Raw genomic sequence first — 144,179 nt, forward strand, 5'->3', positions numbered from 1 at the left:
ATCCTTGAGGTCTATTGTGGTCATGTAATCCACTTTCCTGAGGACTGGAATAACTTCTTCCAATGTGGTCATCTGGAACTTGGATTGTTTCATGTCTCTTATAGGCTGTAAGGATATGTCTAATTAGACGGAATACACCCCTTTCCTTTCTAGTACTTTTTTCCGCAGGAGGCTGGTTACTTCCTTTCTCAAGTGAATGGTGCCCCTGATGCTTTTGGGTCTCGCCCTTGGTTCGATGTTAGGCAGTAGTTCTATGCAATATTCGTGGTGGATTATATGGAGTATCTACTTGGAGGAGATGTTTTGCCATTCCCTTAGGATTCCTCCAATTCCCAACCAACTACTGGTTTTACTGTAGGGGTTGTCGCCCTGTGAAGTCACTTGCCGATGTATCCAGCACCTCCTGGCACATTCCCTCCCAAGAAAGGGCTTCCTTTGCAGTCCGGTATACTGCCACTGTGTCGTGTCCTGTGACTTGCTATTGAGCACCAAACAACGTATGGGGTATTGCTGGCTGTGTGCCGCACCTAGCGGTAATTTGTGGAGCAACCCTTCCCATGAACTGGCCTCTGAACTGTAAAGCATCTATGGACTTTGCTCTCATTTGAGATAGATGAATTTGTCAGGGTGAGGAATCCAGGTAGAGTGAAGGAAGAAAAATGCATGTTTTCCGAATCCTTCAGGGTCATTGAGGTTTTGACCAACTCTGCGAAATATAATGAAGGCAGGGTTTGGCACGTAGGCACACTGGCCAAATGTAAAAGTGAGAATGTAAAAAAAGTAAGACGGTTTGACTGGTTAGAGTATGAACTGCTAATATATATGGGAGACGTCAGTGACTGTTGAATGCTTCAGTCAGAGGGAAATATGGACAACGAGATTGAGTCTGTTCTGGATTCCGCTCGTGCTGTAGGTGAAGTACCTTTGCCATGTATGTCTTCTGGTTTAGTTAAGCAGTATGTGAAGTGTCAGGTACTTTTACTACTGGTATGTCTAGCAGCAGCACTTCGTGTGTATGATTTCACGTCCCTAAGGGATTATCAGACAGATTCATCATTGAAAAATGGGCTCGCAAACGGCCAGATTCTGAGAATCTGGCCCTTGCGAGCGCAATTTTTGCATTTGGGATTCATAATCCCAAATGCAAAAAAAATCGCTAATTGCGAATTCGCTAAATTGCGAGGAATTGCATTTAAGGAATCTCTATTTGAGATTCCTTAAATGCAATTCATTAACCATGTTTAAATTGCAAAATCGCAACTTCGGGCCGCTATTTACCTCGAGGTCAAACCTCGTGGTAAATAGCGAAAACTTAGAAAAATGCTTTTAAATGCATTTTTCTAAGTTGCATGTTGCACACACACATGTCCATTGGACATGTGTGTGCGCAACACCAATGTAGATTACATTTCAGGGGTGCTACAGGGTGTCCTTTGGACACCCCTGGCACCCTTGAAATCGCATCCTTATTTGCGATTAGCAAATTGCTAATCGCAAATAAGGAATAACTCCCCATTCTTTCCTATGGGCCTAAAGGCCCATAGGAATGAATGGGGAGTTATTCCTTATTTGCGATTAGCAATTTGCTAATAAGGCCCATAGGAATGAATGGGGAGTTATTCCTTATTTGCGATTAGCAATTTGCTAATCGGAAATAAGGAATGTGTAGGAATCGCAATTTATTTAGCGATTCCTACATAAATCCCGTTTTGCAAGTCCTTAATAGCGATTCCTTAATAATCGCTATTAAGGACTCGCAAAACAGGACAATGATGAATCTAGCTGTTAGTGGCCAGTGAAATTAGTTGTGTACTCTGCGTTTTAAAGTATATTGTTGTGTCTTTGATAATGAATTCATTTTTATTTTTTGTTTTGGTTCAGGAGGGGAAAGATGTTTGTGTTGGTTTATTCCAGAACCATAATATGCAAGTATTACATACCTGTGTTTAGAATAAGCTATTATAGTAGAATGTTCGCTTTTAACCCTTTCGCTGCGGCGGCTATTCTGCCGCAGCGCTAACAGGGCGGGGCGGCCGTGCGGCAACCGCATGCTGGTGACAGAACCGCTCCGTCACCAGCCGCAGTTGAGCTGTGCTCGTGACGGAGCGGTTCCGTCATGGCCCGCCCCGCTCAATAGAACGCGAAGGCGCGAAATCAGTGCCGCGCAGGCGCGGCGGCCGGGCCATGACGGAACCGCTCCGTCATCAGCACAGCCCAACCGCAGCTGATGACGGAGCGGTTCCGTCATCAGCATGGAACGAGTTAACTTATGAACAGTTTTCCTGGTAGTTTTTGGAGTGGACCTGGGCTGCAATAAATTACTTCAGACGTACTAATGTGTATCATATGGCCGCAGCTTGCATCAAATATGAAGGATGGCAAGTCTAGCACCAGCAAGGAGGAGATTTGGAGTAGCTGGGTGCATGAGTCTGAATGAAACGCCAACTACAAACAATATGGCGTCACAGTTATAGCAGATAGTGGCATGAGCATTATCTCACAGGATGAAATCTCATGCTTGGCCCAAGTGCTGATTAGAACAAAAGACACAATAACTTTCAATTAAGGTCCTTTAATTCCGTGATTCTATGTTATATCCATAATTACATTGACAATACACAGTGATGCAGGTAAAATGAACGCAAACAATTAAAAGTAACAAAACATCACTCAGAGGACTGCTCTTGCACATCTCACCTGCTCCCACATTGGGGAACGCTCATGCCCACACCTGTTAAAGCACATCACACTCCTGCACATACACACTGTAGCACACCGCACACCTGCCCATACCCGGCTGTAGCACACCTCACATCTGTCCATACCCGGCTGTAGCACAACTCATTCCCGCTCATACATGAAGGCTGCCTTAGGGTAAACTACACTGCCAAGAACACTGATGCTATCGGGCCTGTACAAAAGTGCCACTCTAGCTCTTTTCTATAGCATCTACACTGAGATCAGCTCTACAACAACACTCCTCCATGCATTCACCTAGCTCGAGCAACACTCACCCCTGCTCAAACATGGCAGTGCTCTAGCATTCCTCCCTCCTCCCTATGTGTTGCATTAGCATACCTCACTCTGAAAACATCAAGGACGTGATAAGCATGCCTCACCGCCCTCCGCGTGGGACTCTAAGTCTCAAGCACATATCACCCACACCTGCCTCTGACACAACTCACTCATTTCACACCTGAGCCCACCCTGTGAAACCTCAACTCCTATCCCATCAAGGCTGCTCTACTCATCCTCACTCCTTTCCAATGAAGGAATTGTAACAGCACTCATCCCCTTCCCACGTTGGAAGCCGATATAGCACACTCCAACACTTCCCAAACCCTGCTCTAAAACACCTTACACCTGCACCGACCGGCTCCATCTGGCACATGCTAATACTGCCCGCAAAGAGGCCAATGAACAGAATGAATTCCTACTCATACTCTGCTCTAGTGCACCCATTCCTGCCCACAGTAAGGGCTGCTCTAGAACACCCTAAATCTTCTACATTGCCTTACACTCTGGTTCCCAACCTATGATTTGTAAACAGACATGAACTAAGTGAGGTAATAAACAAAACAACAAATATCAGAAAAACAACAGGCTTTCAGAAAGAGCTGCTCCTACACACAGCATAGTATTTTAATAAGACACAGCAGTATTATACTTGTACATTCACCAAGCGGTATGTGTCACTGCTCAGATGAAGACTGACCCCGTGCTGAAGAAACATATGCATTCCCTTCTCGCAATAAGCCACCCCACAACCAAAGAGAGAGGAGACAGGGGCCGTGTCTTGATCTACATAGGTCGCCCCAAGGGGGACCGAGAGGTATATTTTGGAGTGAAGGCATTGTCTAGTAAAGAGGGATATCAGAGGAGGGCCCAGGGTTAAAGTCTAGCCTCAGATGCCTGGCACACATCTTGAAAGGTTAAGGATGAGGCGGTGGAGGGAAGAGAATTATCTCAAATGAATGGCACTAGTTACTTAACAGAAAGATGCATCTTCCTCAAGAGCTATGACCATGCAAATCTCACCCAAGGAACCATCATTCCATTAAACTGGAAACACGCTCCAGATAATTAGGAAGTTTTGCATTGAAAGGACTCCCACACTGAAATAACAGACATCAAATACAGTTGTATGATGAGAAGTTTTGTATCTACATATTCTTCATGCTAAAGAGTTGGTGAAACATTTTTACGTGGATAGGTTTCCTCGAGGTGTGCGTGTACTGGTGGTTAACAGGAGGTGAGAGGGGTGGGGGAAACATAGGGCATTTATATTGTGTACACCTTATCCAAGTGACTTCCAGGTGGAAAGGTTTTGGGCAGAGGGGGCTGGATGATGAGGGCGGGGGTGACAGAGACAAAGCACTGGGGTGACGCAGGGCTCTGTGTGCGAGTTCCGCTGAGTGGACAGAGCTCTGTAAATAGGAGATCGGGCCAGACAGAAGGACTTATTTGAAAGCATGCGGGGCATTAGGGTCATATTATAAATATCGAAGTACATTGAAAGCAAGTGGACGAGACAGACATTTACCTGGAGAATAAGCAACTTGTTCTGAATGTCTAATAGGAAGGGGTGACAGGGAGTGAAATTTGGCAGACCAAGACCTGGTGTGGACACCTATGCATTGAAAAACGATAAAGAGAGAGGCATTGGGAGAAGAATTAGCCTCCATCCTTTGGTTCTAATTCATGATTTAAGGGCCTCAGAGGCCAGAGTGAAAGCTCCTTTCAAGTCGCAGTGATGCCAACAGGCTAACTGCATTTGGCAGGTTTTTTGTTTTACGGAAAGGACAAGCTAGATACGAACAAAGAAAGACGAAGAAACCGTACATAGTTTCAGAGTCCCTAGCTGATTTCCCTGATGATGCACCACCATATACCCCTAACAGGCCTTCAATATTGCAGTTCACATCCTGGACGCCTTAATCATTAGGTGGACCGGTGTCACACAAGGATGGTGGCCGGTTCGGAGAGCATCAGTTCTTCTCTCAGAGAAGTCCATGAGTATCAGCAAGTTGTATGTTTTCTTTTAAAAACCATGATTATTCATAAAAGCACTGAAAGTCTGTTCCCTGGGAAGGCGCGAGTCCAGTCTTCTCCTCACACATCGCTGAGTGCCTAAAGAGAGAAAACCCAAGAGAACAGGGGGAAAACAAGTGAGAAAAGGAAATGCCTTGAAGTACAATTCAGCAGATGCACAATATTCCAAATGCAATTTAGGCTTTAATATTAGAGTAATCCTTAAATCAGCCATACGAATTTGTACATACAGTTAGCAGGTATATCACAGGAATAGTTAGTAATTGCTGGATAAAAACACAACATAGGTTGTCAGGTCCCAGGCATGCATGTTTCTAATATGGACTCCTTTCAAGCGAGACCAGGTCAGGATTGTTGTGACCACAAAAATATCATCCATGGAGTAAGACTTACAGCAATATGGGATTTTTACAGCCATGCTGCTCAACAAAGTGTAGTGCAGTCTCATGAGGTAAATACCCAGGGATGGGACTTACAATGCGATACCCCCTGCAACTGCAGCAATTAGAGGAAAGGCCAGAAATAGGGGCAGTAAAACTGATGAAGTAAAGAGTTTCTGGAGGTATGGGAAGGTACAATTGAACTAACAACCAGACAAGGAAGGCTCCCCAACCTGCAGCACACCAAATTAACCGAAACCAGCCAAACATAACTTGCCAAACCCCATCCTGCAAACAGCACAGATTAACTGACCCCCAAACTTCCTGGTTTTTTATCATAGAGGAGTAAGAGAGAGGCGAGTGAGATCAAGAGGAATGCTGAATGATACGAGAGCAAGAACCCTAAAGCACAAGTTACTTACCTTCGGTAACGATATATCTGCAAGAAACAGTAGTTAGTATTAGATTCTTTACCTTAGAATATCCCCATGTGTCAGACTAGATCCAAAAATGTTTGCGTAGCAGTACCCCTGCGCGTCAGTAGGCGTCGTCTGCGGCTCCGCGTCCGTCGTTGGCGCCGGGATGACGTCGCCGGAGTACTTAGACGCCGCCCTCGCATACTGATGTCAGTTCTTGTACACAGCTTTTCCACGCCAGAAACGCAGAGCCATGATAAATACCAACACTTTTGCCATGAAACCAAGGCCCTGAAAGGGGATGTACCTTAACCCTAGATATCAGTTCGCAGAACGGGGCGGATGGGTGGGGTGGTAAGGAATCTAATACTAACTACTGTTTCTTACAGACATATCGTTACCGAAGTTAAGTAACTTGTGCATCTGAAACAAACAGGTTAGTATTAGATTCCTTACCTTAGAATGGATACCCCAGCAATACCAACCCCGGTGGTGGGTCTGCGAACCAATAATCACACCAGAAAGTCCTGGAGAACGGAACGGCCAAAGAAGCCATCCCTCCGGACTTGACAGTCCAGGCAATAATGTCTTGCAAACGTGTGCAGCGAGGCCCACGTAGCTGCTGGGCAAATGTCCTGCAAGGGCACTCCTCGGCCCAGGGCAGTTGTAGTCGCCATGGACTGAGTGGAATGAGCCCTTAGCCCAACAGGGGGTTCCTTCTTCGCCAAGGAGTAACACGCCTGGATACACAAGATGATGCACCGCGAGATGGTCAGCTTGTGCACCGCCTTTCCCTGCTTAGCACCCACGTAACCAACGAAGAGTTGGTCATCCACCCGGAACTGGAGTGTGGGATCCAGATAGTAAGAGAGCTCACGTTTTGGGTCCAGACGGTGGAGCCTCTCTTCCTCTTTCGAGGGATGCGGAGGCGGAAAGAAGGTGGGCAAGGTGATGGACTGCCCGATGTGGAAGGCTGTGACTACCTTGGCAGGAAAGAGGGCCTTGTCCGCAACACAACCTTGTCCGGATGGACCGAAAGGAAAGCGGCCTGCTTTAATTAAATAGCGCTTATCCTCACTTATACATTGCTCGTTTTTGCAGTCCTAATTTGTATTGCTCATCTGTGCATTGCTCGCTTGTGCAGCTTAGACCATAATTTGTATTGCTCGTTTGTGCAGTTGTTATAGTAGCGCTCGCATCACAGATTTAAAAACAATTGTTAGTGCCTGATTGTGCCGGTGCCACTGCCCACAGCGTAATCCAACTTTGTGCCCCATCCTGTTTCTGTTTTGCTTTTGCTGCCATCTTGTTGTTGTGCCTCGGAGCCCGTCCTCTCCACCCCGCTCCCGCCTCCCAGCTGCTCCTCCCTCGCTCCGCCCCCCTCCACTATCCACTTATGTCAGATGCATTTGCGCACAGCGTCCACGCGCAACGGATGCGCCCTATGCGCGCCAAAGGTAAGCCCATCCGCGCCTGGACCGCGCCCAGCGCCAGACCCCCGCAAAATCCTCTCCACCCGCATAACCGACACCGCTACCCTCTCAGAATTCAACTCCGGCCGTTTCCCAGACTGCTACCAAGCCGGCCCAGGACACACCCATGGACCCTTCACCTGCCACTCCTGCAAGTTCGACTGCATCAGGACCCACACCAAATCCACTCACTCCAAACAGAACTCCGACACTAACCATCTGAAGTGCATCCTACTCAACACCCACTCGGTCCACAGACACGCCATTGAACTTTGGAACCTACTCGACACCACATCGCCGGACATCGCCTTTCTTACAGAAACCTGGATGAACGCCTCATCAGCGCCCGACATCGCCATTGCCATCCCGGATGGCTACAAGATCATCCGAAAGAACCGCATCAACCAAACAGGAGGAGGAATCGCCATCGTTCATAAGAACACCATCCGCATTACGACCAGTTCCGATGACAACCTCACAACCGCCGAACACCTTCACTTTTCAGATTCACACCGACCCTAAGACCACACTCAGAGGCACCCTCATCTATAGACCACCCGGACCCCGCACACAATTCAGCGAAGACATCACTGACTTCATCAGCCCTCACGCCCTCCCCTCTGAGGACTACATCCTACTGGGAGACCTCAACTTCCACCTGGAAAAGAACAACAACAGCAACACCACCACCCTTTTGGACAACCTCGCCAATCTCGGACTCAAAACAACTTGTTGGCACCCCCACCCACTTTGCCGGGCACACGCTCGACCCAATCTTCACCTCCAGCAAGCACTTCTCCTTTAATAACACAACAGCTCTCCATTGGACGGACCACAGCTGCGTTCACTTCAACTACAAAAAGACTACGACCCACAACCACCCACAACCAATTCCCCGGAGAAACTGGAATAAAATTACCATCGACCAGCTCTTCACATCGCTTCACCAAAACCCTCCTGCAAAATCATCGGACCCAAACCAAGCAGCCACCAACCTCACACAATGGATCACCCACAGCGCTGACGAATTAGCACCCTTGAAAAACCATCAAATCAAGCAAGGTAGGAAAAAAGCCCCCTTGTTTAATGACGACCTTAAGAAATCCAAGAAGAACTGTCGCACCCTCGAGAAAGCCTGGCGAAAAAACCCAACCACTGACAACCTTACCACCTTCAAGAACGCCACCCGCAAACACCACCAACTGATCCGATCCACCAAGAAATCAGCATTCAAGGATCGACTCGACAACAACGCCCACAACAGCAAGGAACTATTCAACATCGTCAAAGAGTTTACCAACCCCACCGCCGGCACCAACGACATCACTCCATCCCAAGACCCCTGCGACTCTCTAGCCTGGTTCTTCCACAACAAAATCGCTGACATACATAATAGCTTTGGAGACCTCCAACAACCTTTGCGCCTGGAACCCAATCACCACTGAAGACACCATCCGCCTTATGAACAGCATTCACTCAGGATCGCCAACCGACCCATGTCCCCACCACATTTTCAACAAAGCAGACTCCATTATCACACCCCATCTCCGAGACGTCATCAACTGCTCCCTCAACTCCGCCACATTCCCGGAAAGCTGGAAACATGCCAAACTCAGTGCCCTCTTGAAGAAACCTACAGCAGACCCCACTGAACTTAAGAACTACCGCCCCATTTCACTCCTCCCATTCCCTGCCAAAGTAATTGAGAAAGCCGTCAACAGTCAATTCGCCGCCTTCCTCGAATCCAACAAATCCCTCGACCCTTCACAGTACGGCTTCCGAGCCAAACACAGCACCGAGACCGCCCTCATCGCAGCAACAGACGGCATTCAAACTCTACTGGACAACAGAGAAACTTCTGCCCTCATTCTACTCGACCTCTCCGCAGCCTTCAACACAGTCTGTCATAACACCCTCATACAGCGCCTCAGCAACGTCGGAACACAAGGAAAAGCATTGGACTGGATAATCGCGTTCCTCGCCGGAAGAACCCAGAGAGTCCACCTCCCCCCTTTTAGATCAGAGGCCACCGAAGTCATCTGCGGCGTACCCCAAGGATCGTCACTCAGTCCCACCCTCTTCAACGTATACATGAGTCCCCTCGCATCCATTGTGCGCCAACACAACCTCAACATTATCTCCTACGCAGACGGCACTCAGCTAATCCTATCCCTCACCAAAGACCCAAACACCGCCAAAACCAACCTACACGAAGGGATGAAAGAAGTAGCCAAGTGGATGAATAACAGCCGTTTAAAACTAAACTCGGACAAAACGGTCCTCATCTTAGGATCATCCCCCTCTGCCTGGGACGACTCATGGTGGCCTCCGGCCCTGGGAAACGCACCAATTCCAATGGACCACGCACGCACCCTGGGCTTCATCCTGGACTCCTCCCTCTCGATGACCAGACAAGTCAACGCCGTCTCATCATCATGCTTCAACATCCTACGTATGCTCAACAAAATCTTCCGTTGGATCCCCACCGAAACAAGAAAGACGGTCACCCATGCACTGGTCACAAGCCTACAAGACAACGGAAACACACTTTACGCCGGAACCTCAGCCAAACTACAGAAAAAACCAACACATCCAAAACGCCTCAGCCAGACTCATCCTAGACATCCCCCGCCAAGCTCACATTTCCGGTTACCTGAAAGACCTCCACTGGCTCCCCGTCAACAAGAGAATAACGTTCCGTCTCCTCACCCACGCACACAAAGCCCTCTACGACCTAGGACCCGAATACCTCAACACGCGCCTGTCCTTCTACACCCCCACCCGCCAACTTCGATCATCCAATCAAGCCCTTGCCGCAATTCCATGCATCCAAAGATCCACCATGGGAGGAAGGTCCTTCTCCTACTTAGCGGCCAAGACCTGGGATTCCCTCCCCACCCACCTCCGCCTCACACAGAACCACCTCTCCTTCAGAAAACAACTAAAAACTTGGATATTTGATAAGTAAAGCTCCCCCCCTCCCTCAAGCGCCTTGAGACCCTCTGGGTGAGTAGTGCGCTATACAAATTTAAACTTGACTTGACTTGAGAGGATAGAGCCTGGAGCTCACTCACTCTCCTGGCAGAGGTGATGGCAACCAGGAAGGCAGTCTTCAAAGTAAGAAGACGGATAGGACAGTTGTGAAGTGGCTCAAAGGGAGCGCACATCAGAAAAGTAAGAACCAGGTTCAAGTCCCACTGAGGCATCACGAAGGGAACAGGTGGAAACGTGTGTGTGATGCCCTTCAGAATTCGATTTACAATAGGGGACTTGAACAAAGATGGTTGATCAGGCAGCCTTAGGAAGGCTGAAAGAGCAGAAAGGTAGCCCTTGATAGTGCCCAGAGCAGAGCCCTGCTGGGCAAGAGAAAGAAGGAAGAGAAGAACGTCAGAAAGAGGGGCAGAGAGAGGATCCACAGCCTTTGCTGTGCACCATGCTACAAATCTGTTCCACCTGCAGGCGTATACCGACTTTGTGGAGGGACGCCTGGCTGCCAGAATGATGGTACAGACTTCAGGAGGCAAGTCAAAAGGCCTTAACTGCCGCCGCTCAATCTCCAAGCATGGAGGTGGAGACTGGACAGGTTCGGGTGGAGGACCGTCCCCTGCTGCTACGACAGAAGGTCCTCCTGAAGAGGCAGACGAACCGGGGGATCGACTGACATACTGAGTAGCTCGGGATACCAATACCTTCGTGCCCAGTCCGGAGCCACAGGATGACTTGTGTCCGGTCGCGCTTGATCTTCTTCAGCACTCTGGGCAGAAGTGGTATAGGCGGAAAGGCGTACAAAAGAGCGTAACTCCACTCGCGACAAAAAGCGTCTCCGAGCGAGTGCCGCCTTGGAAATTCCAACGCGCAGAACTGATGACATTGCGCGTTCTCTTCGGTGGCAAATAGATCTAACCAAGGCTCTCCCCACTGCAGAAAGAGACCTTGCGCCACGTCCGAGTTCAGACGCCATTCGTGATCCATCATGCACCTGCGGCTGAGTTCGTCCGCCCTAGCCTTCGGAGAACCTGCCAGGTGTTGAACCACCAGGGTCACGCCCTGATGTTCCAGCCACTGCCAGAGGCGCAGAGCCTCCTGGCAGAGGGTCCACGACCCAACCCGGCCCCGTTTGTTACAGTACCACATGGCGGTGGTGTTGTCCGTGAACACCTGCACTACACTCCCCCGGACAGAGGGGAGGAATGCCTTCAGTGCTAGACGAATCGCCTGCAGCTCCAAAAGGTTGATATGGAGCCGGGACTCCGCCGGAGACCAGAGTCCTCTGATCTCCGCCTCTCCCATGTGGCTTCCCCAGCCCTGGAGGGACGCGTCCGTCACAACCACGTGCTCCGGTTGGGGAAGAGAGTGGGCTGGGCCCACTGAAACTTCAGGTCCCACCGCAGAGCCCGCATCCGCCACCGGGCGTGATGCACCAGAAGGATGCAGGAGGCCATCAGCCCCAGAAGCCGCAGTGTCAACCTGACCGAGACCCGGGATAAAGACTGAAAGAGTGGAAGCAGAGCCTGAATATCCCGGACCCGCTGTTCGGGTGGATAAACCTGAAACTGCGCCGAGTCGAGAACCGCTCCGATGAAGAGGAGCTTCTGAGAGGGGCACAGGTGTGACTTCGGCACATTGATGGAAAACCCCAGCTGGTGCAGGAGGTCTGCTGTAGTCTGGAGGTGGCTGACGACTGTCTGGGGCGAGCCCCGAATAGATCTAACCAAGGCTCTCCCCACTGCAGAAAGAGACCTTGCGCCACGTCCGAGTTCAGGCGCCATTTGTGATCCATCATGCACCTGCGGCTGAGTTCGTCCGCCCTGGCGTTCAGAGGACCTGCCAGGTGATGAACCACCAGGGTCACGCCCTGATGTTCCAGCCACTGCCAGAGGCACAGAGCCTCCTGGCAGAGGGTCCACGACCCCACCCCGCCCTGTTTGTTGCAGTACCACATGGCGGTGGTGTTGTCCGTGAACACCTGCACTACACTCCCCCGGACAGAGGGGAGGAATGCCTTCAGTGCTAGACGAATCGCCCGCAGCTCCAAAAGGTTGATATGGAGCCGGGACTACGCCGGAGACCAGAGTCCTCTGATCTTTGCCTCTCCCATATGGCCTCCCCAGCCCTGGAGGGACGCGTCCGTCACAACCACGTGCTCCGGTTGGGGAAGGGAGAGGGATCTGCCGCTGACCCAATCACGGTCCGTGAGCCACCACTGCAGCTGTCTCGCAGTGCCCTCTGAGATCAGGACATGGTCGGAGAGGTTGCCCTTATGCTGGGCCCACTGAAACTTCAGGTCCCACTGCAGAGCTCGCATCTGCCACCGGGCGTGATGCACCAGAAGGATGCAGGAGGCCATCAGCCCTAGAAGCCGCAGCGTCAACCTGACTGAGACCCGGGGTAACGGCTGAAAGAGTGGAAGCAGAGCCTGAATATCCCAGACCCGCTGTTCGGGTGGATAAACCCGAAACTGCGCCGAGTCGAGAACCGCTCCGATGAAGAGGAGCTTCTGAGAGGTGTGACTTCGGCACATTGATGGAAAACCCCAGCTGGTGCAGGAGGTGTGCCAGAGTCTGGAGGTGGCTGACAACTGTCTGGGGCGAGCCCGCCTTCAACAACCAGTCGTCGAGGTAGGGGAAGACTGAAACCCCTAACCTGCGCAGATGAGCTGCGACCACCACCATCACTTTCGTGAACACCCGTGGGGCGCTGGTAAGGCCGAAGGGGAGCACGGTAAACTGAAAGTGCTTGTGGCCTACGGTGAACCGCAGGTAGCGCCGGTGGGCCGGCAGGACGGGGATGTGAAAATAAGCGTCCTGCAAGTCCAACGCTACCATCCAGTCTCCTGGGTCCAGGGCAGCTGAAACCTGAGCCAGTGTCAGCATCTTGAACTTCTCCTTCCGGAGGAAGCCGTTGACGTTCCGTAGGTCCAAGATAGGGCGTAGGCCCCCTTTGCACTTCTTGGGTACCAGAAAGTAGTGGGAGTAGCAACCACACCCTACTTCTGGCCCAGGAACGCGCTTGATGGCCCCCTTGGCCAAGAGGGCTGTAACTTCCTCCTGCAGAAGCCGCAGATGATCCCCCCGATACGCGGTGGTATTGCGGTGGCATGGCTTGAGGGGTCGTCTCGAAGGGGCTGGATTAGCCCCTTCGGACAATTTGCAGCACCCACCTGTCCAATGTGACAGTGGGAGTGGTGATGGCGAACCCTGCCCCCCACAGGCGTCACATGGGCCAGAAAGCAAGGACTAGGAAGGTTTTGAGGCGGATGCTGCAGGGGTAGGTGTGGACTGGCCTCGCCGTGGACCCTGACCACCGCCACGGCGGTTTCGGTGCGTGGCTGGCGGAACGTGTGGGGGTGCCCCTTCCTTGGCCACGAAAGGAGCGAAAGGCACCCATTTGCTTGCGGGGCTGAGAGGCCCAAGGACTTGGCAGTAGCCCTGGAGTCCTTAAAGCGCTCAAGCGCATGGTCTGCCTTGTCGCCAAAGAGGCGGCGGCCATCGAACGGCATGTCCATCAGTGTGTTTTGGACATCGACCGAGAAATTGGCGGACCTCAACCAGGCGTGACGACGAATCGCCACCGTCGTTGACATCGCTCTGCCCAGAGAGTCGGTAATGTCCACCCCACACCGGATGGAATCCCGTGCTGCATCCCGGCCCTCCACCAGGGCTTGGCTAGCCCGTACCTCCAACGGGCAGTGTGGCAGCACGTCCGCGACCGTGTCCCACAGGGAGTGGGTGTAGCGACCTAAGAGGCACGCGGTATTAACGGACAGCATTCCCAAACTTAAGGAGGAGAATATCTTCTTCCCGTAATTCTCGTACCTCTTAGATTCCCGGTCGGGGGGAGCCGACGGGAATGCGGTCTGGGAATTGGGGGCTGGATAACCAGGCTCTCAGGGGTGGGATGGGTAGACAGAAAGCAAGGGTCACCCGGAGCCAGGCGGTGGTGTCTGGCCACGTTCCTATCCACAGGCTGTCCTGTGGCGGGCCTGGACCAAGTGCCCAAAAGAACGTCTAACAAGGCATCATTAAACGGCAGCAGAGGCTCGGCTGAGCTTGACTGCGGTTTAAGGACCTCAGTGAGGAGGTTAGTTTCACGGCCGCGACGGGGAGCTCAAGGCCCAGGGCCTTGGCTGCCCTCATCAGCACCACGCTATAAGAAGCCCCCTCCTCTGTAGCCACGCTAGGAGGGGAGACAAAGCCAGTGTCGGGCAATGTGTCCAGCCCACTGGCCTCCCCAAGCTCTCCTGTCCAGTCCACAAAAGACTGACACCGTGCCAGAGGGTACTCAGACCCCTCCCAATCCTCCTCATCACCCAAAGCCTGGTACTCAGGCTCAAAAGATGGGGCCGGGTCATTGAAATAAAAATCTCCCAGCGGCATCGAGAGCGGCGCCGGACCCGAAACGAGGACAGGACCAGGGACGACGTCGTCCAGGGACGGCGCCGGCGAGGTCGTTAAGTCGACCGGCGACGACCCAGATCCGGAACAGGACTCAGTAGGGCCCTGCGGCGTCGGGACCGAAGTCGCCGACGGCGCCGAGGCCGAAGCCCCGGACGGCGCCAGTGCCGAAGCACCCGGCACGCGTGGGGACCCAGTCGGAACCACTTGGCACGAAGGCGCCGCGGAACCCGACGGAGAAGCGAGCGACCTCATGGCCATGAGGAAGTCAGCAATCTTCCCCGGCGTTGCGTCCTGCCCAGGGACCGGTGGGTGTGGGGCAGGCCGTGACACCTGCGGCTCCAGCGGAGCCGCGTGGGCGGTGTCGCCTGAACCCCCGGCCGCGTCGCGCGAGCGTCGGGTGGAGTCAGAAGAGCAATGGTGCCTCTTCGACTTCTTGTGCCTCTTACCGGAGGACTTCGAACCCGAAGACCGATGACGACTCCCGGAACTGTGGGGGCTCCGGCCCCACGACCGGTCCCTCGAACTCCTTTCGGACAGGGACCTTGAGCGGCGCGTGGCAGACTGACGAAGCTTGAGTCGCTTTCGGGACCGCTCCCGTCTAGCCTTAGATGCCAGGGCCCGGCAGTCTGGGCCTGGACCACGACGACAAGTCCTGCTCCAGGCCCAAACAGTGCAGGCACCGGCGATGGGGGTCGGTAACCGACAGTCGGTTGCAGTCGGCGCAGGGCTTGAACCCGGGCATCCCTATCGGCACCGTCGGAGTCGATAGACTTCGAAAAATTGATCAAAATGGATCTCAAAAGGTTAGTCAAAAAGTGACTTGGGTACAACTTTTTCCAGATCTGCGCTAGCTGGCGTGCAAAAAGAAGAACTGACGTCAACACGCGGAGGCGGCGTCTAAGTACTCTGACGACGTCATCACGGCGCACGCGGAGCCGCAGACGACGTCTACCGACGCACAAGGGTACTGCTACGCAAAAATTTCCGGATCCAGTCTGACGCCTGGGGATATTCTAAGGTAAGGAATCTATCACTATATTTGGAAGAAAGGGGCCCCTGCCTCATGGGATAAAACCTAGCAAGGAAACAACACTTTGGGTAAAGAAGAACAAATTTGCACCGGGTTTTGTGCCTGTTGTACTTAAGAGAAAAAAAGGTTGTGCTAATGACTGTACTCACACTATAATTTTACTTATATATTCTAATATTTTATTGATTCTTATATCATTTTTTTTGTAGAAAATATTTTTTGGGGTATTATAAATTAGTACATACAAAATTCTAATACATGTGACATAGTTTATGTGAATAATAACAAACAATCCAATTAATTTATAAAATACAGAAGTGCATTCCCATTTCAAAATCTATCACTAACATGTCTCTTTCAGATAGCCAGAGTTAGGAGGCGGAGGAGTCTGGAAGCATGAGCCTGCCTGGCAGACAAACAGTGTGCAAGCTCATGTCGAAGAGGAGCAGGTAAGTGTTGGGTTTATCAGGCTAAACTTTGCATGAGTGTGTGTTTGTCTGTGTGCCAATGCATGGGTATGTTTATTTGTGAGAATGTCATTCTATGCATGTCTGGAACTGTGCCGCTATGTACATTTGCATGCATAACCACACATGTGGATTTGCGAGAGCTCAAGGTTTGTTGACCTACTCGGAATGGCCTTGGTGCATGGCGGAATGCTCAAGGACAAGGGCATATCATAGCCCTACATTCTTCGCCCACTAATCTATGACTAATATTGGATTCATTTGAAACTATGGGGGCGCTATTCTCGTTCCGAATATAAAATACTATTTTGTATAGGGACTGATCACACTGATCCACACTGCTGGAACCCTCCCAACCACTTTAAACGTTCACCAGCCACCACGGAGGTCCAACGTAAAGCTGAAATTTCAGTAGGGCATACACTGGTGTTGCCTACCTTGGTGAAAAGGCTACATCAAAGCCCGCCTACTTTCCACAAGAGCATGACGCCCCTCTTGCTTCCAAGCGTATGGCAGAGCAGTGAAATATATATGTTGGGAGTGAAGTGAGCTGGTGATCCAGTGATTTTTAAGTTCTGCTTATGGAAGCCAGAATCATTTAACTGCAATATGTTGCAGACTCCTCCCTGTCTGGCAGTTCTGTTTCCCCTGGGACCTAGAGAGGAGCAGTCATGAATGCCATCTTTCTGTCAGGAAGCAATACTTAGAGATTACCTGCATGAACAGGCTTCTGGATACCCCGATGGAGAAGACGACTATTTGGTAGTGATAAATGTCAAAATGTATGCCTAGACTACAACAGTGCAGATCCTTTACTAGCAAACTTCTTTATATTACTTTTAAAAACGTTTTTAAAGAACAGGTTCATAAGTAAAACGAATCAGTAATGGTATGGTTATTAAATAAGGCGTCCTCTAGTCTTAGAGTTCGTCCCTCCCGGCGCAGCTATTTCCGGACTCGCCCAATCGCGATTTAAAGGTTAATCTTTAATCCAAATATTACATAAAAAAGTTTGAAGAAATGAAGGTGATCCAATAAGTGTTCTTTAATAGTTTCTTTGTTTTCTCAATATGTTGCAAATCACATATTTCGATACATTTTTCTTTATAATCCAAATTCAATCCAACAATTTACGATAATCCCAATGCATTTCGTGTCATATCCGATAGTCTGATTTTGATTTTTCTAGTAATTTTCCCTACATATACCAGTCCACACGGGCACTTTAACAAATATATTACATTCGCACTGTCACAAGTTGCTGTGGCTTTGAGTTTGATCGGAGTACCTTTCCTTGGATGCATAATCGTGTTACCTATAATTATTGCATGGTAATTGTTACAGTTGTGGCAAGGTAAGGTACCTTTATGATGTGATGTCTCGATTTCGTTGGTTGGTTTTATTAATTCGTTTATGTTTTTGCTCCTTGTGTAGGCAAAGATGGGTTTATTTTGAAAAACGCCTTTAAAGTCTGGTTCGTTTATGAGAATTTGCCAATGTTTCAGAATAAATTGTTTGTACTGACGACTTTTTGATGAATACTTAGAAACTACTACTACACGTGACTCTTTAGGTTTGACTGATGGTTGTAATAGTTCAGTTCTTGTTCTCAAATTACATCTCGTTTTTGCCTCTTGTAGTACTTTAAGTGGGTACCCTCGTGACTGAAACCGGGTTATCATATTGTTTATTTGTAGTTGTAATTTGTTTTCTTCTGAAACTATTCTTTTTACTCTGTAAAGCTGCGAGAGTGGTAAATGATTTTTTAAAGAACGTTGGTGAAAGCTTCTGTAATGTAGCAAGTTATTGCGATCTGTGGATTTTTTGTAAAGAGTTGTTTCAATCTTGTTCTCCTTAATGTTCAATAGCATATCAAGATATGGTATTGTTTTCTTTTCCACTTGATATGTGAATTGTATGCGATCGTTAATCATGTTCATGTTTTCCAGTGCTTGAATCAAGGTTCTTTGTGGTCCAAACCATAGCACAAAAATGTCATCTATATAACGAAGGAAAATTCTTGCAAGATATTTTTTGTCTCAAATATATTCATAAAAATAGCATAGTATAGAGCTGCCGAATTGCCCATGGATGTTCCGGTTAGCTGTAAATAGTGTTCGTTTTTCCATTCGAAATAACTCTGATAAAGGTGAAGGTCAACAGTTCCATGAGGAATATTTGAAATTTCTGATCAAGTTGTAAATTGAGTAGTGTTTCTTCTATGGCTTCTATTCCTAAGTTGTGTGGAATGGAGGTGTAGAGCGATTTCACGTCTATGGTACACATCCATACTTCTTCGTTTTCTGGCAGGACAATTTGTTCAATTTTAGTGAGAAAATCTGTAGTCTTTTACATACGTTTGAGCTTTGATCACAAAATTTTGTAGGTGGACATCTAAAAATTGGCCTATTGGTTCGTGAATACTCTCTCTGGTGTTTACTATCGGACGAAATGGTGGTTGTTTTTGATCCTTGTGAATTTTAAGAAGCATATAGATTTTTGGTGTTTTAGGATGATCTTTAGTGAGGTATTTCTTTGTTTTGTCTGAAATTGTTCCTTCGCCATGTGCCTTCTCTACAATCTGTGTCAGCACTTCTTGAAATCTTTTGGTAGGATTATGTCCTAGTGAGATATATGTCTCTTCATCCTCTACATGTGCGTCTACTCGAGAAATGTAAAAGCTCGAATCCATGAGTACCATGGCTCCCCTTTATCAGCTCTTAGACAAATTATGTTAGGATTTTGTGATATTCTTTTGAGGGCGTTGTATTCTTTTTTGGATAGATTTTGAAATTTGGTACTCTTTTTGAAATTCAGTTTGCTGATATCATTGCTTATCAAAGTTTCAAATGTATCTAACGTTTTGTGACTCATAGGTGCCTGATAGTTGCTCTTGTTTCTAAGATGTTTCAATTGTTGATCAATTTCCTGGTTGGATTCAAGTTGTATGATGTTGTCGAAAAAAAGGCGTAACCTTAAGTTTCTCATTAATTTGAAAAGACTGACATCTAGTTCCAATTTGCTGGTGTTGTATGTCGGTACATAAGAGGTTCCCTTTTGTAAAGTTTGAAGTTCAATTTTGTTCAACTTGTAAGATGAAATATTGATTACTAGTTGGTTTTCATTCAGTTTTTCTTCCCCCTCTTCGCTTTGACTATCTGTGTTTGGACCTTTGTTGTTGTTTGGTCTCTTTCTTTTGCCCCTCCTGGGTCTTCGTGATCTCTGTGGCCTTCCTCAAAAAAAGGAACAGATGTGACTATTTGTGCAGATGTAGATGCCATTGAAGTTTTTCATGTTTCTTTTGTTTTAGTGATTATGGTTTCTCCCTCTGAAGATGATCTTTCAGTTTTCGTATTGGGAGTGTATGGTTTGTTCTGTCGTCTTTTAGCATACATTTCAGCCCAGGAGTAGACTTCACCCATTTTGTAATCAATAGAATCTCTTTTGTACTTCCTGACTTTACGTTCGTTAATCTCTACTGTGCATTTCTCTAGCTGTAAATTGATGTCTGTTAGGGTTTTCTGCCAATCTTCTTGTTCCATTATGGTCTGTAATTCTTCTTTGGACTTGGATATTTCTATCTCCAGATCTTCTAATGAAGAAATTAAGGTGATCCAATAAGTGTTCTTTAATAGTTTCTTTGTTTTCTCAATATGTTGCAAATCACATATTTCAATACATTTTTCTTTATAATCCAAATTCAATTCAACAATTTACGATAATCCCAATGCATTTCGTGTCATAGCTGGGCCGGCCGCTAAGCAGTTAGATTAACAGAGAGCAATTTTGATCACATGCAGCACATCGGGGAGCAGAATCTCCATGCTAGCGTACTCTTGGCCACTGAACAGCACAATTAGAAAAACAGGATATAAAAGGTTTTCATTTTATAGTATAAGATGGAAGGATCAGGTGCCGAACAATTTCCCAGCAGCGAAAAATGGCAGGCAGAATAGTAAACGTGTCAACAGTAAACAGCAATCGATCAAATCAATGGCTCTGAAACAGGAGGTTCAGGATGTGAAGGAATATTACGGTCAATTTGCGCCTGCGTTCACCTGCCCTAAGACCCAGAGAACACCACGAAAATTGAGGCACAGATGGAAAAGCAGGGATTGATACCAAAGGAAACCCACTGCACTGACCCAGAAAAAGTAAAAAAGACAAAGAAAGATAAGAGAAGAGAAAAAAGGCCATAGAAACAAAATAAAAAACGAAAAATCCCCTCCCCCAACGCTCCACCCTGAACCCCTGCAGATGACTACGCCCCCCCCCCGCCCCCAGCAGTGTGCCTGTCGCCCGAGAACCAAACCCGAAATATAGAAGAAGAAGAGAGAAAAGAGAAAGAAAGGAAACCTCACCCAACGGGGAAGTGGAGGAGGGCGATAGTCTATGCGCTCCCGGTCTCTCCCCCCCGCCCTATCAAAGGGGCCCCCCTAAGCCAACACAAGTAAAGTTGTCCACCATACAAACATACCCCGGGGGAACCACAAACCCCCCGCCCCAGAATCCGTCTGTTAATGAAGCAGTCCCGTTACCAATAGATCCATCGTAAACGATTCAACCCACAATCTCAGCCTTGGCCCCGTCTAACAAAGTTGCCGAGTCCCTCGGATAAGAAAAGCCCCATCCCCGGAAAGTCAAAGTTCACACAGAAGCAGCCGGAGCTTGAGTCAGCAAATGGGAGAGGAATAGCAGGTCCCAACGCACACGGCTTGCACCAACGATGTCCCTTCCCGTCCTCGAAGCCAAGCATCATTCCATCCGCCATGTTGGGAGACCGATTGGGGAGGAAGTGCGACTCGTTCCGACACAGATCAAAGTGTGGGCCAACAGTGTCCAGGATGGGGGAAGCAGTGAAATGCTCCGATAACTGTAGGACCGATGTTTCCGAGAACGTGAGAGAGTCACCAATCTCAGCACACACAATGAATTCCATTTTTCGGGGGCAGGCACAGCTTCAAGCACCGGGTCCAAACGCACCAGTAGGGCTTCCAACAGGGGGCAAGTCGGCTGCCGGGTCTCAAAGATCAAGTCAGGGCTTGTTCCCGGTCCTATGATCCCATCTGTTCCCGACAGCCAATGATTGACCTGGGCCCTCACCATCGCGTGGAGCGCCGCAAGTTCCGCCATTACCATTCGCAAGGAATGGCCACATTGAGTCCGTTCTGCCAGGTTCCATACGGCCGCAGGCATAACGATCCCCACGGAGAGGTCCCCATCTCCGGGGCAGGATACGCCGGAGCTGAAACAGGCCGTGAGGGACGGGCCAGCAACATGCAGCAACGCGCGGCGGGACCCCTACCCCGGGGCACCAGCGGTGCTAGTGCCGGGCCTCCGGGCCGGGGTCCCCGCGACGCAGCACCGCGCACCACCCGTCGCCTCACCTCAGGTACAGCACCAGGCAGCAGATGGTTGCAAAGTAGTTCAGAGAAATTTTCGAAAGTTCCAAGGGCTGGACCCAACCACCCTCGGCAGTCCGTTGTTGTTCACTTTGGACCCGGGTAGACCAGCAATCGAGACCCCGGCTTCCAGTCTGGGTTAGGCCTCAAAACATTTTCGATGTTACTGCACACCAGAACATCAGAAAAATTCTGTGATCACACCACCGGGATGCAGACTAGTTCACCCACACGAATCCGGGGCAGGAGATCAGGAAATTCGACAGGATAAGCGAGCGTAGGACGGGGGTCAGCGGAGCCGGGAGACTATGCGGCCATCTTTCCGCAATCAAACTTAAGATTACAGATGGTTATTAAATAACCTAAACATATTTCCAATTAATATCTTAATTAGGTCTAGGTTTCAACAGTGCAGATGTCAAACAGACCAATAGCTACTAATATACTGAGAATGGGCTCGAGATGCATCCTTGTAACCTCTGGCTTTCTTCTACCAGCTTTTTTCCAGCAATGGCTTAAGTTTTTGTCATTAAACTGCGGGCTCAACCCTGTGGAAAATTCAACATTTCCTACCTAATGCTATTTGGGTGTATCCTTCAGTCTTCACTCTAGTGCTTGCATTAAACTGCATGAAGGGCTACTTTACAGCTGTCACTGCCCTCTGTCTGTTCTGGTCGGCTCCCTCCCTTGTGTGTCGCTCTCATGTGATAATGCAGCATGTTTTAGCACAATAAACTCAGATCTACTGGCTTTCAGAATGCTTGCAGAAATTGTATATGCAGATATAAGCAAATCTGCAAACAATTATCAAGTGGTGTCCAGCTGAGGAGAATCCCTTACAGCTTCAGGGATATAAGGTAGCATGCCGAGAACACCATTTTTAAAATGTCTTTAAGTTAAATTGAAACATTCTCAGGAAACAGTTTTAGTATTCAAATCAAGTTTTAGTTTGCAAGGGGTCGTTTATTAAAAGGTTTTCTTTCAAATTAGACAAGCTGGGCCTTTATATTACTGCTTTACGTAGTCCTATTTTGATGCTTATTTAATTGTGCCAATCATGTTTTCCAATTAACATGACTTACTCTTACATACTACCTAAATGAGAGTGTAGAAGTCCTTCTACATATTCCTCCTCTGCAAATGAAACCCTTCAGCCAGACTCTGCAGGAGACTTTGCCTCATGCTTATTAGACTGCAATTCAATTAGTTTATTTGTTACGGAACTCCAACGGAGGTCCACAAAAATACACCAATACAATAAAAAAAGACATACTTTATAACAAATACAATTCTTAATAAATATCCAGTAATGTTTTTAAAAAATGAAATATTCTATAACAAGTCATTTCATTTGGAGGGGACAACACAAAAGATTGTGCCTCCTGAGCAGAACGAATGTTACATTTAATAAATAAGGGTCTCAAAAACGTTCGCCTTGCCCTTAGAAGTTCTGGGCACACAAATAACATATGATTAAGATCCTATTAAACTAACACCAGTCATCACATTTACTGAGAGCTAACAAAAACCTGCGGTAATATGTGGTTTGCTGCAGGTTATCTCTTAATGTTCTATGATGGGGAAATAAAAGGATAGCAGAACTTTTAAATATCAGATTATTAAATCAAATAAATCACGCTATCTTATTTCCTCAAGTTTGCACTTTAAAAAAAGTTTCATACCCCACGGCTGAGGCTAAAGTCAAGTGCCCTCCCTCCTCATCAGCCCAGAGTAGAACATTTCTTTATGAACATATCAAATGTTCCCTGGAATGATGCCAGTCCTCCTACCTTCCGTGCAAACTCTGGGAGAACAAACGAGGCCCGATGAACATCGGAATTGTAATACCGGAGGTTCCTTCCTTCCACCTGCTCCTGGGAAAGCTCCTGCACTGGCACTTTGAAATTCGTATTCTAGACAAAAAAAGAAAAATACAGTTTTACAGAATAAAATCCACAAAAATGGCAAGAAAAATGTTAAAGTATACAATAAAGGTAGGAAACATAAAATACTAGCCAAACTCCAGTACTTTTTTTGAGGCAGGGTTCTGGTTCTGTGAATTGGTCCAGGTTGAAAAGTGCTGGAGTCTGAGCTATTAGAAGACAAGACTAGGAGGGCACAGGTGGCTCTCTAAACAAACCAATGACTTGTCTTTGTACGTGGTTTATAAAAGCACGGACATTTATTCAAATTATTACAATGATATAAAAAAAAGAAACATCTAAATATTCTATTTGAACTGATCACTATCTTTTTACGGTATTTACATTTTGTCTCCTATGGTTTAAAAAAAATACAAATCTTCTGATTGCACACACCATAAAGATATATTGTAAAATAAAACATCCAAATCACCTAAGGGAAACTCAAGAACCTTGTGTACCTGGTGCAAATTCTGGTGAAAACTTCTGCAGAGCAACCTGGGCTAAGCAAACTCCTGCAAATCGAATGACACAATGCATAGGACGTAAAAGGCATACGTTGAGGCTGATCCTCAAGCTCTAGCAGAGGACTGCTACTGTCTTAGGTATCCTCTGCTTACTCTTCCTTAACCACTCCTCGTCTTAAAATAGACACACCCACATATAACAAGAAGGAGGCTACTGCTTTACATGGATCTGTTAAGCTTATCAGTACCGGGGCTAGTTCGAGCTATATAAAACTCTAAAAAAATAAAAATAAAAGTATGCTTCATGTTCCATGGGATTTTTCTGCGAGTCAAACACATGGGAACAGATGTAGCATTTACCTTTACTGAACTCAGAGTGGGCTCTTCTATGAGTTTTTTCAGAGCACCGGAGTATCTTTTTAAGTTCAGAAAGAGTTTATTGAATAATAAATGGTGTCAATACAATATACATAGGTGATACAAAAAAGAAAACAAAAGTATTCTAGAAAAGCATAGCATGAATAACAGAGGTAGACTGGCTGTAAAGAATAAATGAGGCTGTACAGTAAAAAAAAAATGAAAAGGCAACAGTAATAAAATCTGTTACAAAGTAAAATATTTAGGAACAATAAGGTCAATCAGGGAGGTTTTGAGACTTTCTGCTGAATGGGTGATAAATGAAATGATTTTTTAGCACAAGCATCAAGGTGTAATGTTATATAGGAAGCCATAAATTGGTGCGTTTCGTTGCCATATGAAGAGGAAAAACAAAGGTAGTAAGTATCTAGCCTATGGTTATGACAAACATTATACCACCATGCTTTGAAAGAGAGATTTGTAAAATTCTTCCAATTAACAGTAATTTGTTGGAATGCAACCGCTATCAGTAAATCAATGATTCGCACATCAAAAGTAACATGATCCCAACAATGCGAAAGACTGCCTAAAAAAATGTGGGTAAAAGTAAAAGTAAAAGGAATTTGAGTGTGAAAGATATCATTGATTTGGGACCAAATTTGTTTCCAAAAATCATGAATGATATTGCAAGAAAAGAGCATGTGGAATAGAGTTGCATTGGGTGAAGAGCAGGACCAACAGAGGTCAGGGACAGAAGAGAATTTTTTACTAAGCACATGTGGTGTAAAAAGAAGTCTATTATAAATGAAAAATAATGTCTATGTTAAATTGGCCGATCTAGAGGATTTGCGAATCTTGGTCCATAACTTATCCCACAAAGACATGGACCGAGAGATGGCAAAGTCGCATTCCCATTGTTCCTCTACCATAAACTTTGGACGAGGAGAAGGTATGGAACGAAGGAATGTATAAATGAGAGAGGCTTTAGAGGAGGTAGTTAATAAGGAGTGGAGTTGTGAGGCAAGGTTAGGAGATGTAGAACGATTGTGAGAAAGTTGGATCTGGGAGTAAGTAGACATAACCGCTTCTTTAAGTGTGAGATATTTACGAGCAAAGGAAACGGGAAGATTAAAAGATTGGCGTAGTGTTGAAAAAGGTAAAAAAGTGGAGTGAGAAAGAGTTGAGAAACCCAAATTAAACCCTTCTGCCTCCAAGATTTCCAATAAAAAGGTTTGTTATTGATAAGGAGACTTTTATTATGCCAAATAGTAGTAGATAAAAAATCAGCAACGGAAGAGGGAGGGGCTGGAGAGGAGGCTAAGAGTAGCTTGACAGTAAATTTGTGAATGGGAGTGGATGATAACTGTGGTTTACGGGAAAAAGATAGAAATTCAGCAAAAGTAAAGGGGGAGAGAGAGAGAGACGTTCTACCGTAACCCATAGAGGACAAGGCTCATCAGGGTGTTGCAGCCAAAAGGAGGCTTGGCGCCAAAGGAAGGCTTTGTGATAGGTTGGAAAGTCCGGGAAGTTGACACCACCCTCTGATTTAGGACGTGTTAATCTAAGGAGAGACATACGGGATTTTTTTGCCTAGCCAGAGAAAAGAAGAAACAAGCATTTGCAATGCAATTGGTCTCGCCTTTGGGACCTTATGTGTATTTAGCTCTGCAGCACATTAGCCTGAGTGCTGAAACATTTACTGTTCTCTAACACAGAATTCCGCAGGGTTACAGAAAACCACTGCCAGGTTCAGCAGAGTTATTCTATTCTTGCCTGCCTCAGAATGAGACCCTTAGAGCCTAAAATCGTTTGTGAATCGAAGCACCGCCCCTCACCGTGATCAGAGCTGAATGCACATTTTCTCATCCTAGACAACTTGACCAGTTGCACACTTCCCCCACACCTTGCTTTAATATGTGTTTCTCTGCACAACCCTGAGGCCACAAGCCTCAGCACAGTATCCAAACAGCAGTTATTATGTATGGGGGAAAACACTTTTACAGGTGGAAAAGTTCAATAACAAACTCCGATATATTCTCTTGCAGTGCCCGGAAACAGGTCCGCGCTCCGAGGCAGATTATCACACTCAGCGCCAGCACACTGAATTCCTCAGCAGTCACACTTAGAGCTAGCGCTCTGAATACCTCAGCAGTCACGCTCAGAGCTAGATCACTGAATACCTCAGCAATCACACTCAGTGCTAGCGCACTGACTACCTCAGCAGTCACACTCAGAGGTAGCGCACTGAATACCTCAGCAATCACACTCAGAGCTAGCGCACTGACTACCTCAGCAGTCACACTTCGAGCTAGCGCACTGAATACCTTGGCAGTCACACTCAGAGCTAGCGCACTGACTACCTCAGCAGTCACACTCAGAGCTAGCGCACTGACTACCCCAGGAGTCACACTCAGAGGCAGAGCACTGAATAGCTCAGTGGCGTCAGACTCAGAGCCAACACACCGAATACACCAGCAGTCGCACCCAGGGGCAGATAACTGAATATCTCAGTAGTGTCAGACCCAGTGCTGGTGCCTTGAATGCCTCAGCAGTCACAATCGGAGCCAGCGCAGTGAATGCCTCAGTAGTAACTCTCAGGGACCGAGAACGGAATAGCTCAGTGGTTTCAAACTCAGAACCGGCGCAATGAATACCTCAGCAGGCACATTCAGAGCTAGCGCACTGAATACCTCAGTGGTTTCAGGCTTAACGACGGCGCACTGAGTACCTCAGTAGTGTCACACTCAGAGCCGGAGCACTGTATTCCTCAGCACTGTCAGTCACACTCAGTGACAACGCACTGAATACATCAGTGCTGTCACTCAAGAAGCATATAACTAAATACCTTAGCAGTGTCACACTCTGAGCTTGCTCACTGAATAAGTCAGCGGTGAAACACTCAGAGCCAGCGCACTGAATACCTCAGCAATGTCACACCCAGAGCCAACACACTGAATACCACAATGGTTTCAGACTCAGAGCCGGCGCACTGAACACCTCAGTGGTTTCCGACTCCTAGCCAGCTCACTGAAAAAATACCTCAGCGTGTCACACGCAGAGCCCGCGCATTGCTTTACTCAGCAATTTCACACACAGAGACAGTGCACTGAATCCCTCAGCAGTGTCATTTAGAGGCAGAGTACTGAATACCTCATCAGTGTCACTCAGAGGCCGCGCACTGAATATATCAGCAGTGTCACACTCGAGCCAGCGCACTGAATAACTCAGCAGTGTCACACTAAGAGCCAGTGCACTGAAAAAAAACAGCAATGGTGTCACACTCAGGGATAGAACACTGAATACCTCAGCGGTGTCACTCAAAGGCAGAGCACTGATTCCCTCAGCAGTGTCCGACTCGAGCCAGCACATTGAATACCTCAGCAGTATCACACTAAGAGCCAGCGCACTGAAAACAAGTACCTGCCCGGCGGGCACGCTCCTAGACCGGATGTGGGACACCCTATGAGCTTGGCAGAAACAGACCCTTTAACTCACTTCTCACCGCCATGCCGCGCGGGGACCAGGAGCCACGCACCAGCCCGCTGAGACCGGTAGGATGGACAAAAGGGCGCAGAAAATGTAAACCGTTTAGTTGGAGGTGATGAGTGGGCTCTTCTTCTCAAGCCCCCATCGCCATACCCCGGGGGACATAGGATGAGGGCTGAAATATGCAACTTGTGTCCTTCAATTGTACTCCTGGCGACACTACATCGAGTCTGTATGGCAGAGTCAGAATAACTCCTATACTGCGAGGGGAAAAAGAACAAGCATTAAGTTTAAATCTGTGCGCGGCGCCACTTCACGGACACCGCGCTCGTTTTTTAAAATATATTTTTTAACTTTAACACTGCGCCGTGTGTCCTTGAAGCAGGCACTGTGCTCAGTGTTAAAGTTAAGAAACATATAAATAAACTGAGCGCAGTGTCCGTGAAGCGGCGCCGCGCTCAGTTTCAAAGTTAAAATAAAAAGTACACCTAAAAGCCAGCGCTGTCACAATATTAAATCAAAGCCATCAACGAAATCAACTAATAGCCGCTCTAATGACTTACCACCGCTGAACCGTAATTACAATGTTTTCCATTGTTAACCAGCTCCGACAGCGAAAGCGAAACCTTCCTTGGGGCGGGACTTCTGTCTTCGGAAGCCCGCGCACGCGCCCACGGAAAAGCAGTGCTGTATGTGTGTAGGTGCGCTCCTGTATGTGTGTGCCTTCCTGCCTGCAAGTGTGTGTTCAGTGTGGCTTTCCTTGCGCATGGGAATATGAGGCACGGTGACGGGAATATGAGGCACGGCGACGTGCGCGCCCACAAGGTACAATCTCCGGCAGGAGAAGCTCGTGACAGTCTGCTGTCCACATTCCCCCGAAAGTGATTAAATAAGTTGTCTCGCCCTAGACAGCAAAAGCTTTCGCTTTTGCTTTCGTCTAGGCGAGACCTAAAAATTGTGTTAATCTTCTTAAAGAACTTCATGGGAATGGGAACCGAACTATTAGAAATAATATATAAAACAATAGGGGATAACATGATTTTAATGGTATCAAGGCGTCCCCACCATGAAAGATAGAGTGGATGCCATCTGGTGGTGAGATCGGAGAGTTTCTGGGTGCATTTGTTGAGACAAAGTGAGACTGTGTCTGTAATGGAAGGAGTGACATGTAAGCCTAGGTATTTGGTGTGAGGAGGGACTCCAGGTGAAATTAGAGGCAGCGAAATCAGGTTTGAAGGTATATTTTGTGAGAGGTAGAATTTTGCATTTGTCATTGTTTACCTTGTAGCCAGAAATCTGCGAATACTCACGTACTTCAGCAAGGAAGGCAGGAATGGAGTCAGTAGGGTTGGAGATAAAGAGTAAAATGTCATCTGCATAGGCAGCAAGTTTGATGTGAGAATGTGGTGTCCGAAAGCCATGTATGTCAGGATTCTATCTAAGTTGGGAAAGAAAGGGTTCCAAAGCTAAATTAAAGAGAAACGGGGATAGAGGACATCCTTGCGGTACACCTCTACCCAAATCAAAAAAAGAGGAAACCAGACATTTGCACAGACCGCTGCTCTGGGATTGGAATAAAGAAAGGAAATTAAGGATATAAACTTAGGACCAAACCCGAACCATTTAAGGGTAGAGAAAAGGTAGGTCCATTCTACCCTATCGAACGCTTTCTCTGCGTCTAAGGCAATAGCCGCAAGAGAATTTTGAAAGCGTGGGGATTTAGATAAAACATTAAAAAGAAGTCTTGTGTTATCCGTAATAAAGCGTCCCTTAACAAATCCAGATTGCTCGGGCCAAGTAAGTCAGGTAAAAAGGGGTCTGATCGAGCTGCTAGTAATTTAGCATAGATCTTATAATCAATGTTGACAAAGGAGATTGGTCTATCATTTTTACAATATCTAGTATCTTTCCCTTCCTTAGGGATGATACAACTATGAGCATCAGAAAAGGTACCTGAGGAGCTGCCAAGGGTAACAAATGAATCTATGAGGGAATGTAATTTAGGCATTAGCAATTTGGAAAAATGAAGATAAAATTCAACAGTAAACCCATCAGGTCCAGGAGCTTTATCTTTTTTGAGAGATTGGAGAGCGGAAAGTAATTCTTGTTGGGAAATGTCCAATTCCAAAGAGGCCAAGTCAATAGGGAAATGGTCTGGTTGGTGAATAGTAGAGAAGAAATTAGAAAGATTGGGAGTGGGATGAGTCTCAGAGGAATAAAGGGTAGAGTAGAAACTGGAGAATTCATCTAGAATATCATAGTCTTTATGTTTAAGAATAGCGTTATCATCAAATACAGATTCAATGTTCAATTTATTGTGTTTGACCTTCAAGTAATTAGCCAGAATTTTCCCCGCTTTATTTTTCCCACCATAAAATGTCGAACTAGATTTCAATAGGTAGAGAGAGGCGTCTTCTGTGGATTTTTTGTTAAATTTCAATTTGGCGTCAATAAGTGCTGTCAAGGTTTCCTTCGAATGAGAGGTAGAGTAGGAGTGTTCCAAACCCTTGATTTTTTGAAGAAGATCGCTAGTGTGCTTACGAGCGGTCTTCCGTTCCTTAGCCACATAATTGATGATGAAATCCCTGGCTGTGGCATTGAATGCACCCCAAATAGTGTGGGTAGGAATAGAAGGGGTATCATTAATGGCAAAATATTCGTTGAAAAAAAATCAGTGAAGGAGGCGGTAAATTTAGGATCCAAAAGCAAAGAATTATTGAAACGCCACCTCTTGGGCCCAATGACCTTGGGGAGGATATCAATATTAATAGAGACTGGGACGTGATCAGATAATAGGATAGGGCCAATTTCCGCATGAGTGAGAGATTGGGAAAGATGATGGGAAACAAAAATTTAATCAATACGTGATTGGGAATGGTGAGAAGGAGAATAAAAGGTAAATTCTTTAGTCGTTGGATTACATAAACGCCAAGCATCAATAAGTTTATGCTGCGACACTGCTTGAGTAAAAAGTTTATGAGGCTTGTTCGGAACGAAGGATGCTTTAGAGTGTCGATCCAAAAAAGGATCAAGAGGCTGGTTACAGTCTCCTGCCATGATGAAATTATCATCAATGAGATTGGTGATGCGAGTAGCCATCTGGCGCCAAAAATTTGGGTCACCGCCTGTGGGAGCATAAACATTTAGAAGAGAGAGTGAAACACCCCTTAAGGAAAGCTTGACATATAACCATCTACCATCGGTATCAGATTCAGTAGCCAACAGGGAATAAGAAAGAGATTTACGAATTAGAATAACACCATTGCGCTTACCATCCCCAGGAGCGAAACACACCTCTCCCACCCAACCTCTTTTAAGCTTAACAGATTCCGCTTCAGACAAATGAGTTTCTTGCAGGAAAGTAAAATCCACATTCAATTTGGCAAGGTGAGAAAGAATTCTTTGTCTCTTAATGGGAGAATTAAGACCTTTGACGTTCCATGAAACGATACGTACTGACATTAAAAACAATAAGATAAAAGATAGCAAATACAATAAGAAAAAGCCTCAGGACAGAAAAAAACAAGAAAAGATGAAAAAAGGAGAAGTAGAGACAGGAATTTAGATAAAGTATATATACTAACATACATCAAATAACAAGACGGAATATAGAATCCAAGAGAAAAGAAAAGTCTTGACTTGATTAGGAGAAAAACGAACAAGTGACAAGCCATGCCTACAATACGAGAAAAAGCAATGAAGTAAGGAAAACGATGAGAGGAAGATGGAAGGAGAAGTAGGAATGACACCTGACTGAGAAATACTGAAAAACGAGGAGGAAAGGGGAAAAAGCAATGAAGTAAGGAAAACAATGAGAGGAAGATGGAAGGAGAAGTAAGAATGACACCTGACTGAGAAATACTGAAAAACGAGGAGGAAAGGGGAGCACCAGAGTATCTTGAAGCACATGATGACCTTAAACGGTTGTTGGCAGCGTTCCTAAGGTTACAACCAAGTGGTGCCTCCAACAAAAAGGTTTCAAGTAAGATACTGTTCGCCTCTAACCTGATGGGATATATATATATTGACATTTCTTGACATGTCCAGGATTGCCATCTTAATTTTGAACTATAACTGTACAAACACAAGACTTCCTACTTCTCTATTGCGATTGATGCAGCAGCTGCAGCCTCAAATGCAGAAATAAAGAAGCCGGCTTAGCTGTAGAATATTCTAATCAGTCAGTCAGACAGCAAACGTCTGCCTATGAATGCTTATTACTGAACTAATTCCGTCCTTGGATGAGCTAAGCAATTGCTTTGGCAGTGTTTGATTGAAGCAAACAAGATATTACAAAACCCTCCTTATCTCCCCCTCCTCTCAAGACTGCAGTGCACAACATATTATGAACAGTGGGTGATATAAAAAGGTTGATACAAGAACCCTACCAGTTCCTTTAAAGGTGGTCAAGGCATGTGAAATACTCACCGGGTTCTTACTGCACAGCATGAAGCCAATCTGTCCACTGGGATAGGTAGGGATGGTGCAGTAGGCGTATCCCACTACTGGAAAGAGAGACTTGCAGAAGTGATGCATCTCCTTAATAAGGTCCAGGTGCAACCACTGGCATTCTCCTGCAAGAAGAACATGAGGATTTTAAGGAAGAGTCATGCTCCCTACATCATGGAAGAAGGTTTTCTAGTAATGAACTGGAACAAGAGATTCACACCTCCTATACCCTAGAGAAAGCTTTCCAGTATTGGACCAAGACCTGAGAACCACTTTCAAAGCAAAAGGCTTTGGAAGCCACAGGCTGGAACCTCGAAAACACACCTTTTACAACCAGTAAAAAAAATTCAAGTATGAAGAGAGAAGCCCAAGCACAATACCTTCTGCATGCAGGGCAAATCTTCCTAAAAAGTGGAATCAGAGTGCCAATTCGATTTCATCCAAGGAAGGACATTCCAAACCATAATTTGTAGGGGTAAACCAAATCTTCTCAACTCAATAAAGAATATTCTCAGCCTCAAACGGAACCAGTGATCACCTTCTGAACACAAAGAAGGACCTCCTACGTCACAGACTAGTTGTGGAGAACAGCACTTCGCAAAAAATAGTTAATTGAATGGATGGAACTGATTAACAATACAACCAGTGCCATATAAAATACTTAAGAAATATTCTAGATAATGAGGACCACATGTTTCAACCAAAGATAAAAAGGCCAACAAATAAAACTTGAAAACACAGACTGAGACCTCAGTACCACTCACCCTGTAGTCAATAAAGAATAAACCAAGCCACAGTACCTCTCTTCTTACCCCTTCAACCCCACTCCAATAGGCTAGGAAACATAGAGGGGACATGGAGAATATTAGCTCTACTTTGAGGACACAACCCACAGCCACCATTGCCCTCCTGAGAATAATAATACAATTCTATGGCTTCTGGGACAGAACAGGCACCTCACCCTGGCAGCATAGGATGCCGTCCTCCCTGAGTGCAGTCTTCATCAGCTGATAGTAGGATTCCTTGAAGAGGCTCTCAGCTGGACCTGTGGAACAGAGGACACATCAAGTGCGTACACGTTATTGAAGACTTTTTATCTGTTACCACTGTTTTACACCTTCCTGCTCTTGTATATTTATCAGATATGCATTCTCCATCAGGGCTTGGTTTTGGAAAGCGCGACTTCCTTTTCTCAAACGTTTGTTTCGGCTTCGATTGAATACTTCTCTCCAATGACTCTCTGTGAAGGTGATCGGCAACCAACAAAAGTACCAGGCACAAAGGCCAGTTTCAGACAGTCAAATTGGTACTTTTTCAACATGCATGCTGTCTTGTTGATGGTGCATGTAAATAGGTTTATGCTGTTGATACAAAGGTCTGGTTGGCTTGGTAATGATCTGTCGCCCTTCCTTGTAATGTAATGAACGCCGCATTGAACTTAAGACTCATCTCTGATTGACATTAGAGCAGTGGGACACCAAGAATGCACCCTCTTTCAGAGTGGAGGGTAATTCTGCATCAACCCAGGCTATGTGATGGGTGAGAGGAGTGGCAGTGACAGTATGTAATATGTAACTAAGTTAAAGTCTAAAATGCATTTATCAGTCTGTTACATTCCCCTCTCCCAGCTCCACATAACCTACTTTTATTTATTTATTTTTTAGAGTTTTATATAGAGCGAACTAGACCCGGAGATATCAGGAATCAGAGCGCTTTACATGAGCACCAGCTTGTTACAGGTGGACACATTCATTTTTTTTTTGCTAGGCACGAGGAGATTAAGTAATTTGCCCAGAATCACAGGATGTTGAGCGTCGTTGCCGAGACTCAAACCCGGTTCCCCAGCTTCGAGGTCGACCGCTTTAGCCGTAAGGCTACATCCTCTAATGCCTAACACAGCTGCACAAGTAGGTTACAATAAGTCAGTTTCTTTACTTTTCTTCAATACACGCACATGCATGGTTTTCCTGCCCCAAACAGCACGTTGTAATGTTTTGTGAACCCAGGTGCCACTTTTGTGTAATTTTCACATGAAATGTGCGTTAGGTGAGCCAAGAAGCTATTGCGCTATGGTTTTGTGGCATTCACAATCACACCAAATACTGGCATAACTTGAAAAAACAAGAAAAGCTTGTGTGTACCAAAACATTGGATACTTATCTCTGCAAGCACCAGCAGAGCTTGACTAAAGGTTGCAAATGTAAGGGCAAGACATGCAATAAAAGACATTATGTTTTTCGTGGTGGGAGGAAATAAAGGTATGGCAACAAAAGAGGGGTGAAATACTGCTGAGGTGGGATGTGGTAAAACAATAGAGGATCCAATATTAAAGTGATAGGACCACAGCAAAGTAAGCAGCAGGAGTGAGAAGAGTCTCTGAAATGCAGAAGATTTTCCACTTCCCCATAGACACAGAAGTGGACGGATGCATTTGCCACCTTACCCACAGGATCTGAAGAGTCTGTGATGATCACATCAAAGGCGTCCTGGTTCTGTTTCATGAACTCAAAACCATCTCCGACATGTAGGGTGAGTTTCGGACTAGAGTAGCCTGAGGCTAGGCTGGGAAGGTACTTTTTTGACACTTCTATTACAGCCTGTAAGAAAAAACCCACAACATACATCTGAAATGGGTGCAATGAAATTATAGTTCATAATTTCCTTCCTTCCACTCAGTCTTTAAGCAGTGAAGTCTTCTACTCTTAGAATTTCAGACATGTCAAGCTAAATCGAGAAAAACTGCAAATACATCTAAAACAGGCAATCACCAGAGTACACAGGATCTAGGCAGGAACATAATGCTAGACCAACAAGTCACCGGAAAGCCTCTAGATAAAAAAGAAATGCGGTCGGAGTGTCCCACTAAAGTAATCAGGTACACCTAGGTCCAGTTTACCCAGCCAACAGGTTACAGCAGTTCATTTTGGAATTCCAGTATCTCTACAGGACAGGTTTAAGTATAAACTTTTATTTCATCCACAACTTTTCAACCAAAATTCTAAAAGATTGGCGTAGACTGGGGACGAGTGCTGTGGGATGGATTGGGGTACAGAGGGGTAGATTGGGAGGTTTATAGTAGGGTAGACTGGAATGGAGTGGGGTAGATTGGAGTGGTGTGGAGCAGATTGGAGCAGGGTGGAGTGGGGTAGATTGGGTGAATTGTAGTAGGGTAGATTCGAGAGGTGTGTAGTGGGGTGCAGTAGACTAGGGTAGAGTGTGGGGAGATGGGAGCGGGGCAAGTGGTGTGGAGTGGAGAGGTTTAGAGTGCTGTGGCATGTTGAGTAGTAGAGTGTCTTTGATGGAAGGGTGTATAGTAGTGGGGCATGTCACGAGTGGAGTGGCGCAGAATGGATTAGCGTGGAATAAAGGGGAAGGGAGTGGCGAGGAGTGTGGTAGTGTGGAGTATGTATGGTATGGTAGTGCTCTATTACTTTGAAACATGTTTTATGTACTTTCTGGGCTTCAGCCAGCCCATAGGTTTCTTATGTGCTGGCTCCATCGTCGCTCTCCTATTCTTTCTCCCAATTTGCCTATGGCATGCATGCGTTCTGTGTCTCTCTGCGTTTAGCCCTCCCCGAGCAAGGGCCAATTACTCTATCAATACACTGGTCACATTTTAGCATCTGCTTAGGAACTATTTTTATCTTTGTTGAAAAGCAATTCACACGGTCGGTCCGGTTTTCACTCGCTCCTCTCCATTTTTGCAAACAGGCCTGTAAATCTTGTTCTTATATATATATATATATATATATTTTTTTTTTTTAGAGTTTTATATAGCGCAAACTAGACCCGAAGATATCAGGTATCAGACCGCTTTACATGAGCACCAGTTTGTTACAGATGGACACTGTAGGAGGGTGGATACCTGACTATGGTTACCCCAGATTTTCTACCTAGTGTTTAGCTGGTTTTCGACTTAGTTGGCCTGGGATCCTGCTAATCAGGGCCCCAGGCTATCTGCTCTCTCTGTAAAATGGACTCCATGCACCCTAGGTGCATTACCAATTTGGTACTGGACACCATGTCAGCCCCTATACAGTGCACTATAGGTGCCCAGGGCATAGGTGCATCCAAGGCCTACCAGGGACTGCAGCATATCTTTTGCCACCCCTGGCTGGTACTTAAATTGACACAACTGTCTGATCACCCAGCTGGATCAAGGTGGTGTAATCACCCCTTGCTTAGATATAGTATACCTTTATCTAAACCTATATCTGGACACATATATACCTATAAGTCACTCCTATGGCAGGCCTTAACAATCCTGGAGGCAGAGCGCTTGGTTTTATGTGAGATGGTGCTCTAGCATGAGCTGAGCCTGTCTGCAGCTGCCGGGACCAATTCCCTAAGCTGTTCCGGGATATTGCCATACCATATACTCTTAAGTGCATTATAATCCTCGCGGTTATGTGCTAACTTTGGTTTGGCTTTATCAAAACATGCTGTGTAAGGTGTCATACGATTTGGAATACTACCCCCTCGCCATTCCTGGCGACGGTGGTAGCATTCCACCCTTCTAGAGGGAGAAGACATGTTACTTTGCTAAAACGCGGTTAATTCTAACCAGAGCCTCAGCATCACAAAATGGATGCTGCTGCCACAGACACGAGTCTGACCTCCTACTGCTGACCGAAACCTGGCAGGGGAGGCCTGGATAAAGGGTTTCCTGTCGCAGGGAGGTGCTACACCTCCCCAGACAGGAGATAGTGGATTGTAGCAGGGAGGTTTGAAAGAAACTAGACACTGCCTGGGGAGCACAAGGCTTCCTCTTGCATAATCCAGTCAAACCGGTTCTGGGGCACACCAGCCCCAGTCCTGGCGTGAAACTGGACAAAGGGAAAGGGGTGTAACCACCCCCTTCCCTGGTCCCACCCATAGGAGGGACCTAGCAGGTAATCCAGCCCACAGATTTGGAATAAAGGTGGGAGCAGTGCCAGCGCATATCAGATTATCCTGACTGAAACTTTGATACAGAACTCTGGACCCTTCGACATCCCACTCGGTGTGGAAGACTGAAGAATCTCCCTTGTGGTCAAGGAGTGACCACCCTGTGCAAACAGGTACCATCCAGCGCCTCACCGTTTTCTTTGTTGCAGTTCCCGCCGGAACTCGAGCGACAGAGATTGACAAGACCCAGCTTTCCCGCCTTCCAACAGCCCGATCCACAGTCCCAGCGAATCTGGGCCCCGTGGAGGCGACCTGATGCGTGGGGCCGGCCATCTTGGAAAAACCACAAAGTGCTGACCGTGCAGCTCCCGAGGCTCCCTCGACGCTGTGCATTGGGGTTTGAGAAGCCCCAGCCCGAGCAGCTATTGCACCAAAGCTCACCCCTCCACACTCACAGAGTGCTGCGTGGGGCCCTTCTGCATTTTCCTGCTCCACGCGTTGGTCCGGTCGCTTGCCCATTGGGTAGTGGCCCCATTACCGACGAACCTTTGAATTTGCTCTGCTAGTCTGGTTGCTCCAGACTGGCCCTTGCTCCCCTGAAAAGGAGCACCCGCTCTGACCTTGCTGGTCCGAGTAAGAAGCGATCTTCGAATCCTGCGTGGGTTGCCTTTGCCAAGGCTCGTTAGCTCCAATCCAGAAGCCAACACCGCCAACAGCGAGAGCCTTCGTGGGACAGCTCGTGATCCACTCCTGGACATCCTCGGTGCCCCAGAGTCCACGTGGCAGCGGAGACAAGCTTCTCGACAACCACCTGATTGCGCCCGACATTGCCTGGTTCCTTCCTGATTCCACCCTGGTCACTGCTGAGTGACCCAGACTCTGTTCCCTCTGCTTTCAGGTACTCTACATCTTCGATCCGCCCTTGGATCCAACCGGACTCTTCTCTTCAGGACGCCTGCAGCATCTTCATCTCCAGGCAACATCAGGCTGCGTGACGAAACCCGACACACTTTGGCACCTATGCACTCGCTTCCTGTGGGTGAGGTAACTCGTGAACGCCGGTGCTCCTGCATTGGTATCCACCTCTAGTGTCTAAGTCTAAAGTTTGGTAATTCTAGTCCAGTCGGAAGACTCCTAAAACAGTAACTTTGTAACTTTTACGCACCACTGACTTTGCATTGGTGCATGCGTGTGCTTTAAACGCTGCACCCGAGACCCGCAGGCTTTTCCCGACTTCACTATTGTTAGTCCCGAATCGCCCCAACGATTCCCAAGGCCCCGGGCCTTACCAGTGTTCGATTAGTGATACTTATACCACTATTTTAGTATATGGTTTGAGTGGCTCCTGGGCCTCATCCATAAATTGTGCAACTTTCATATGTTTTACTGTGCTTTTGTTTAAACGCTTGTGCTTCTAGACTCATAAAGAGTATAGAGAATTATTCTAGTAATAAATACATATATTTTTAGAATATATAACTTGTGTGGTGTCCTTTCATTTGATATTACAGGATTGTGATTGGTAAAACAGCTGGCTTCACATGCCCTCTTGAGTTTAGCATGAAGGCTGCTTAGTCCATGCTACTCCTAGGATAGCTTGTCTATAAGGTTGACTTACAACCACCACCATAAGGGATTGTTTGGACTGATATATGATGCCTCCAATTCTGGGGGCACCTTGTATCAGGCCAACTTCTCACAGACACATTCATTTTTTTGCTAGGCACGAGGAGATTAAGTGATTTGCCCAGAATCACAGGATGTTGAGCGTCGTTGCCGAGACTACAATAAGTCAGTTTCTTCACTTTACTTCAATAAACGGACATGCATGGTTTTCCGGCCCCAAACAGCACGTTGTAATGTTTTGTGAACCCAGGTGCCACTTTTGTGTAATTTTCACATGAAATGTGCAATAGGTGAGCCAAGAAGCTATTGCGCTATGGTTTTGTGCATGGGACATTTGCTGAGCATTCAAAGATAGAGGTCAAATGATAGACACTTTTCAGAAAGCGACTGTTCTGTGCCCCACTGCGCCCTCATTCGCCCTGCTGCCTCCATGTAACACTTCACCTTGCAGCCTCTGGGCATTGTTAAAGCAAAGCATGGGTCACAGGCAGATCTCCTGCCTGCATATCCCTCTGCCCAGCCAGACGCTGGAAGAGGAGGTTATTCCGGGCAACAGCAACTTATTATAATTTGGAAAAGATTTACAGCTTTAACAGAGTCTTAGCAGGTAACCACTGAGGCGGGAGCACGAAGTTGGGTCTGCGTTTGTTCTGCTGCTGCGAGATGGCTGGCATGTGCTTGTTTGGAGGTAGGCTGTGACCAGTAACATCTTCAAAACCGGGCTGTGTTTAAAAAAAATATGGCTCTGTAAGGCATCAAGAGCGGGGTAGGGCGATGCATACATGGTGCAAGCTGCTCAATGGACCCCTTAAGAAAATATAATCTTTACAAAATCAGATCAGGAATGTGTTAAAAAATAATAGTTATCCCACATTCTATCTTGAGTTTTCACTGCTAACTAATTAGTTACATATAAATGCCTTACTCACGTTTTTGATGGTTTTAGATATTGGTGGCCATGCTACTAAAAGCTTGACCTAGACGCCTGGATCTGGCTCACTTTGTAATATTCTGAGATCCTCGAGGCAAAAACAAAGCGAGCTTGCATGTGGTTTCTGCATGCCACCACTGGTTAGGCTCACACTCCAAGAATAGTAGACAAAATATTAACCTGTGAGGTAAAATAGGACCTAGAAAAATAATACCCATCTATCTATATATTTATCGCTGAACTGTTCAATGTGAAAAAGAGAACCTATTATGAATCCTGGCTGATTTGCTCATAAATTGTATGATCGTAGGCAAAGATTTTACATTCACCGTGGCCTCCTTATTCTTCTTTATCATATATGAGCGAACCTTTGAAATACAATAGATAAGTTCAAGAAGTGCACTGTACAAAATCCTCGTGTTTGATTTAAGTCTATTATGTTACTTCATCTATAATTAAGATTTTAACTACGCTTAGCCATCGGACTTGCCTCTTAGTTCCCCAATGCAATTGTTGTAAGGACGGGGGCAAGACTAAGTTTCTTTTTAAAAATTATCACTTTGAATATATACTTTTCAATGCGTGTATATAATCTGATGTTCTAAGGTGAATCGCTTCACCGTGTTAAATAAATACACGTTTTGAATTTTGATCAGACTTGATCATATTTTCACATGTTTGTTTTATGATTGATATGCCTAATATTTTCCAGGCTTGGCTCGTGCAAGGGCTTTTAGAGCCAAGTCAGACCTTTAGCTTAACTCTCCAAGTTAATTTGTTGGTTCGCCCACATCTGGTTTGAGATGTTTACGTAAAAGACTGACTGTGTTAACCCCTTCAGTGCTGATGACGAGCCCAGGCTCGTCATGCAGCACGGTGCTCGTGTGCTCATGACGAGCCTGGGCTCGTCATGAGCCGTGGAACGCTCACACGCGGGCCTAATTCCCCCGCTGTGCTGAGCGTTCCATTGCGCGGGCGGGTTCATGACGAGCCCAGGCTCGTCATGAGCACACGAGCACCGTGCTGCATGACGAGCCTGGGCTTGTCATCAGCACAGCGGCGCCGTGCGCCCCCCCCCCCCCCCCCGCACCGCGGGGAAATTAGCCCCGCAGTGAAAGGGTTAAATGCATTTTCCTGCAGCATGTGTTGGACCCAAACTAGATGCTTATACCAGCAAGCTTGTATTGTAGCAACAAACGCACCTTTTCTATCTTCGTTACCAAATTTTCTGAGGACAAGTGTAACATTTTTGTATTTGTCAAGGGCCTATATGTAATGTTTACATGGCTCGTGGGGCACATAAAAGGGCACGGGCACACCTTCCAAGTCTCTAAGTCCTCGGTTTATCCCTTTACACTTGGTGCCTCTCTTTCTCCCCGTTTAGCAATGCTTTCTCAACTCAACACTGCTTTGTAGATCAAAACTAATGATCAAATTCCACTTCACACCACACACATCCACTCCATCAGGGTCCGATTGGGATCACAATTCAACCCAGCACCCCCAAAAAAAGTGTACCAAATTCCTGGATCACAGCAGTTTATGAAACCACATTTGACTAGCCTCAATGGGCTCATTTTAGAGAAATATTTGATAACTTATGTATTTTAATGCTCATAGAAGCAGAAACATTGTTGGGAACTAGAAGCACTACATTTTGGCTTGCGATCTGGCTGTCTTTTTAACCGGCATTTTACTGTCCTGGCTAATACGAAAATTAAGAAAACAAACCAAAGCTGGTATTTTTTCCACTGATCATGTGTACTTTAAACATTTAACATAAGGTGAACAGGGTTTAAAATGTGGTCTAAAGGTGCTTTCATGGTCCGTGACACATAATTAACACTAAACAAAGGCAGAAAGCCATGTTAAGAAGGAACATGGGCGTTTTAATTATTGTATAAAGAATCCTCCTTCATTACTATGTTCCAGCCTTTGCAAACTCTTAAAACATGAGCAAACATAATGCTATTTTAGGAAACGTAGTGGGGTTAATTACATCGGGAACCAATCAAAACTCCCAAAATTGTGCTTAAGCCACACAGTTCCAGTCAGTAATTCTTCCACGACTCCTGAGGCTGTTGAGAAATTAGTCGTTCTAGCATCTCCTACACAGCTGGATCTATAATCCCTTATTGAACAATTGGTCAGCTCTATAATATCACCACTAATAGAAAAAATAAACACACTAGGGGACAGGCTGACTGGAATGGAGGAAACCATCAAGTCTAACTTGCTAGCCAATAAATGCTTTATAACACCTAATTGTTCCCACCCACCTTCTACTCCCAAAGACCAAAGCCAATTACGCAAGACAAAAGGGTTTCAACCCAATCAATAGTCCCTAACGCACCAGCCCCAATAGCTCACAAAACTTCTTTTAAACCCGTTTTGCCGCAGATTACTGCTCCTACAGCACAGTATAATAAAGTTACTCCTATCCAACTCCCACCGGAGGCAGCTCCTTTTGTGTGTGTCCTCGCGGGAGTACCAGCACTTACATCTGGGAAAACCGAGAGACAACATGACCTGCTGAACAAGGTAAAATTTTGGCTGACAAACAACAGACCCCTGCCACCTAACCTCAAGGGTACAATAATGAGTGTTAGAAGGATGGGTTGGCTGGGTTCCCTCCCAAAAGATATCGTTGGTGACCTAGTACTCGTTAGATTTAGGCAGAGACACATTGTCCCGTACCTGCGTACCTGTGCACCCCAAGTGGGAACCGGCCCAATCTCCGTCTGGGATTTGCATGATTTTTACCCTAGAATGCAGTGCATCCCCACATCTAGTCTAAAGGTAGGGTGCAACATGTTAATGGGCAGAGGACTCCATGTCTCGAGCGGCCGTAGCTTTCCCACCTATACCCGACAGGAATCATTGTTTTATAGTCCTAAGTATTGGAACCCCTATTAATTGCTGTTTGATTTAATCTTAACCTGTGAAAAGTACGCTATAATTAAGATATTTATCCCCACAGGTTTGGCAAAAGTTTTTAACTTGCAGATATTATATGTTATTGTATGTATGTTTTTACCTATAATTGATTTTAACTGTACGCTTTTATGATTTTTAAACCAAAATCGAATAAAGCTATACTGACTGACGGCTATTTTTATTATAGTTTCATATAGCGTGAATTCGCTCCAAGGGTAGCGATTATATGAGCACCGTCACGTAAATTCATTTGTATTTTAGGCCTTGGGCACTTAGGTATTCTGCACAGGATGTCGAGCTAAAACTGGGACTCGAACCCATTTTCATAGTTCCAAATTCGGCAGCTCTAACCCCAACATGACATCCTCCCAATTTTCCTCTCTTGGAAAGGGGCCTCACAGAGAGGCCTAATCAAACATACACCCCCTCCACCAAGGCCTGAAAGACTCTGGAGCCGAGATGTCAACAACAGGCCCAAGCGTGCCGCCTCACTTACTCTTCCTCCTCCCCAGACAATTATATCCTCCGGGTGATGGTCAGGCAGGGAAGGGGTGAAGAAAAACACAGAGCTGCTGCTGCTCCAGGGGAGCTGAGGTGAGGATGGCCCAACAGCCACATAACCTGCCCTCAGCCAGGCCCCTCAGTTTAACAGCAAGGCAGGGGGGTGGGACACTGCCTCTGGGTGTCTGCGCCGGCCCCATGGAGGGCCAAGCCAACGTCTGCATCAGCCAGAACAATACTGGGCTAGCAACGTTGCTGCAAGCTACCCCTCAGAGTCTGCCTGCCCACGCTTCTTCTGGGACAGCATCCTAGTGTCTAAACTGGGAACTGGCTGTTTTGGCGCGCGCAGCCGTGGCGCAGCTGCATGGAAGGAGAAGAGGACGTCAAAGAATGGTGGCAAATCGTGCTAAATACAGCTGGGTTGGGAATTATAGATTAAAGCCACAACGGAACTCCGTGCAAAGTGTACATAAAATGTGCTACCTTCCATCTGTAGCGTGTATAGTTATGAACACAGCATCGGCGATACACAAGGCTTTAAGTGGGATGAAATAACTGGGGAATCTCTCAAATGGGCGTGGCCAATGTAATTAGGAGCGTGGCTTAAAACACATAAGCTAAAAATGTGTACTTAGCATAGTGTGCCAAAGCAAACACATGGAGATGATGGATGGAGCGCAGAAACTTTTCAGACACTCACCCCCAGTCGCAGATCTGGTTGAATACATCATCATTCTTTAGCTCATTTCACCACCCCAGTTCAGACACAGCTATATGCACATCGGTCTTGACCCTGTGCCCCATGTGAACAGTCCAGCCCAAACTGCCAAACCATGTCTTCCCTGGACCGGAAACAATCATCCTGGGACCGGTTTTGGGCTAACAGCCCTCATCAGCAAGGCTAGCTTGAATCTAGTGGCAAAGTGAGAAACGGGCCCACGTCTGGGCATACCCAGCCAACTTAGGGAAAACTAAGCAAACACAAGGAGATGATGGACGGAGCGCTGAAACTTTTAAGACACTCACCCCCCAGTATAGATCTGTGTTTAATCCATAATCATTCTTTAGCTCACTTTGCCACCCCAGTTTAGACACAGATTATACAAATCAGTCTTGAACCTGTGCCTCATGGGAACAGTCCAGCCCGAACTGCCAAGCAGTGTCTTCTCTGGACCGGAAACAAGCTAACAGCCCTCATCAGCCAGGCTAGATTGAATTCAGGGGCAAAGTGAGCAAGGGACCCACATCTGGGCATACCCTGCCAACTTAGGGCGAACCAAGCAAACACAAGGAGAGGATGGGTCGGAGACCTGAAACATGGCATGGTGAGCAAAAAAAAAAACGATGGATTTAGGCCCAGATCTCTGTACTGTGGTGAATGTATGACATTGTTCTACATTCTGTCCATCAATTGTTGTTTTTGCATTTGTCAGCTCGAATGGACAGGTATGCCCAGACATGGGTCCCGTGCTCTCCATGGCACTGGAGTCAAGCTATCCTGGCTGATGAGGGGGTGAACCCCCAAAACCAGTCCTAGGATGCTTGTTTCCAGTCCTGGGAGGACATGGCCTGGCAGTTCGGGGTTGACTGTTCCAATGAGGCACAGGGCCAAGACAGATTTGCATATGACTGGGTTCAAACTGGAATGGCATGGTGTGCAAAAGAACAATGGATTTAGGCGCAGATCTCTGTACTGGGGTGAATGTATGACATTGTTCTGCATTCTTTCCATCAATTGCTGGTTTTGCATTGGTCACCCCAAGTGGACGGGTATGCCCAGACGTGGGTCTCGTGCTCTCAATGCCACTGGAGTCAAGCTATACTAGCTGATGAGGGGTGAAACCCTGAAACCGGGCCTAGGATGCTTGTTTCCAGTCCAGGGAGGACATGGCCTGGCAGTTCAGGCTTGACTGTTCCCATGAGGCACAGGGTCAAGACTGATTTGCATATGGATGGGTTCCAAACTGGAAGGCATGATGAGCAAAAAAACTATGGATTTAGGCTCAGATCTTTGTACTGGGGTGAATGGATGACATTGTTCTGCATTCTGTCCATCAATTGTTGTTTTTGCATTTAGCACAGTGGGCGACAGACTTGTATTTTGCTGTTTCTGTCATTGCATCCAGATATATGATACAACATGTTACATCATAGCTACAACAAGTGAGGACTATTGGCTTTGTCAATGGTTGTTAGTTGCATAAGATAAATAAGCAGGAAGTATGGCTTGTAAATAATATGGAAAAAGCTTCCACTTTAAGCCCTGGTAACACCATGGCAATGTTGCTGCTCCTGAGTTTCAAAAAGAGAAGGGAAATCCAGAGAAAATGACTCTCTTTAAAGGATTTACCTTTCCCTACAAGGCTCACCTGGCATCACATCATGCTGTAACTTCTCCACTAGTGAGAATTGAGCAGGCACACATCTATGTGCCTGCTGTCACTGCAGTCCTAAAAAAAAAAATTACTGCCTGTGCCAGGGCACAAAATAGAGCCACATAGAGACCCATTTCGAGGCCTCCTTTAGAAAACCACTGGTGCTCTGTACCAGTGAGACCAGGCCCACAAAGTCCTGGAGTTACATACGAACATACCCAATGTTTGATCTTGCATCTGGCCATTCCCCCAGTTGAACGCTTTCACTGGTATGGCCCAGTAGTCGTGGGAAACAAAAGTAAAAGTTGAGTTATGTCCAACTACCACTGTAGAGGCTTTTGCACGTGATCTGATGAGTAGTAGCTGCTTCTCTGCTGTGTCAGGTTGTGCGATTCAGGGCACATAAATAGGCAGTTTGACATGGTTTACTTCGAACGCAGTCCGGCTACTTTGTGAACAAAGGGAGAGGTTGTGACTTAACGGCATGACTAGGGAACCAGCCGGATTAACTTCTTGTGATTCCGGTAAATCACTTAATCTACCCATGCCTAAAAAACAACAAGCACTTGTGTGAGAACCTGGCTTGGTATATGATGCACACTTACGTAAGTGGGCACCCTGCAGCAATCATGAAACCCTTATGGTGATTTTAGTGGACTTAGACAACCTTTGAAAGCTCTCTAAGGGGTAGCTGTGAAAAGCAGGCTTCAGGCTTAGTCCAGAAGGAGTGTAAAGCAGCTTGTTTTACCAAAACATAATCTTATAAGTATAGATTAAGTGAAAAAGAACCACACAGTGCATTTATAAAAATGTGTATTCATTATAAAGACACTTACTAACAATTACAGATAACTCCTACCAGGAGATATACACAATACACACAATACTTTACAATAGAAACAGCTAAGTAGCACTTAATACACAGCGGTCACCCGGGGGGTAGGGGGGCGGAACCACACCATATACTAAATAAGTGGTATGCGAACCACTACTCGAGTCAAGACTGTACCCAGAAGACGTAGAAGTGGCAGGACCCAAGGCACCACCCGAGGTAAGTAACCAGGAGCCTCACAGAGGATGTGTGCTAAGTGGGAACACGAGTGTGTGATCAATACAAGTCAATAAGTATGTTGAAATTGCGTTTTTAAAGAAGAAGAAGGACCCTTCCCAGCGGACCCTGAAGGTACCCCTTAGAAGACATAAGGTTGAAGAGCAACCCCAGCTGTGGATACCTTAGGAACCAGGATACCTGCCACAGGGAAGAAGGGTGCATAGGTGTGAAGTGGCGTTGGAAACCACCACTGAACCCAATGGAGGACTTCAGAAAGATGCCGCTGCTGGAGAAGGTGAAAGTGTCCGGTGGAACTCAAAGGTGAATTCAAGATGTGAAGAACCTGCAAGCAGAGGGGACAGAGTCTATGTCACTTAGGAGTGACAAGGAGCCACGGAAGACAAATACCCACTGAAGTCGGGTGTTGCAGGGGAGCCAAATGTAACCATAGGTTTGCAGCAGTGTGGACCAGGCGACGCTGTGGAAGCCCAGAAGCCATACACGAGCTGTCCCACGTTGGATGTTGAGAGTGGAGGGGTCGGTGTCTGACGGAAGCACCGACAAGCCTTGGCAACTGCAAACAAAGTGGAAGTGGAGAAAGGTGCAATGTCCGGACCAGCAAGGTCCTGGAGACTCACCATAAGTAGGGAAGTCCAGGCAGGCCCGAGCATTCATGGGAGCCCAAAGACTACAAAGATGACCATCAAGTGGACCCACATGCCGGAGGCACTGGAGACGCAGGAGGACCTCGAGCAGCTCACCAAAGATGCAAGTCCACGATGCAAGAGGATGCGGTGAAGATGAAGATCTTGATCTATGGACATGCTTGAGGCTCCAAGATCTTGGTGGAAGAGAGCTAACTTGCCTTTGCAACTACAAGTCGACGCTGTGCACAGGGGTTCGGTTCCTGCGGCTCCAACCGGGGATACTGGCCTAAAACTTACTGAGAGGATTGGGCAGACCACAAGGGATGTGAAGAACCACCACGTGTGTTGCTGAGCCTTTTGGAGTCTGTGGGAGCTCAGAATCCGCAGACCGGTCAGCTTAGTTGCGGTGCCTGCAGATGCAAGGAAGTGACTCCTTCACTTCAAGGGGGATTCCTTCATGTGTCTTGGATGCCCACAGGGCTTGGAAGGTTCTTGTATGGTGCACAGTAACGGACGTTGCAGCAGATGATTAGGACAACAAGATCAGGAGCAGCTTCCTAGTTGCAGCATTGATGCCCAGAGCGAAGTACAGCGAAGTCCAGTGTGCCCAAACGGCCGAAGTGGTGTCTGAAATGAATCTTGTCCCACAACAAATCTAGGGACCCACTCACCGGTAAGCCCTAAAATACCCTAATGAAAGGGTTGGGATGATTCAGGGTCCCTCCCTAAGGTGGGTTTGGAAAAGGGGGAGGATACTCCCCTGTCCTTGTCCAGTTTCGCATCAGAGCGGGAGCCAACGGCTGCCTGAACTGGACTATGCATGGAGGGCACCAATTGTGCCCTGCACGCAGAATATGTGGTGCTAGCAAGTGCTCCCACCCTGTCCCAATACACAAAATCCTGTCTGGGAGGTGGTCACACCTCCCTGTGACAAAATACCTATTGTTCTGCCTTCCCCTGCCCGAGCTTGGCTCAGCAGCAGGATGGCAGAAGCGTGTCTATGGTTGGCAGCAGCCCAGGCCTGCTGTCCGGGCCTGGAAGACTGGTACCAGGAGCACTGACGGTCTCCCAAAGGAGCTTTATGGTGCATGGAATCATACCTCCCACACAGTTTACGTTGTGGGAGTACAATTCCAACATGTTTGATACCAAACATGACAGGATTTGTTGCAGCCTGTTTCAAGATGGTGCGGTGCCCCTCTATACGTCATGTGGCTGTCTCACTTACAACCCGGGAGAAAGGACTTCGTGGTCATCGGGGTGTCCTGCTGATGCAGGGGCACCCTCACCCTTAGAACCAAGGATTGAAAGACCTGCTGCTCTAGGGGTGATATATAGGGTTTAAGTGCAGTGACCTTAGATATAGAGAAACCCATATCTCTCATAAGTGGTGCTAGCACCAGCTTACACAGGCTGCAATGGCAGGCCTGTAGTTGCAAATTGAGTGTTCTCCCATGGGTGGTATAATGCATGCTTCAGCCCAAGGGGGACCCTTGGTGTACCTATGCCCTGGGTACCTTAGTACCATATACTAGGGACTGATAAGTATAGACCAGTGTCCAATCTGTGATGTACCCAAGTTCTTACCAATACATTTAGGGGCGAAAGCACAGAGACTGGGGTCCTGACTAACAGGATCCCAGTCAGAAACAGCATTACATCAAGCAAAAAGTGGGGGTAACCATAAAAGCAAATCATGAAAAGGAGGGACAAACGGAAAAGATTAACCACTTAGAAATAAGGCTTTTTAAAGTACACTTAAAGGAACCAATGAAAAGCAATGGACGGGTGCAATCCCAAAAAGTATATAAAACATGTCTCGAAGAGACAGCGAAAGCGCTGTCTAGGCGAGACCTAATAAACGTGGCTGACTTATGTGGGTCCCTGGCCAGTGGGACATATTTCAAAACTACTGAAATAATTTATTCTGCTTCCTAGTCTCCCAAAAACCATCGATGTGAATGGCAGAACTGTCGACTTTCATATATGACCTGTTGGTAGGCCTATTTTTTTTGTTGAAACTTTATTTTCCATTTTTAACAAGTAAGGTACCATACATACTCAAACATTTGTCACACGTTGGTCATTTCTTTCATTCCCATTTATATATAATGGCACATAAAAAGCCTCAGCAGGTTCTATTATATAGCGTGAGTGACCAAATCCCCTAGGGCCTAAAGGGGTTGCCTTCTACTTGGCAGTGTACGCTGTTACACCAAGACATTTTGGACTCTGCGATCATAAATTATTGTTCAGGATGTGAGTTAGCTGTTTCTTTTAGTTCAGGTAGGTATGTGCGTAGTGGCTGCTGGATGTTGGCGGCTGTAAATGTGTGTAAAGTTCGCTATTCGTGTTGCAGCGGATTAGGCGGATAAGTCATGCCTTTTGCCACAGTGAAAGGCAGAGCATGAGCGATACGGCCACAAAGAGGTGTGATGTTTTTGGGATGTCACGCACAAACCCCAGGATGTGCCTTCAGTGAAGCAGGTGTGATTGGTAGGTCTATTTATACATTTTTCCACAACAGCTAAGTGTTCTATCACGAGAAAACATGGACTAAGCCAGTCTCACAGGCCTCAAAGAAGATCAGAGGTCCAGCTGGCTAGCTGGTGGACCAGGTAAATTCCTCCAGAATAGTATACACGGTGTTTCTTACAATCAGCATTAGCTAATCTCAAGGAGCGTGACCAGATTGTAAATAGCAAGGATCTCGCCTTAGTGAATGCCAAACTGTTGGTTCTGTATTTTTTGTTGGTAAAATATTATTTACAAAAAAAAAAGGAATATACTAGAGGAAAAGAAAACACATATCTCATGATATCTCAAAACTATACTTTTCATCAGGGAACTAAACAGTATTAAAAAAAGAATAAAGAAGTGCCAAAGTTAAGCAAACGGCTTGCCACTACCGAATTTCCCTTCCAGAGGATTCAGCTATTTGGCCCTCTTCAGTAGTCCAGGGAGCATATTTAAGAGCCTCCAAGACAAACATCCAACTATGTCTTCTGCCTCAGAAGCCAGCTGAGTGTAGCAGATAGCTCTTCCCACAACACAATAAAAGGCTTTGTGTGACAAAGACTGTGCTTTTATGCAATATGTGAATTGCAAGAGATAAACAACCTGCCTGATCTTAAGCCATAACCCCACAATACTATCCCTGCTTCAGTGTTTTTAAAGAGAAGAAGCTGGGAAGGGTGGTGAGGAACACAGCATAGGTGTGGGGGGAGGGTAATTGAGGCACAGGAGGAAGATAGCTAGAAAACACATGCACATGGAGTGCTGAATGGGGGCAAAACAAGCAGTGGCAAAGCCAATAGGTCTTGCCTACGCCAAAGTTATTGCTTTGCCAATATGTTTAGCAATGTTGTACAGCAATGCTAAAAGTTAGTTATGTAGAGGAGAGTGGCGTGGAGTGCAGTGTCATAAAGTGAAGTGTTATAGAGTTGCGTAGAGCTGACTGGCATGGAATGAAGAGAAGTGGAGCGTTAAGGAGGGAGTAGAGTGTCGTAGAGTGGAGTGGCGTACAGTGTCGTGGAGTGGTATAGAGCAGAGTGGTGTAGAGGGTGTTGCAGAGTAGAGTGGTGTAGAGCGGAGTAGATTGTCAGAGTGGAGTAGCATAGAGTGGAGTAGTGTAGGAGAGTGGAATGGCAGAGTGGGGAAGAGTTTTGTAGAGCTGCATGGTGTGGCTAACAGTGGAATAGTGGAGTGGAATAGAGTGGAGTAAAGAGGCATAGAGTGACAGAGGGAGTTGCCTAGAGCATCGTACAGTGGAGTAGTGTTGTAGTGCAGCATGGAGGAGAGTGTTGTAGAGTTAAGTGGCATAGAGTGGAGTAGAATTTAATGGAGTAGAGCGTCATAGAGTGGAGTATCGTCGAGTGGAGTAGAGGGTCCTAGAGCGAAGCGGCGTAAAGTACAGTGGTGCAGAGTAGATTGGGGTAGAGTGCATAGGTTTTGAGTAAAGTGGTGTAGAGTGCATTGGCAAAGAGTGCAGTGACAGGGTAGTACAGAGTAGATTGTAGTGGCATAGAGTACATTTGTTTCAGAGTAGAGTGAAGTGGCGTGGAGAAGAGAAGTTCAGGGTGGAGTGGTGTGGAGTGGTGCAGAGGTGTAGAGTGCAGGGGCTAGCAGAGCAGTGGTGCAGAATAGATTAGAGTGGTGTTGAGTGATGTAGAGTGTGGCGTAGAGTGCATTGGCACAGAGTTGCGTAGGGTTTAGTGGTGCAGAATAGAATGCAGTGGCATAGAGTGCATTGGCACAGAGTGATGCAGAACAGAGTGGTGCAGGGAGCAGTAGTATAGCGTGCAGTGTCATAGAGAGTGCAGAGGCATAGAGAATAAAGTGGTACAAAGTAGAGTGGCATTGAGTTCAGCAGCGGAGAGGGCAGTCTTGCAGATTAGAGTGTCGTATAGTGGACGTAGTGTGGCACAGAGTCAAATGAAGTGGAACAGAATAGAGTGGTGTAGAATAGAGTTGTGTAGCATGCAGTTGTAAGAAATTGGCTCTGTATATACTGGACCAAAGTAAGGTACAGTGTGCACAGAGTCCACAATCCCCAGAGGTTTGGCATAGGCTAAAGTTAGATATAACCTTACTCTCTAAAGTGGTAGCTCGGCCGAGCAGTAAGGCAGTATCAGAGGAGAGTGTAAAGCATTTGTTCTACATACTGAGTCAGCAAATGGTCTTACACACTCAAGAACTGAACTCTAGGCCAATTGTTTTGTATCAAAAGATATAGTTGTTTTATTTTAGAACCAACAAGGTATCAAAATATACTTTCGCAGAATGAGTTACTTTAGTTAAATACTTTTCAAATAGGCAATAGATTTTTTGATTACAATAGTTTCAGTTTGTTGCAAAAGGCAACTCAATTTCAAACATAATGCAACATTGAGCTCAATGGGAATTTCTAGTTAAATGCAATTAGTTACTTTGTAGATTATTTTCTAACCACAGGACTGGATCCTAGATTCAGTCCTGGGACATTTCCTACAAACAGTTAGGTAAAAACGTTTTGGTTATAGTAGTGATTTTTAAGGAATATTATTGTATTTTAAAAGTTGACACTTAGAAACTTTTTCACATAGAATTACCTATATTATCCTATGGAAGGAAATTCAAATTGCAAGTAAAGTATGTTCGTGTTACTTTTGTAATCCAGTGCTGGGCTCCTAGTTTCAGCACTGGGACATCTATCTAAAACAGGCAAGTAATTATGGTTTTATCGTTGGCACGATTTTTAAAGCATATTTGTCAGTTTCAAAAATTGAAACTTAGAAACTTTTTCAGCAAAAAACAGGCAATGGTATCCTATGGAAGGAAATTCAAGTTACTGGTAAGTACGCTTAAAATTACTTTCAGGGTCAGTACTGAGCTAAAAGATGCAGCACTGAGGCCTCTCCTGATAACAGGTGAGTAAATCAGAATTCGTTGCTCGGTTGATTTTAGATGAATATTTTAAAGTTCCAAAACTCCACATTTCCAAGTGAAACCAGTCAATGTTAGCCTATGAAAGAAAAGTGAGTTATCGGTTTTTATTAGGTAAGTACTCGACTGGCAGAGTTGAGGTTCTGGGCATAGACTCAGGGGTCTCCCAGGGTCAGGTAGGCACAGTTGGTACACCCTCAGCGGCACAGGGGCAGCTGAGTGCAGAGGTAGTTAGGCTCAATGTTATCCAATGAGAGGCAGGGGGCCTTCAGTTGGTGGCTGCTGGCAAGCAGGCCACACGTTTGTGGGAGCTCGGCTCCTGGTCAATTGCTCAGGGCAAGTGGGGAAGTAGATTAGGACAAAGGTTGCACTGCCAGGGGCGCTCGGGCGGCTGGGTGCAGGGTACTTTTGAGCCATCGGGCGCTCAATGTTATTCAATAGAGATCTTGGAAAGTGGTCAAAGGCTGCAGGCTCGGGACGGAGGATCTTCAGGAGCGACCAACACTTCGAGGGGTAAGTTGGGATCTTGGAGGATAGGTAGGTACCCCGGAGTTGGGCACAGGGGGCCGTGGGGTGCTGGGTACAGGGGTATCTCTTGGCGTCAGACAATCTTACCCTCTGCTGGTCGCGCTGGATCTGAGCCTGCAGGCGTCATCTGGGTCGTCGAGGAGGGTCCTTGGGCACTGGATTCCATGTGAGACTCGCCGGGGGGACATCCTCAGGGTCTTTGTTCACTCGGGCACAGGCCAGGCTCAGCGGGTGCGGAGTGGGCTGGATTTGCGGTTCCTGGCTGGCACCAGGGGTATTGCTGTTTGAGCAGAACCACTGCTCGTGGGAGTGCCAGTCTCTAAGAGGGTCAAGGCAGGCAGGTCCTCCAAGGTTCTCAAGGTTACTGTCTGCAGGAGACGCCGGGATTTAGCAGGAGCATGTTCATGGATCAACAGGCCTGTAGGGTTGGGGCCAAGTCAGTTGGTGTTGTCCTCTTGTTAGCAGTTGCACGGCAAGGATAGGTAGGTACCCCGGAGTTGGGCACAGGGGGGCCGTGGGGTGCTGGGTACAGGGGTATCTCTTGGCGTCGGACAATCTTACCCTCTGCTGGTCGCGCTGGATCTGAGCCTGCAGGCGTCATCTGGGTCGTCGAGGAGGGTCCTTGGGCACTGGATTCCATGTGAGACTCGCCGGGGGGACATCCTCAGGGTCTTTGTTCACTCGGGCACAGGCCGGGCTCAGCGGGTGCGGAGTGGGCTGGATTTGCGGTTCCTGGCTGGCACCAGGGGTATTGCTGTTTGAGCAGAACCACTGCTCGTGGGAGTGCCAGTCTCTAAGAGGGTCAAGGCAGGCAGGTCCTCCAAGGTTCTCAAGGTTACTGTCTGCAGGAGACGCCGGGATTTAGCAGGAGCATGTTCATGGATCAACAGGCCTGTAGGGTTGGGGCCAAGTCAGTTGGTGTTGTCCTCTTGTTAGCAGTTGCACGGCAAGTCTTCTTCTTCTTGGTCTTCTTTCTTGTTTCGAAATCGGGATCTCAGGATGGATGGTTCAGGGTGCCCCTAAATACTAAATTTAGGGGCGTTACAGGTAGGGGAAGGGCAGGGACCAATAGGTCCCTATCCTGGGGTGAGTACACCCCCTATCCGGCACCTCTTCTGTTGGAGGGGGGCAGGAGCCTATCTCTGATTGGGCAGGGCTCCCCATCCTCAAGATGGCCAGAGCCCGGAGTTGTGCTTCACCTCGCCTCTCCCACCTGAGGGGTGGAGTTGGCACAGGCTTGCACACCCCCTTTCCTCACGTAGGGTTTTACGCCAGTCTTCCCACCAGAGTGGGGTTCAAAACTGGTGGGGGCCAGTTGGTGAGTACAGCAAGTGGCCTGGAGAAGCTCACAACGGCGGCATGCCTTTGAAGCTTCCCCTTGCCCATCCTGGGGGAGAACTAGCACCTCGTCCAGGACGTGCATTGTTGCAGGCTCAGGAGAGCGGGGGCTCTCCACCCAGGGGTCCAGCAACATGTCTGCTGTGTGGCAGCCTAGGCAGCCTCTTAGACAAGAAGTGGATTGTAGGTTAGGTTTCAGGGGGCATATCTAAAATGCCCTCTGTAGTGCATTTTACATTAAATCCTACACTGGCATCAGTGTGGGTTTAATGTGCTGAGAAGCCATTATGGTGCTGTGGAGTTCATAATGATAACCTCCCAGTACCACATACTCTTAATGGCATCACTGCACTTTTACTGCACTTACAGAACCCAGGAATGGCCCTGGATACTGTAGGGGCACAGGGCCCATGCACCTGTGTCCACACCACTGGCATAGGGAACCCAGCTAGAGGGGCGACTGATGTATGCCAGGGCAGTGGGTTTGTGGGCATGGCACACATAGATGTGTGCCATGTCAACTCTTTGTTTAGTTCTGTACCAGGACACTTAGCCTGCAAAGGCAGTGTGTGTGTGTGTCAGGGTACAGGGCTCCTAAGGGTGGTACAATAAGTGCTGCAGCCCTTAGGGGTCTTCCCTGGTCACAATGCCCTGGGTACCTAGGGTACCATTTACCAGGGGCTGAGCTGTGGCCAGAGATGCCAATTGGGTTTTAGTTTTAACACAGTTTTTAGGGAAGGAACACAGGCCCTGGGCACCTGATTGTGCCTTGGGCTCCTGCCAATCAGTCAAAGCACATCAGCAATTCAGCAAAAAGTGGGGGCATACCATGCAAGAAAGATGGCACTTTCTCACAGAAGTGGCGTAGCATGCAGTGGTGTACAGTGTTGTGGAGTATGGAGCCGTAGCGTGCAGTGTTGCAGAGTAGTTGGCATAGAGTGCAGTGGTGTAGAGTGCATTGTTTTGATTAAAGTGGTGTTGAGTGCATTGGTGTAGAGCACAGTGATTTAGAATAGAGTGGTGTAGAGGGCAGTGGCATAGAGCAGAGAGGTGCACAGTAGAGTGGCACAGCGAAGAGTGTAGTGGCATAGAGTGGAGTGGCGTACAGTGCAGTGGCGTAAAGTGGAGTCGATTGTTTCAGAGCAAAACAAAGTGGTGCAGGGTAGAGAGTAGTGTCAGAGTGCACTGGTGTAGAGCAAAGTGTTGTAGAGTAGAGGCATAGAGTGAGGGGTGCGGTGTAGAATGAAGAGGCGAAAAATGCTGAAGTGCATAGTACAGTTTGGTAGAGTGCACTAGCATAAACTAGTGCAGAAAGGAGTGGTATAGAATACAGTGGTGCACAGTAGATTAGAGTGACGACCAGTGGATTAGCATAGAGTGAAGTGGCATAGAGTACATTGGTGTAGAGTGCATTGGCATTGCATAAACCGCAGTGGCACAAAGTAGAGTGGTGCACAGTAGAGTGGCAGAGAGTGCTGTGTTGTAGACTGCAGTGGTGTAGAGTAGAGTGTTATAGAGTCCATTGGTGTACAGAGTAAAATGATGTAGGGTGAAATGGTGTAGTGGTGTAGAGTGTGTGGCGGAGTGTAGAGGTTTGCATAGTAGAGTATAGGTCTTGAGTAAGGTGGTGTAGAGTGCAGTTGTGTAGAATAGAGTGGGGCACAATAGAGTGGCATAGAGTGGGGCACAATAGAGTGGCATAGAGTAGGGCAGTGTAGATTTCAAAGGCGCATAGTGGAGTAGAGTAGAGTAGAGTTGAGTGGAATTGCGCAGAGTGGAATAGAGTGGCATAAAGTAGACTGTTCCAGAGCAGAGTCTAGTATCGCAGAGTAGAGTGGCATAGAGTGAACTACGGTGGAATGGTGCAGGGTAGCGTGCAGTGGAGTAGAGTGGAGTGGAGTGGTGAAGAGTAGTGTAGTGTACTGGCGTAGAGTGTAGTGGTATTCAATGCATTTGTGTAGAGAGGCGTAAAGTAGAGTGGTGCAGAGTAGAATGCAGTGGTGTATTTGGATGGAGTGCAGTGGCGTAGAGTGCTGCACAGTAGATTGGCATAGAGAGCAGTGGCGTAGAGTGCAAGGGCGTAGAGTGCAGTCTCATATGGTACAGTGGTGCAGAGTAGAATAGAGTGGCGTAGAGTGCAGTGACGTAGAATACAATGGCATAGAGTGCAGTGGAGTAAAGTGTTGCAGAGTAGAGTATAGTGGCAGAGTGTGTAGTGGTGCAGAGCAGATTAGCGTAGAGTGCAGTGGTGTAGAGTGCTTTGGTTTTGCGTAAAGTGGTGTATGGTGGAGGAATGCAGAGTAGAGAGCAGTGGTGTGTAGTGGTGCAGAGTAGATTGTTTTAGAGCAGAATGGAGTGATGCACTGTAGAGTACCGTGGTATAGAGTGGATTGGCATAGAGTGCACTGGTATGTAGTGGTACAGAGTAGAACACATTCGCACAGAGTAGAGTGGCATACAGTGAAGTGGTGTAGACTGCAGTGGCGAAGAGTGCAGTGGTGCACAGTAGAGTAGTTTGAGGTAAAATACATTGCCATACAGTAGAGCAATGTAGAGTTGAGAGGCGTAGAGGGAAGTGGTGCAGAGTAGAATGAAGTGACGCAGAGTAGAATGGCATGCAGTGGAGTGACATAGTATGCAATGGTGTAGAGTGGAGTGAGATAAAGTGGAGTATGCATTGTGTGGTAGCGCACTGCCATTACAAACAACACATCTTCAATTGAAATGTCCATTTCATTTGCACAGACATATAGTTTTACTGATAAAAGTATGCATCGTGCAAATGATAACGTGTGGAAATATCATCTCTTAGTGTATTGATTTATTTTGATAGTATTAAATATTTGTTTCAACCACACTACAGAATTACCAAAAAATTTGATTCTTTTGTGCTTTTCTAATTCGGATAGATTTTGAAATATCAGCACAGTTAACTTACAGACATTTACATTTTGTTTTACAGACATTTACATTTTGTTGTGTGCTAAAAAAAATAACAACATTGTACAGCCTTCTTCAAGCACTCCCCAGTAGCCAGCATGATTGTCATTTAACCCGTTCTATGCTCATGACGGAGCCGCTCCGTCATGAGCCTCGGTTGAGCTGTGCTCATGACGGAGCGGTTCCGTCATGGCCCGCTTGGCGCGCCTGCGCGGCGCAAATTTTGCGCCTGCGCTGAGCGTTCCATTGAGCGGGCGCGTTCGTGAAGGAACCGCTCCGTCACAAGCACAGCTCAACCTCGGCTCGTGACGGAGCGGCTCCGTCACGAGCCTGCGAGCGCCGCTCGGCCGCCCCACCCCCTTAGCGCAGCGGCGGAATTCCCGCCGCAGCGAAGGGGTTAAATCCTCACTTTGAAGTTAGAAAAAAAGGCAAACGCCAAGCTACCTGGAAGACTGAGCCCGACATTTGACCTCTGTCTTTGAATGTGCACAGCAAATGTGACAAGATAAGAATAAACAAGGTCTAAAGGCCTGTTTACAGACATCCAGTACTGGTGAAAAGTTTTGGGTGAAGGAAGGGATGAACTCAAGCAAGGCAGCCGAAAACAAATAGAAATAGCACATAAAAAGCAAGCAAATGTGAGTTACAAACCATTAACACAATAATAAGTAGTCAGGGGAATGCATTCCCAGGGAAGTTTTCTGAATGTCCCCAAGATGTCTTTAGCAAATCAGACAGCAGAGATGTCTGGTAGGCTTCGACCTAAAAAGTAGTTCCCTACATTTAAGTAGTGGAACGGTACAAGTCAGCCAGTCAAAAGGATGATAAAGAGGCTATGGGAGGGATAAACCTGATCAGAGGAAGGCAAGCCATTGAATAAGCAGAAAGCAAATGTAAGCGAAAAGAAGGCCAACCAAGGGTAAGCAATCGGCGAGCTGTAAGCCCACTGTAAGTTCACAATAGGTATTTCTGATGGATACTTCTAACTGCCATTTCCTCACCTGGTGAAGAGCTGAGCACTAGAGAAGATCCAGAGATGTTCTCAGCAATACTCTAGTGCATCAGTAGATGATGTCATGTGGCACCATGTCTGGTTCAACCCACTCGAGATGTGACAGAGGACCCTACATAACTGCCACCTAGGCAAGCTGACATAAGTTCCTTTCTTTCTGTGCCTTCCGACAAGGATCTGGAGCTCACTCATTGAGTTCTATCAGACTTGGTGGAATTTTTCTTTCAGATCTTTTTCTAGTGTGCTAGGGACGTCCCCACCCAAAGCAATAGGATTCAAACCGGGAAAGGGCTGCCATAAACAGATGTTGGTGATGTGGCCACATGCGGTCTGTCTCAGGGCTCCAAGCATGAGTCAGCGTTGTGAGTAAAACGTGCCAAGATTAACTCAAAGGCCACCAAAGACTGTGCGGCCATCATGTGGCCGATCTTGTGAATGTGTATCATGGAAATAGAAATCTTCAGTTAAGTCAAAAATTGAAGAAACACAAGAGGTCTAAACACAGCTCCCCTACATCCCACCATTCGGAGTAGTGCCATGCCTTGGATACCTCCAGGCCACAAATTATGTCTCCCACCATGGAAAGGATTTATAACCTGTCTTCCAATTCGCCCCTACTTCTCTGGCCACACGGCGACGCCACAGCAAATCAGGGAGTTTGAGGCCAGAATCTTGGTAACTGAATAAGGACAGAATCTTGATACCCGACTGGATGCCGCTGCTGCGCCTTCAGGCACCAAGGATCTGAGGTGGGCTCCAATGGTCTACCACTGGCGGATCCATACCCAACTATCCCATGGAACGGTTTCGACCCGCTGCCAATACCACTTATAGTGCCACAGCCCAGAGTGCTGACATAGACGGTGACACAAGAGGGGGAGCTTATAGTCCTCTCCAAAGAAAACCTGAAGTGACTTCTATTGATCCCACATTTACCCACACTCTAGGCCAGAGTCGCTACTGCAATAATTTCATGACTATGACGATTACAACCGCAGTACCCCATATGACGTGTAAAACCTGTTTTTAGACCTATATGATGTTCTTGGCTTAGACACATTGCCTAACACTTACATTTTCTCACCCATACCTAAAGCAGCTACAGAAGTCTGCCTCCTTTGCCATTGTCATATGGAGAGCAGCAGAAGCTTTAGACCTCACTCTGCCTCCATGGAGGTCAAAAGAAATGTCTAAACTGAGGTCCTACATCCAGGACAAACAACACAGTAGCCTCTCCTTCCTTTCAACAAGACCCTCATGGACACATTGTAGGGCACCTGGACTAAGCCAGGATCTGGCCCTTCACTTAACAGGCAGATTGAAAAGCAGCACCAGCATGCCTTGGGAGATCCTGCCTTCTTCCCCCAGCACCTTTCACCAGAAAGTCTGGTGGTACAGACCTCTCTACCAGCCGACCGAACCCCAATGCGTTCCCAACTACTCCTTCATATAGTGTGAGAAAACACAAAGACATTTGCATGAGAATATTCTGCTCAGCTAGCCTTGCTCTGAGATTAGCCTGATCGCCTGTGCAGCAATTTCTCCATCAGTCTTGCCCTTTTGAGGCTTCGGAAAGGGGTACCAGCAGAGGCAACACCAAACCATACCTCAACAGCAACAAGCCTCCCAAGCCTTTTAAAGCAGAGGCTGGCGATCAAGTCGCCACCATCCAGCCCCAGAGGCAATGTCTGCCCAATCCCCTACTCCTCCACCAGCAGCTGCCACAAAAACGCTTTCAGTCACCCTCTGCAGGACATGATCACCCGGTGGGAGGCCGCATAATTTTTTACCTCAAAGTGTAGAGGTAAAACATTTGTCCAGTAGGTGCTCCAGATTGTGTAGAACAGTTAATGCCTTCCATTTCTGTCACAACCCCCCTGACATGCCTCCCAAACCACATTACCTCCTGGAGGATCACTAGTCTGTTCTTAGAGAGGTGGTCCAGGCTCTCTTGGCCAAGAGAGCCATAGAGAGGGTGCCAACATCAGAGATCAGGTTGGTTATTATTCTCAATGCCAAAAAAGGATGAGGCCTTAGCTCTATCCTATATCTTCTCTCTCCGAGGTTCTCCCTCCGGCAGGACAAGTTCAAAATGCTCACCCTGGTACAAGTTCTGTCTGCTTTGGATCGAGGAGACTAGATGGTGGCCATCGACTTGTGGAACTCATTTTCACAGTTCCATAGGCGTTACCTGCGGTTCCAGGCAGCACAACAGTACTTTCAGTTTTCTGTGCTCCCCTCTGGCCTGACCAGTGTACCTCATGTGTTCACGAAGAGGAAGGTGGTGTTTGCATCTGTGGAGGTTGGGAATAACAGCCTCCCCATCCATCGACAATGGCTTCTGAAGGCAGGCTCACCTCAAATGGTCATTTCTCCCAGACCACAGACAACTTGTTAACATCAATGAGTTTCTCCATCAGTGTGCCAAAGTCAAATTTGAATCCTTCACAGCAGCACCCCTTCATCAGAGTAATTCCTGGATACGGAGCTCCTTCAAGCAATTCCCCTGCCTCAACAAGTCCAGGACGTTCGGACTATGATCCCGATGTTTCAACCCCTGAGCTGGGTCTCCTTGAGACTGACTCTGAGGCTTCTGACATTTGGCCTCGGGCATCCTGCTTGTGGAACACGCCAGGTGGCACATACGGACTCTGCAGTGAGTTTTGAAGTCACAGTGGGCTCAGCACCAAGGCAACCTGTCAGACTCCATCCAGGTGTTGAAGAAGGCTGCAAAAGATCTGTAGTGTTGGCTGCTCGATTGCAACTGGACTGGTGGCTGCCCTGGACCCAGGTAGCAGGATGGTGCCATTAAATTTGCAGGACGCTTATTTCCACATCCGTATTTTGCAGTCCTGCAGAGACTACCTGGGGTTTCAGGTAGGCCTCAAGCACTTTCAGTTCTCGGTGCTCCCTTTGGGCCTTACCAGTGCACCTCAGATCTCAGCACCTAGAGAACCTTTTGAATCCATAATCCAGGTGTTGGAGGAAACTGCAAAAACCCTCTACTGGTGGCTGCTACGCTGCAACTGGACTGGTGAACGACACTCTACCTGCCTCACCCACCTCGAACGGTTGTGACAAATGAATCATTGCGACAAATTAATCATTGCGGAGTTGGGGAGGTCATCTGGGAGAGGTGAAGACCAGAGGACGCTGGTCACCGGCAGAAGATTGCCTCCACATCAACTTGCTGGAGTTGTGGGCGATTCACTTGGCACTGAAAGCTTTCTTCGCGACTATCAAGGGGGACAGGCACAAGTTCTTACAAACAACACTACATCAATTTGGCATTGCGACAAAGAAGTTTGAGTGGGGTCTTGGGTTCTATTCCAGGAGGCCTACACCTCTGGAAGTAGTTGAATGGCCAGGGCATCTCTTTGATTGCATACCACATAGCTTGTTCTTTAAACACCAAACGGTCAGACTCCGGCGATGCTACCTAGGGGGATCATGGATAGTGGAGGCACTCCTAGATAGCACTGCGCATTTTCCAATAATGGGGCGAAACCAACAATGGGGAGAACCTGTGGTCAATCTTTTTCCCACTGCAGAGAACGCACAGTATCTAAACCGTTGCATGTTAAAGTTCTCAAGGAAGTTCTTGCTCAGAGACGTCTTTCGCTTCAATTGGACAACAGAACCCCTGTACACCTTCCAGCCCAATACTCTCCTGCCCAGAGGTCTCAAGAAGATCAGGCAGGGCAGACTCAAAGTCCTACTAGTGGTTTGAGACTGGGAAAGGAGAGTGCAGTACCTGAACTATTGGCCCTGTGAATCTCTCCTCAGCTCCGGCTGCCCCTGTGGGTGGAACTCCTGTTTGCAACCGGAGGGCAGGGTCCTGCACCTGAACATGCACAGCCTACACTTCCATGCAAAGTGATTGAGCGGTGAAGTTTGACGGATTTCGATCTTCCTCCCGAAGTAGTTGGTGTTATCTTGGCAGACAGGCGTCCCTGCACCAAAAGTTGGGATGCTCAGAGAAATATGTTGTATGATGTTTCTCCTGCAATATACAGAAATTACCGGGACAGTTAACTGACATACTGTTATTTTGTTGACCCAGCAAGGCCTTGCTATGGTGACAGTTAAAGGTTACTTACATCCAGCTTTGACTTTTTATGCCTATCTGATGAGTTTCTTGAAAGACATATTGATTGGTTCCCACCAAATGTTTTTCTGAAGCCTCAATAAGAACATAATTTGGTGTTGACTTATCTCATGTGTGCCCCGTTTGAACGAATGCACAGCTGTTTTCTCCGCAGCCTCACGCTGAAGACCATCCTGTTTAGAGCAAGCATGTCAGCTCATTGCTTGAGTGAGCTACAAGCACTCTCTGTCCAGCTGTTATATACCACCTTCTTTCCAGATAAGCTGGTACTTAGAAAAAAAGCAGTATTCCTACCAAAGGTCATCACACCCTTCCACATAGGGCAGTTTATCAACCTGACAGATTTCTTTGACCCACCTCATCCTTCTATTCTAGATAATGAGTAAGATTACATTTTTTGATCTCAAAGAGAACCCTTTTCCCTGGAGCTAAAAAGGGAAAAGCTACCCAGAAGAGAACCATATTCAGATGGATTGTTTTACACATTAAAAACGGTCATTGACCGGCCAAGATACAGCTTTCAGGTGGTCGTCGGGCTCATTCTACCACAGCAATGGCTGATACCACTGCACTGGTGCACAGTGTCCCAGTCTTAGACATCTGCCAGGCAGCTACGTGGGCAACAGATCACATGTTCAAGTAACACTACTGCCTGGACAGCCAGTTGAGGCAGGCAGCACGTTTGGCCTGTCTGTCCTGACACTCCACACACCAATCATCTGGGTAGGTACTGTTTGGGTATCTATTCTGAAAGGAGGGAATCTACAGTTAGAAGTATCCATCAGAAGATAAAGTTGCTTAACTGCGGTAACACTACTTCTTGTATATACTCTATCTAACCTAAGATTCCACACCAACCCAAACTCCTTCCCATTCTGTGGAATAGACACCTAGTCCATATAAAAAAGATTCCAATGTAGAAATCAGCACACTGATACAATCTAATTTCTAATGGCTCAATGTCAGATAAAACAGACAGATCTGAAAGAAAAGGACTTCAGCGTGTAAAGGTGGGGGTCATTTGTGTCACATCCGGGGAAGAACAGACCTGACACCGAGCAGTACAACGCCACATATTGACACACTGGAAAACTGATTGAAACATTTCTAGATCCAGTCATGTGACTGTGGGCTTTCACAAGGTGAGAAATCTATAGTAGACAATCCACCAGAAAGAGCATTACCAAAGGTAAGCAGTGGTGCTGGAACAATTTTCGGAGTGGGGCGTTTATAACTATATTACAGCACTGAAGTAACAAGAATTGGGAAAAATCAGATTGTCAGAAAGTTTGCTTTACAAAGTCCTCTAACTCTACAGTCAGAGAAAGAAGTAAACACCAATCCACTTGTAAACAAATAAACAGCAATTTGTTAGAAGACATAGCCTGACATCTGACCTCTGTCTTTGAACAAATAGCAAATGTGACAAGATTTAAAGGCATCTTTATTGCTCATTCACCTTCTTAACTTCAGCATGTTTATTTTGAGAGTGCTGCAGCACCCTTAGCACCCCTATTTCCAGTGCCTATGAAGGTAAGTAACTTTTTCTTTGCAACCAGACAGCTTGCACAGTATGGTAGGCGAGACCTAAAAATGTCACAGTAAAAGCAGCCCATTAGATCGGTACTCTACACAGTCTGGCCGTGCAGCTGGCCCTATGGCGCCACATTAAACTCAAAGCAATTACCCCAGAATAGCATACTGATCAGCAAAAACATGCAAATTAGATCCCTGCATTTCAACCAAAAAGAAGTCTAGTAACCAAATTGTGAAGCATATCAACTTCAAAATGCCACTCAAGAATGAACCATGGCTTCCGAGCAGCCCCTTTTCAGTTCCCCTGGTCGTATGTTGTGCTTTGTAAACAGTAACAAACAAAAAAATACACAAAAAGCACTTTTGTGCTCTTCTTCCTCTTTCCCCCTCCCTATGCACACATACAGCCATTGGCCTGGGTACTTTCAAGCAGTGGTTACTTTAAAAATGTATTGGGAAATGTAGTGAATCAGAGCATAGCTATGAAAGCAGAGGGTTTATTAAAAATAATTTCTAAAGTTTGTCAATCGGTTACTCCACAAAGACAAATGTAAAATATTTACAAAGTTGTTTCTGCATATATTGCACAGTTCTCTGCTCTTTGTGACCCTCCCCTCTAGAGAAATGCCCACTCACCTCATCGATTTCACACTGCACCACGGTTTCTACTAGTGGGTGTTTCACCACCTCTCTTAACACTCCACCGTCACCACCGCCAATGATCAGGACCTGAAATGAGAAAAAAGACATCTCAGCACAAAACCTATAAAATAAAGCAGACACATAAAACAAACCAAGATATGCCAAAGTGTAGGAAGCTGGCTCTTTATATAGTGGACCAAAATGAGGTGCACTGTGTAAAGAGTCCAAGCAAACCCCCAACTGGTTTCCAGAGACATAAATGACACCCCAAATGCTCTGTTTAGTGGTAGCGTGGGTAAGTAATTAGGCATATCATAGGGTAGTGCTAAGCATTTATTGGACACAAAGTCAGTAAATGAGATACGCACTCAAAGAAATTCGACACCAAAATATAAAAATAACAAATACTTTAGATACCTAGATCATCGTAATTAGCTAAGTACTTTGAGTTATGAATTTTTACAGTTTCAAAAGTGCACTTTTGGGGACCGGTAATGTTATCCTATGGGGGAATAATAAGTCCTGCATTCGGGCACTTAACAGCCACTTACAGGACTGTTCTTCTTGACTTAAGACAAGTACAGGGCAAGGTCCAAGGCCACATAAACAGGTCACCTAGGGAGGCTCTGGAGCGTCCGTGGGCAGAGGTGTGTTACAGTGTCAGGTGCCCCCCTTACTTCAAAGGGGAACAGTCCAGTCAGAAAGAAGCTGCAAGCTGGGCCTGGGGTCCAGTTCGGGGGAGCCCCCGGGGGGCTCGAGCCTTGAGATGCTGGCTACTAAGTACTAGCCTGAGGGTCAACACGTCCCTGATTAGCTCATTTTCCCACCTGTCCTGGTGCCAAATGGGCCCAGGCAGGGGGTGGCGTTTCCCCTGTTCTGTACTAAACACAGGAAGAGGCATAACTTATGCATGCCCTTGACAATGTGGAGAACGGAAAATGGAACGACGATGGGGTCAGCAAATGGGAAGCCTATGGGGGGGCAGTAAGCCCCCAAAAGCAGATACAGCATGTCTCGGTTCGAGACAGAGCATGCATGCCAGTTAGAGCCCAGACATAAAAAGTTTGCACGAATGCCTGTTGCACCGTAGATACATTTCTGTAAAACGCCCCAGATCTACTGAGAAACATTTGTGCCAGTTACTTGACCATTTTAAAGAGAACATATGCGATAACCTCTCAGTCACATTAGCTACTTTCATTTTCTAGCCATTAACGCCGGGAGGGGGGAAGAAAGGGGATGTGATATATTTTGGGTGATCTTTTATTTTCAAATAGCTCAAGTCTTGTCTGAAAACACAGTTTAAAACAGTGATTTCGGATATAACAGAGTACAGGAGTAATTGCAGTCTTTGATTCTGCTCGGTCATGACATTTTTCTAGCCTCCCACAACAGTGTTCAGCAATGGTGAGGTAGGTCAGAGGAGAGAAACCACCCTAGGTGCCTTCTGATTCCATGCTCATATAACAGGCCGCATGCTTCAGTGAAAAGGGCAAAGAAGCTACCGAGAACAGGTCAGGCATCTTGTAATGGAGAAGTATACACACATGGTCCACGTCAGGCACATTCATCACATTCATGGGGAACAGGCCCAGAAGGAGCCACAATTTTAATGTATAGGGTTGTTCGCCTTCGGTGTCCTGGGATGAGTAATTCTAGGACTCTGTAAATTAGGCCAAGTACATCTATTCAGCATCTGACTCTCAGAGTAGCAAGGACAAGTGGCCACAGGCTCATCAGGGGGTACTATGGGGAGTCAGTATTAATGTTAAAGGTTTAAAAATCCCCTGAAGTATGTTTACCAGTCCTGAAACCTCTTTAAACAATCTACGTGAGACACTGGTTTGTGCAGATGCCAGTAGGGGTGTGGTGGTGCAGGAATGGTGTAAAAAAAAGCGCAAAGACTGGATATCATCCATGGTTATGGTGGACGTTTGCTAGAGTTAACAAACAGATGCTGGACTCCACAATTCATTCAACAGTGCATAAAAAGTATGCCCATCTTTATCACTTTTTGGAGGTAAGACATTGGTGAGCTGGTTGGATGACACAGAGATAAGACATGATTCTCTCTTAGACCACAATAATACGACAGCCGTAGGACACATATCGAAGACGGTGCTAGATGGCACCGTAACAACAACTTACTCTATGATGCATCCATCAAGGGTGAGATACCAAACGCCATATGAAGCTCAAAGGAATGGTGTCAGTCACAACATTGCGGTGCTGCTTTAAGGCAGTGCCTAGGGGGTGGATAAATATGTTTTACCACAAGATGAACTCTGAAATGTGCCATCATAGGCAAAATGTTATATGGCTAATCTTTTTCACCTGGAAGTTTGAGCAAAATGTGGTTTTGCACAGGATATGGTCTGCTTACATGCACTGTAGCAAGTGGGTCTCCTGGACCCAGAATGCGATTCGATTTTGTGCACACCCAGAATATGTTACGTTTATGGGTGTTCATAAATGGCACGCTTGACAAGGCACATGCAAATCCTTTTCCAGGGTTAGAGGAGAATACCCCCGAAACGGGTGGGGTGTAGAAGAAGAAGTTTCCCAATAAGGAAAAATATGTTCCCGGGGATGAAAACTGAACGGATAAAGTTAACAAGTGCATTTGCAAGCGCTCAGTAGATTTGCGCACAAGCAGGTATACACATGTATGTTTCCTCGTGCAAAAATGGAATGCACATAGGCCAATTAGGATTCCTCTGGAAAAAGTGACTGTTGCAGATTTCTACTGTACTTCTGAAGAAATTTTTAGAAATCCTGGAAGTCATGGACTTAAGGTAAAAAGAGAGCAACTGTGGCGGCTGTTGTGGTAGGTTAGAGATAGAAGCACTATGGCTGTAGATTTGGATCTTGGTGCAGAGTGCTCTGCTGTGCTCAACATTTCCGCTGAGGGCACCAAACTTTCCATGAAAATCTCCTCCCTTGAAGATATTAGGTCTCTTAACTCAACTCTAAAAAAAAATTAAAATTGGTTGACCTGCAACCACCTCAAACTGAATACTCTTAAAACAGAATTCCTTTTAATTGAACCCCCTACACAATCACTTGACATTGCTGATGAAACATTCGACAGCCCTCAAGTGCATTCCACACGTTATAGATTCCACAAAATCATTGGGAATAACACTCAACAAGAATTTGAACATGTAGGAATACATCAGTTTAGCCAGAAGGAGAAAAGTAAACCCTTATTGCCTTTCGATGACTTCTAACCAGTTGTTCAAGCCCTAGTAATCTCCATGTTGGACTATGGAAATGTAACCTGTTGTGGCCTTCCTAGATCAAAGTTGCCCCCCCTTAGGGCTTCCCTTAACAGAGCTGTAAGGCTTATTACTGGATTTAAACTCAATAACCACGTCACACCGGATTTAAATTCCCAAAACTCGCCCCCTTTCGAGGCAAGAATTCAGTTAAAAATTGCATGAACGACATACAAAGCCTTACATTTCAACAACCTGAGGTACAGTGCACAAAAACTGGAGCTACCTGGTGGTGTAAGAACCTCAAGAAGCACGACGTCCATACTATTGAAACTGCACAAATTTAAGAAGAAGAAAACCTATAATTGGGCCTTCTCTGGCACTGCCCCGAGAATCTGGAATGCCCTACCTTCTGAAATCCGAGTTAACCCTTTACCTGTGGCTTTCAAAAAACAAGTGAAAGTACTATTGTTGAACAAATGCCTGCTCAAGCTCCCAGGATCTCTCGCACCGATAATGCACACAGGCGGCACCTACGATCTGTTGCCTGTCACTATGCCTTGTCCTGTTTCTACTTGAGGACTAGAGGGAGTTTCTCACCCAGTCATGGTACTAGTACTTCCTATATTGTTTTGAGTGACTCATCACTTACTGTACCTGAGCTTCTATAAAGTGCTTGGATACCCACTTGGGTCATGTTTGCGCTATATAAAACTCTAAATAAACAAATTACTCCCAGTACAGTTTCCCCTTTCCATTATTCTTGCTTTCAAATAATCTCACCCTCATTCCCCAGCCTAAATGAGGTTGACCCCTAAGCCCCCCTTTCCCCACATGCCTTGATGGAGACATTCTGTCTACCTCCAATCTGGAGTGTGCTGCATCTTCTAGCATCAGGCAGAAATAGTTGAAGCACTATAAGGAAATTCTAGTTGAGAACTTATTCTCATAGTTGCCCCATAAGTACCAAAGACCAGGCCTGGATGCAGTATGACATTCATTAGATAGCTAGTAATAGACAGGCGTTTTGTCTTCGTTGTACCCAGCTGCAGGGGGAGACATAAAGTAAGGACAATCTAAAGCTTCACATTCACAAAAAGTGACCAAAGAGCCAGGTATCCTAAAAAGAACACACAGGAGCCTCCACAACTGCGAGAGCAGGGCAAAGCCACTCTGAAGCTTAGAGATCTCGCCAGCATACAACATGAAGCTCATCGCACACGCTGCTGCCAAGGATTTCCCGGAGTATATAATACCGTTCATCATAGGTTAAAAATCAAAGACTGCTGGAAATTAAACTGAGTCTGAGCCTATTGATGGAGCAAGGTTTCGCACATTTAGCGACTTGCTTGTATTCATGAACCTCAAATAACTCTAACTATGTAATCAACCTGTTTCGTATTACTAATATTGCACATTTTACACTACACGGGTGTCCCAGAGAAGCTTGCTAATGTGTTTATTAATCCTATTACGCTTGTTCATTAAAATGGTTGCTGCTACGCAGGAATTTAGTCTGCGCATGCGTCGGTCATACCCATGTGATGTGACGTATTCGCAGTTCTGGTGGGAATTTGTTGCTCATGCGCAATACAGCTAAAGATGAAACTTTGTGTTCTCACATGCTCTGAGCTTGCATTGCCGCTTTTGCAAAGAAGTTTGTTCTGCACTTACCCTAATGCAATAGTTATTATAAAGTAAGGGATATAGTATAGCCATTTCATGGTATACAGTGTAATCTTTTATTCTGTGTTTCTAAATTGTTTTCGCTTACTTTTCATGTATTGTATTCTTTGGGCCTGGGAGGTGCTTACTACTCCATTTTGGAAGACCGTATGGTACCAGTCACGTGATGGGGGGGGGAAAGAAAGCCATGCAGCAGTGGAACCCAGCCAGCTGGCAGCCTCGCACAAGATGCTCCTGGGAACCGACCTGTAACCCAGCAGGACGAAGCTGAACTTTACCTGAAATTGCTACATTTGTAATAAACTGCTGTGTACTCTATTGTTCTCTGTAAAACATATGCCATGGGAAACTAGAATGTAAGGGGTGGGTACGAAAACTGAATATTAAGCATGAGAAAGTCTAAAATTTAGGTGGTGTGATGGCTTAACCTCCTCCTTTGTCCAATCAGAATTTGGGGATCCTTTCACTTGCAACATTGGAGGGTGGTACACTGACCCGAAAAACAGTATAGCTAGCCTAGATTTAGCTAGAGAAATTGTCCGACTTGTTCGAATAGCTGACCTGTCACTGACCCAACGTACTGTATAGGTGACTGATACAGAGAGCTGCGGAGCACTCTGTACGAATTTCCACAGACCCACTCGGGGTTTTGGGGAACCTTAAGTGCTGGCGAAGCACTTTGCTGGGAGATTCGAAAACCCAATGGGGTTACTGGCAGATTCCTTGCAGAGAGGGAGTAGCGCAGGCGTTGCAACCGAAGCTGCAGGTGTTGGTCGTACCCTTTGGTGAACCCGGGCCTGATCCAAATTCCGGGGTTATCCTGTCCTGACTGTCCATGAGCTGTACCTGCTCGCCTACTGGCAACCTAAGTCCTTGAGGGTCGTTTCCCGTCTTTCCAAACTGACCCGTGGCCAGGGTTAGTCTTCATTCTATCCTAGGTAAATATAAGTCTATGTGGGTGTTCGTTTATCTAAACATGCTTTCCTAACGTCTCGAATAAAGCATAATTGCATACGTTCCTTTTCTTCCCTGTCTCTCAATAAATGAGATTTTTATGTATTATTTGTCTATTAGCATGTTTCACTTTTCTACCTACCTTTAGTCAAATGCTAAATCGTTTTGCATATATAGTTTGTTCCAATCTTACCCTCCCTATAGAGAATAAGCACTTCTGGATAAATAAAACTGCATAAGTTTCATTTCCTTTGAACCGTTAGTAAATTTCGAAAGTCTACTTTAATTAGCATGTTCCCTTTCTTTACCCGCCTTTAGTGAAGTTGTGAAAGTCTGTTGATCAAAATTAGCGTGTTCCTTATTTTTCCTTCCCTTTTAATTTCCGATTTCTAAAGGATTCTTTGCCTCATTCATAGCTATACGATATTTCTAATTCTAGTTACAGACAGTTTGATATGTGTTAATCTTTGGCTCATGGCATATGATGATGATGATGATGATTAGATAAAGGTTTTCAAAACTTCCTGAGTTTGTGGTGATTATAAAGAGTACAAACATTTCAAATTGTATATGGTATTGTGTTGTCTACTTCATCCACAGCTAGCTCCTTGATCCATTGTGATCTTAGGTACCTGTGACGAGGATTGGTAAGTCAGGTACACGGGAATAAACAGAAAGGAACTGAATTACTTGTAGTAGTATGTAGGTTACCTGATTAAAGTGTAATGAAAATATTTTTTTTTATGGGCCCAAGTGTGCATATTTGGTAAGAAAATTAGTCGGGTGACCTGCGCGCTCTATCACGATCATCAACCACACAGAGTGAGACACACAAAAGTATTTCTCTGCAAAAATTATCCTGCATCTTCACAGCCGTTCCAACTTTTGTCTTTATCCCACTCATGCAGTTTCTTGGTGTAAGGTAACAGTATATGGACACCTTGACGACAGTCCCTCTCCCCCTTTTTCCACTCCTCACCTTGAAGTTCCCTTCCCAAGTCTCTTTACTATTTTGTGTGAGTTAGCAAACTCCCTGGCTGCTCACTAACTAGTAGCATTTTGTGGATGATGGCTATTGCACTCCTGTAGTGGTAAGGGGTACCCCCATTAATCCACTTCCCATAGTCACTAAGCTCTCTCGAATCACTTTGCTGTTGTGTGCAGCACCTTATCACTCTCCTGCAAGAAGTGAAATCTCTCAGGCTTGGTAAGAGCGCAAGCACATCTTTAAGTACCTCCAATTATATGATCCGACCAATTTTTAATAAGGATCTCGGTTAGTGAGCCCCTTTCTCTCCATAGCTTAAATCTACCCCAGTCTGAGCCCAGACGGAGCTTCTGCATTATAACAAAAGGGCTAAAAAGTGAAGGAAACATTGTAGTTTATTTCCTTTTGCTCACTTTATCCCATGCCAAGAATGGGGCCCTGTATCCCAGGATGAGTATGAATTCCAAGTCTTATGTCTTTTTTCCCTAATCAGGACACTAGCCATAATGCGATACCTGCTATAACATACGTGAGGAAGCAGTCCTGTTTGTATGTTTCCCTTTTCCCCCTTTAAAAAATAAACTTCAAATGCGCAGCTTAACAGTAGAACATTACGCTGGAAAGGACATCCTGCTTATTGCTGGTGGTAAATGCTTACATTTATGTGCGTTTTGGGGCTTTTTACATTTTCTAATATAATTGTCAATGGTAGATTAGAATTGCTTAGTTAGAATAAGTTGCACTGATATCATCTGGATATAGTATAGCAATGTAAACAGTATCACCATCTTGGTCACTGCTGTTCTGCCACTCAAAGGGATGGAACCCACGGTCTAAGTTTGTAGTGCTTGACTAACGTATGTCAAAGGTGTAAAATAATCCAAACACCCGATCTGTGCATGTAGTTTGCAATTTAAATATGTAAGAAGGGCCTTCGGTGTCCTCTTCGGAGCGTCTGGGACTAACAGTGTGGCTGTGAGTGCTGATGGTAGTATTGGAATTCCTGTATATGGATTTAAAACCGGATATCTATCAAAATTGTTTCAACTCAGCCATTAATGGAAGGAGTGTCTGGACAGGTTTGTCACTTAAGACCAATTTATCGTCTGCAAACATGGTCTGCTTGAACTCTTCCTGCCCAATTTTTATATTTCTTATATCACCATCATCCCTGCTCCAGATAATTAACTATTCCATTATTAGGGCTATAGAAGAGGGCGATGGAGGCAAGCCCTGTTTTGTGCCTCTCCTGATATTAAGTAAACTTTTATAAAGTGATGCCTATGGTACCAATTCTAGTACAATATTGCTCAGACAGACACCATGAATTAACTGTCTTCAGTTTTTAGGTCGAGGTAATATCCGGTCTGCTGAAGGCAGAACCGGAAGTACCGAGATCTTATGTTGCTTAGATGGCTATTTCTCTCGCCTCCTCTTTTTGCCTCTCCTCTATTGGCTGGCTGCCTAAAAGGAGGCCAGCCATTGGAGGAGAGAGCTGTCCCTCCAAATAGGCTCTGCCTTTTTCAGATTCGGGGGCGTGTTCCTTGCTGTTCTTTCCACTTTTTTTCCACGCCTCTTTTGAACAGCAGAACACGCCCCCGAAGCTGAAAAACTTTTGAAGTTTCCATCCGCCATTTTATATGTGTCGTCTGGCCGTGAGGATCTGCTTGCTGTTTTCCTGCATGGACCCCTTTGTCCGTCGTGGCAGGTAACTTATTTATTTTATGCTCGGATGTTTGCAGCCGCAATAAAACACTGGCACCGTAATCCCTGCCGCAGGCGCAAGGGTCACACCATTAGAAACTCCCTCGTGTTCACCGCCGCGGGCCCGGGAATTCTGTCCTTGCACCGCTGACGTCACCCCCCCCTGGGCCGCACTGGTATTGGCCCTGCGCTTTAAGGTTTCCCTGCTCGTCAGTGAAACGCCGCGCTGTTACTGGGCGCTGGCGCGAGGGGCAGGAGCGTCATCCTGAGAGCCCCAGGGGCCGCCATGACTTATTCATGCTCGGCAAAGCACAGGCTGCGGGTGATAAATTGCTGTTCAGCAACACTGGGGTCTTTCAAATGGGTTAATACATTTACCAGGCCATGGGGACTGCTATCGGCGGGGTGGGCGATAATGAGGGAATGTGCTGAGAGGGGAGATAAGATAACGCTACATGCAGGGCGAGGGGCCGGGCTCGGCGTCTTCTCTTTCGAGGCCCCCCACCCTCACACGTCACTTCTCCTAACCTCTCCCTTCCACCCCTCCTCAACATCTAGTCACGTGCGTTTGCCCGCTTTCACTCGCGAGCGCCCATTTCGTAACAGTCATTTGTTTCCTCTTTCCGTCTCCTACGCATTACCCCCCTACGTCCTTCCATAGCCACGGAAAACATGTCACTGGCTTTTACGTTATACCTTGTGACTTTTCTCTTTCCCCTTCATCTGCTCTGTTTCCATGTGTTCCTTTTCTTTCCCCCGTTCTACCGTCCCTTCTCTTTCCTCCTGTTTCTCCTACTTCCTTCCGTTTCTGCTCCTCCACCCCTGCTCTCTCTTCAGCCCGCCTTCCTGGTTCTCTTTCTGGGCCCTCGGTCCAGTCATGTCTCGCCTCAGCTCTCTTTCCTCCTTGCTTCCCTCTTCCTGCCGCTCCTCTGCACCCAGTCTCTGTCTCTCCACTAAGTTTTATTTAAGGTCTGGCCTGGACACAGCTTTAGCTGCCTACCCAGCCCCTTGCATTAAGCAGAATAATTGAATAGCGTAGATATATATACACACAGAGGGGGGTTGAATCCGCGCTTTTCATCTATTAGGCTGTTACACTGTCATTCATAATTTTAAACTGCCACCACCGAATATAAAATTCGGCAAGGGGCGGACTGGGCTGCCCACTTCAACCATTGTCTCTTTTCACTGTGAATGACGCATTTTTCCTAATCACCGATGTACATTTGCCTCTAAAGTAGAACACTTCACTGCCACCGGTGGGGTAAATCTCACCTTTTACCCCCAGAAAAAAATATATTTATGTTTTTACTCCCAAACCTTCAAATTCGATTGCATTTGATGGTAAAAAAAATAAATACTAAAAAGACTACACTGTTGCCAAGGCTAGGCGTATATGTGCTGATGCTCCGCTTATTTGTACACTTTGCTCCCCACGCCTCTCTGTTCCCTATTCACTCACGTTGGCATGTGCCTCTTCTCTTCCCTCACAGTGCTTCTCACTCCCTCCTGTGTGTGTGTGTGTGTGTGTGTGTGTGTGTGTGTGTGGCTCTGTCTGTGTGTGTCTGTCTGTGTGTGTGTGGCTCTGTGTGTGTGGCTCTGTGTGTGTGTGTGGCTCTGTGTGTGTATGTGTGTGGGTGGCTTTGTGTTTGTGGCTCTGTGTGGGTGTAAATGCAATAGGTCATTCATTTGCGAGCGATTAAGCTATTGGCAATGTAAATGACAATGCCATTTATTTATGATTTTTAAAAAAAATGTCATGAGCAATGCCAATAGCTCTACCTTTAATAATGCCGAGACCATTGCATTGTAAATGCTGGTTTAACCAATAAATCCAGAATTAATCTAAACATTAGTCTCTCTTGCTTCATCCAATCGCTATCTCATCAACTCAATAAATCAAATACAATAAAATGTAGTTTCTTTCAACTTATTTTAGTCAACCAATTTTTTGTAGAAAACGTACATTTTTTCTCATATTGTATTTATCATTTCTTTTCTATTTATTTCACCATTTGTTTTTTTACATATATATATATATGCATTCAACTCGTATTTCTGAATCTATATACATTTTTACACATTATACACAATATGAACATAAGTTACTTACCTGTAAACTGTGGTTCTCCAGTATTGGTGTCTTTCATAGATTCACATGCTTGAATATTCCCCGTCGTCGAAGTGGGAGTCCCACGGTACATAAAATAGCAGTAATATATGCATGTATAAATAAAAAATTACCATAATTATATATATATATATATATATATATATATATATATATATATATATATATATATATATATATATATATATATACACACACACACACACACACACACACACACACACACACACACACACACACACATACACATACACATACATAAAATACAGTAAAGTATCCAAAAAACTCAAAAGTACCATAGAACAGAATAGGCCCATAGAAAGCCTAAGGGAGAAACTCAACTTAGTAACATATCAGTGTCATTATGTTTTGGTCCACAATATCAGTGTCATTATGTTTTGGTCCACATTCCAGCCAATCAGGCTGTAGTTCTCTCTAGAACCTTCTCTTCAGAAGCCCAAGTCCTCAGATTTTCGTAGCACAAAGTAACCAAAAGTGCCTGAGGAGAAGAGAGCCTCTGTGGGGAGGAAGGGAGGGTCGCAGGTGAATCTATGAAATACACCAATACTGGAGAACCACAGTTTACAGGTAATTAACTTATGTTCTTCTCCAGTATTAGTGGTGTCTTTCATAGATTCACATGCTTGAATAAGAGTAGAAAGCAGCAAATCATCATATAAGTCATAAAGGTAACACTAAACGTCAAGCATACAAGGACAGATCATAAATATGTAATATATCAATTCAAGAGAAAAAACCATTATGACTGGAGGCGGGTAGCAACAGAGGCTCACCTTTAATGGAAAAGATTCCGCAGCACCGCTTGTCCCTCCGCTGCATCTGCGGCGTCTGTTGATTGCAGACAGTAGTGCTTCGTAAAAGTATGGCTGCTCGACCACGTAGCAGCTCTGCAAATGTGCCGCAGAGGTACCCCCGCAAAGAGGGCAGTAGAGGCTGACACAGCTCTAGTTGAATGAACACGTACTGGAACCACAAGAGGCTTGCCAGCCCGTTGATGACAAAAAGTAATGGTAGATGAAATCCACCTAGTAATAGTCTGTTTGGTAACAGGTTGTCCTTTGCAGATCGGGCCATAGGCCACGAATAATTGATCCGATTTCCTGAAGGATGCAGTGCGCTGAATGTAAAACTTGAGACAACGTTTCAAATCCAAGGAATGTAATGAACGTTCCGCATGAGTTTGTGGATCAGGAAAGAAAGTCTTTAAAATGACTGGTTCATTGAGATGGAAATCACTAGGGACTTTCGGAATAAATGTAGGATTAGTACGTAGCGTAACAGCCTCCTTGGAGAACTGGAGAAAAGGAGGCTGAATTGTGAATCCCTGAATGTCACTGACACGCCTAGATGATGTCAAGGCGAGCAATAAAGCAACTTTCCACGTGAGGAATTTTAAGCTTGCTGAGTGGATGTGCTCGAAAGGAGGTAGGAGGAGCTGAGACAAAACCAGATTTAGGCGCCAAGCAGGTGGAGGACGACGAATGGGTGGAAACATACGGAAGTGACCTTTGAAAAACTGTTGGATGATTCTAGATGAATACAGCGAGGTGGAACCATCATGACGGAAGCGGAAAAGTGCTGCCAAAAGCACCTTAAGAGTGGAGTGGGAAAGTCCTGACTTTGCAAGGGATAGGAAAAAAGGTAGGATCTGTTCTGGTTTGGCGGTCACTGGATCCAAGGCTTTGGTGTGGCACCAGACACAGAAACGCTTCCACTTCAACTGATAGGTTTTAATGGTGGATGGAGCGCGAGCGTGCGCTAACACTTCTCTGCAATCTGCGTCGATGGTTAGACGCGCAAATTCATTGTGTTCAGGTTCCAGGCATGGAGCTGGAGGTACGCCGGATCTGGGTGGCAAGTCTGCCCTTGCTGCATCGTGAGGAGGTGAGGCAGAGGATGAAGCGATATTGGCTCGTTCTGGGAAAACAAGAGCAGGTCCGAGAACCATGGGCGTCGCTGCCACTTGGGTGCGATCAGGATGACATGACAGGGTTGAAGTCTCATCCTGTGCAACAGGCGCGGAATCAGAGGAAGCGGAGGGTAAGCGTAGATTAATTTGTTCAACCAGCTGATCGAAAATGCATTTCCGCTCGACTCTCTGTGGGGATGAAGACTTGCAAAGTGTTGGCATTTCCTGTTGGCGGCAGTCGCAAAGAGATCCATCTGCGGCTCGCCCCACTGACGGAAAATGAACTCGAGAGTTGGTTGGTTGAGTTCCCACTCGTGATTGTCTGAGAGAGACCTGCTGAGGGAATCCGCCAGAACATTGGAAACACCCGGCACATGGATGGCTGTAAGATGAATTTGATGACGAATCGCCCATTTCCATATCTCCTGTGCTTGTTGGGAAAGCAGAAGGGACCTTGTGCCGCCCTGTTTATTTAGGTAATGCATGCTGGTGGTGTTGTCTGTCCTCACCAGCAAAGATTGGCCTTTACTATCCGTTGAAAAGATTTCAGGGCAAGGAAGATCGCAAGAAGCTCTAGGCGGTTTATATGCCAAGTGCGTTGGATTGCAGTCCACTTTCCTTTTCTGACAGTCCTTCGAGATGCACTCCCCAGCCCTCCAGGGACGCATAGGTTGGAAGCGTCAGAGTCGGAGTAGCGTCTTGAAAAGACCGACCCATGGATATGTTCGGAGGGTGAGCCCACCACTCCAGTGCCACCTGAATGCGGGGCGTGAGAAGGATCCTGTCGTTGAATGATCCTGAGATCTGTTTCCACTGCTTGTCTAATTCCTCTTGCACGACCCTCATATGTAGCCTGCAGTGGGGATCAACTGTATGGCCGAGGACGCCATGACTAGGAATTATTTCAACATCCGGACTGAAACGTACAGTTTTGACTGCAGGAATCGTACCATCTTGAGCATGCGGTCTTGTCTCTCCTGGGAGACAAAAACCTTTGCCAGCTGAGAATCTAGTGAGGCTCCTAGAAAATCTCGCCGCTGTGACGGGCGAAAGTGTGACTTCTGGCAATTGATGGAAAGGCCCAAGTTTCGAAAAAGGGAAATGCAAGACTGAGTGTGCTGGATTGCCAGTTGGAGGTTCGGAGCCTTTATAAGACAATCGTCCAGGTATGGATAACATTGGATGCCTTGTAGGCGCAGAAAAGCAGCTACCGGGGCCATGATCTTGGTAAAGACCCTCGGTGCTGAACGGAGGCCGAACGGCAGAACTCTGAATTGGAAGTGTAGGTGTCCGACTGTAAAACGAAGACACTTTCTGTGCCTGGGGTGAATCGGCACATGAAAGTATGCGTCCTGGAGGTCGATCGTGGAGAAGAACTCTCCGGGATTGAGATAATTTAAAATCTGGAGCAAGGTCAACATTTGAAAAGTTTTTGACGTGATGAATTTGTTCAGGGCCCTTAGATCCAAAATAGGGCGCCATTCCCCCGACTTTTTCTTGACTAGAAAAAAGCGGGAGTAAAACCCCTTGCCCTGCTGGCCTTGTGGTACGACCTCGATAGCACCTTTTCTGATCATTAATTTGACTTGAGCCAATAGTTCTTTGAAATGGGGAGGAGGCGGGCCAGTAGGAGGGCGATTGGGGGAAAATTTTGTAAACTACAAGGTATGTCCTTTTGAAATCACATCTAGGACCCATTGATCGGAAGTAATGTTGGACCAATTCAAGATGTAATTTGAGATTCGACCTCCAATTCTTACAGTCGGTGGAAAATTGACGCTGGGACTGTCACTGCTTCTTTGTATTTGAACCACCTCTGTAGGTGGTTTTTCTCTGGTATGGTCTGGAGAAGGTCTGTCAATTCTGGGACTGGTAAGTTTTTCTTTGCCGGTTGTCATTGAAGGAGCGATATTGGTTTGATCCACGAAAAGTGGAAGAGTTGCCACCTCTACACGTGCTCCTCGAAATGGCCATTTTCTATATTGGAGAGATCCTAACGCCTTGGCCGTATCTGTATCTTTTTTTATCGTTTCGAGGACCTCATCAACAGGTTTGCCGAAGAGCGATTCACCATCATAAGGTAAATCGAGGACTTTAGCTTGAACTTCAGGGCGAAATGCTGTCGATTTTAACCAGCCTTGATGCCTCAAAACAGCAGCCCCCGCCAATTGTCTAAACCCCGTAGAGGAGATATCAATGGCGCAGTCAATGATCTCTGAGGAGATCTTTTCACCCTCCTGAATATGGCTTGTGCTTACGCACGGATGGCATCCGGAAGTTGAGGAAGCAATGCTGCAATCTCGGACCACATTTGGCGGTCATACCTCCCAAGAATAGCCAAGGAATTAGCTGCCCTTACAGTGGTGGCTGCCATGGTGGTAAACTTTTTTCCTATGGAATCCAGCTTTCAGCCTTCCTGATCTGGAGGAGAAGTTGAGGGGTGTAGAAGGATTGCGAGACCTTTTTTGGGCTGCCTGAGTAATGACTGAATCCGCCTTAGGTTGCGACACTAAGCATGTCGGAGAATCTGCTGGCACCTTATATTTTTCTATCGAGTCTTGGCAGGACAGCCGGGATCGAATTCGGTCGCTCCATCAATTTGAGACCTTCATTCCAAATGTGGTCGATTATTGGAATAGTGTGAGCTTGCCTTTGAGGTAGGTCTTTAAAATCGTAAAGAAAACAGTCAGTCTGTTGGACGTCTAGAGTGTGATGAAATCTCTTAGCAGCGCGACCATCAAGTTGTGGAAGCTACCAATGTTCACAGGAGGCGAAGCTAATGTTGACGTTGGTGGGGTTGAAGGTATGTGAGCCATGTAATCATCCCACTCTTGAAGGCCATTGTCATCATCATCATTCGGATCCGTATTGTGAGGGTCTGGATCCTCATTGTCCATATCATGCTGGGTACGCACCGGTGACCTTGGCGGAACTGGTGCAGAGGTTTGTGGTTGTGGAGGAGGTTGCAGCACTGGAGAAACAGGCCTAGACGGTGGGAATCTGCGATTATAATCGTCTAGCATGTGCTGCAGATTCATTACCAAAGACAGTGGTATCTGTGTCGTTTGTTCTGACATAGGTGCCTCTGACCTGTCTACAGGAAATAGATCTGTCCCATCTTCGACGTTCTCTTCCTCCTCCTCATCATAATACTGGCACTTGATGTGTAGCTTGGATGGACTAGTCGCTTGTCCAAAGGCATTATCCAGCACTGAATCATCATTGGAATCCTCCTCCGCAGACTGAAATAGTTTGTCGGGAAGAGTAGAACCACTCTTTATCGGACTCAACTGTATTAGAGGGACTAGTTTCAGCGTGGAAGCAGTGACCACTGTGAAGGTGGTAGCCGTGGCCAAAGAATAGTGCAGCGTCGACGAGCCCGTCGACGTGGTGGTGGAAGAGTCATAAGCCGGTTGAGGCGTCTGCTTTGTGTCCACAGGCAAAGAATCCGTTGACGTGTGTGATTTAGTCTTCGTCGACTAAGTTTTTTTCGCCGTCGACGAGGGAACAGACTTGCTCGTCGACGAAGATGGTCCCGTCGACAAAGGGTGGACCGTCGACGAGGTGTCAACCGTCGACGAAGTAGTCGTCGACGAGGCAGGTCCCGTCGACGACGAGGAGTGCGTCGACGAATGGCGCGTTGACGGTTTTTTTTTCGTCGACGAGGTGGATTTGATAGCCGTCTACGAGATCTTTAAGATAGAGGAAATGGGCCTCACCTCGTGTGTTGTCGTCGACGAGGTGGACGTCGTCGACGTAGTTCTCGAAGATATTGAACACGTCGTTGTCGACGTGGAGACAGCATCCACGGATTTTGTCGTAGATGGACGCGTCGACGAGCCAGTGCCAGTTTTTGAGGAGGAAGGCATGGCTTTGGACAATGACGCCAGAGAGCCAGGTCTCGTAGGCGCAATTGAAGGTAAATCCTGTGGGGAGACAACTTTAGAGATTTCTACAAGTCTCTTTTTCTTAACCGCATCGCTGCTGCAGTTATTTTTGCGCTGTGCGGCTGTTTTCGATTAACCGCGTTACATGACGAGCTCAGCTCGTCATCCGCACACGTCACCCGTGGCTGATGACGAGCTGAGCTCGTCATCAGCATCGAAGGGGTTAAGAAAAGGAGAAGGCATCTCTGACTCCGACCCACGCTTTTGAGAGGTCTTTGACTGGAAAGAAGAGACACTCTCCTCCTCCGAGACCACAGTGTCCGTTGTCTTCAACTTCTGAAGCCACAGAAGGAGACGGGCCTATCTGTCCCTTAAAGTTTTAGGTGGAAAAGTACGGCAGTACTTACAGGTCTTCACTTCATGGTCCGGGTAGAGGCAGTAAATAAATTTACTGTGTGGATCTTCATGAAAGAGACGCAATTTTCCACAGGATGGACAAGGTCTGAACAAAGATATCCTTGAAGAAGACATTTTGAGAAGAATAAACAGCTAATTAAGATGAAAAACTGAGAAGAGCTCAGGGAGACTCCCTTCACACGACGTGCGGTAGAAAATCTGAGGACTTGGGCTTCTGAGGAGAAGGTTCTAGAGGGAACTACAGCCTGATTGGCTGGAATGTGGAACAAAACATAATCACACTGATATGTTACTGAGTTGAGTTTCTCCCTTAGGCTTTCTATGGGTCTATTCTGTTCTATGGTACTTTTGAATTTTTTGGATACTTTACTGTATTTTATGTATGTATATATATATATAATTATGGTAATTTTTTATTTATACATGCATATATTACTGCTATTTTATGTACCGTGGGACTCCCACTTCGACGACGGGGAATTTTCAAGCATGTGAATCTATGAAAGACACCCCTAATACTGGAGCACTACAGTAATAAACACAAATACAACGTACAAAAACAACTTTTTTCAGTGCCCAATTATTTGTAACAAAGGAAAGGTATAGCACATACTTATCAACCTTATTCCTTTTTCTTGGTCATCACAAAGTTCATACCAAAAGAAGCCTGGGAAGAAATAACCCTTTATACTTCGCTCTCAAATTACGGCTCTTAGAAAACCATTTGATTTAGTTCTATCTTTCAGTGATGCCAACATAAACTACAGTCGACGCGTTTCAGCCTGTATTTATTTAGGCCTCCTCAGGACTTGGGTAGCAACCAAATATTTTCTACAAGAATGCAAAAGACATCAAAACACCATATATTACATATGTATAATTAACAAGGCTTAAATCAAAAAAAACATTACACCATCTTATTAATCGAAATGTTTAGAGTATTATTCAAAATATTATTAAACCATACCCTCGAGGAGAAGAGGCAACAAATTATCACCCAAATGAGTGCCTAAAGAGTGAATTACTAAACAAAAGGAAGGCAACACACCTTGAATATAAAGTTGTTACCTTACCTAGTCACCTTATTACTACGAATAAATCAAAACCAGCGTGCTCCGTGCAAGAAAGTGGAATAGGGAAAAAGCCAACTTAACTTCAGTGAATAAGATTTATGTGCGACTCCCCAGGGGGTTCAGGGTACATTACAAATACCTCCAAGCGTGTCGCGGTGGCTCATACGCGACACCGGACGCTCTGCGCAGCCTGCCCAGCCGGGCTGCCTGTTTACTTTGAATACGCCCCTTCTCCAATTCTCTTCGGCGACGTGAAACACAATTCAGATTTCTACCAGAAACACAAGCAACATACAATGTCCTCCATCATTAATAATCGATAAACAAAGGCGGACCGTCCATCAATCCACCCTAGCTAATCGAAATTCATTACCTACCTTAGTTTTCAAACGCCGTATTTAACTATCCCTCTTGAGTAGGTGCAAAGCGCTCAGTAGCTGAGTTACAGTGTTCTGTGCTCATTGAGCAAAAACCGAGGGCTCCTGATATAAAGAGCCAGGAAGGATATATATTTTACCTTAAAGCCAGTTCTTGGATCCACATACCTAGCACAACTGTGCCCCCAGACCTGGTGATACAATTGTGCATTCTAAATATTGCCATTTAACCCTATTCAATGCTTTTCTAACATCCAAGGAGAGTAACAGAGCAAGTGTAAGACGTTTTGTGTTGTCACCTCACTGCTTTCTCTATATGAAAACAGATTGGTCAGGGTCTACCAACCCTGACATTAGAAGTCCAATATATTGACGGCCTGCCTGTGAATAAATTAGCATCTAAATTAGTAGTGATATTGTCCTATAGGAGCTTTGCATACAAGCAAGAAAAGATTGGAAAAAATATTAAATATAGACCCAATCTATATTATACTTTAGCCGTTATCCAGCTGGATAAGGGCAATTTAATGTGCAAATAAACGAGATAAACAAAACGTGTGAATTAATTACAGTGGGACACAATTCTGTATCCAAGAACTCACAAAACAAGGGAAAAAAAAGGCGGCTCAGGCAGCATGTGGTTGTCTGTAGGAAGCAATCATAGTATAACTAACAACATTTAAAGAAACGTCACCTTTACACATAATGCATATTAACCGCGGCGGCAATTCCCCGCGGTGGGGCGGTTCAGCAGAGTGGGCGGGGCCACTTCGGCCAACGGACGTGCGCAGCACTACAAAGGTAGTGCGCGCGACGGCCGTTGGCCAACAGAAGCACGCAAGGGGTTATAAATAACAGTGTATAAGGTTGACAACATGTCGACGGCATTTCGACCCTTTACAGAAAGATATAGGATTATCATCAGGACATTATAGATATGACGCCTGAAAACAATTCCCTGTAATTACTCGTGTCAAGCCAGAGAGCACGTGGTGGTGTTGGGTATAAGGATGTATGAGCGGGTGGTACACTGACCACAGGCAGCAATCTGTGGACATATTTTGGGACACTTAAAGTGTATGGAGAGTGGGCCTGCCATACGGGATAGTTGGGAATTGCGTGTGCCGCAAAGGCAGTCGTCGTATCGCCCGTTCCCGGGGAATTGCAGAATGTGTGGAGGACCAAACAAGGTGGAAGCCTGCAGAGCGGTTGTCGTGTCGCCCGCTCACGGGGAATAGCGGAATGCATGGCGGTCCAACCAAAGTGGTGGATCTGTCCAGATGTTCCAAGTTGATGGGGTTCGATCGGCTGCCAGAATGCACTAAAGATGCCTCCAACTTCTCCGGGACCGCCACGCATTCTGCAAGGTCTAGGTGACCTGGTGAGGAGGGGAAACTCTCAGCGCTGGCCTGGTGGATCCTGATGTTCCTCAGCAGTAGGTTTTGCTTTGTGATGTTGGAGTCCGGACTGGACCACCAACATACTCCTAAATCCCTAACTACCAGCATTCAATTCAATTCCATGTGGGCTCTATATTGTAATGACTGACAGACTAAGAAAACAGTAGTTACCTCAGTAAATGAATGGTTATTTTGTTATTCCTAATTGAGGCCAAAGTGAAAAATCACATCTTGGCCTGCTTTGTGGGGTTCGAGTCAGGAAAGGAGACCCATCTTTAGTGAAAAAATGGAGTGCTAATGAGCTTTTCTTATATCAATCTCTGTTTTTACCTAAAGGAAAATGTACTTTGTGTATTGCACTTTCCATATTATCATTAGCATAGCAGATCCATGTCCTGTCTAAAATAAATAGCAATACAACTTTCCTGAAAACGACCTTGTTGTGGTGGTACCTTTCATTTGAAACTGAATATGTCACATCTTATTCGTTTTTCCAAATATCTGGTGACAACCAACACAACTGTTTCCTATTTTGAGTGACGAACTGACAGCTATTGAGCAACTTGTTTCCAGTGGGATATGTGCTCATGGTCAAAGCAAATGGATTCCTAACGCCCAGCCAGAACTCATAGCAAGAGTCACAATCCTTATGAAACCAAGTTTAGTTAAGGTCCTTGAATCTAAAGAGGGGTCATACCAGGGTGTTCAATATGAACTTACTACATTTGGAGGATCATAACAGGCACATTATGCCATGGTTGTAGGCATAACCTACAATCCTCTCATAAACACAATACATACATGTCTGCATTCTAAGTAGTGATGCACCATACCACACAAAAAGCATTGCATGTTTTAAAGAAATATATTTTTAATATAAATGAAACTATCTAAATGAATAGAATTACTTTGTTTCTTTTGGGAAAGGAATTCTGCTGCCCTTCCCTAAAGCAAAACCAACAGGTGATGGACAGAATGCAGAACAATGTCACACATTCACCCCAGTACTGAGATCTGGGCCTAAATCCATCGTTTTTTTCCTCACCATGCCATTCCAGCTTGAGCCCAGCCATATGCAAATCAGTCTTGACCCTGTGCCCCATGGGAACAGTCCAGCCCGAACTGCCAAGCCAGGTCCTCCCTGGACTGGAAACAAGCATCCAAGGACCGGTTTCGGGCTTTCAGCCCTCATCAGCCTAGATAAGAATACTAGGCAAGTGGTATCGTTTTAGGTTTTTAAGGCGCCAGTCAGAATATGACACTCATGTAGAAAGTTCAGTAATGAAAACGGTGCTATAGGGTAAAGAGAACTACAAACCTTTTTAAGTCTGGCAAAAGCCTACACCTAAGCAAAAAAGCTCCCTAGCACACGTAGAATATCAAAGTTTCTTTTCAGTATTTCAGTGTTAAACATTAATCAATCTTGCATTCAGAAATTACTCTTGTTCATAGGATCCGGTAATTTCTTATGTAGTTTATTCCTGGACTTTCACAGCCAACACGTGTTTCGTCGTATTGGGAATGTAACCAACGACTTTCTCAAGGCTGCATAAGTAAAAGAAAAGAACATACAATATTGTTTTAGGACCGAATACAAAGTCCCACTTTTTAAGTGTTAATTCATCACACTGTTATTCATTAGTTGTTGTCCACATTGGGTCAATGATTAGCATTAGTACTGTGCATTAAAGCATCTTAGGTGGTGGTTAATCAGTTAACCCGGTTCTTTGAAATCTGCAGAACTATATATGTTCATATTTAATTAGTCATATAACACTAATGTGCCTCTGTATTCAGTAGGTCTATGAACTCATAGTAAGACGGAGAGACCACGTGCAGTATAATCATTGTCCGTGATTGGTGCTTGTACGAGTTAATCTTTCGTGTTCGGGATGCGATATAGTTAAAGTGGGAAATTATTCGCTATATTGGTGTGAAAATAAAATAGTTGTAAATGTGACTTTGCATGCATAATAGCTGGTAAAGGTAACCAAAGTTCTCTGAAATACCTCTTTCTTTAGTAATGCGGTTGTATCTGTAAATATGATGAGATTTAAAAAAAAAAAAAAAAGAAGACCATCGGTATATATTTGAGTGCGCTATAGGTACATGTATTGCATTGCCATTACAACTCGTCTTGTTACTTACTTAACTTGCGGTGATAATTCCAACCCGCAGTGGGTTTCTGAAGGGGACGATCTTAGCGTCGCAATTAGGTTTGTAAGAAGCCAGGGTTTGTAGCTTCCTGGTTCTTTTATTTCTTTTAGATGGCTGTGGGAGTAAGGTAGGATTCTTGATTATTACTAGAGTTTCTCGTGTTCTGGAGAAGCTCAAGAGTATATTATATTAGAGCTAGTCGTCTATTGAAACGGTAGCTTTCAATCTCTTAATAGTCTATTTATAAAATTGCCCAGTATATCGTACAATTAAGATAGTTATGGTGCCACAAATCTACCATGCGCTCTGTCATTCGAGTATCGCTCCTAGTTAGGGATAGCGGTACATTTCCCTATTAGACAGATTATTCATCTGGTTCTTAGAACGTTGAAACCATATTAAAGCTACGGCACATCAGCGTGAAACTAATTATAATCCTGCACTTAGGTGCCGGCAATACCCACTTCAAAGTACGGCAAGTTGGCATGAAACAGTTAGTTAATCTGTACTCAAATGCCGGAAAAAACTAGATTATAATAGTACTGTTATTCGAATTTGGGTAAAAGATCTTCGACCTGGTATTAGAACATAGATGTCACTGCTATGCCTACCTTTCGCCATTTGATTGTTATTCTCCCTCGTCCCCGGACTTCCAATAAGACTCCGGTTCTACGGCGTGGTTGCATTTCGGCATTTTAAATCCACCGGCAGTCGTGTTAGTTCGCGTTCACGTTTGGGGCTTGTCGCGTAGTCTCGCGAGAGCCGCACGAACACTGCGAACTTCACCCAGCAGAGTGTGTTGACCACGGTCATATTGGAATGCCTAATTAGATATTCTATCGCATACTGCTTTACTAATCCGTGTGAAGCAGAAGGAAGGATTGGGAGAGTTATATTCTTCACATTAAATCGAATAAAAGCGCAAATCTGTTATTATCTTGTAATAGTCTATTGACCTATTGTTATTCATAAATACTCAGTCACATTAGGGGCTTGTCGCGTAGTCTCGGGAGAGCCGCGCGAACACTGCGAATTTCACCCAACATAGTGTGTTGCTGCCGCGGCCATAATGGATGCCTATTTAGATATTCTATCGCATAATGCTCTACTAATCCATGTGCACATTAACTCGAATAAAATCGCAAATCTGTTATTCATCTTGTAATTGTCTATTAGCCTATTTTTATTCATAATTACTCAGTAACTATAATAACCATCAAGAATATCTATTATTAGCAGAATATACCTATAATTGGATCCGAGTGCTAAGTGATTGAGTGATTGGTGGTCAGTGCCGATCGTGCTCTGTTATTGACTAAGCTCATACGATGGTGTTTATGATTAGTCTCTCCTTCCTATGTGGTTAATTACAGGTGATGTGATTAGCATATTCACATTAAACATACAGTCTAGTAAGTGACATAGAACATAATATATACAAAATCCTGCATTCACAGTATCAGATCCTCATTAATATCTATTTTCTGGCCCTTATTTTGGGCGGTTTGATCACTACTCTCTCTCATTTAGGCATGTCTGGGGTCATGTCTCTTGTGAGGGTCAGTATGCTGTCTAGGTACCTAAGAAGTAGTGTAGCTCATGGTCTATGTTTAGGCCCTGATCAACGCTCCGTAGTTTTAGTATCCAGTATGCTTCTCTCCTCCTCAGTGATAGTTCTCTGTTACCACCTCTTGGGTTTTTTGGCATCTGTTCTATACCGAAAAATCTGAAGGAGCGGTTATGTGTTTGAGCTGGGCTTATTGACATATGAGCAGCAACTGGATATCTCATGTCTCCCTGTTTAACTGCCCTTATGTGTTCCTTTATTCTGTCTCTTCGTTGCCTAATTGTGCTGCCCACATATCTCTTGCCACATTTGCAGTACAAGGCATAAACTACAAATTTAGTTAGGCAATTGATATTTGTGTGGATGCGATATTTGGTTTGTCAGGTCCTTCAAATTCTGTAATCTTTTTGCATGCCCATTTGCATGCGATACATTGTCCGCAGCTGTAGAATCCTACTGTGTGTTTGTTAAGCCGTGTGTCTCTCATCTTTGGTGTGGGGTAACTATGACTTAGTTTGTTTCTAAGTGAGGAACCCTTCCTATATGTGATGGTTGGTCTTTCTGTTATGTATTTTTTGAGAGTCAAGTCAGTTTGCAGTAGGTGCCAATGTTTATTGAGGCTTTTCCGCAATATTTGTGCCCAGTTATTGAAGCCTGTTACAACTCTGATTTTGTCATCCTTATTTCTCTCATCAGCCTGGATAGCTTGATTCCAGTGGCATGGAGAGCACGGGACTCGCGTCGGAGCATACCCGTCCCACTCGGGGTGACAAATGCAAAAACAACAGGTGATGGACAGAATGCATAACAATGTAATACATTCACCCCAGTACAGAGATCTGGGCCTAAATCCATCGTTTTTTTGCTCACCATGCCATTCCAGTTTGAACCCAGCCATATGAATATCAGTCTTGACCCTGTGCCCCATGGGAACAGTCCAGCCCGAACTGCCAAGCCAGGTCCTCCCGGGACTGGAAACAAGCATCCAAGGACCGGTTTCGGGCTTTCAGCCCTCATCAGCCTGGATAGCTTGATTCCAGTAGCATGGAGAGCACGGGACTCACGTCTGAGCACATCCGTCCCACTCGGGGTGACATATGCAAAAACACAAGACGTGGGTCCCTTGCTCACTAAGCCACTGGCGTCAAGCTATCCTGGCTGAAGACGGCTGACAGCCAGAAACCGGTCCTAGGATGCTTGATTCCGGTCCAGGAAAGACATGGCTTGGCAGTTCGGACTGGACTGTTCCCATGAGGCACAGGGTCAAGAATGATTAGCATATGGCCATGTCTGAACTGGGGTGGTTTGGTGAGCAAAATAACGATGGATTAAATCCAGATCTGTGACTAGGGCGAATGTTTTTCCATTGTGCAACATTCCGTCCATCATCTTGTGTGTTTTGCTGTTCTTCCCTAAAGCAGACATAAATATCACAATCTCCAGTAGAGTATTTTAATTGCTGAATATTAATTGAGTTTGGCAGTCATTAGGACCCAAAAAGCAGAATGTATCATTTTATTACTGAAAGAACAAAGGAAGATTGGCAGATATACCTTCAGGTGGTAAAGATGTACGGCCATGACTAAAACTGATTGATGCCCTCCTGTCATTGAGACAGGCGTTAATAAAAATGTAACCTTATAAGTTTATGTGATTATGAGGATAGGTACAATAACATCACACAGATCAGGGCACTGGATGCAAGTAGAGAATTTTACAACAAGACCAAATGTTGTCACTAACTAAAGCTTCTTCAGTTCTGGAGCGGAACCTAATACCGACTAGTCTTAGCTTGAGTATCAGAATGTGCACCTACAAAATCATATGCCTTTAGACCAGAAGGAGGCTAGAACCATATCTTGTGCCTTGCGGTTTCAGTGTCACAAACAAGGTTATCTAGATTCTCTTTGCTCCTTTGCATGCATTAACTCTCATCATGCCTACTATTCTTCATCTGAAGAAATATTGATACATTTTGATTTTTTAGTAACTCCTGTCCAATAGGTAGGAAGTGTTTAGTGCTTTAGACTGAAGACGCTAATTAAATCTAGGGTGCCTCAGGATTACACAAATGTATTTCTGTATGGCGAATATCTTACACTATGTACCACCTCATTATCTTTATGTAGAAGGATATCAGTTTTTGAGCTTGGTACAAGAAAAATCCCTCTTTGTTGCTGCATGTGATATGGCACAGAAGTAGTTCCTAAATTCACAGATCCCGTGTAGAGAACCCCTTGGCTAGAGGTCCTGGCTGGAATGGAAGCCTTGCTCCCTATTCAGGGCAGCTTTCCACTGGAATCTTGCTCTTCTGGTCTTCAATCACAATGTTTGCCAGCTTTTGGCCTCACTGCACGTTTTCTGTCAGGTTGAGATTTTCTGAACTATATACGTCTCTGATTTGAGTTTTGAAAGTTCCTAATTTAGGAAGCGCAGCAAGAAGTGGTTCCGTTTTGTCTAAATTAATCCTCCTCTTTCCCTCAGTGGTTCAAAGTAATTATGACTCTTTCAGGCTTCTTCACACCGAATGATGTAACTTCTCTTCTTTGTAACCAATAATGCCACCAGTTCCAGTTGCCTGTTCTTCCTGTACACTTACATTTACCTGGTTCTTTTCCATTTTTTACCTCCAAATTAGACATCCTTCTGGTGGGTTGTGTAGAGAGGACACTGATAAACTTTGTGCTGTGCGGAGAGAGTGGGAAAGATGAGGGACTCATCTGCTGTAGACTATCCCAACCAGGCTCTACAGTCCCTCAAGTATCTGTAGTATACTATTCGAGAAACGAACTATAATCTCCACCATGCCTACTAGTCAATGAATGTAGCCTAATAATAAGCCTAGGTTAATCATTTTATGGTAAAGAAAGAAATCCTAGGTTTCTGCCCAAGAATAAACCAAGCTCACTGGAATCATAAACCCTTGTTAAGTTCTTTACAGTTTAGCCCGCACAGCTCCATTGATCCATCTCACCTTGCGTGGGTTTGGGTGACTGCACAGAGGTAAGTTGGCAATCATTTCTTGGTAAGAGAACTCATCCCGCTCCGTACACTGAATGACACCATCTAGCACCAACACATTTCCATAGGTCTTACTGAAAAATACAAAAGAGAAACTAGAGTTAGCCCAAGTGGACACATTCCTGGACCCCCTACACAAGACTTACAAACTCGAGCTTCACACATCTTATGCTTCAGATTTCTTTCACAAATTCTCCCCACTGACAGAACAGACCTAGATCTCTTTAAAGGAGCTTTAACTAGCACAGTGTGGGATTGCTCAAAGTCTGAGAACACTAAACGCTGCAGGAGAGAGCAGAAGCACTTATGCGCGGGCACCTATCACACTTTTTTAAACTGTACGTCAGGGTATTATGACTGACAACCTTATTACAAATATAAGCTCTCAGATGTTGCAATTTAAACAGAAATAAAAATCACAGTAGCTTTTGAAGACAGACAGAAAAGAAAAGAAAACAGCGTCTTGGTATTTTCTCATTTGTAGACGATATATGCAATTAAAGGCTGAGCTCAGCAGCAGTACCATTCATAAGGCAGACTCACTGAACACCACCAACGGGTCGAGGAATCAAAAGATTTGCAAGCAGCATTACCACGCATAAGTACCACACAAGCCATTACAACGCATGTAAGGTTTTTTTGTAGGTTTATAATGCAGTACTTTACTGCACAGGTTAAGTATTTTTTTGAATAGCTTTAAGTAACATAACCTTAAAGCTAAATATATACATACTTAAACACATGCATTTTACTATTTTACATTATAAATAAGTATTCTGTTATATTTTTGGGTAATCTCTCTTAGAAACAAACATTTACAATGCAATGGCTTCGCCTTTGGAAAAGTTAGAGCTATTGGCATTGTAAATGACAAAATTTGTATTTATGTGTTGGTTTTGAAAACAGGTAAATAAATGGCATGGTCATTTACATTGCCATTAGCCTCTGCAGTCCCTAGCACTCCATAGCACTCCCTAGTCACTCTGCACTCCCAAGCACTACCTAGTCACTCTGCACTCCCTAGCACTCCCTAGCCCTCCCTAGTCACTCTGCACTCCCTAGTCACTCTGCACTCCCTAGCACTCCCTAGTCACTCTGCACTCCCTAGCACTCCCTAGTCACTCTGCACTCCCTCGCACTCCCTTGCAATCCCTTGCACTCTGCACTCCCTAGTCACTCTGCACTCCCTAGTCACTCTGCACTCCCTAGTCACTCTGCACTCCCTAGTCACTCTGCACTCCCTAGTCACTCTGCACTCCCTAGTCACTCTGCACTCCCTATCACTCTGCACTCCCTATCACTCTCTTGCACTCTCTTGCACTCCCTAGCACTCCCTAGTCACTCTGCACTCCCTTGCACTCTGCACTCCCTAGCACTCCCTAGTCACTCTGCACTCCCTTGCACTCTGCACTCCCTATCACTCTGCACTCCCTATCACTCTCTTGCACTCCCTAGCACTCCCTAGTCACTCTGCACTCCCTTGCACTCTGCACTCCCTAGCACTCCCTAGTCACTCTGCACTCCCTTGCACTCTGCACTCCCTAGCACTCCCTAGTCACTCTGCACTCCCTAGCACTCCCTAGCATTCTGCAGTCACTCTGCACTCCCTAGCAGTCACTCTGCAGTCCCTAGCACACCCTAGCACTCTGCACTCCCTAGTCACTCTGCACTCCCTAGCTCTCCCTAGCACTCTGCAGTCACTCTGCACTCCCTAGCACTCTGCAGACACTCTGCACTCCATAGCACTCCCTAGCACTCTGCAGTCACGCTGCACTCCCTAGCACTCTGCACTCCCTAGCACACCCTAGCACTCTGCACTCCCTAGTCACTCTGCACTCCCTAGCTCTCCTTAGCACTCTGCAGTCACTCAGCACTCCCTAGCACTCCCTAGTCACTCTGCACTCCCTAGCACGGCCTAGTCACTCTGCACTCCCTAGCACTCCCTAGTCACTCTGCACTCCCTAGCACCCCCTAGTCACTCTGCACTCTGCACTCACTACTCTGCGGGTGACTGTTTTACTATGCTCAGGTTTGTAGAGAGAATACCTTAGTGTTCTGTTGCGATACTTTGAATGGCAAGAAATTTCAGTGAACATTACGCTATCTATGTTCCTCTACCATACCATGAAAATCTTTGGAAACATATGCCTCAATTAAGTACTTGTATGGATAGCTGGTTCAGTTAAATACCTCGATTGACTCCTTGTTCAGGTAAATTGTGGTGTGTCAATCTAGTACAGTTCATTTTGGTTTGCAGAGATCTGGCTCAGGTAAGAACCTGATTAGATGCATGGATCAAATAAATACCCCTGTGTATACCAGACTTAAATGCATTCCTTTTTTACCTATTAAGTTACGTGGTGTATGGATACCAGACTCAGGCAAATTCCCGTGTCAAAATCCTGTTCAGGTGAATCCCCACATGAGACACCTGCCTCAGGTAAAATTGATCTGTGGGAAACTTGCTCATTTTAATCTGTTTCTACATATGTTTTCAGGAAAAACCTGTGGGCCTATCTAGGTAGGGTAACTCTCTGTGTGCATACTAGGAGTGGGCAGAACTAGCGGAGTAACATAAAAACGGTGAGATTCTACAGAGAAATATGTAGCTTGCGCTTCTCGCACTGCAATTTAGTACTGGTAGAGCGAGTAGCGCGAAAATAAGCGTGAATGGCACCATGGATTGTGGTAGAGATCGCTGCCATTTGAGTCGATTTTGCTGCAGCTCAAATAGAAAACCTACTCGAGTGGCCGCAAATCTACATGAATGGCAGCCCTTTGAACGCTTGCGACTGCCCGTGACCGCCCGCGTTAGAAAACCACGCTAGGGGATGCTCAAGCTTGCTCGCATGCACCAGCTTGTATTTTCTGGAGCCTCCCTGGAGAAAAAAATCTGCCACATGGCGAATGATAGAATTTGGCCAGAACTCCCCATTAAAGAGTAAGGCAGAGTGACCTGAATTCTGTCTACTCTGCGTGCGGTACAAAACATTCCCCCCACCTCTACTGCATAACTGACTGACCTAAACCCATGTGTACAAGTCTGGCTCATTTAAATACTGTCAGAAGTATCTCATTCAGATAAATAACGCTCTGTACACTTGGGTCAGGTAAATACCTGCGTGCCTGGGAATAAACGTGTGGTAGTGTGGATCAATAGATAACTGTTTATGTACTGCACACAATTAGATAGCTGTGTATGCATCTGCACTTAACTACACAGTAGATTTTCAACTGGGGAGTATGTTTCACTTGTGTGGCCATGTGGCTCAATTAAACAGTTGGGTGCACACATGATTCATAAATACCTATGTCATCACCCAGCTGGAAGAATGCGTGTGTGTGTGTGGTGTGAGCGCACACATAGGTGTGTTTACCTATACATTCTATATTGTAGTACTTTTCAAGTATAAGATTGAGTACATACTTGTTTGGACATAAAGCTCAGACAAATATATTTGCGGACACATCTGTAGTCACTTGTAACAATCTATTTTTTGTGTGGACTTCTATCTTCGATAAAAGCCTATGTCAACACCTGGATCAGCTAAAAACGTGTGAACACCTGGTTCATGTAAATACATGTAAACACACGGCTTGTGTAAATGCTGCAGACAATTAGCTTAGTTAAATACCCCTATTAACATCTAGCTCGGTTAAATACATATGTGGACCTCTACTGCAACAGAATACTTGGCTGCACAGTTGGTTGATTTAGCTACCAGAGTGGATTCCTGTTATTGAGAACTTGCCGATTGCTTCTTTTGGTGAGGTACATAAGTGGACGCCTCGCTTATTTAAGTACCTATGCGAGACTCAAAGCTGGGTTAAGTCAATATGTGGACACTATACACTTGACTTAAGGCTATTTGGCAGACCGCAAGCTGCCATCCGCTTCTTCAAGTTCCCCTGAGTACCAGCTATGTCCATCCAATTTGTTTTAGGTTTGAACCGACATGGCAGCAACCAAGCCAGCACCACTGCTCATGTAATGAAGGCCATCCAATAATCTCCCTCCAGCTTATGCCTGCTCAGGATCATATATGTATACAAAGCTTAGTGAACTATGATCCTGAGATATACCACAAAGAGACCCTCAGAGCTGACCAAAGATGGCGGCATTCTAGAAACCATAAACTGTACTCCCGTCTCTCAAACTTCTTAAGCCATCATACTGTAAGCACTGCTTCCCATAGCACAATAACAGCGCCTCGGTGGTCATCCTGTATGACCTGAAAACACTTTTCACATGAGATCGAAAAACAAATGTACCACCTTTCCTTCCAAACCCCGTACATGGTGTACTACCTATGTAGGCAAGCACATCAGCCCTCGACACAGGGTTAGTAATCACTATATAGATGCTACAATACAATGCAACACAACACATTTCCCCTTCTATGGTGTAGGGAAACACCTCTGCCAAAGTCTCAGCATTCGAGGAATTCACGTGGACATTTTGCCAGTAGAGAAAGTACTCCCCTTTTGAAGTCGCACAAGCAAGTGAAGGGAGGGGGGACGGGCACACGGACAGCGGGAGGGGGGGCAGGGACGGGCACACGGACAGCGGGAGGGGGCGGGAACGGACAGTGGGACATCGCGCAACCCACCCCTGCCCTGTACGACCTGAAAACACTTTTCACATGAGATCGAAAAACAAAAGTACCACCTTTCCTTCCAAACCCCGTACACGGTGTACTACCTATGTAGGCAAGCACATCAGCCCTCGACACAGGGTTAGTAATCACTATATAGATGCTACAATACAATGCAACGTCTTAACAAAAAATTTGCCGTGCTGTTCCAAAAGAAGGAAAGGAAATGTTACAGTCTGTGATGCAAATGATTAAGGTAGGGTGACCGGGAGGTAACCCTGGGAATCCATTTTGTTGGATTTAATGCCCTCACACACCCTTTCAGGTGTCATGCTTCATCATTTGGGCCTGCTCCTCGTTGGGTCGGCGGTGCAATACCCAACGGGCAACACCTCATAGAGGGGCTCTTTGGCGGAGATCTTTTTCCAACAGCCGTATGAATGAAGTGCGGGTGTGGGGCCAAAACTAAAGGGTAGACGTGGGGTAGTGAGTTAAAATAAAGCTAGTGGTACCGGGAATACTTTATTCAGGCGAACCACTGCTTTAGTTAAAAACGATTTTCTAGAGGAGAGTAGTGGAAATTAATGTTTCCAGCTATCATCTAGAATTTATTGTAGTCCGGTCCACATGTTTCTCGCTACTGTAAGGTTGACTAGCGATTCTTCAGGACCCAGGAGACTAATTAGCAAGTATCTAATGGTGCAACAAACTGTCTACGCTAATACCCTGCTCATGTGGCTACCACATAAGTGGGGGAAGGGAAGAACATTACTATATTACCCTTCTTCTAGTTGTAACTGTCAATACCTAAAGTTAAAAACAGTCAAACAACGACAGTGTCCAGTGGGTAAATCTTCAGGTAGATCTTCCACCGCAAGGTTGGTAATTCCTGAGCTTCGCTGTATGCACCTACCCTTCGCCGCTGGAACCACAACACATTTCCCTTTCTGTGGTGTAGGGAAACACCTCTGCCAAAGTCTCACCATTCAAGGAATTCACGTGGACATTTTGCCAGTAGAGAAAGTACCCCCCTTTTGAAGTCGCACAAGCAAGTGAAGGGAGGGGGGACGGGCACACGGACAGCGGGAGGGGGGACGGGCACACGGACAGCGGGAGGCGGGGGCGGGAACGGGCACAGGCACAATCAAAAGGCAGAAGACAAGAAAAATAAAACAAAGCACTCACCTGGACTTCTTCCGTACCAGTAGATGCGAGAAGTCGACGGGCCCCGGCGCCATCTTCAAAGAAATGCCCAAAACAAACCTTGACAAAAAAAAATAAAAAAATCCGCCCACCACCGCAAAGACGATTGCGAGGGGGCGGGATGAGTAAAAATGGCCGGAACGCCCACGAATCTGCTCCGGCAATGACGGACAGATCTCTCTTACAATGGCTAGCCTCCATTTATGGAGCTAGCCAATGGAAGAGAAGGCGGGACCAAAGCCAGTACTGTTCTAACATTAGATTTCGCCTGCGCGAACGCTGCTGCGCAGGGGACGCCAGGCGAAACCTAAAAAGGCTAGTAAGTGATGTTTAGGACTCAGAGGGGTGTTTAGGGTTCAGGGGTGGGTATTATAGCGTTTTTCAGTTTCAGGGGTAGGTAGTGTGAAGGGGTAGGAAGGGGTGTTCAGGGATGGATACAAGGGGATATATATATGTATACACGCACACGCACACACACACACACATATATTCAAACAAACCCACAGAAGGTTAAACAAGTATTGGCAAAGCCACAGTTCTCGCTAATGTGACTGTGTTTTAGCCATGTTGTACACCAATGTGGCTGATGTTCAGCATGGCTAGAAGTTAGTGGCGTGGGGTAGACTGGTGTAGAGTGGAGTGGGGGTAGACTGGAGTGAAGTGGGGTAGACTGGAGTGAAGTTGGGTAGACTAATGGGGTAGATTAATAGTGGGGTAGATTGGGGAAGGGTGGAGTGCAGCGGATTGGGGTAGACTGGGGTGGGGAAGTGTGGAGAGTGGGTAGATTAGGGTGGAGCGGGGTAGATTGGAATAGAGTGCAGTGGGGTAGAAAATGGTGAGGTGGATTAGAGTAGAGTAAATTGGAATGGAGTAGATTGGAGTGGGGTAAATTGAAGAGGGTTGATTGGAATGGGGTAGAATGGGGTGGAGATGGAGAGGAATGTGGTAGATTGGAGTGGGTGGGAGGGTGGTAGATTGGAGTGAAGTGTAGTGAGGTAGACTTGAGACGAGTGGGGTAGATTTGAGTGGAGTGTGGGGGAGTAGGATAGAATAGAGTGGCGAGGAGTTTGATAGATTGCAGTGGAGTGGGGTAAATTGGAATTAAGTCGGGTAAATTGGAGTGAGATAGATTGGAGTAGAGTAGATTGGAGTGTATTCAGGTAGACTGGTGTGGAGTGGGTGTGGATTGGGGTAGATTGGAGTGGGGTGGATTGGAGTGGGGTAGACAGGAGCAGAGTGGGGTAATCTGAATGGAGTGCAATAGATTGAGGTGAAGTGGGTAGACTGGAGTAGGGTGGGGTTCACTGTGTTAGAGTAAGCGTAGTGTGGAGTATGCATGGTGTGGATGCACACTGCCATTACAGAAACACTTTTCAATTGAAATGTCTATTACATTTACACCATAATGTGTGCAAATGTCATCACCAAGTGTACTGATGTGTTTTGAATTACTAAGAAAAGGTGCTTCATTTGTTCTAATTCTGATATATTCTGAAAGATCAGCACAGTTCATGTTTTTGGGTTGTGTGCTAGGGGGAGAGGGGACGAAAAAAAACATAAGAACATCCCTACTCATCTTACATGGTACTCAGCAGGATTGTCACATACATTCTCTCACTTTGAAGTCAGAGAGAAAGAAAATAACCTCTGTCTTTGAATGCACAGCAAATGTGACCAGATAAGAACAAAATGTAAAGACCGGTTTACAGAAAGCGAGTTTGTGGAAGAATACAGTAAATACAGTTTAGGCAACGGGAGGGACGTACTGAACCTGTAAAGCCTAAAGCAAATAAAACCATCAACCGGAAAGCCAGAAAGTGTGATTTACAAACCACAAAGCCAATGGTAATCAACGAGGGGAATGCATTCCAAGGTCAACTTTCTGAAAGTCCCCAAGATGTATTTAGCAAACGAGACAGCTGTGCTGTCTGATATGCTGTGACCTAAAAAGGGGACATGCCCCCATATTAACAAAAGATAGTTATAGGTACCTTCATAAAACAGCTTTGGTGTGGGTTCTGAACAGAGAAACGGGAATATCAAATGGTCACAATATTATGACCAGAATATGAAAACCCAAACATATGTATTGACTTTTTGCAGCTAACTTCATATATATGTACCTTGAAAATATACAGATCTCCAAGGTAAGTAGTGAAGTTAAGAATGGTAAATCTATACCCACCTACTTTGAGAGTGAGTGAATGTTCCATATTGACGAGGCCAGGGAAAACCTAATACCATAAATTATCTGCTTATCTGAGATACTTTAACAGTATTTAAGTGCCATGTGGATTTTCTTGAACATTCAAGCTGCATCACATAGTAAGCTTGATACTATGTAAGTTAGTGAGACTTCTCCTAGCAGCCATACAGAAGCTGGCAGAGGCAGCTGGATAAACAAACTAAATAACCACAACTGTGATGAGTGGAAGCACACAATTGCAGCCCAATCAAAACATTTCCTCCTGTCCACCAATGTGTGCGTCTAGCCAAAGCCACTCTCGGTACAACTCCTGAAAGCTCTTTTTCTTAGGTTGATTACATAAGGTAAGGCGGCAACTGTGTTGTCAGGCAATACCTAAAAATTCTGGACTTGTATTTTAACCTTAACGCTTTTTAACCAACTGACTAAATTTAAAATACTGTGGCTTTTCTCTGCTGAAAGGTGACCTCGTCTGGAAAAGGGATTATATGAAAGTAAGAGACATTTGAGATTATTCCCCTTCATTATTTCCCTTCATTCCTTCTTTTCTCTTAAGCCTTCTCCAGCTGGTATTTTTTGTTGTCGTGATCTAGCACTGAAAGTACTGGTTGCAAAGATCTACAGATGCAGCTGCGCTTTTGGTAAATAGCATTATTACCTGCAACTGCAGAAAGGGCAGTGCTGAGTGCAATATGTAAACACTGTGGAATGTCTCCATTCCCCTAGGTCCTTACATAGTTACTAGCGATTTAAGAGTCAGCATCCAATTTGAACACTGAAACCACGGCAGACTGACTCAGAGAAATGGGTGAAGGCTCCTAGAAATGGGTCCATAAAATTAAGCATTATTATGTTGCACAATGGCGTTGTTTCTTCCAACTGAGTAGCATGATTTCCAGATGGAGGCTGTCTGCAGACCACCCTTTGTACATTCCAATATATGCGTACGCTTCACATCCTACGGGTACCAATCTCTTCACACCTTGTCCCTGTAACTGATCACAACGACAATGCAACAACAGCTGAAGTAAGATACAATAAAAGTATTCAAACATAATTGTTCTGCCTTCTTCCATATCTTTGGAATAGCACAAGTAGCTAGAAACAATCTTCCTTAGGCAGGACATTTGTTTATACTCATGTGCTTATTTATTTGTTAACATGAACAAGCAAAACAGTTTTTAAATGCTTTGCAGGTGAACCAAAGTGGTATGCAAGACCATGATCAAACCACACAGCAGAGCCACAGATAGTGGTCGGTGAATGTCAGTATAAACACGGAAAAAAGACCCAACCATAATATATTTTATAAACCTTGTTTGTAGCTGGTCTAAGGTTCATGGTGCCCTGCTAAAAGCACTGAGACGGGGTGCATTTAAGGTTGCTGGTTGGAAGTGTGTTGTTTGCTATTGCAGTGGTTGAACTGGACAAGTGACTTTTCAAAGTAGTTTGAAAGGTGGAAAAGAAGGACTAACAAAGTCATTCACAAAGGCGTTTTAGTAGCAGAAAGCAAAAGTATAAGCAAAACTACAGGGTCAACTGTATACCAGGATCCCACATCGGGTGTCACAAGAGTCCACGATTTCTGTTCAATGTAAGCAATCACCAACACTAGTTGGAAAGTGTTTTTGATGCATAGGCACGACCATTAACTGCCATAGTCCTAATGGTGCTGTTTCCACTGATAAAACTATAACCATTCCGAATAATTTAAAGAGCAAATTTGTGACTACTTTTCCAGAAGACTGGAATCTCAAAAGGCACCCTATCATCACCACTGCCCCCTAAACATTCAGCAGAGTCACCCCCGTCAATTATATGTAAGCTCAACTAGGTGATGTAGACAGTTTGAAGTAGCTTAATTTGAACCTACTTAAAAGTGACCTATATCGCCACCTCCCTAGGATTCAAAAGAGCCTTCTCCCACTCAGAATCCTCAATGTTACTCAAGTCCTCTTTACATAATTACTGTTCACCAGCTTCTTGCACACCACCCAGCTACTTCACTCATTGTTCTTAGAACACATTCGTCTCCATAAACAAGTAGTTTGGCAGTCCCACCCAAAGGTCATTGCTTTCCCGAAAAGCATGTCAGAGGTACAAGTATGTGAAAAAAATTGATTTGTATAATTCACAAATCTTCTTGCGGTCACTAAATGTATTCATCCCCAAGATATCCTAGAGATTGCACAACGATATCAGGTCCAATTTTACAAACCTTCTAGTATACCAAGGCCTGTCAAAGAGGTACCCCTCTACCAAGGGTGTATGATTGTAACTTCTGGCAATATAGCAATCTTATCTCGATATAGTATTGTATGTATGTTTTATCCCACATCACCACCTTGTCCGTTGTAAGGGAATGTTATCCTCAATGTGGCAAATTCTCAGCCATTTCAGTTTCCAACGCAATGCCCAGTAACGAATGCAGATAGATGGGACTATATAATGCTCCTACATAACGACTCTAAGAAGATTCAAAGTGCACATCCATCCCACAGGAGTGCCCTTAATGTAATTTCACCACACCGAAAAATCCTTTTGAGATCCAGAATACTGTATTCCATAAAACGCCATGAGTGTGGACAATCTGCTTGGGGTCAAGGACAACATGTTTTCATGTTCAATGTATTCCCCGTACAAGTAGACCTAATATCATGCTGCAAGAAACCTTCAGTACTCAGTTTACAGTACCTCAGGATTGATGGGTGAAAAATAACTCTCTGCCATTAAGGCAATGTTTGTATCCATTTATACACACATCATTCAAAATTGTACATATGATTCATTATTGCAAACCTTTTACTATTAGTGGGAGTACGCTGCGAAAATGCAGTGAGCGATAAACTCTGCTTGCATTATTGACAGTGATTCCACTATAAAATTATATATGTTTGCAAAATGTAATGATTTGAGGCCAATAATAAAGCACCCAGAATGCGACTACATGTATAAGCAGGAAGTAAATGTTGAGATGGTTTGCTTTCAAAATAATATGTCCACAAAAATAAATTTGCAAGTTGAAAAAAAAATAAAACAACTATTATGCAACTTGAAAATAACATTTATCTGCGGCTGAATCATTTCTTAAAACGGGCATGGGGCATGCTAATATTTCAAAAGTCATAGAAATGCACTTTCAGGTTTATGACTTTGCATTGGTGCGATTTGCAACTTTCGGGAATCCGAAAGGGTTTATAGGAGGAGGCATGGAAACGGTACCTGTAGCAAACTTTTGGGAATACCATGTTTGCCTCAGCAGTTATACATGTTTATTATTTACTCAGTGAAACTCTGCTGAGTAATAATTGTAAATTCACTTCCGCTACAACTCATTTTTCCACACCCTGGAAAACGTTTTACTTCTGTTTTTATTGGGAGTAAATTTCCAGTAATTTCCAATTATGCGAAGGCAATGACGGGGGCTGGTGAAAATCCCTAAAATGTTCGTTTGTTGTTGTACACAGCATTCCAACCCTTGAACTACAGCTTCCTCTCTATATACCGACTCTGTGTGAAAATTTCCAGAAAGGTGGCAAAATCAGAGTCGTGCCGGAATCCAAACCTTGATCTAATATGAGCCTAACATAATCAGAGGCTATTTCTCTGAGAAGCGAAGTGCCTACCATATTCTTTTAAAATACAGGTTATCTGTATCTAGGTATGTTATTCAATTGATCTACTACAAAGTGGAGGATGTCATTCACAAAGCGTGACATTCTATATTAAACCCACTGCACCAACAAAATCGCTCTATTAAAAAAAATCACGTCTGGTCCAACCTGCCAGGGAATCAAGGGATAAAGTGAATAACAGGAAACAAAGAACATTCAAGCCTCACTCGCCTCCACACCTTAAAGGTTTGTGATAGTACACCATATCCCATCACCTTGGCAAAGGATTTTTGTAGAACAATCTTATCCCAAACCAAAAAGCAGTGGTTCCAACACATGGCTGATGAAATACAATTGCAGAAAATCAAATTCCCCATTTGAATCTACTGACAATATCACTAAGAATATTTTTTACACTTTGCTGTCATTATCAGATATATTATACATTTCAACTTGATTTATCCACTTCCTCCCCAAACCCCTTGAACTCAAAGTCTAAAACAAATTACCCCTAACCCACGTTTCTGTACAACTGTTTGAGAGCTACTCAACACCGAATGCTTGAAAGGTCCGTTCTCCCAACATTCACCCTCAAACACCCTACAACGAGATATCACAACTACACTGATCGAGTTGCCATCCTGCAAATGGTGAAAAGAGTGGCCATGATTCTCTATGAAAGTACCAAATACTCGCCCTGACTCCACACAAGCAGAATGTATATAATCAATCGAAAATAAATTGGGCCCCATATGCATTTCACAGAGAAGGACTGCCACCTCTATTTTAGTATTTATATTACCTACCTTTCAATAAACAGTTCCAACCTCTGGGACAGGAGATGCATAGCTTCTTTAGGTTCATTGCACAAGTTGTGCAACTGCACCCTTTATCAAAGCTGTATACAGGAGATGTGAGTTTTGTGGAAGAAGTGATTTTTTCACGGATAATAATAAAGCTCCCATAATTAATCAATAGGAATCTTGTCTGTGCAAATGTCAAGTAGTAAAGTCAAGGTTATATAATTTTGGGTTACAAAAATCCAACCATCTGTTTGGCCCCTGTATCGTATAACATCTGATAATGATTAGGTTGCTGCCCAATCCTGCAAATGAAATCTCAGTATAACAACAACCTAAAATGAGATCCCAGAGTAACAGGAAATCGAGTTCACGTTGTGTCTCCACTAGAAGATCCTATCATAATAAAATTACTTGTTCTCACTGTATAACAGGGACTCAGCGAACTTCCACAGTTTCACAGCTGGAAGACTCACTGCTCTAGATGTACTTGGGAGTATCAGGAAGCACGTTGTATAAGAACTGCAGCACTAGCAACACCTTCCTCGCAACAGGATACCACAATAATCCTGTGATTGACAATTGTCATGGGAGGAGTACATAATGCCTGTTGACTGCTAATTAGTATACATTCCCCACTATCTTGTAGTCCTTTTCTGCCAACTATTGAAATACACAGTGTGGGGCTGCAACCATAGTACAGACATTGCATCCTTGGTAAATAGTGTCGACAGGGCAAACAACTATAACTACAAAAAAGCCATGTTAGGAATCACCTCAAAAGGGTAGACCACCTGCTTATATTTATTGTTAATAATAATAATAATAATGGGTCTTGTAGAGCGCAATGGTGACGCACAACGGCGTGTCCCCGCGCTGAAATGTGAGCGTGTTCAGAGGGAGTCCTGAGGGGAGGGCCCGCTATCTGGTGTAGAGATATGTTTTCAGCTTGGCTCTGAAGATAGACTCTGATGGTTCCAGACGCAGCGCTACTGGAAGTTTATTCCAGCAGGATGCGGCGAGGTACCTGAAGGATCTGCCACCCATCCTTGCTCTGGACACCTTTGGAATAGTTAGGCGCCCTGAACCAGAGGATCTTAGCGCGCGGGATGGCTCGTATTGTGTCAGGAGACCCTGAAGAGGAGAGGGTGCCCTGCCATTAATAATCCGGTGACAGGTGCAGAGGGCTTTAAATTCTACCCTGCTCCTGACCGGAAGCCAGTGCAAGGCCTGGAGCGCGGCTTTGGAGGCTGATCTTCTAGGTAGTCTGAGTACTAACCGGGCAGCGGCATTTTGCAAGACCTGTAAGCGGCTCAGATTCTTCTCGGGGATTCCTAGATAGAGAAGGTTTCTGTAGAGAAGGTTGTTCTGTCTTTAGCAAAACATTTCCTGACAGGGTCTCTCCTACAGCATGTACAGCACCCTGAAATCTCTTGGAGCCTGGTTTGTGGACAAGGTGCAGTTGTTACTTTACTCACCTCCTTTCTGTTGTAGCATGCATTCACAAAGACCTAAAGGTTAACCCTGTGCTTCGGTAGGTAGCAATACATTTTAACCCCTTCACTGCGACGGCTATTCCGCCCCAGTGCTAATCGGGCGGGGGGCGCGCGGTGGGAGCATGCTGGTGACAGAACCGCTCCGTCACCAGCCGCGGTTGCGCTGTGCTCATGAAGGAGCGGTTCCGTCACAGCCCTGCCCGCTCAATGGAACGCTCTGCACAGGCGCAGAATCCGCGCCGCACAGGCGTTCCGAGCGGGTCGTAACGGAACCGCTCCGTCATCAGCACAGCGCGACCGCGGCTGATGAAGGAGTGGTTCCGTCACCAGCAGGGGAGGGGTTAAATAAGTGTGAAACCTAGCCCCTGAATAGCTAGATAACGAGGGCCTGCCTAACAGCAGCGGTTGCAGGAACCGAGTGTCAGATCTACCAATGGTAAGCAAACTCCACCTTTGATCACGCAATCAAAAATCTAGCATAGTCCATAAATAAGATGCTCCCATTAGCATGGTCAGTGATGGCGTTTCAACACTATCATTTGGGGGTCATCATCAGGACTAACATATCTATAATACAAGAGCCAAAGAAGTAAAAAGTGATCAAGGAATTCAATTGGCTATGCATACAGAGAGATTCAAAAGTTAGAGAAGGCTTATATTCCAGGGCCCTCACAAGGTTAAAGGATCTCTGAAAAGTAGGAGTTCTGCCCGCCAAGATGGGACAACCTCAGTAGTGGCATCCCATGCACCGTATCTGGGGATTGAAGATGCGAGCAAGTCGCCGTCGACGACCATGGCAATGTGAGCATAACATGTATGAACTGTTCACACCTTACGACCCCAGAACTGCCCAGACCACCATTACTCACTATATTGTTCAATGGTCATCTGGATTATACACACTTCTACACTATTTTCGCTTTGTTCACTGTGTGATCAACTGAGCAGAGAGCACCTATTTTGAAGCATACTGCTAATACATGCAACATTGTATACTGAATGCGTGGTTCCAGCCTTTGCTCTCTTTTTCCTGACAACAACGCACATGATCAATTCTATCATTGTTTAATTTAAAAATAGGTAATTGTTGTACACTGTTCCACTTGGAATCACCGTTGTTTATGTGTCTGTATGCCCGTAGTTCCAGGCAGTTTGGAGGCTACGGCCTCGAAAAATGTGCTTGCCCCCTCGCAAATGCGAGTGAAACGTTAACAGGTCGAGCTATTTTTAGCACCTGCTAGTCCCATCTGAGTGAACTTAAGCTGGAAAGGAACAGGTGCTCTGTTCATTCAGGAAGTGAATGGGCAAAAAAGATGTCATTAAATCTAGTTTTTAACTTGACATTTGCTGTTTGTGCAAGGAAAGAGGTCAAGCGTTAGTTTGTCTTTTTATTAATTGCAGCTTGGAAAACGGAGTTTATTTTTCTCTCTTACTACAATTAGAAAATATTGTCAATTGAGCTGTTTAAAGAGGTCAGGTTTTTTTAACACTTAGCATTTAAATAAATGGCATGTAAATGAATATTACAAATATTTCAAAATATATCAGGAATTATGTAAGCATATTTGTTTTGTAATTAAGAAGTGTGATGCAAAGAGTTAAACAGGAGCAAAACAAATCAGAAAACTTTCCTTGGTGATGTGCAAATTACACATATTTGCAGAAACTCTGTTTCCAAACATTATTGTTAGTACATTATATATAGTTTGATCAGTAAAAGAGCATGTCAGTGGGAAATTGTGTATCCGTTTCAATGTAAAATCTGCTGATTGAAAATGACAGTGTGCTACCACTTCATGCTTTAGATATGTATTTATTAACAGCGATTGTTTTTAAACAAGATATGAGAAACATTCCTGCCCCCCCCCCCGCCCTTATTACACTGCTGTTTTTTTACTAAGAGGCAAGTCAGGGGTCATATTTATCCTATATGTGGCTAGATTTATTTTGCATATAGATCAAAAGCTTAGTATATTAAATCAAATAAAATAGTTTTTTGTACAGCAGACATGCTGAAATTACATATTTGAAGGTACTCTCATATGTGATAATTAAGGAAATGGACGCTCAATTAATTAAAATATTTGCCCACGATCACAGGATTTGAAACCAGTTTATGGGTCAAGAGCATTACAATTAAGTCGAGTAGATTATTTAATTGACTTGACCAGCAGATGTAGTAAAAATGTCATGATTTTTCGAGGCCTGGGGCCTTGCCCCTGTTCTTAATAGCCTCCACTTGTGCACAGCACAGTCTCAACTCCGCAGCGAGGCAATACATGCCAAGGCCATGGTTTGCATCATGTTTGGAGCCTGTTTCAAGATCTTAGTCAGTTCTACAGTTGCACATACTAAGGCGAAACTGACTGATGCTTTACTCTATGACTATTGTCAGTGCTTGTAGCATGGTTACTTACCCTTAACCCTTTGAGGCTATGAGGTTCCTTGACAATTACAATCAAGATCTCAATCAATTGTACAGTTGCGCCTACTAAGGCGAAACTGACTGATGTTCTACTCTAGGACTACTGTCAGCTTAGAGCATGGTTACTTACCCTTGACCCTTTGAGGCTATGAGGATGCTTGCCAATTACAATCATAATACAATGCATGCGATATAATAAATAACAGCGACCTTCTTTGAGGTCCAGCCCTGCCAGATGATCCCTTATAAGAGTCCCTGGCCTTACTCCTCCCTTCCGCGCGCCCCGGGCAATAAAACAGAGGGGTGAACAGCCCTTTCCACCTAGGGTGGCCTCATGTGGTCAGCCACCATCCTAGCAGGGGAGCAACACCTGGATATCGCCCTGCGTGCTACCTGGCCAGCTGCGATGGTGACATAGTCTCTCTCAATTATCGTCAATAGCAGGCCTGTACAACACTTAAAGTTTGTGTTATTGTGTCATTCTACACCTAAGATCTTGCATGCGGGTCTCGCATCCCGACTAGCGGAAGACGTTTTCTAGGAACCTCTAATTGCACTGCACCCGCTCTACTACCCGTGCACGTCCTGGTCGCAGTGTTGGCAACTACTAGGTAGAATTCACAATACGGAGGCATATATATTGGTTTCAGTAAGTTCTGTGCTTCGTAATCTGTACTGCAGGAGGTCGTAAAACGGTTGCAGTTTATACTAAAACTAAAGACTATACTATGATACAATAGTACGGTATGATGTAGAGCACAACCTGCCTACACGTCTGCATTAAGCGCTTCAGTGCATCGTCAAGGACAATGCAACTGCAATGAAATACAATGTCTGCGGTGGTTCCATAGTAATTAGCATGTTTGAAGCCTCTAATACGCTGGCAATATTGTGGTTACCAATCTGCAGTGTGTACCAAGGGTGGCGCATGCGCACCTCACCTCCTGAAGAGCAGGATATCTTGATAGGCGGACCTCCGCTGGTAAAGGACCTCCTCCACCTCCAGGGCCAACGCCTGCCCCGGCCACAGGATGCTGGCCTCCCGAAACCAGCCGTCCCGGATCAGGGTCTCCATGGTAGGACCGGGGCGAGCAAGGGCCGGAGCAGGGAAGGATGGAAAAGCAACACCCGCCTCACACAAGCTGCTGCGGGAGCTGAGGGTTCGACCTGCCAATGGGAAGCGATCTCAAGCTCTGCTTGGGCAATCAAAACTCTAGCTGCTTTGAAGGGCGGGGCCGCTGGACCAGCATGTTCGGGAGACCTAGTTGCAAAACGAAGCTTGCCCACGTGGGCTTCCGAAATTCGGTGCACAATTCAGTCAAGATTTAGAAGAAGGACTGACTCGGAAGAGAAAGTGGAATGCAGGAGCTTTTAAAATAGAGTGATTGACACAGCTAGAGGCAACAAGAGAAAGGAAAAATAATTATAGGTTCTCTGAAGAACATAGAGGCGAGTATTAATGCTTTAGGGTATGAGCAGTACTAAAGAAACGATAGGTTTCATGAATGAGTAAATGTCAATTTGGAAAGTAGTACCATATGGATGCAGAGCTCTTATGTTTACCAGTTCTGTGCCTTAGTATCTAATCTAGTCTATTTTTATTTGTCTGTTTTATACAACACAAACATGATCCAAAAGCTTTAAAGCGTTCTACAGCAGAATTAAGTAACGAATAACAAGCATAAAATAATAATTTGTCTGAGAATCATGGCCATTAGATTAAGCATTTATGATTTTAGCTAAAGTGCTTTTGAAACAGGACGATTTTTATGTAATTTTTAAATGTGGGCAGACGATGTCGTGCGAATAGCAGGTGAAAGAGTATTAGCAGATATGCTTTTTTTTTTGCTTGATTGTCGGAGGCTCTAGTAAACAGGATTCTGCTTTACTCAGTTGTCATTGTCAACCAGAATAAACAAGCATTGGCATAGCCAATAGGTCTCGCCTTTGGGACCTTATATGAGTGTTAGCTATTTATAGTATGTTGGGTTTTTTTGTAATTTTTTTGTGTCACATGTTACTGGCTGTACTAGGCCCGAGGCGTGCCTCAGTTTCCTATCTTGCTGTTACGGTCCTTGCAGAGTTCTTGTAAAGATAAGGCGATCACATGCTCCGATAAGGTCCAGTTTGGAGTCAGCAGCCTAGATAACTGTTCCGAAGAGACAAAGAAAACGACTCCAGAGTTCTCAAATGTAATTTAGCACAGAGCGAAGTCATTAACCGGAGAAGACATGCTTTCAAGTCTGGTTAAGGCTTTCACAGCTCGTGGCTGGCCGGAAACTATGACAATGAGAATTAAAAATTTGCAAACATTCGTGACAAGAATTTTCAATTCTATTAAGGACACGGAGGCGAGGATTATGCTTTCTCTATTTCTTTACTACTAACAGCAGCCAATAGAAACACAGTAAAGAAACGAAAAAACTACAACTCCCATGAGCCCTTAGGCCAACCATAGAGAGTACATGCTATATAAGGAACCATAGAGGACAACACTTCCTCTTTCTTTGTCCAGGAACCATAAAAGTCTAAAGTCATTTGAAGAAAAGTACCGCCAACCATCCAGAAAGGAAAATCCGAAGGTCGAAGCGCAAGAAATCCAACAGGAAAACAGGCAACCATTCCAAAAGCGCCGAAGGTGCATCAAGAAATACAGCAACTCCAGGATCCAAGGCGTGGAAAACGGTGCCGGAAAGACCAATATGACAGATCACTTCTGGTCCGAACCTGAAAGAAAAACAGAGCCGTAATACACATCCCCAAAACCTTTGAAGGTCGCATCACATAGGGTGGGGAAAAATATCAATGCAAAACAACGCATATCATAGTAAAGCCAAGATGCACATGAACAATGCAGTAGAATACCAATGGGTGGGATAATCCTCGCCTCCGTGTCCTTAATAGAATTGAAAATTCTTGTCACGAATGTTTGCAAATTTTTAATTCTATGGCAGGACAGGAGGCTTCAGATTATGCTTGTTCAAAGCTGTTCCACCACAACAGATGCAATATCGACAATGGGTTTGAAATAAAAGGTTTTAAACATTGTATCAGAAGACCAATCAGCTGTTTTCACAATGTCATGTAAACTTACACCAACACGAAAAGCCTTGGAGGCCATGGCACCCCTCGCGGAGTGAGCTCCAAAGATGGAGGTATCAATTCCTGCCTCAGACATAAGCCAGCGTACCCAACGAGCAAGAGCAGCTGACGCCACAGGCTTAAAAGGTTTCAACAAAGCAATCAATAACTGTCCAGACATATCTTGACGAAGAGGAGCAGTACTCACCTCATAATCCTTTATGCAGCGAACCACACACAATTGTGGGTGGTGAGGAAATGCCGGATAAGTGACAGTAGACAGATTAGTCTTGGTACGCCTAGAAACCGTAAAAGTAACCCCTTCCGGAGAAAAAGAGCGACCAGCGAGGTCCAACGCACGGACATCTGAAACACGCTTACAAGACACTAAGCACAAAAGCATTGTCAATTTTGCAGACAATTGCTTACGGGACAGAGAAGCGTTGGGAGGCCAAGCCTCCAGAAAACGCAGCACAACGGAGACGTCCCAAAGAGCCACATATTTCGGACATGGCGGTTTAGCCATTCGCACACCACGCAACAATGCAGAGATGAGAGGATGTTCCCCAACAGGTTTACCGTCGACCAAAGCATGACCCGCAGAGAGAGCGGAACGGAAAGAATTGACAGTCCTGTAAGCAGAACCAGCAGAAGCGATGGAAGCAAGAAAATTAACCACTAGAGAGATATCTGCAGAAGTGGGATCCAGATTCTGTTCAGAACACCAATCACACCACCTACGCCAAGCTGACGCATAACGTTTGCGCGTGTTGGGGGCCCAAGCTTCACTGATGAATCTCTCAGCGTCTCCAGATAAGCCAGGGACTTTCCAGCGTTCCCCGAGAGACGCCACGCTACAAGACGGAGCTGGCCTGACAAGACTAGGGGATGCGGGTGGAGCAGAGGATCCAACAGCAAGTTCCACCTCGCTGGAAGCAGAAATGGTGTCGAGCAACTAATTTCCAGAAGGTCCGGAAACCAAGCTTGAGCTCTCCAAAGAGGAGTGATCAGAACTATCTCCGACAGAAACTGTTTCGCCCTGGCCAAGACTCGCGGGATCATCGCGAACGGGGGAAAGGCATAGCAAAGCTGTGGAGGCCAAGTCTGGAGAAAGGCATCCGTGGCGATGGCCTCCGGATCCGGACGCCAGCTGTAAAACCTGGGTAGCTGAGCATTGAGGCGAGAGGCGAAGAGATCGATCCAGGGGCGACCCCACAGGCGAGAAAGGGAGCGAAAGACCCGAGGGTGAAGACGCCAGTCGCTGAAGTCCAGTAGATGGCGAGAGTTCCAGTCGGCCACCTGATTTTGGCGACCCGGAAGATACTCTGCAATAAGAGTGATCTTTCTCTGTAGGCAGAAATGCCAGAAGTCCTTCGCAATCTCCGCTAACAACATCGACCGAGTCCCCCCCAATTTGTTCACATAACGCACCGCCGAGATGTTGTCCATGCGAAGCAAAACGCAACAGCTGGTGGCTTGTGGAGCCAAACTGCGGATCGCAAATGATCCCGCCAGAAGCTCCAGGCAGTTGATATGAAGGGCTAATTCGTCCTGAGACCAACGGCCGCCCGTCGTCAAGTCCCCGCAACGGGCTCCCCAGCCCCAAAGACTCGCATCCGATTCCAAAACCAGGTCCGGAGTCGAGCCGAACAGGGCTTTCCCGTTCCAAGCCTCCATGTGATGGAGCCACCACATCATTTCCGACTTCGCATCCTGGGACAGAGGAACCAGGTCGGAATACCGAAGACCCTTCTGCAGGTGTCTGATTTTGAGGCGTTGCAAGGCCCGATAATGCAGAGGACCCGGAAATATCGCCTGGATGGAAGAAGCCAACAGCCCGACAATCCGAGCGATCGACTGCAACGATACGTTCGGTGCGGACAACAGTGACTTCAACTCCCTCTTGATAGACCTGACCTTCTGAGCAGGTAAAAGAAGTTGGCAAGAGACCGAATCCACAAGGAAACCCAGAAACTCTATCGATTGAGTGGGAAGTAAATGAGATTTCTGCGGATTCACTAGAAACCCGAGAGACTGAAGTAGATCGACTGTCCAAGACAAATGGGAGCGCAGTTGTAGAGGACACTGAGCCATCAAAAGAATGTCGTCCAGATACACTATAAGTCTCACCCCCCGCGCACGCAGGAACTCCATGACTGGTCGCAGGAGCTTCGTGAAGCACCATGGGGCGGACGAGAGACCGAACGGGAGTACCGTGTATTCGAACCAGTTCCCCAGCCATTGGAACTGCAGAAAACGGCGATGAGGCGGAAAGATGGGAATGGACAAGTAGGCGTCCTTCAAATCCAGGCGAACCATCCAGTCGCCCTTGCGAAGAAGATCCCTGAGAAGATGGATGCCCTCCATCTTGAAGTGACGATAAATCACCCCGTTGTTGAATTCCTTGAGGTTGAGTACAAGGCGAGACCCTCCCCCCTTCTTCTCCACCAGAAACACATTGCTGACGAACCCCTGTGGATGGCGGTTCGTTCGCACAATGGCCCCTTTGAGAAGAAGGGAATCGATTTCTTTGGAGATCACCTCGCGATCTCGTTGGGAAAAAACAAGGGGAGAAGGGACGGGACCCTGAAGAGGGGGATGGTAAAACTCGATGTGGTACCCCTGCACTGTTTGCAATATCCATGCATCGCTGGAGATCGAGCGCCAATTCTCTAGAAAACACTGAATCCTGCCCCCCAAAACAACACTGTCGAAAGGAATCAGGCTCACCTGCAGAGGAGTAATCCTGTCGTCCTCCCTGGTTACCACCGTAGCCTCCCTTGTTGCCCTGGCCTCGACCTTTCCGGGAGGGGTAGAAGGTGGACTTGGATCCGGAATAGGACTGCTGCTGCTGCTGGCGCTGTCCGCCTCCACCCTGATGGGACTGCTGGCCACGTTGTTGACCAGAACCTCGGCCGAACGAACGTCCCCCTGAACGTCCGGCCTTGGCAAAAACCGGGCGGAACGCCCTACGCAAAGAAGATTGCGCCTTGTCCAGGCCACTAAAAGTCGCTACAAACTTAGTCAGTTCTTTCAAAAACGGCTGACCAAACAATAGACCCTGAGCCAGAGCACCGGATTCGGAAGTAGCCAGCTCTGACAAACGTGGATCCATTTTGATTAAGATGGAACGGCGACGTTCCGTTGAAAGGGCACAGTTTGCGTTCCCCAAGAGACAGATAGCCCTTTGGGCCCAGCCAAGTAGGACATCAGGATCAATGCCAGACGCCTCCCTTTGGGCTTGGTATGCCAGATCCAGGATTTTTGTCAAAGGACCAAGGACATCCAGTAACTTGTCCTGGCACAGTCGCCAAGAGCGGTCGATACCCTTCTTGGAATCCTTATTAAATTTCTTAAGGTAGGTCAAAATTGTGGGATCGACCTCCGGAGTATCCGCTAATTTGTCCGCCAACTCCGGACGAGGGCACTCAGAACGTAACCGAGCACGCACCTCCTGATCAAAAGAGTCGCGGATATGCTCTTGAATATAGTCCGCGACCTCTGGGGCTGGGCACCAAACCTTGGAGTTAGGGTGGACGATATCAGAGGGCTCAAAGGTCAAGATTGGTGGATGCGGAGAAGCGTCCACAAAATGTTCCTTTCGGGATTTCTTCGCCGGAGAGGGACCAGAGGGACCAGAAGATGATGACGAAGAGGTATCTTCAGTGTCCGGAGCAGGAGCAGACAAAGACCTGGCCAAACGAGCAAAGTCAGACCTATGAGGATTACTGGGAGACTTAGATGAATGCGCAGAGGCAGAGGATGGAATCCAACCCTGCTGCTGAGCATAGTCAGCCAAATGACGTTTCAGAGGCCCAATGGCACGGACCAACGCAGTATTAACAGACTGCTGAACGCCCTGGTCAAGGGCCTCGACCAAATCAAATTCAAATGATTCCTCCTGCTCCTCCTCATAAAAATATTCCTCAGCATCAACATAGTCTGCCATGATGATGGAATGCACTGAGGAATGAGGGAGAAACCCAGAAACAACAAAATCTAGAAATACCAAAGTATAACTAGAGGCCCACAGCAAATGTAAATGCAAGGAAAAAGGTCACAATCAAGTGACTCCGACAGGGGGGGTGACAGCCCCACGCAAGCTACACAGGCAGAGTCACAACTCGACCCAATAAACAGAATAAAGCGTGGAGGGACCAGCTTGCGCAAAGAATAACACCCTAGGCACCGCCTCTAAAAGTTATGCAGCCCAAAACCTTCCGAGAGGTAGAGGGCGTCAGAGGAGCTCTCCGGCAGGCAAAGTGGGCCGAGGCAAAGTTGAAAACGCGCCGCCTCACAGCGTTCAGAAGCTCCTGTCAAACGGAGCATCACAAGTGCCACCAATGCGCATGCGCGGTGACGTGCCTTATTGCCGGAAGAGGAGCGGCGCGCGACACGCGCGCGCAAGTCCCCGAGCTCCGGTACCGCTCCACCAAAGCAGCAACGCGGGCACAATGCGCCCGCAAATACCAGAGAGGCGAACACGCGCTCTCAAAAGCACAAAAGCGGCGAAAAGCACAAACGAGTAAACCTGCAAGATAAACGCCGGTGGCAGCGCGACGCACAACGCGGCTGTGAAACAAACGCTAGAGCGAAACCGGCATACAGGTAAACAAGCAAGTAAACAGTGCCATGCAACATACAAACAAGAATGAAAGTCAAAAGCACTTAACTGGCTGCGAAGCAGCAAAGAAAGAGGAAGTGTTGTCCTCTATGGTTCCTTATATAGCATGTACTCTCTATGGTTGGCCTAAGGGCTCATGGGAGTTGTAGTTTTTTCGTTTCTTTACTGTGTTTCTATTGGCTGCTGTTAGTAGTAAAGAAATAGAGAAAGCATAATCTGAAGCCTCCTGTCCTGCCATAGAATTACATTAACCCTGAATAAAGCACAAACATGGTTATTGTTTGCTGTTTGTATTGCAGCAGGTGCTCAACCAGCTGAGCTAGCTTATTAGCTGATGTAAGGAAGGGCAGTAAAGGGATGGCAGCTCCTAAAACTATGCCCCGCTCAGGCAGAGGCCAGGTTGTATGTGCAGCGGCACGCAGGTCTCCTTGTGTGTCAAGTTACACACAAGGCGCCGCGCTTTCGTTTTTGCTTGTTTGAGAAATGGCTCTAGTTGTACAAGCTCCAGGGGCTCGCTCAGCGCGGTCACACTGCACCCTCTGCCCTCCACCAGCGCACTAACAGCCCACAATGGACGGTGCCCAGGAAGATCTCTACCTGCTGCCTGACCCTTCAAAACCATCTTTCAAAATATGTGAACTGTACTGGAAACCATATTAAATCGGCATACTATGTAGAAAGCACAGCGTACGCAAAAACGGATTTAGAAACGTTGTTTTCGCTTTGAAGTTCTTGTTTCGAGTTTTGTTAAACATATTACATGGTCGCAAGTGTGAGGGCCCGAACTAGCGAGGGCCTATGCGCTTCTAATAACGGCACACAGACACGTTGGCTAGAGCACTCAGGTGGACCGGAAGTCTCGAGTGACCCCCGATCCTTTTATTTAAGCCTTCTCGTTACGCCTGGCTCGAAGGTGATACATTGTGTGCATCCACTTCCGGGTAGGGGTCCCCACATAATTAGCTGTGAACAAGTAGACTGCTACATCCCATCCCAAATCACTTCTTCTCTTTTTAAAGAAACTGAATAAATAAGTAAATACATAAATAGATAATTTAACATACAAAATCGGCAAGTCTTTGGTTTGGCTTTGGTTTTGGGCACAAAACATAATGACGTTACCGAGCAGGCGTGCTGGCTTGTGTCGTGGTTGTTTCTCTTTCACTAGGTGAAGATCTTGATCCGGTGACGGCGTACAAGTCAGGTACTGTGGGACTAGTCGCACGGGTTTCTGCAGGATTCAGTTCATCAGTCACCCAATCTGGTTCACTGTTGGTGGGCGCTTCGGTCCGAATTCTCCTGCGATCCGAGCAGTTATTTCTTTGAACCAAGATATATTTTGAGTGATTATTTCTCCGTTTTTTTCCTCTGTCACACCAGTCCCTTTAATTGCTTTGACAGTCCACAGTCCTGGTTCATAGAATGTGTGGAATTTTCCTCCACTCCAACGGTTTCTCACCAGAACTGTACACCCAGGCACCAACAGCCTTGGTCGAACTGACTGGCCTTTTGGTTGGTTGCTATCCTACGGGCTTGAGTCTCCTCTGGACGTTATGGCTCTGGCTTCCAATTCTCAGCTGCTGGAATGGCGTCTCGTCGTTGTCCTGAAAACATCAGTGACCACGGTGACCTTTGAGTGGTGCAATGTGGAGTACTATGGTACTCCAGCAGAAAGTTCTGTACGGCTACTTCTGAGTAAAATTGCTCGGCTATTGCTATTCATAGAATTTTATTAAGGGTTCTCATGAATTGTTCAGCCTCCCCGTTAGCTTGTGGCCATTGTGGAGTTATGCAATGGTGTTTTATCCCCAGTCTTGTTAGATACTCTTTAAATTTATTTCCTTGAAAAGGGGGTCCATTATCTGTTCTAATTGTGTATGGTAACTCAAATAGGGCAAAGGTCTGCTCTAACATCGGTATTAAGTGGTTAAATGCAGTTGATGGCTGTACCTCTACTATTGGATATTTGGTGTATCCGTCGATTAGCACTGCAGTGGTTCTACCGTCTGGAAAGCTTCAGAAATCTAAACGTATCCACGACCAAGGTGACGGTGCTGGCTCTTCGGTTATAACAGGAGCCGGTGACTCAGAGTTTCCAGTGATATGGCATGCCTGGCATTCACGTACCAGCTCATCCACAGCTTCTTCTAAGCCTGGGAACCACGCTTTTTCTCTCATTCTGGATTTCATTTTTTTGTGTCTTTTATGTGCTAGAGAAGTAGCTTGTTTCTGGAGACTTAGGGGTATCACAATGCGGGACCCTCTTAACACAATGCCACTGGGTGTTGCGCTTAGCTCTTCAAGTATTTTCCACATCTTCCCTAGGCGGGTCCTGTCTGCTTCATTCCACCCATTGATGTTATGGAGAAAGTTTGTCCCTTTTTTTAGAGCGTCCATTACCCTCTCGAGCACAATGTCAATTCTTGTGTGGGCTTCAATTTCTGAAATTGTAAGAGCTTTTGGGCACGCCCATTGAGTTATCATGTTGACTAAGTCTTCAGTTTGTTTATCCAGGTCAGAGTTGTGATTTGTGGGTTCCACAGGGTGTCTGTTGTGACAAAAAGTCTGCTGGGTTTTTTGCACCTGGTTGATAAACTAGATCTAGTTGATAATGTTTTGTTTTTTTTTTAGTATTTTTTTTCAATCTGACCAGCAACTACATATCATTTGGTATCATATATCAGCGTTTTTGAAAATACAAATTAACACTTGTTGATTTCAGTATAGGTTACATACAGGCCAGTATCCTTTACACCACAAACCAAAAAGGAACGTCCAACATCAATAGTTATGCTCATAGTACTTTTGAATACCCCAACTCGGCCTCTCACCCAGTCCCACATCAAATCCGGTCTCCCACGTGCTTACCTTCCCACAACACCACACCATTACGTTATTAAACCAACTGTTATTTGTGTTGCTTAGTCTGGAGCGTCCTGTAAATATTGCACAAGCGGTTCCCAGAAGTCTGTGGGTCTTGAAGCCAACGGTATGCCTTTGGCATAGGCCACTAGTGTTGCTTTGCAGTAGGTCATATCTTTGATCCAATCTTTTAGTCTGGGTGGCCTCTTGCTACCCCAATCGTATCGCTACACGTCGTTTTGCAAGGAGCAAAGCCACTGCCAAGAACTTCCTGCGTCTAGCGTATTTGAGTCTTTTGATTCCCAATAAGCATGTCTGAGGGGTATTCGGAATGTGTTCTGCAAGCATGGTACTCAGCGCATTAGTGACTTCATCCCAGTAGGCGTGTAGGCCTAGGAAAGACCATGCCATGTGTAAGAAATCTGCGCCTGTTGCACTGCAACGATGACAGGAGTCAATGTCCCTAAGCCCCAGTTTATGTAATTTGGCTGGTGTGTAATATATTTGATGAATGAATCTGAAATGTATGATACGTAAGTTGCAGTTGGATGTGAGAAGTGTAAGTTGCGTGCAACTGTACTGCCAATCCTGTTCATCAATTGGGATCCCTAATGCTTTCTCCCATCTGCCCAGTGCTGCCTGAGGCCCGCCGGTTTGCTCACTATGGGCTGCTGTGTAGAGTCGTGTTACTAAATTCTCACGAGAGGGGGCCGTCAACAGTACTTGTAATGTCGTCAGTTGCTCTGGTTCAGTGGGAAACGTGCTATATAATGCCCTCATAGCGGACAAAACCATTTCCATGGGAAAACATGGCAGCCGCTAGTTAGAGCGGCACGCATGTCCCGACAACACTCCAGACCCGGCGCCCTCAATGTTTTGAACCGTTACCTGGTCGGCTTGTGGAGCAGAGGCGGGGAGGCGCGGTAGCCTGCGGGTGAAATCAGCGTATGGAGGTGCTCTCTGGCCCCCCCCCCCCGGCTTTCCCGGTCAAGTTTCGGCTGACTCGGCGTTCCTTGGAGCTCGGACCGCGGCGCACCACTGCCGGAGCAGTCCATGTGTTTTTCACTTGTCCCGCCCCTTGCCGTTCCGCTGGCTGGAGGCAGCCGTGGAGCTGTGGAGAAGCCGCAGGGCGGCGGTCCATGGTCTACTCGGAGGCAGAGGAGCGTTCAGGGGGTGCGGTAAGGGGGCTGCACAGGGGTCGGTAGTATTAGGGTCTCGTGGGGCTGGGCTGGTTATCAATATCGCTACAGAGCCTGATACTGCCGTAAGTTCTGTCCAGGACGCACCAGCTAAACCCAGTTCCGGTCCGGATTTTGCCCCAAAGTTGAGGGAAATCAGGAGCAAGATAAATGTAATTAATACCACTGTGCTTGCCCAGAGGAGCGGGAAGGCTCCAGAGAAGGGGGGAACCCCGAGGGAAAAGAGAGGGCTCCAGCGGAACTCTGGGGAAGCGAAGGGGCAAGAGCAGGAAGCAGGGGAAAAGCCTGTTGACCGACAAAGACTCTATTAGGGACTCTGTCAGTGAACCTGAGCGTGAGCCGGGGGGCGAGCCCGAGTCTGAGCCGGTGCCTGGACCTGAGCCTGGGCTTGATTTAGTGTTGGCACCAGGGGATGATATCTCAGGTGAAGCAGGTGAAGCAGTAAAATCTGTATCTCAGGTTGTCAACGCAAGAGTTGAGGGGTCCGGGTATAACATCACCCCATATAAGCAGCTGCCGAAGCAGTCATTAAAGAAAGCCAAATCCAGAAATACAGTTAAAAGGGCTGCCCAAATAACCCCCTCTCTAAGGTCTTATTTTAAGGTCCTGCCTCAAGTCCTGAATATAGCTCAAGAATCGCAGGGTCCAGTGGTCGGACAAATTGAACATAGTAAGAGGGTAAGCGCCCCTATCGCCGCCCCAACGCCTTTGGCAGCAGTGATATCGGGGCAACAGGAGAATCATTGGGGCAGCTAGATATGACGGCTACAGGAGTACCTGGACAAACAACAATTACAGCGGCGCTAATGGACTCTGCCTCAGTTGTTCAGATGGGGCCTGATCCCAGAGGTGAGGCAAACGACACCAGCTCGCCGGACTTTTCTTCTGGGGGTAGCAGTGAGGGTTCCCTCCAGGATATGCTAATAGCTATGAGGAGTGAAATTAAAAGTGGCTTTGCGGAATCGAGACAAAATCAATCTAAGATCCGGGCGGTGTCTGAAACTCTAGAGAGGAAAGTAGATGGCCTCTTTGAGAGGATGGAGAGCTTGGAAGGCGCAGTAGGTGAGCTCAAGGTTAAGCTAGAGCATGCGGAAGTCAAAATCCAGACATTACGGAGAGAAGGGGAAGCGGTAAAAGACAGGGTTGCGTCCCTGGAAAATTATTCTAGGAGGAACAACCTCAGGCGTTTAAAGACCCCAGAAGGAAAGGAGGGGAGTGAAATCAAACAATATGTTGTTTCCCTTCTTAGAGATGCCCTTAATTTAGACGACAAAACAGGTGATGGACCAAATGTGGATCAATGTCACACATTCACCCCAGTCCAAAGATCTGGGCCCAAATCCATCGTTTTTTTGCACTCCACACCACCCTGGGTTAGACAATGGCGATATGCAAATCAGCTCTGACCCTGTGCCTTTAGACGAGTCAGCAGCAGAGTTAGAACTGGATATACTGCTGCGTGTGAGAGGCAAGATGGCGTCCGTGTGAGCGGTTGCAGCAGCTGTGCTCAGTGGTCTGGGCATATGTTATCTCGAATACCCCCCTACAGTCCTATGGAGGGTGAATACATAAAACCAGAACTCGCAGGACTATTAGTTTAATCGATTTTTCTTGATCCGGGACCTATCTATCCTATCTATCCAGCGGACACACTGCGGTTAACCAGCCCTCAACCATCTGATTATCGAACTCCTGAATTTTGAATTTTGAATCCTCTGAGCAGTCGAGGGAGAAAGAGAAATATACATTACCGACCGTTCTGATTCCTGCCTCTCCTATCAAATCAATTGCCTCTAATTGAACAGCGTCTCGGTGTGAGGTAAGGCAGACACTTGTCATTCCATTTTCATCTCATTGCGATATTATGGTATCGAGGCAGTGACGGAGGTGGGGGGTGGGCGTGCCCTATATCGCGGCAACTCTGCTCTCCTCCCGTTCACCCCTCGCCTCAGTGCTCCAGTTTTTTTTCTTTAATCTTGCCTTGCCTCGCCTTAGAGAGCCCACGTCTCGACTGTCTCCTCGTCCCTCTTCGTCCCTGGCTGCCTACTGTACCTGACTGTGCATCCGGGCGAGGACAGCCAAACAAACCCTGACCATACGGACAACATCCGCACCTCTCCTGTCTCTCCTCGCGCTCACCCGCTCACCTGTTCACCTGCTCTCTGCTTCCCGATTCCCCAGCTTACCCGACTCTCGCGCGTCGAGCGTCATCTGCAAACCCAAGGGAGGGGTTTAAAAGTGCAGCGTGTCCCGCGTTTCTGTCTCCGTTTCTTGTTGTCGGGGAGACAACCAGAACGGCCAGGCTTCTGACAGTAATCAGCAATCAACGGGGGGCAGAGTGTTTAAAGGAGTGAGCGGCAGTGAGAGATAATACTGGATGATTAAAACAGACTTTAAGTTGGTATGCCGAAAAACTGTCGAAATTGTCTGTTTCTCAAAAATGCTGCCTGAATGCTGCCAGATAATTAAATCTTAAAGTGAAAGCACACCTTTATAGGCTGAATAGTTGAATTGCCGAACAAACTGAATGTCATTTGGAGTTAAATTTAAGTGGAGGAAATGGAGGTTTAGCAAACTCAAAAACCGGATTTTCATTGGCACTCTGTCCTCCTTTGCGCGATTTAACTCTGCGATTAATAACACATTAATTGCTTTATGTGCTTCATGTGCTGATCCATCGCCAAAAGAACAAACCCCTGAGTTTTCTCTATCTGATTTAACACATATCGTCTTAGAAAACTACCCGAGAAATTTTGACGGCAAATCTGGAGAAAAGGATATCGAGAGACCACTAGAAAGATCTCACTGGAAAACATCACTAACATCTCCAAATTCTCGGATAGCGGGCACTGACACGGTCATGGATAAAGACAAAGGTAGAACCTCTGAAACGGAGTGCATAGACGGAGCACTCAGAGATGGAGAACAGCCCGCACAAAAAGAACAAAAAGAACAAAGGAACCCGAAAGAACAAAAAAATCGGTCAGTACAGGCATTACAGACATCTATACATCAACCTCAACCCAATAATATGGCCCTTAATAAGGGACAAGTCGAAGGATTGGAAGTCAGTGTTATCTCCTCACAAGAAGAGAGACCTTGTCTGGATGGTCAAAATCTGTCAGATGAAGATATCGAAGAGGCTGAGGTCGAGGACAGGACCAAAACTATCAAACATAAAGGTCCTGAAACTAGAGGAGCTAGGGCAAAGGAGAGAGTCACAACTAAGAATGAACCTCAAGAGAAAGAGAAAGAGAAAGCAAAGATTAAAGACAAAAACTCTGAAAAAAAGTTGGAAAAGGAAAAAGAAAAAATAAGCGCAAGGAGAAAGAAAGAGAAAGAGGCAAAGAAATGAAGCTGAAGACCGGCGACAATACAGAGGCAGCAGAAGACAAAGAGGAAGTCGAAGATAGCGCCAAATTGGAGCTCCTAGCAAAGAAAGCACAAAGACTACAGACGATAAAAAACTTAAAAGCTAAGAATACTGGTCTTACGGGGACATCCCAGCCACGAATATCGAATATTTTCAGCCCCCTACCAAAAGAGCCTTTAAGCGATACAACAAAAAATGAAAAACTACTGGATCTACCCCAGTCTGCAGTTCAAACCAAAGACTCTAGAATGCCAGATGATAACTGCAATTATACTCAAAACAATCCTTCAAATGAAAGTATCCCTAGCATGATCTGCAACCTCACTACGGGAGAAGGAAACTCACTTGAAGATCCAAGCACTGGGAGTGAAGAGATAAGGCTACCTTTGGAAATCGACACAAAAATAATCAATCAAGGAGATCTGCCTGATTAAAAAAAAAGTCAAACCAGAAAACAGAAATTTTTGAATCTGCTAACAACATACAATCCACTTTAATAGGGAAAAACTCGCACTTAACAAACTTATCGATCTCCGACGAAGATTCGGAATCGGAAATATATCAAACTGGCATATCTATTTCGAATAACTCTAGTGACTTAAGCGAAGTAACTGACTCAAGCGAATCAAGTCCTGATATACGAGGAGAGACAGCACCTCTAGAAACCACTGGTTTCAGTGACTCAATAATATGTACTGAGAAAAGTCTCTTGGGGAAAAAAAGAAATGGGAGCGGAAAAAGACGGATAAAGCATAAAAGGAGTGAAAAAAATCTGTTAAATGAAGAGACTACAGATCCCGGTAACAATACCGACTACGACAAAATCAGATCCAATCCTACTCGAAAAAACCCAATGAATAGATCACCGGCTGAAGCAACTGACCCCTCACTGAGCGAGGTGCTCATATCCATTAAGAATCATCATGAGGATGTTAAAAAAGACAGTCTAAAAAATCGCAAGGCCATTGAAAAGCTACAAGGGGCTGTGAAAAAAGTTGCCAATATCTGCTCGGAAATGTCGGACAGAATGGTTATGGTTGAAAATCGTACTGAGAACCTTGAAACTGATGTTATGAAACTTCAAAAAAACGAAAAAGATCAAGATGGAATAATAAAGGATCTAATGGCTAAGGTAGAAGATCATGAAAATAGATCAAGAAGGAACAACCTAAGGTTCCTTGGAATTCCAGAGAAATTTGAGGGAGATGATGTCAGAGAGGCAATGATTAACATCTTGAAAGAATCATTCCCGGAACTGGAAGCCTGGGATATGCCAAGGGAGATACAACGGCCCCATCGCTTCCCCTTGACCCTTTCAAAACATCCCAGAAAGCCAAATCAATATCCCAGAGCAATGTTGGTCTGCTTTGGAAACTTTGTTCTCCGCGAAGCAATTTATGATCTTGCAAGACCAACAACACAAAGAGAACATAAGGGATTCAAGTTCTTTGCGAGACCGGACTTTGCTCACTCTACCGTAGAGCGCAGATGGAAAATGCGCCAACTATTTGATCCATTTGAAAAACTAGGAGCGAAAGTATTCTTGCAAAACCTGTCACGCCTGAAAATCATATACAAGGGCTCCACAAGAACATTTAATAGCGAAATACAAGCGGAAGAATATTTACACGAAATTACAGAGATTATCCAACGAAACTCTGGGAAATAATATCAGGATATATAAGAGGATAAGATAAACTAAATCAATTATCCCACCTCTTATTTATGCATAAAGTATAATTGAAGATTTGTTTATCGATTGAATAAGCTGGAAGACAAGCCTATCCAACTGATAAAAGAGATACGTTTATTGAAATAAACAGGCCGTAGTGTATTTGAGATATAATAAATATGTAAAATACATTTATAAACCATCCAGCCCGCTGGGCTCGCTTACACTGATGTCACACCCCTGGTCGCAACTAGACCAGGTAACCTTCAATGGTGGTGGTGGGTGGGGGGTGGGCAAGAGGGAGGGTGGTCGGGCAGATCAGATAGTTCATCGACAAATTTTCCACGAACTAAAAGAAAAGCATTACTATACAGACACAAAAACCAGGATTGATAGATGGGTCCATTAAAAATATTATCAGTAAATATTTGTGGTTTAAATGACATCAAGAAGAGGCAAATGGTAGCAGTTGGCCTACAGACTATTGGCGCCAATATCGTATGCTCACAGGAAACCCATATCGAAGGGTCACAATTACAAATATTAAATTCATTTGGATACAATCTGATTGGTGCAACTACACAGAGTATGCGGGCAAGAGGGGTAGCACTTTTGGCTAGAGGCAGAGGGTTTAAGTTTAATAAAACTAAATCCGATAAATTGGGAAGATGGGTGATCTCAGAAGTTCATACAGGACAATCCTCATCAATGACCATCTGCACAATTTATGGATGTAATAATGATGACCCTCTGGTAATTAATAATGTCTCCAATGAACTTACCAATTGGCCACTACCACTTATAATTTGTGGCGACCTCAATATAAATCTTTCACATGATTGGTCTACAAAAGACAATTGGCATTATCATGGCCGAAAATCAAAAGTCTTTAAAGCAATCAAGGAACTATGTATTACCCATGGGCTAATTGATGCGTGGCAGACTTTAAATAGTAATTCCGATGATCCAGGGTATACATATTATTCAAATCCACATCATACACATGCTAGACTCGACTACTTTTTGATATCTAGTTCAATCAAAACTCCCTCAAAAATAGAAAAATTACCCCGAATCATGTCGGACCATAATCCCTTAATACTAACACTTGAGACAACATCTTTGATACAGACGCCACAAACTTGGATCTTTGAGAGGTCTTTGCTCCTTGAGAGTGAATATTGTAAACATATGAGAAGCTGGATTTCAAACTTTTTGATGATTAATAACGGCAGTACAACAATAGATTTAGTTTGGGACGCTTTAAAAGCAGGTATTAGGGGTGAAACTATACAATATTCACTCCGGAGCAACAAATGTGCAAGAGAATTACTAAGACTCTCACAAGAAACTTTAAAGAGGTTGGAGGAAGAGCTTATAAGGGTAACAAGAAGCTCTTCTACTATAGAAGAGATAAGTAATGCACAAACTCAGGTTGCAATAGCTAAGGCATCAATTACAAATATATACATCAATAAAGCTATTAAAAAAGCTACTGCTCACCGGGAAAAAATATATGAGGTTAGTGAGTCGGTTGGCCAGCAATTAGCAATCCAGATGAGACAGCAGACTACACAAAATTTAATACAGGAAATTCGAAACCCAATAATCGGTAGAGTAACTGACTCAGAGAAGATCTCAGAAGCATTTTGGCGTTTTTATAGTGCTCTCTATACCGAAGAGGGAGAAATAGATCAAGAGAAAATCGCTGAATATCTAGATATAGATACCTGTGACAAACTTAACACCGAAGACCAGTTAATCCTGGAAAAGGCCCCCGACATCGAGAAAATAAGAAAAACCGTAAAAGATCTTTCACGCGGGAAGGCAACTAGAGTAGATGCTATCCCACTCAAATTTTACATAACATTTCTGGATCAACTTCAAGAAATCTTGTTGAATCTATGCTTACATTTATTTAGAGGAGGGCAACCCCCCAACTCTTGGTCTACGGCTAAAATTGTGATATTCCCTAAGAAAAACAAACCTCCCGACCAGATGGGCTCTTATCGACCCATCACCTTAATAAATGTACACTCTAAAATCTACTCCAAACTACTCGCTAACCGTATCTCGTTAATAATTCATAAAGTTACAACCAAAGTTCAGCACGGCTTTATCCCTGGGAGAGACACTACCGACCACACACGGAGAGTAATTAGCTTGTTTGACTACACCCAGATGGCAGGAGACCCGATGGCACTTATTTTACTTGATGCCGAGAAAGCATTTGATCTGGTCTCCTGGCCATTCTTGTGGCAGGCAATGTCCAGGGTCGGCTTCAACCATACATTTATACAGGCAATACAAAAACTTTACATTAATCCTCAGGCGATGGTGATGGTTAATCGAGGGAATTCAAAAATATTAAAAATTTCGAGAGGAACACGACAGGGATGCCCCTGCTCCCCGCTGTTGTTCGCTCTTTATATTGATCCCTTTATTAGGAGACTACAAAATAATAGCACTATAACTCCCATCCGGACAAATGAATAGTCAACAAAAATTCTCGCCTATGCAGACGATATTGCCATTGTCACCGCTAACCCAAACCTGGCTATGCCAATTCTTGAACAGGAGGCACTAATATATGGCACTATTTCCGGATACGCTCTGAATCGAGGGAAAACCCAAATAATTATTAACAGCAAATGTGTTATGACAGATTCACGTATAACAAATTCAGCCACTTACTTAGGAGTTACAATAACTTCAGAATTAGAGAATCTAGTTGACTTGAACCTTAATCCTATTTCAAACAAAATACAAAAAGACCTTCACCGTATTAATAATTTACATCTTTCTTTGATAGGACGGATAAATGCCCTAAAAATGGTCTACTTTCCAATTTTTTTTATTTATTTCGAGCGATTAATCTGGAAATCTCAGATCAATGGTTTAAAACAATGGAACATATCTTTACGGATTTTATCTGGTCATATACTCAGCCCCGCCGTGCATATAAACTTCTCACACTTCCCTTTTTTTTTTTTTTTTTCTTTTTTATTGAAGGTTCACAACTGCCAGATGTACATTAAGATCATAATTATACATATATAAATCAACGTAAAATATAGACATATATAAGTACATTTGATAATATGATAAATACATTATGAGCAACATTACCCAGTATCAAAAAAGACAGGTATAAATAGCCGGGTAAGAACCAAACATGCAAAGAAATGTCCGAGGCATCTCTTAATATTATCAAGTCTAGAGGGTCGCGCATCTTGCCTTCCTCCAGTTAGCCACTGGTGCCCATACACGTAAACCCATTTCTCTTGCTTTGAGTCCTTTAAGGGCATAAAGTTCCGATTCAATATTATGAATCCCTAGCAGCCGACACATCCACATTTGGAAAGTTGGAGGCTCCACATCCTTCCACGCAGCAGCGATTAATATCCTAAGAACAGCTGTCGAGATAAAAACCAACGCCTCTATCTCTATACTCAAACCTAGTTTTACATCACAGCCAAATATTAACAGTGTAGGGGATAGGTCAATTTTAACAGCTAGCAGCCCCTCTAAAAACTTTTCAATTTCATTTTTGATTGGTCCCAAGTTTAAACAATTGCAAAACATATGTAATACGTCTGCTGGCCCCTTGCCACACCTAGGACAATTATGATCCATTCTCTTACCCCATTTGAACAGTTTAGCTGGTGTGTAATATAGGTTGAAAAGAGTCATGAAGTGCTGTGCTCTTAAATTTGATGATCTCAGAAACCTTTTGTCCATTACCAGTGCTCTATCGAGATCAATTTCCGGATCCTGCAGTTTATGAGCCCAGCTCTCCTCAACCTTGATCAAATCGTCAGAAAGACTCTCCATAAGTAACCTGTACAAATCTTTGATTCTATGACCTCCACCTTTCAAATAGTCCAATAGAGCACATTCATTAGATATATTCAAACCCGGTCTTTTTGATTTGATGGTATTAACCAGCTGCATATACTTAAATACTTGGACCCCTTGGAGTGAAAACCGTGTCCTAAGCAATTCTAGAGGTCTGCAGACATCTTTAATCATTACTTGGCCTAATGAATTAATCCCTTGTCTTTCCCAATGCTTCCATGGGCCGTCATCGCTTAAATGTGGAAATAAATCTGACTTCCATAATAGGGTGTGCTGATTATACTTTGGGATGTCCTGATCTTTGCAAATTGATGACCATATCCCCCAAATATCTCCGATAGTCTTATAACCAGAGGCTTTAAAGAAACGTTTGTCATGTTTCCTTGACAATATCCCATGTACTTCCCCCCCCAGTGCCAGGTGGTAAATAGTGGGGATAGCTCCCTGGCTGTATCTAGCATCATCTGGAAAGAGAAGCACGGACATCCCTGTAAGGAAACAAGCCCAATTATAATACCTAAGATTGGGGATTCCCAGCCCCCCCTTTTCTTGAGGAAGAGACATGAGCTTACTGGATCTCCTAACCTTTCCATATTGCCATACAAAATTCATAAATATCGACTCCATTTCCTTTATCAATAGATCTTCGATTTTGAAAGGGATAGACCTAAATTTATACAAAATTTTGGGGAAAATAGACATTTTAATAACATTTGCTCTTCCTATAACTGATAGATGAAGTTTGTCTATTCTCCTTAAATCCTGTTTAATTTTGATAAGTAATGGCTCAAAATTATCTTTGATAATATCCTTTGGCTGGGCATTAATTGTAATTCCTAGATAAACAACTGAGTCCAGATATCTATTATCCGTTTTGTTTATATTACCGGTACATAATACCTGCGTCTTAGCTGCGTTAAGACGGTATCCAGATAGTCTCCCAAAATCAGAAGTGATTTTAACAATTTCATTCAGGGCACTATCAGGATCCGTGGTTAAAATAGCAATGTCATCCGCATAGGCGAGTACTTTGGTCTGAAATCCTTTGGTAACCACTGGCTTAATTTTGCTATCCATTAACAGATTTATTAGAGGATCTATATACAGAGCAAAAAGAATGGGTGAGCATGGGCACCCTTGTCGCGTGCCCCTTGAGATGTAGATCCTACCTGACTGCTCACCCATAAGATGGATCCTAGCCGTTGGGTTAACATACATAGCACCGATTGCCTGTAGGAATTTAGGGCCAAAACCTCTGTCTTTCATTACCCGCCACAAGAACCTCCACCTGACGCGGTCGAAAGCTTTTTCTGCATCTAGAAGGGTCATAGCCGCCCTCCCTCCTTCGGCCTCTTGTATATCAAATAATGTAATGACCCTCCTTATATGATCGGTCGTGCCTCTACCTGGAATGAAACCGTGCTGCCAGGGAGAAACCAGGGTCCCAATGATCTTGGCCAGCCGGGTCGCCATGATTTTAGCATATAGTTTGTTGTCACTGTTTATCAATGATATAGGTCTGTATGACCCAGGACTCTCTTTCGGTTTCCCCTTCTTATGGAAGACCACAATATTTGTTTCGGTCCAAGATTCCGGGATAACCCCGGTATTGATAACCCCGTTAAATAAATCCAATAATAAGGGCGTTATTTCTTCCCTTAGACATTTGTATACTTCCAACGGAATGGCATCAGGTCCTGCCGCCTTACCTGATGCTAGATCCTGTAATGCCTCGGATAATTCATCCATAGTAATACTGCCTTCCAATTTTTCTCTTTGGTTAGCCATGAGTTTGGTACCCATTTCTGGCCAGATTATACCTGGATCATCATTTTCTGACTCTTCCTTATAAAGCTCTTGGTAAAATCTCTTGAAAACATCAAGGATTTCATCTGACTTTTTATAAGTTTGATCTCCTTCCTTTATTTCGGTTATAATGTTCTTTGAAGCAACCTGCCTTATCCGCAGAGCCAGAGCCTTACCGGCACTTTCCCCTGTTTCGTACATTCCAGATCTATATGAATGATATCCGGCTGCAGCTTTTTTTGCCAATTGTAGCTGGAGTTCAGCCTTGATACTATTCAGTCGCTCTAAGCTTAAATTACCCTGGCACCCCTGACTTACATCTTTCCTATGCTGTTCCTCTGCATCTGCCAATTTACCCAATAACCGTTCCCTCTCTATCTTGCCTTTCTTCCACATTCGCCCAACATAGCTAATTGTCTCCCCTCTCAGACCAGCTTTAAAACTATCCCAGACAATGTTGCGGGGAGCACTATATCTGTTTGCATCGAAGAATGTCTGACACCAAGTTTTCAAATGCGAGATATAATTTGTATCCATTAAAAGCTTCCTATCGAGAGTCCAAGGTCTACCTTTTTTCCCTTGTTGACTGACAGCAATTGTTAACACAAGGGGATTATGATCCGAGATTATCTTGGGCAACCTTACTATTTCCACATTTGGAAGATAGTTAGCTGTTATCATAAAATAGTCCAGTTTGGTATATTTATTAAAAGGGTGTGAAAAATATGTAAACCCTGGATTATCTCGCTTTAAGCTTCCCCACACATCTATCAAGCCATGGGATTTAATAACAGAGGATAGCGCCTTATATACCCGTGGCTTCCGACCTGTATATACAGAGCTATATGTAAAATCTGCTGAAATATTTAGATCTCCACAGATTATTACCGGGGCTGACCAATTTGTTAACTCTTGCTCTAAAAAATCCATAACTGCTGGATCATCATGGTTAGACCCGTATATTGTGCAGATTGTGAGACCGATATTCATTTCACATATAGCCCAGCGTCCAGATATATCTGACTTACACCTTTTAACCCCCCCCAATCCTGTCTTTCCAATAATTGCTACCCCTTTTGTCATAGATGTTTGTGAAGAACATGATAGAATATCATATCCCCTAAAATTCAACCAGTGTTTATTTTTCCACGGCAGGTGAGTTTCTTGAAGGCAGAGAATATCGGCCCCTATTATCTTGATATACTCCTCCAACCTCCTTCTTTTTTTCCAGTTATTGAGGCCACCTATGTTAAGGCTTACTACATTTAGCTTAGACATAACCCTGCAGGAATCGTATCCATTGGTCTATCCGATCAATTATTCCCCTGAAAACTTTACATAAATAGAATACCACTAGCATTGGTGAGCTAACATTTTCGACAATATACATCTTAGCTATGAGAACCTTCTTTTTTTTTGCTTTCTCCCCCCCATGTCCCACCCTCCCACCCCGTGTCACGGCCCCCCCTGAACCCACCCCTGACCCTGACCCTCTCCCAAAAGGAGCGCGCAGACTAAGTCTGTGCGTGTGATGGATGCAGCGTGCAGTGCAGTGGGCTCTGAATTCAGAAATAAAAAAAAAAGAATACATATAATTAGGAAACACCATTACCCTAAGATTTTACAAAACCCATAAAGTAGAATCCAACTGATTCCCCCCTTTTTTTTGCCATATTTGCCTATATTTTTTTTTTTTTTTAACAGCTTAAACTGTTTTAACTCCTGAAAACATATAATGACATATAATGACACCACACAATCCCAAACTCTGACCTTTGAGATTTATGCTTAGCCCTTAGCCGCACACCTTACCACTGTTATACCACCCTAGAGCTAGTCCAATTTAGAAGTGCTGATTAATCATAAGCTCAATCTATACTGAATTTAAAAAGTCCCGAGCTTTGATTTCTGATGGAAAATAGAGAGTCTTTCCCTGATGAATTACTTTAAGTTGAGCAGGATTGATGAGATACACCTGTATTTTTTTTCCTGAAATTGCTTGATTAACTGTCTTAATCTCCATCGCCGTTCCACCGTAGTGTGGCAAAAATCCGGCCTCACGAAAAAAGATCCACCCTCAAAAGCCCTCTTAGAATCTGGTCTGGCTTTTTCTGCAATAGATTGGCGCAGCAAGAAATTTCCTATATATATCAGGATTGCTCTGGGCTTATCATCAGCTCTAGCATTCTGCCTCATCCTGAATGGTATTCGATGTGCTCTCTGGATTTCAGTAGTCCAGTTCCACCCTGCGACATCTGGGAATGCTTTCTCGAATATTTTAACAATAAATGCCTTGGCATCCTGTCCTTCGCAACCTTCCGGAATCCCTAAGACTCTAAGGTTGTTTCTTCTTAGTCTGTTTTCCAAATCTTCCAGCTTCCACTGGACATCCTGTGCCTGTGTATCTAGGGATTCCACTTTTCTTGTTGCGGTTGCCACCTCCGCTTCAGTCGAGACGATTCTCTCTTCCAGATTTAGAACCCTATCTCCCATGTTCTCGCAAGCTTTTGAAAGCTTCCTGACCACCCCTTTCATTTTCCTCATGGTAGCCTGGGCCTTGAGGCTGTTGGATCTGGTCTCCTCGCGATGTGCTGTAATGCCCTGATGGATCGATTCCATCATTAACATCATTGAGTTCATTGAGGGTTGTGTGGTGTCCTGTAATACTGGGCAGGGCAAGGGATCTGCCGCCTGGTTTAGGTTACCCTGTAGCAGAGTCGTAGGGGAATGGTCCCATGTTAGATCACCTTGACCTTTTTGAGAGTGCAATGTTTTAACTGTCTGTGGTGGATCCCCTTCTGGGTCACTTTCTGATTCTAAATTGCTACCATCGATGTCCGAGCTATTGAGCTCCTCTTCCTCATCATCAGCTGACCAGTCGGCCTCCTCGGTCACTGAAAAGAAACACTCACTGGGGGTTTTCTCTTTCTCTTTTTCTTTCTCTTTCCCCCCATCCGTTTGGCCATTCCGGGTGACAGATTCTGCTCTCTGCTCTTGGTCTTGACCTGAGTTTTGGCCTAGAGTATGGCCCTCCATGGGGCTAGCCGCTGCATTCTCTACTAGTACACCAGCTGTATCACCTGTGCTCTGAGAGTGATGCTGGCCTAGGTCTGAGTCCGCCTGACACACACTCACAATTATATCGGCAGTTTGAGAGGGAATTTCATGATTAAGCACAGGCTTGATTAAACAGTCCGTTTCCCCTACTGAGGATGCTGTTGCCATCTCAGTGACTGTGATAGAATCATTGACGAGCTCTTCCACCTCACAGGTCCCAGAACTTTCACCTCCAGGAGCCCTGTTATCAGCATCCGAGACCACTGTAGTCATGACAGCTGCATCTTGACCTGATTCTTGCTCCAACCCGATATTCCCATCAGTGGGTGGTGGAAGTGGTGTTAACCTGGCCACAGACGCCATCTCCGTGTTTTTATTTTTCAATTTTTTCTTCTCTTTCTCTTTCTCCTTTCGATTCATGAGCTCCACTACGCTCACTGATGCTGTAGCGGCAGCTGTGGCAGCAGCTTGTCTTGTCCTAACAGCTGGGGGCCTCATTCCCTTAGGAGTACGCAACACTGATGCCGGTTGATTCACTGTAGCCCTGGAAAATATCCCTGCTTTGCTTTTTTCAGGTTCTCTAGTTCCCTCTGCAGCAACAGCTATTGGGCAACTAGTAGTCTCTGTATCACTTGATTCCTTTGAAGTTAGTCTGATTTCGGCGTTTCGCCTGCTAGATATCGGCTTACCTCCTGTATTCAGACTTGTGATCCTACACGTTGCAGGCTGCCGCTCCGCTTGTTTTGTACGCGCCTGCTGGTATCTCTGATGCCTGCCTCTGCTCCTCGCGGGCTCAGCATTACACTTCCCGCCCCCGCCACTGTTGCTGTGACTGGAGCCGCTCACCTGGTCAGTGTGGACCCGCCCCCTGAGTCCGTGAGTTCTGCAGGCTCTGCCGGTAAGCCCGATCCTGAAGAGAAGAGCCGCGGCAGCTCTCAGCACCTCACCAGACAGCGCTTTCCGGTAAGGAGAAAAGACCGGCATCGGGTTTCAAAAATGATTGTTCAAGAAAATCCTGATCGCTTCTTTTATTTTTTTCCCTCACCTCGCATTTATCCGTACATGATCCTTTAGTTAGCGCTCGGCGGTATTCACTTTTTCTCAAAGTAGCCGCCACAGAAGGGAAAAGAAAAGACCTCTCTCTCAGCCCAGAGCGGAGCGGAGTGGTGTGCCTAATTTGTCGGGGTGTTTCCTAGGATTCGACCCGGCAGAGCCATCACTGCTACACGCTGCAGCTCAGCCGTGAGTCACGGCCGCCATCTTGCTTCTCAACTTCTCACACTTCCCAAAGAAAGAGGAGGGTTAAGTCTCCCAAACCTCAGGTTATATTATTGGACAACAGTCTTGCTATATAATCATGAGCTTTTTCTTCTTGATGGAAAGAGGTATCTCGGGATAAAGACGCACCGACTATTCATCAAAAAATATATTTCACAGAAGTATCGGCTATCTTTGGAGATATCTCTTTGATAGCTATCATAAAAAAGTAAAACTAAAAACACTCATAGCCGTGTTTAAAGTTTGGAAATCTGTGAGGAAAATGATAGGTTTGGGACGGTTATCTTTTTATACACCAATACAAAATAACCCCCTCTTACCAGACATATTTAAAGATTCCTATATTGATAGATGGATCGTAGCTGGAATTACTTATATAGGTTGCTTCTTCTCCGCAGAAGGGATATATTCTTTTGAATTTTTGAAAGGCAAGTATCATCTAGAATGGAGAGATTTCTTTAAATATCTCCAAATTAGAGATTTTCTATTACGACGAGTGAGGAGTGAAGACACTATGCCTAAAAACATCATAGCTGAAACTCTTAGCCATTATCAGGAAAAAATACGGATTGGGGGTTTTTACCAATTATTACTTACACATTTACCTGATGACAGGCAGAAGATAATTCAGAAATGGCAAATGAAATTTATAATTTCAACTGATGAATTTGAGTATGTAAATGAGCTATCACAAACTGCACTCATGTCAACTAAATTACAAACACAATTTTATAAAATATGCTTCTTTATGTACTATACTCCAGATAGAATTGCCAAATGGGGTAATGGGAGAGGAATATCCTGCTTTCGTTGTAACTTACAAGATGCGGATTGGATACATATCTTTTCATCTTGTCCCGCTTTAACTTTTCTCAAATCAAAAATTGAACATTTCCTCTCATTAATCCTTAAAACTGTGGTTAATCTATCTGATCAAACAGTTCTAGTAGGCTTAGCAAACTGTACTAATTTGAATACTGGTCATGAACTGATTTTTATTTCAATGGCCGTATTAAGAATTTGTATAGCATCGGCTTGGTTAGATCCTATCGCCCTCTCATATCAACAGTGGTTTTCAAGACTGTTAGCAATTTTTAATTTAGAAATGGCAATATATAAAACTAAAGGTAGGAAACGTAGAATAAAAGGTTTAAAAATTTGATCTCCTCTAATAGAATGGTCTGAACTTTAGACACTCATTTGACAATATCATGGTTAAAACTGTTTAGTTGTAATGTACACCCATCTACCCTAATGTTTATCTGTATCTCGATGATTCATCTGTTAATTTAAATATTCAATTTTATGTATTATTATTATCTACAAGCTTTTTGAAATTCTTTTTGTTCTACACTTAATCTGCCCGATCAGAGGGGGGGGTTGTCTTATGTGTTGTATTGTCTTTTCGTTGTACAAAATCCAATAAAAAGAGTTAAAAAAAAAAGAACTGGATATACAAAGGATACACCGGGACCCTTTCCGACTGAATCCAGGGATGACAAAGCCCAGGAAAATCCTTGTGAACTTTCTAACCTACGCAACAAAGGAGAAGATTCTGAATCTTGCACTCAAAGCTAAGACATTGAAGGCCCCAGACTTCTCCTTCGAAGTTAGATCAGATCTGTCAAAAACCACATTAGAAAGGCAGTTGGAGCTCGGGCAGAGAATGGAGAAGTTCAGGGCCTTGGGGGCCACAGAGCAGATGAGGTTCCCCGCTTTTCTGAAAATAATGTTTAACAATAAAATGCATAACATCAAGACACCTCTAGAAGCAGATGAATCAGCGAGTTTGCACAAAGGGGTCCCTAGCGTCTCTCTTTTTCCATGGGGTGATCTTCGTTTCTACACCGACTCGGACACCTCTTTCACCTCCTCATTGGCCGTCTCCTTAGGCTTATATATTAGTCTATATAACAGTCTATACAACAGATAGCAAGGTCTAAGGGGGTAGGAGTACAGTATTGTACTGGAAAACATGGAATAAGGTGCTCAAAGGAGCTCAGTAAAGAGTACCAAAAAAAAAAGGGAAAGGGGTTAGTACTACAAAAAAAAAAAAGGGGGGGGACTAATAAGGAAAAAAGGAAAGATAAAAAAACAAGCATTTGCAATGCAATAGGTCTCGCATTAGGAAAGTTTGAGCTATTGGCATTGTAAATTACACATTTTTTATTTATGTTGTTTTTGAAAATAGCGAAATTAATTGCTTTGTCATTTACAATGCCAATAGTTATAACTTTCGCAAATGTGACACCTATAGCATTTGTAATGCAATATGTGTTGTATTTACGTGACTTACATGTATTGATATTACAAATAACAATGGCTTTTAATTTTTTTTAATAATTAATACTTAAATAAAAGTTATTGTAATTTATAATGGCAATAGCTTAAACTTTTGTAAATAACTTTTGTGAAGATTATGTTCAGTGTATTTTAATGTGATGAAAATCCAAGAACAGAAGTGAAATATTAACATCTTTTTGTTACATTTGTAATAAAGCTTGAAAGATTTAGAGAACATATTTGAACCAGGTATTGTTGAATGGTTGCACAGATTGATGCTGTGGTGGCGCTGAGTGATGTTGTGATGGCGAACGAGTGATGCTGTGGCGTTCAGTGATGCTGTGGTAGCGCATAGTGATGTTGTGGTGCCCCTGAGTGATGCTGTGGTGGTGCTGAGTGATGTTGTATGCAATGCTATGTTTTGTTTTGCTATCCTATATTTTGGTTTGTTATGCTATGCTATGTTTTGCTATCCTATGCTTTGATTTGTTATGCTATGCTATGCTGTGTTTTGTTATGCTATGCTATGTTGTGCTATGCTATGCTTTGCTATGCTATGTTTTGATATGCTATGCTATGTTTTGTTGTGTTTTATTATGCTATATTTTGTTTTGCTATGCTATGTTTTGTTATGCTATGCAATGCTATGTTTTGTTGTGTTTGATATGCTATGTTTTGCTATGCTATTATATGTTTTGTTTTGCTATGCTATGTTTTGTTGTGTTTTGTTAACCCTTTGCATGCTGATGACGGAACCGCTCCGTCATCAGCTGCGGGTGCGCTGTGCTGATGACGGAGCGGTTCCGTCATGGCCCAGCCGCCGCGCCTGCGCGGCGCTGATTTCGCGCCTGCGCGGGCGTTCTAAAGAGCGGGGCGGGTCATGACGGAACCGCTCCGTCACCAGCATAATGGTATATGCCTCAGAAAGACCAGTTCTGGAGTTACAAAGTGAGTACTCTGAAGTTACAAAGAAAAATACTGTTTAATAGTCTGTGATTGGAATGAGAGGAATTTTGGGATTAAATTAATATTCAATGTGCCACAATGCTTACTGAAGGACTCTTGATGAAGAAAATTACTAACGCCTTCGGCGTTTCAAAGAGAGATGGTCCGAATCGATTTCTAAAGAAATGCGTTTGTACTGAGTGAGTCAAATAAAGAACGATCCGTACACAGCTTCTCACAACGATCCGCACATAGAGGTACTAAAATACCACCTACCTGTCTGAAAAACATGTGAGTCAAATACTTTGGTCATGACAGGTTTATGGTAAAAATGTTAACAGACGTCTGTGATTATTAATTGAAGGCAGCCCTACTTATGCGCAGCTGAGCATGAAATGAACTATGAAAACAGACTATTGCGACCTGCGGTGTATGAAAGGTGATCTCCTATAAATTCTTTCCTTAGTAAAAGCATATTGGTGCCGTACAAAATGCAGTCTATGTGATATAGGTAAAAGCTCGTTTGCTGGTGAAGTTTCACTGAAGAATTATAAAATTACTCATGAAAAATGTACAATTTTAAATTAATAAGCTCTTGCAAATGATTTCTGACATTAAAATCAACTATCTTAATCGATTCACAAGGTCTATAATTATCAAAAGAAGTAAATGCTGGAAACATTCCTTTAATATGTCCAAACTGAAATGGATAACAAGTGTGACAATAATAAAACATAAACCATAATGGTGCGCTACTAACAATAGTGACCGTTAATATCTCAATGAAGCTTCGCACCCATATGATTTAGGGAACAGAACATGATACAATGGAGCTGGTTATACCGTTCTGTTACAACTGAAGTTCACAACCATATGATTCAGTGAAGAGAAAATTATGCACCACCGGATGGATTCAGATCACCATAATCCAAACGGATGTTACATACTAAATAATTGTGGAGCTGCCTGTTTACTGACTGGTGATTCCACGTTCTGGAATACATGCTTAGTATGTGATAGCTCCTGTTGGATGTGTTTAAGTAATTCATTTCCTACATTATGCTATGTTTGTGCTTCTAAGAGAATTATGCTCAAGTGTATCTAGACTCTTGTATGTCTTACCTTGAGCCTGAATACTCTCTATGAAAGACAGCCATTCTCTATAGAAAACAAGAAAATTCTAATTTGTCATTCAGACACTTCTGTGATAGGGTTTCCATATGTTTAATCCAATACATCTCCCTTTGAGATAGGGATTTGGGGATGTCTCTTCCTGGTTTCTCTAAGACCTTTTCTAGAATTGTAAATTGCAAATGAGCAATGTTGTGTCCTTTGTTGAGCCAATGGGTAAGCAGTAGAGAGTTGAGATTCTTGATGCGTACCGTACTTTTGTGTTCCGTCAACCGAATCTTGACTTTAGATACTGTTTTGCCTACATAATGTAATCCACAGGGACCTTTGATGACATAAAGTATGCAGTTCGTGTTGCAATCAGATGTATGTTTCAACAAAATACGTTTTTGTGTTCTTGGGTGCGAGATGCTAGCTCCCTCAATCACGCTGTTACAATGTGTGCAATTGTGACATTTTGTCATCTCATTGTATGATATTAAAGATTGTCCTTTGAGTGGAGACAGAATTTCTCTCAGGTTACTCGTTCTAGTATATGCAAAAAGGGGTGGTGAAGTAAATAAACCCTTGAAATCTGGTTCCGTTTGCAAAAGTTCCCTTCTCTTCAGGATGATCTTCTTAATGATGTTGAAAAAGTAGATACAAATACCTCTCTTTTCATATAATCTTTGATCTTGATTTCTGTATTGTTGTACAGTGTATTCCTCTTTTTCAGATGTAACGCGTTTAATACTACATATGTTTTAAACGCATTCAATCCGAACAAGAAGAATACACTGGTACCGTACAACAATACAGAAATCAATTTCTTCAATGAGGATATCCACAAGAGATGGTGGGCACATTAATGGAACATGTGGAAGCCTTAGATCGGACGCAACTTCTAGAAAAACAAATCAAAGAATCTATGAGAAGAGAGGTATTTGTATCAACTTTTCAACAAAATCCAACATTATAAAGATTATCATCCTGAAGAGATGGAACTTGTGCAAACGTAACCAGATTTCAAGGGTTTATTTACATCACCACCCTTTTTTGTATATGCTAGAACAACCTATCTGAGAGAAATTTGGTTTCCGCTCAAATGACAATCTTGAATATCCCACAAAGAGAAGACAAAATGTCACAATGGCACACATTGAAACAGCGTGATGGAGGGAGCTAGCATCTCGCACCCAAGAACAGGAAAACCTATTTTGTTGAAACATACATCTGATTGCAACACGAACTGTGAAAATGATGTCATCAAATGTCCCTGTGGATTACATTAAATAGGCAAAATAGGACACAAAGTTAAGATTCGGATGGTGGAACACCAAAGTACAATGTGCATTAAGAATCTCAACTCTCCATTGGCGACCCATTGGTTCAGCAGAGGACACAATGTTGGTCAATTGCAGTTTACAATTCGGGAAAAATTCTTAGAGAAACCAGGAAGAAACACCTCCAAATTCCTATCTCAAAGGGAGACGTATTGAATTAAATGTATGGAAACCCTATCACCGAAGGGTCTGAATGATAAATTGGAATTTTCTTGTTTCCTATAGAGAGTGGCTGTCTTTCATACAGAATATTCAGGTTGAAGGCAAGACGTACAAGAGTCTACATACACATGAGCATAATTCTCTTAGCAGCACAAACACAGCAGGATGAAGGAAATGAATTACTTAAAACTATCCAACAGACAGGAGCTATCACATTCTAAGTATGTATTCCATAACATGGAATCACCAGTCAGTTAACCGGCAGTTCCACAATTATTTAGCATGCAGCATCTGTTTGGCGTATGGTGATTTGAATCTATCCGGCTGTGGATTATGTTCTCTTCCCTGAATCATATGGTTGTGAAGTTCCGTTGTAACAGAGCAATATAGCAAGCTCCATTTTATCATGTTCTTTTCCCTGAATCATATGGTTGTGAACTTCAGTTGTAACAGAGTGGTATCATAAGCTTCATTGTGATATTACCGGTCACTATTGTTACTAACGCAACATTATGGTTTTTGTTTTATCGTTGTCACACTTGTTATCCATTTCAGTTTGGAACTATGAAAGGAATGTTTCCAGCACTTACTTCTTTTGATAATAGTAGACCTTTTGAATCCATTAAGATAATTGCTTTTAATGTCAAAAACCATTGGTAAGAGCTTACTAATTTTAAATTGTACATTTTTCATGTGTAATTCTATATTTCTTCAGTGAAACTTAACCAACAAACAGGCTTTTAAATACATCACATAGACTGCATTTTGTACTGCACCGATATGCTTTTACTGAGGAAAGAATTTATACGAGACCATCTTTCGTACAATGTGGGTCACAATAGTCTGTTCATTGCATGCCCACGCACATCTGCCCACAAGTAGGGCTGCCTTCAACTGATAATCACACATGCCCGTTAAACATTACTAGCATAAACCAGTCACGACCAAAAGATCAAACTCGCACGTCTTTCAGACCGGTAAGTGGTATTTTAGTACCTATTTGAGCTTTTTGTTGTGAGAAACAGTGTACAGATCATTCTTTAATTGACTCACTAGTACAAACAAATTTTTTAGAAATTGATTCGGACCATCTCGCTTTGAAACACCTAAGGCGTTGATGATTTTCTTCCTCAAGAGTCCTTCAATAAGCATTGTGGAAAGTGGAATATGACTTTAATCACATCATTTCTCTGATTCCAATCTCAGACTATTAACGAGCATTTCTATTTGTAACTTCAGAGTCCTCTCTTTCTAACTCCAGAACTGGTCTTTGTGAGGCGCATGCCATTATCAAAAATAGATGCAGTTTGATCCAAAGGTCAGAATTCACTTTGGTGGTGCAAAATTTGCAGCATGCAATAGTGCAAGCATAAGATTCTTCTGTTCATTGATAAATGTGCATGCGGACACAATCACAAGCGCAACCCCTAGTTGCATGCTGTGGAATTTAGTCTTTTGAATGTGTATGTTTAGATCATTGAGGTCACTGGTGGTTTGGCACAGCAGCTTTCAGTGCCGCATGTTTCTTTCTTGTTATAGTTTAATTTTATTCTTCACTTCTTGTTTATCGAGGCAATAACTTATTGGATTTGTTTGCTTTATTAGCAATTTCATTCTCTCCTTTTGATGAGTTATGAAATTAATCTGACTTTAAATACAGAAAAATTATGAAAAAGTTTATTTAGGCATTCTATATTCTTTATGATTGTAGTGACCCCTGAAGAAGGTTCTATCAGACCTGAAATGCATTGGGGGTTTTTAGCATAAAGAAGGACACAATATATATTGAAGTTGTTTCTGGACATCATAAATGTGGCTCTAAGAAATTTGTGAAAAATCATTATGATTCAACAAAATACAGAATGCAAAATAGAAACCTTGTGTAATTTTTGTTCTTTTCTCATTTAAGTGACTATTGCTTTACACGGATTTCAGAATTTACTAATTTGTTGTCATTATTGGTACTACACCTGTTTGTATGAGATAATATTGCAGCCTTTGGGCACAAGCGTGCACACACTTTCTTTAGAATTGTAGCTATACCATAAGCCAATAAGAACGCTATGAGTGATTCTTAACTGTGCCATCTGATTGATTAGGAATATTAGGCCTCGGGAGCTTTATCTGCCAAATTAGTTAGGAAAGATTATATATCTGTGCAACCAGCAGATAAAGTGCTATATATATATAACTATATATATATATATATATATATATATATTGATGTGATCAAGGGGCTGTTTGCACCGAAACGCGTCGTGGTGGTTTGGTGGTGAGCAAATAAATCACTACTCACGAAAATAACTGGGTTTGCCTCGTCTCTTTCTGCTGCTGCATTGCTGCAAAGACGTCCTTATTCTGAATATATATATATATATATATATATATATATATATATATATATATATATATATATATATATAATACTCCCAAGCGGTTCCAATCACCATTCCGGCAGCACTCAATCCGGGTGCGGTCCCCTGCAGCTGAACCACGCTGCTACCAATTCCAATTTCCACACAATCCCTCTAGCCAGAGGGACAAACGGGTCGCACTCCCATGATCGTTTTCAGTTTTTCTTTTTCTTTTCTTTACATTCTTCTCGATGTGGCAAAGGGCAATTCAAGATCAACGCGTTTCGGTATATAGAAAAAGTGTAAAACAACCACGGGAGTGTGACCCGTTTGTCCCTCTGGCTTGAGGGATTTTGTGAAAATTGGTAGCAGTGTGGTTCAGCTCCAGGTGACCGCACCCGGATTGAGCGCTTCCGTAATGGTGATTGGAACCGCTTTGGAGCATTTAGAAAAAGCTGTGAGCAGTGAACACTGGCGGATTGCAAGAAAGCTTCATCACAGAAGAATACACACCGCTCTGTAGCTGAAGCTCGAGGTAAGCGTGTGTTTGGAAAATACGAAGCTAATTGATAAAGTTGCACGAGAGCAAGTAGCCAGTTTGCTGTTAAAGATGAACAACTCTAGCGAGAAAAATGATCGCAATGTTGTTTCAATGAGGAAACGCGCGGTAAAGCAGATAAGGAAGTTGTTTGAACTTTAACCGTGGTCGTAATTAATCTAAAGAGGAGAAAAATAAGTAGCATAAAACTGAATTTAAAAGCGGCAAAAAAAATGGAGAGAAGGGAAGCAAAGCTAAATGAATTGTTACCACAAATGTTTGAAAAGAGTTATGTGGAGGAGGAAACAAGCGCGACCAATGTGCCTATAAAATCGGATGCGAAGTCAAAATTAAAAACATGGGAGGGACTGAGCCGTTTGGAGATAAATAAATAATGGGAGCTGATAACCCTAAAATAAATACCTAGAGGTACAACGGGTCTCAAGGGGTTTCAGGATAATGTCGATGCCGAGTCATCAGATACCTCCAATGAATTATTACAGGAGTGGGGAGAGTTTATTCTCAATTCATTGTCGGGAATAATTGCGATCCTAGTGAAACATATTGAAATAGGATTGGCAAAAATAAAAGAACAACTACATGAAGCGGAAAAAGAGATTGCCACAATAAAATTAACAACAGAAATGACAAAATTCAAAGAAAATTTAGAAACTCAAGTGGAGAAACATGAATATGTGGTGAGAGAACGTAAACATCAAAAATGTATCCGAGATGCTACGGATTATGCGGAAGGACGCATATTCACGTTCTCAAAAACGTTTGGCACACTAAAACACCAAATAGTTACAACACGCTCAATGAGCATATCCAGTAGTGCATCCTTGTTGGTATCAACAGACCTCAGTGAAGAAGAGCCAGGAGCATCGTCCGATTTGGGTAAACTATCTTTTTTAGGGGACATGCATCTTGTCCTGCAACAAAGACAATGGGAACAAAATCAAACCTCCCATCCACAACAAAGAGGAAGGGGGAGAGGACGCAGAT

At 44.9% G+C, this 144,179-nt stretch overlaps 1 protein-coding gene across 1 annotated transcript; it reads right to left on the reverse strand.

Moving 5' to 3' along the window:
• Positions 1–2,556: 2,556 nt before the first annotated feature.
• On the reverse strand, positions 2,557–108,808 carry LOC147665176 (spermidine synthase). The gene is made up of 8 exons (XM_086949699.1): positions 108,571–108,808; positions 91,244–91,364; positions 64,775–64,867; positions 34,741–34,894; positions 33,259–33,342; positions 32,277–32,422; positions 23,407–23,529; positions 2,557–5,130 (listed from the first exon to the last, which is right to left on the reverse strand). The coding sequence occupies exons 1-8, from the start codon at positions 108,702–108,704 to the stop codon at positions 5,113–5,115; spliced, it is 873 nt and encodes a 290-aa protein (XP_086805825.1). The 5' UTR covers positions 108,705–108,808; the 3' UTR covers positions 2,557–5,112.
• Between the last annotated feature and the right edge of the window lie 35,371 nt (positions 108,809–144,179).

Source organism: Lissotriton vulgaris, unplaced genomic scaffold, assembly GCF_964263255.1.
Source record: "Lissotriton vulgaris unplaced genomic scaffold, aLisVul1.2 SCAFFOLD_2834, whole genome shotgun sequence".
NCBI classification, from domain to species: Eukaryota; Metazoa; Chordata; class Amphibia; order Caudata; family Salamandridae; genus Lissotriton; species Lissotriton vulgaris.

What these genes read in the sequence shown, in the direction of transcription:
- LOC147665176 (XM_086949699.1), bottom strand. Translation starts at nt 108,704, where the DNA reads ATGGAGACCCTGATCCGGGACGGCTGGTTTCGGGAGGCCAGCATCCTG. An exon ending in TGCAGTGTGAAATCGATGAG is followed by an intron (nt 34,895 to 64,774) that starts GTGAGTGGGCAT and finishes TTTTTCTTACAG; the next exon opens with GCTGTAATAGAAGTGTCAAA. An exon ending in CGGCATCCTATGCTGCCAGG is followed by an intron (nt 32,423 to 33,258) that starts GTGAGGTGCCTG and finishes TTCTTCTTGCAG; the next exon opens with GAGAATGCCAGTGGTTGCAC.